Source organism: Lutjanus erythropterus, chromosome 13, assembly GCF_056507025.1.
Source record: "Lutjanus erythropterus isolate fLutEry1 chromosome 13, fLutEry1.hap2, whole genome shotgun sequence".
NCBI lineage: Eukaryota > Metazoa > Chordata > Actinopteri > Lutjaniformes > Lutjanidae > Lutjanus > Lutjanus erythropterus.
Window position 1 is genome coordinate 22166863 of NC_139329.1, and position 135850 is coordinate 22302712.

The 135850-nt window shown below is 38.2% G+C and overlaps 9 protein-coding genes and 1 non-coding gene across 16 annotated transcripts; 4 read left to right on the forward strand and 6 right to left on the reverse strand.

Moving 5' to 3' along the window:
• Window positions 1–3503: 3503 nt before the first annotated feature.
• On the reverse strand, window positions 3504–43797 carry swap70b (switching B cell complex subunit SWAP70b). Its single transcript, XM_084733850.1, has 12 exons — window positions 43606–43797; window positions 39430–39570; window positions 30570–30743; window positions 28648–28875; window positions 27131–27277; window positions 26698–26806; window positions 25375–25556; window positions 15881–15988; window positions 14144–14310; window positions 10497–10695; window positions 9802–9898; window positions 3504–5233 (listed from the first exon to the last, which is right to left on the reverse strand). Exons 1-12 carry the CDS (start codon window positions 43699–43701, stop codon window positions 5115–5117), a joined length of 1767 nt encoding a protein of 588 aa, XP_084589976.1. The 5' UTR covers window positions 43702–43797; the 3' UTR covers window positions 3504–5114.
• Window positions 43798–47009: 3212 nt separating this feature from the next.
• wee1 (WEE1 G2 checkpoint kinase) lies at window positions 47010–54267 on the reverse strand. The gene is made up of 10 exons (XM_084733300.1): window positions 53519–54267; window positions 51723–51937; window positions 51210–51276; window positions 50776–50948; window positions 49577–49845; window positions 49331–49420; window positions 49098–49183; window positions 48825–48995; window positions 48404–48549; window positions 47010–47306 (listed from the first exon to the last, which is right to left on the reverse strand). Exons 1-10 carry the CDS (start codon window positions 54005–54007, stop codon window positions 47150–47152), a joined length of 1863 nt encoding a protein of 620 aa, XP_084589426.1. The 5' UTR covers window positions 54008–54267; the 3' UTR covers window positions 47010–47149.
• Window positions 54268–56305: 2038 nt separating this feature from the next.
• On the reverse strand, window positions 56306–70426 carry znf143b (zinc finger protein 143b). 4 transcript variants are annotated; one of them, XM_084733298.1, is made up of 15 exons: window positions 69985–70426; window positions 67361–67476; window positions 66454–66642; window positions 66168–66248; window positions 64575–64771; window positions 63552–63620; window positions 63347–63463; window positions 63070–63145; window positions 62634–62759; window positions 60865–61044; window positions 60441–60668; window positions 59723–59817; window positions 59300–59452; window positions 58339–58467; window positions 56306–56672 (listed from the first exon to the last, which is right to left on the reverse strand). In XM_084733298.1, the coding sequence occupies exons 2-15, from the start codon at window positions 67464–67466 to the stop codon at window positions 56589–56591; spliced, it is 1830 nt and encodes a 609-aa protein (XP_084589424.1). In that variant the 5' UTR covers window positions 67467–67476; window positions 69985–70426; the 3' UTR covers window positions 56306–56588. The 4 variants fall into 4 exon arrangements, with proteins under 4 accessions (XP_084589424.1, XP_084589425.1, XP_084589423.1 ...); XM_084733299.1 differs by having other exon boundaries at window positions 58299–58467; window positions 59669–59817; window positions 69985–70422; XM_084733297.1 differs by having other exon boundaries at window positions 59669–59817; window positions 67361–67473; window positions 69985–70421.
• A 3225-nt stretch (window positions 70427–73651) lies between these two features.
• LOC146316530 (nuclear receptor-interacting protein 3-like) lies at window positions 73652–78243 on the forward strand. The gene is made up of 7 exons (XM_084734868.1): window positions 73652–74039; window positions 75681–75854; window positions 76019–76101; window positions 76176–76315; window positions 76427–76479; window positions 76585–76673; window positions 77563–78243. The coding sequence occupies exons 1-7, from the start codon at window positions 73872–73874 to the stop codon at window positions 77591–77593; spliced, it is 738 nt and encodes a 245-aa protein (XP_084590994.1). The 5' UTR covers window positions 73652–73871; the 3' UTR covers window positions 77594–78243.
• A 111-nt stretch (window positions 78244–78354) lies between these two features.
• c13h11orf16 (chromosome 13 C11orf16 homolog) lies at window positions 78355–83670 on the forward strand. 2 transcript variants are annotated; one of them, XM_084734867.1, is made up of 9 exons: window positions 78355–78675; window positions 79014–79018; window positions 79687–79895; window positions 80085–80447; window positions 81138–81256; window positions 81472–81625; window positions 82037–82268; window positions 82436–82927; window positions 83447–83670. In XM_084734867.1, exons 1-9 carry the CDS (start codon window positions 78605–78607, stop codon window positions 83668–83670), a joined length of 1869 nt encoding a protein of 622 aa, XP_084590993.1. In that variant the 5' UTR covers window positions 78355–78604. The 2 variants fall into 2 exon arrangements, with proteins under 2 accessions (XP_084590993.1, XP_084590992.1); XM_084734866.1 differs by lacking the exon at window positions 79014–79018.
• A 36-nt stretch (window positions 83671–83706) lies between these two features.
• Window positions 83707–86168, reverse strand: akip1 (A kinase (PRKA) interacting protein 1). Of its 2 annotated transcripts, none has more exons than XM_084734869.1 (5): window positions 86101–86168; window positions 84954–85183; window positions 84759–84833; window positions 84528–84668; window positions 83707–84155 (listed from the first exon to the last, which is right to left on the reverse strand). In XM_084734869.1, the coding sequence occupies exons 2-5, from the start codon at window positions 85113–85115 to the stop codon at window positions 84003–84005; spliced, it is 531 nt and encodes a 176-aa protein (XP_084590995.1). In that variant the 5' UTR covers window positions 85116–85183; window positions 86101–86168; the 3' UTR covers window positions 83707–84002. The 2 variants fall into 2 exon arrangements, with proteins under 2 accessions (XP_084590995.1, XP_084590996.1); XM_084734870.1 differs by lacking the exon at window positions 86101–86168 and adding an exon at window positions 85642–85665.
• Window positions 86169–87497: 1329 nt separating this feature from the next.
• On the reverse strand, window positions 87498–92261 carry rpl27a (ribosomal protein L27a). The gene is made up of 5 exons (XM_084734601.1): window positions 92161–92261; window positions 91425–91488; window positions 91250–91325; window positions 89484–89658; window positions 87498–87673 (listed from the first exon to the last, which is right to left on the reverse strand). The coding sequence occupies exons 1-5, from the start codon at window positions 92161–92163 to the stop codon at window positions 87545–87547; spliced, it is 447 nt and encodes a 148-aa protein (XP_084590727.1). The 5' UTR covers window positions 92164–92261; the 3' UTR covers window positions 87498–87544.
• Window positions 89833–89962, reverse strand: LOC146316534 (small nucleolar RNA SNORA3/SNORA45 family). Its single transcript, XR_014771817.1, has one exon. It is a non-coding gene; the product is annotated as a small nucleolar RNA SNORA3/SNORA45 family (small nucleolar RNA).
• Window positions 92262–94348: 2087 nt separating the features above from the next.
• On the forward strand, window positions 94349–100971 carry LOC146316535 (uncharacterized). Of its 2 annotated transcripts, XM_084734431.1 has the most exons (8): window positions 94349–94537; window positions 94710–94840; window positions 95805–95964; window positions 96063–96670; window positions 97175–97298; window positions 97708–97782; window positions 99076–99228; window positions 100499–100971. In XM_084734431.1, the coding sequence occupies exons 1-8, from the start codon at window positions 94370–94372 to the stop codon at window positions 100703–100705; spliced, it is 1626 nt and encodes a 541-aa protein (XP_084590557.1). In that variant the 5' UTR covers window positions 94349–94369; the 3' UTR covers window positions 100706–100971. The 2 variants fall into 2 exon arrangements, with proteins under 2 accessions (XP_084590557.1, XP_084590556.1); XM_084734430.1 differs by lacking the exon at window positions 94349–94537 and having other exon boundaries at window positions 94711–94840.
• Window positions 100972–114415: 13444 nt separating this feature from the next.
• Window positions 114416–126715, forward strand: rerglb (RERG/RAS-like b). Its single transcript, XM_084734378.1, has 5 exons — window positions 114416–114668; window positions 119608–119664; window positions 120784–120857; window positions 123029–123177; window positions 125846–126715. The coding sequence occupies exons 1-5, from the start codon at window positions 114617–114619 to the stop codon at window positions 126129–126131; spliced, it is 618 nt and encodes a 205-aa protein (XP_084590504.1). The 5' UTR covers window positions 114416–114616; the 3' UTR covers window positions 126132–126715.
• The last annotated feature ends 9135 nt before the right edge of the window (window positions 126716–135850 follow it).

Genomic DNA, 135850 nt, shown 5'->3' on the forward strand with positions numbered 1-135850 from the left:
CTTTGTCCCAAATTCCGTCTCCTTGCACCCTTGAACCTCACGAAATCTCTAAACTAAAACCTTCAGTCATTGGTGTAAGTCCCACATTACACAAATCCAGCTCTAATGTGTTGTTGTGAAATGTCAGGAGGGCAATGCGGAGAAACGTGCTGGTGGACAAGAGGTATGACATGCAGGTGAAATAAGGTTGACGCTGGAATTCCACCAGAGAGGTAGAGCTTCTCTTTACAGTAATAGTCACTGTAGTTGGTGTGAAGTGGAATGCTGTTGTTAATTCCTCACTCTCTGGACCCACTTTCTGTGTTTTTCATTTTTATGAGGCAGAGGAGGACATCTGTTTGCGTCGTTGACCCTTACAGGAATTCTCCGGGGACCTTTTAATCTTCCATAGAGATTTATAATGTGAAGATGCAGTGATATGCTATTTTTGTCTACTCTCTTGCCAGATGCTTCCCTGAACTCTTAATACGGCTGTATCACACCCCTGGGGTCCATGAATTGTCATATGCGATACCGCGAAGGAAGTTAAATGCTTTGCAGGCATTTTATTTTACTGTCCCAAGAGTACCCCTCTGCTCCGTAAACCTCCACAGGCCCCGGGGCTCCCGAGAACCCCATTCGCTGTAAATACCCAGAATTCCTAAAACTTTCGAACCCTATATATTTTGAATTCCTCAGACGCCTTCAGACACTTTGTAAATTCAGATGCTCTGGTACTCGAGGGGGCAGTGAGACCCCTTAACCCCGCCTTGTCTTTATTTTCCAACCTAAACCCCCCCCCACTACCCCTCACATACACGCACACACACAGACAGACATACACACACACCCCCTGCGATGGATTCCAGATCGGGAATTTAATGCATTTCTGTTTCGCATCACCTCCTAGGAATGCGGCACGCGTGCCACAAGCCTCATAACCTCAGGCTGATGAGTGTGAGGATGTTTAAAAGAGAGAGGGATGATGGGATACAGACGCTGCTGGGGGTTGGGGGGAGATGGGAGGGGGGGGCTGACAGAGCACATCCGGCGCGGCACTTGGCGTTAATGACAGGCCATCTTCTTGCATAAAGCAATGTTAGTGCAGCTGTGGTATGTGCCGAGCGCATCTGGCTCGCAGATTTTTGGGAACGTATTTTGTGTGTGTTTGTTTGGTCTGTCCCGTCTCACTCAAATTAACGACTGTTGCACGATACGGAGGGAGGATGGAGTGAATTAACTTTGTTGGGGATCTATCAAGGGGGGGTTGATCTGAAAGTGGAGATTTTACAACGTGGTCTGTTTTGCATAACGTTTAGATACTCAGTGTCGACACACATTACACGTATTGAATCTTGTCGGGATTAGACGCTCATTGTGTGTGAAGCACCGTGTGACAGTCAGGTCAAACAGAACCTCTAGTTAATTGTCAGTTTGAGTTAACCTGTACGAGGGACCTTTGTAGGGTAGTTTGATAAAGTACTTCCTTAGTTCATCAAAGGAAAATTTTTAAATGTCAGCTTTATTTGTTTCTTGTTATTTATAGTCAGTCGCTTTAATGCAGTGAACTTCTCAGTGGGTGCAGTAAGCAAACCTTTATTGTTTTCTTTTTTGTTGTTTTAAATCCGGATAATGGTCAAGTATCATGGTGTTGATAAGAATATGACTGTATCAACACATTTTGTCATTTTCTTCTTTCATTTGGAACATCATACAAACAAATACAATTATTTGCCACACAGAACAACATAGAAAGAGAAGACTAAAATCAATAAGACTTCTTTCAGAATTGAACCTTTAAGGCTCCAAATGACAAAAACAATTCACAGGTTTGAAGGTTAACAGATGCTAAAAAAACTGTGTGCCACTGACAGCAACTCTCACTCTCATGTCACATGAGAATGTGAGAACGGTCCTGGAGCCCAAATCATGTGTGATCATACGACAGTAGCTCCTGTAGTGTCAAACATCATCATACCACCCAACCCTCACTGATATATAACAATATCAATCTGGAACACAATAAAACAGTAACATAATAAGGTTATATTGTCACTAAGTATCAGTCACGAAATAATATTCACAGTTCCTTTTATTAATAATTGTTTACACAGTTAGTTACATGACGCCTTCTTGTTATGTCCGACCCACAGTCCAGTCAAATCCTCAAATTTGAGAATCCAGAACAAGAGATCTTTTGTTTTTTGTCCGTCGTGTACTCGATTCATTGACTAATTGTTTCAGCATTCACCTTTTTTCATTTCAACATTCATCAGATAGCTGATTTATTAGCATTTGAGGATTTTGGCATCTTGGTTAATGAAAAACATGATTAGAACAAAGATTTTTTTTTTTCTCTAAGTAATGGTAAATATAATTTTGGTATTGGTACAGAAACCGAGGTATTGTGTCAGTGTGAGAGTAAAACATCTTTAAAGATTACCCAGCTGTGATTATCAAAATATGATTAAACTGAAAGTAGATACATGACAGTAATGAATTATTGCCCAGCCCTGGTCCTTAGTGGTAAAACAAAATTTAATCTGTTGATTGCTTAGTCTATAAAATGTCAAAAAAATTGAAAATTGATCATCACGGTTTCCCAGACCCTGAAGTGACATCTTCAGATTGCTTATTTTGTCCAAAACTAGAAAGACTCATCTTACTCACTAATTTTTTTGCTTGAAAATTGACCGAATAGATTGATTGATTATCAAAATAGATTCTTTTGATGGACTAATTGATTAAATGACTTGTCTTTACAGATCTTTTACCACTTTAATGGCACAAAAAATCATTGCCTACATTATAAATCCGCTCAAAAATACTTTGTCTACTCGTGATCATCAGGAATGTTTCATTTTCTCTTGCTTTATTAAACTTCCGTGCTTGCCCCACATCTCAAATTATTACTTAATGTCCTTTATCGACCAGACATTACAAAAAGAGGATGACAATTTAATTAGACATTATTACACAATTATAGAAGAGCACATGATATTGTCAGTATCATGCATAGCCAGACAGGAGACAGAAGACAGTAATCTGCTTTATTTTGGAAAATAGAGGCTGTAGACAGTGAAGTCATGGAAATGAAGTCACCATTTCTCTAGAAATATTCTGTCCCCAGATGATCTACAGTTAACACATTTACTACAGTTTCACAGTAAGCGCGACTCCACATGCCTTCTGATGTCTTTTGTCGTCAGAAATACTGTACTTCTCTAATCACTTTCTGCAGTGATGTGGCGTATGTGGCACTCTAGCGCCATCTGGTGAACATATGAGGTTGAGGCAGTTTTTGTCAAATGGTGAAGACTATTATAAGACTATTATAAAGTGACAATTGAGGATCAAACGTGTATGCAAAAGTGCAGTTTGCTGTGGGTTTTTTTGCAGTGTGTATGGCTGTGTCTGGTACTATCTTTAGTTTTTAAATTTCTGCTGTCATGTTTTGTCTGATTTGCATTTATTGCATTCAGTGCAGTGCAGAGTCCAATACAAAATACAGGCAAAACAGTAAGCCAGTTATTCAAGATATGTTTTATTACATAGTTCAGTCTTCATCTTTTTACATATATATAGAAACATAAAATGGAAATCACAATGTTCACTCATGACGATATCAAAGGCACTGATGGTTACTTACAGTACAACAACACAGTACAAATGTTCTGCAGTTAGCATTCTGGTTTGCAGTGAGACTTTGGCTAAATGCCCTATTTCTGACACAGTGTTTACAAGCAGGAAATGTTTAAGAGCCAGTTCTTTAGACAGATACAAACCTAGGTCAGACAAACTGGATAAGAAACGCACTTTGATGATAACAATGAAAGATTTAGTGAATCGTACATGGTACATCAATTCAGGTTGTTTTCTGTTTTAGAAGACTAACAACGATTTGTTAAACATAATTGACTTTACATTAACCATGTCATCCTCATGTGCTACTGATGGTGCCTTCATGCAACTTAACTTTAGAATAGAAAACAAAAATGCTGACAAAACAGCAACCCATGTTAAAATATGTACAAAAATCCCTTATATTTTCATGTAAAAATGGTCCCAAAGAGTTGAAAGGAAAATAGTCACAGTAAAAGAGATTACTAGATCTTCAACTTCACTATGTCTTAACTTTACAACAGCCTGAACAGTTTGTGTTGAGCAGGTCCCGAGTCCAGTCAAAAGTAGTGCATTTCATAAATCGATAGTCAGGAAGAGTGGAAGAAAATGATAAAAGGTAGTGGTGCACAGTCTTTTCCACTCATGACTTTTAATAAGCTGCACATCATAAAATCAACTGATTTAAATTATGTATATTGTTAACTTGGTAGGATTTAACCATGGTCAGCTCTTACATGTTTGACATTGTCCACTCTTGATGGACTCTGATGTAACGTTGTATAAAAGAGCTGGGAGCTGGTAGCTTCAATAGTGAGCTGGCTGTTGTTCCTACATGATCCCAGGTAGATTGAGTTGTCTTTCAAAATTCATCCAGTTGTCATAAGTCATTTTGACTGTACGGACTATAATATACTGTTTTTGTGGTGGTTGTTGGGGTTAAAGTTCAATAATAATTACCCAAACCAGCTTGTTTGCCTTTTACAACTTATTTTACATCCTGTACATTATTTTGGAAAGAAAACTCCCTTTCCATTTGACTTTAAACACACTACAATCTACATTTTTGCTGTTCAGTTATACCAAGACCCATTGGTTGATGCAGCAATTATTTAGAACAAATGGAGACAAAGGAGTTATATTTCCAGCATTATCACTTCCTCATGTAGTATTTTTGTCAGGTGCTTGCTAGAATTAGTGAACTTAATCCTCATAATTTGAAAATGTGAGTCTGTACACTGCTGCTTTATCTATGGTGGCCTACAATGAAAGAGACTTCAAAAGTCTACCATGTCTGCTTCCTACTGGGCAACACTAAAGATTCATAAAAGGGATAAGGGTAACTAATTACTAAAATGTCCCCTAAACATAAAATGCCTCATATTATCCTGGTAAATCTCACATTTGGATTCCCCTGAAAAACCAGTTACCAGCCAGTATGTCCCAGCAGATCTCTTTTTCTTTTCTCTTCTGAGTTGTAGACATGTTTAAGGTTTAGGGCTTACAGAGGCTCTCTACTGGGCCTGGGCCGGCTGGTTCTTCATCTCCTGCCATTTCTTCTCCCTCAGACTGAGCTCTGCATCGGAAAAGGCTGCTGGGCCCCAGTTGGTGATCAGCCTCTGTCCCTTGGAACCTAGACGGGGAAAAAAAATCAAGAGACCGTTCACCATAGAGGTAGGAATATTTCATTGATGGTAGACTCTAACCTTCCATTATTTGTCACTAAATTGAACTGTAGATGGCATGTCAAAGCAACAGTGATTGTGTCCCATGGAAAATTTTGAAAGTGGCTCAAAGCTTGGCCCAGGACAATACTCTTATCTCCCAATTTGCTATGTATTGCAATCTGATATCACAATTTATTGCAAATTTTGTTAAATATGACATAATTCATATTTCCAAATAAAATACACATCTCAGTCAGTCTTCCACTGCATCATTTTTATAGTGCAAATTAAAGTAGTACATAAAATAGGTTTTAAAGAGCTTCATTTTAGTTGGTCCTGCTCATCGAGCTAGTACCATAAGAAAATAATAAGTAAGATGTTTGGCCAAATTGAATAGAAATTGACCTTAAACTGTCCTTCAAAAACCCTGAACTTGGCTTCCGCATGCTGTTCCATCAAAGATGGCTGCATAGGACGTGGTCTCCTCCGACAGAAGTTTAAAATATCCTGCTAATTAGCAAATAAGCTCTACTCAGCAACAAAAGCAGTCAGAAAGGAGGATAGCAATAGAAACAAGAGGAAAAAAGCAAGAAATATGTGGCAGAGTTAAATGAGAACGACAAAGAATTATGAGATGCAGACTCCCATGCTAACAGGAAAGATGGCGACGGAAAGCAGAAATCCACAGAAAGAGTAAAAGTAAACATGGAGAGAATTTTACTAGAAACTTAAGATTATCAGAGAGGAAACAAGCGCCAACTTGAGGATATAAAAGACGAGCTTAACAAGACAAACCAGAGAATCGAAGAGGCAGAAGACCGCGTTGAAGCAGTGGAAACGAGGCTGCAAACAACAGAGCAAGTAATGAAAAACATGCTTAAAGTTCAAACTCAACATGAGGATAAGCTTGTCGTGCAAGAAGGAAGAGCAAGGAGAGAGAATATAAGGATATACAACGTGCCAGAAAACGAAGAAGGAAGCTCAATCCTCAGAGACAAACTGATTACCCCCCTGACCACTGAACTTCATATCGAGGGGGCACACAGGGCGCTAGCTCCTAAGCTTCCCAGGTAAACCCAGAACAATTGTGATTAAATTTCACCAGTACACAGCAAAAGAAGTAGTCCTGCATAAAGCATGGGAAAAGAAAGAGATTCTACTAAACAACCAGAGGATTTATTTTGACCATGACTTTCCAGCTGTGGTACTGAGCAAACGACAGCAGTATAATGATGTGAAACGGCTCCTGAGGGACAAGAGGATCTGCTTTCAGACCCCCTACCCAGCCAAACTTTGTGTCTTCTATGAGAATGGGACACGACTCTACGATACAATCAGCGAGGCTACCAAAGACATGAGGGTCAGAGGCTTTGCGGTTAAAGTTATGCCACCACCAGAGGATCCAGTCGAGCTGCTGTATCAGCAAGGATGGCACACAGCAGGAGCAGGTGGCCTAGAACAAGAGAGGTTTTTCCAGAAGAGCTGCCATCGGAGAGAAAGTCCTGGCTTACTTATCCTAACCTCTAACTTTAGAAAGAAGGCTGTGCCTGGTCTCCGCTCCTCTTTGCTTTATTTTTAGAACCACTGGCCCAACATATTAGACAGAATGACAAAATTAGAACTAGAATAAATGGAGTAAAGCACAAAATAGCGTGCTACACATATGAATATCCTTACCAGAAGTGATAAATTTCCTAAAAAATATTTGCCCGCTACCGTGTTACAAATTTAATATAGATAAAACTGAAACTCTTACCTAAAACTTATGTCCATCTTAAGAACGCATATCCATTCAAATGGAGAACAGCATCTCTTAAATATCTGGGTGTAATTTTGCCTAAAGACTTAGAAGTGACACTGAAGTGACACAGGCTGGAGTACTATGCTGTGAGAACATGTAGTTTTGCCATGTGAAGTTCAACAATTCACCTTGGGTTTCTGTCTGCTGCTGGAAAATGTAGATGTGCCCTGCTACTTATGTGCAACATTTAGGGTGATCTCTTGGCAGAATATGGCAGAAATAAAATATAAAAATTTCAAGTATGATTTCAGTTGTTTAACCACCTGAAAATAAGTGAGCTGGTTATTAAACACTAATGAAAACATGTTTATGACTATTCCATTTTTGCGATATTCTGCCAAAAGATCCCTTAAACCTTACACACTGGATGAGGTAAAGCCCTTAATCTTTAAACCAGATGTAAACATACAAATGTGGCTGAGGAACAAAGGTGAACGCTATTACATGTTATGTTAGGCTTCAACTAATTCACATTTAAGATAAAATATAACCACAGTCTTAAACTGCACTGCAGCCTTTTATGTTTCGAGTGAGCATGACTTTACTCATCAGATGAACTGTTTAAAGTGTGCAGCCGTTTGAAATTCTTTAACCTTCCCTCACCAAAAGAGTTTGGACAGACTGATTAATTCTATTAAAATCGTCATTGAACTTTGTAGTAAACAACATTCTTAATACGAAGCCTCTGGCCAAAAGTATCTGTGGAATTCAGATAACTCATTGTTATGTTTTCTCCCTCCAGCTTTTTTCTTCTTTTTTTGTTTGGCTGTAACCTGCTTTGAGGGAGCAGCGTGTACATAGTTGGCTGAGAGAGTATGACAAGAGAGTCTCCAGTTTAAAAAGAGCCAAGTTATTTCTCCTCGACTAATTTCACTAATGAACTCTATTGGGAAATTAGTAGGACGAAGGCGCAATTAAATTTATTCATGGCAGGAGTCGGTTTGTAGCTTTGGGGAGAAAACAGTTCAAGCAGATACGATGTGGTGTTCTGAAACTCAGACGAAATGTGTGTCAGGAAAAAACATCACCTTTTAATAGTTACACATTTAGCATGTAACAGCTGCACAAAAAAAGATGATGCATTCAAAAATAGATGATTAATAACTCCTTTAAAATCATTTTTACAGTTTTATATAGTGTTTTATTCTTCTGCAAAGTTTTGCAATGGTGAAGCATCAGTCTGCCTCACTGACACAGCCCTTTATTTTGTGGTCAAAGATCCTCCATGGCTGTTATTTTTGGTGTGAGCTAGTATGGCAGTTTTTAGTCACTCAGCCAGTCTGTCAAACCTCAACAACTGTGGTGTGATGCCAGATATATTTCACTGGTTCCTGTCCTGTCAGTAAACACATTTAAAACAACAATACCTTATATTTTAACATCAGTACTCTTTGATGTTTTGTCCCCTCAGTAATGATAAATGTTACACATATAAAGCGCACATAGACTGTGTTGTACTTAACTTTAATAAAAATGCCTCAAGACAGTCAACGGTGTTGTCAAACTGAATGCTGAACTTGAATGCCTCACAGCCACTTATTGTGACCACAGTGTGAGTTTGCTGTCAGGGGCAGATTGGTCGTTGAGCACATAGCAATTGTTTTTTTTGAGATGGAAGCCCATTTCTGCCAATTTGATTAAAAAGAAAAGATCCTGTAAGACCTTTTAATAATAAACTTCTCAATGAGTAAGTCATTATTTTGACAAAGTTTCTCATTACTGAAATACCAAGTCATTTTGAAAAAAGCTTATTTTGAGATACTAGTACTGGGTTGCACCAGCAAAGATATAATTTAATTTAATATTAGTTCTCATCAAAGTTCAGCAAAAATGAGTAAATCCAGATTTAAAATTAAGCAGAGCTCTGTTGCACAATAACAGACTAATCTGTTTATTTAAACAAAATTTACTGGTGTAAACCAAAATTACAGTTTAATCAGCATGAAGATGCTTGCTTACCCAAATTAAAATAAATAAAGGGTAAATTTGAGTACCGTCTCAGACGTGTGAGTCCTGCACAGGACAGACGGACTAAACGAATAACAACTATTAATGCGCTTTTTAGACTTGAAATTGGGGGTGGGCGATCAAAAAACAAGATCACGATCTAAATGCTTTTTTCTCACTTTTGAAAAGCCCTGTAGACTCGAGCCACATTTGAAATAGCCTATGAATTTCTCAATTTGCACCATTAAAACACAGTGACGTATTTAAGTGGAAACAGACAACTTTTCAACCCCCCAGTGTTTCCAAGTGGCATTTTTGTTGTGCCGAACTCAGTTTCCCCATCTAGGCTCCGAGGGAACCAGATCTAAATGTGGATGTTCTAGTTTATTAAAATGTCATTCTTTGCACATCAGATATGAAGACTGAGGTAACAGATTTATTATGATAGTTGTCTATGGTGGAACAAAGCACATTTAATCTCTTTTTTGTACATACTGAATAATGTGCTGCTGTGATCTTTATGTTAATCTGACAGCCTTCAATTCAGACTTGAAACATGTTAAAGGTGATATGGAAATGTTAATAGTTCTTGCCTCATAAGACTGCTATTGTGAGTTTTATGTCAAAGTGACTCTAACCTTAATCCTAAAACCAGATCTTGCCTGTCAAACAGTCAGTCAAACTGTACAAAAATGTATAAAATATCCCCAAGCTCCAAGTCTGACACTCAGTATTTCTATCTTTGTGTGGACCAATCTAACAGAGTGGTCAGTGTGCTGCTGTTACCTGGTTGAATGAGCCGTAACAATCCCTCGTGTTCAGCCACCTTGTGCTTCCAGCTCTTGGTGTTGTTGGTTGCATCTTCCAGCTTCTTCATCACCGTCTGGCTCACGCAAGGCAACAGATACAAAACACACAGCACAGTTATTAACAGGTAATAAAATACAGTAGCAAAGTTTTTTTTTCTTTTCTGACAATATTTTGGAAATATTTAACTTTTAAGAATAGCACTTTTTGGTTTACTTTATCAACAAATAAAATGTAATCAGTATTAACTCCCTTTCATGATTTTCTGTCATGTCTAAACAGCTGCCTCCCATCCAGCAGTCATATAGTGACACCCTGTGGTAGAGAAAGGAACTACTTTACTAAGAACTGGAGTTTTTTTAATATATGACAGATTTATTTATCTAAATATACAGTCAGTGCTGCATTGCTTCCTTCATGTATTTGTACAATGTGTTCTGTTAAAGGTACACCCCGTGATTTTGTTTCAGTGTGGCACGGATTTCTCCCAGTTCACAGGTCCCACACTTCAACAGTGAAGCTGGGAGGAAATGTTCAGATTCGGTGGTGATAATATGGGAGTGTTTCTTTAACAAACAATGGACATTTCATTCATACTGAGCAATAATGTGAAAAACAAACACAAGACTCTTGTGGACCTTTGGCTACAGCTAGTCCCTACACCACCAGCTGACCTGGTACTGCTCCAGCGCCCCCTGCCTCTCTTGCTCCAGCTGGTCCAGCTGTGTCATGGCTGCCTGCAGGGCGTTCTCCTTGGCCAAACGTTCCTTCTCCAGCTCCTGTTTCTCAGCTTCTGTCTCTGAGATGGCGCGCTGCTGCCGCAGGTGGATCTGCTCTAACTCGGCCCTCTTTGTGGCCTCCTCCTCCAGTAACCTGCCCCACAAAGACATGAACATGGGTGAGTACAGAGTATAGTACTTCTGTATGAACTTACTAAAGGCAGGCTTCTCATTTCCAGCTGCTCATGGACCTGCATTAATGCATAAAACACTGTTGATACTGAGACATGTTATAACCCAAACAGGGCACCATGTATGCACATATAGATTTTCCCCCTTTTTTCACTCACAGCAGCCAACATTTTTTATTTCTTATTAGAACATTAGGACTAGTGAGACATTATTAGCTGCTAAGGTTGTCAAAATTATCTGTACTTCATATTGTTTTAAACATGGTATTCAAATTATATAGATCTCCCTTAATTATATATTTGAGAGTATCAAACATCCCAGAGCTTAAGACCTCAGTTCAGTGTTTATTGTCCTGCATGAAATTTGGATTGCAGCTCTTTTTTCTTTCTTTTTGCTGTCGTATTAAAAGAATATCATGTTTTAATACTAGCATTGTATCAAAGTTTCAATTCTGGTGTCGTGACAACATTATTAGCCACTGTGTAACACAGTTTAACTGTGTTTGAAAATAAACTTTTACAGCCATTTAGAGACATTTAATGTAATGAATGTAAACAAATAATGTCAAGCCTAATATCTTAATCTGAAAGATATAAGAAATATTTCCTTAGCTCAAGTAATAAAATAAAGACACTAAAGTATAAATCAATACTAAATGACAATGTGGCATGTCAGTTTGTCAGCAGGTGGTGCTATAGTGCAAGTATGAGTGGTGTTAAAAAAATTATGGTTCAAGTGTAAATCTAACTACAGATATTAATCGATAAATATTATTTGTATTGTTTATGTTCTTTATCAGATGCACTGAATATCAAGGCAGCCAAAGGTTTTAATGCTGCTCTTCAGCTTGAACCAAAATGTGGATTGCTGAAGGAAAAAGGTAACATTTACTTGTTTGGTTTCTGACCACATCAATCGTGCATCTAATATTAGTTGAAAAAAGTATTTTTAAAAAAAGACAGTCACATGGACACACAGCATCATGACAAAATGTGCAAAAACAGAGTTCAAGTTGGCTCAGTGAAAATTATAAAGACTTGTGAGAGAGAGAAAGAATTTCTGCAAATCTCATCTCATAATCTCTATGATAACTTCCTGGTGTCTCTTACTTTTCTAAATATTTGGCGCCGAGTTGCTGAGTTAATAAACGCAGCACTTACACTATGATTGTGGCAAGCTTTACATGAAATTTAATTCAGTGTGGTAGAAGATTGGACGGCCCAGGTATGGTGGGCTGTTTAGATGAAAACTTCTAGGTCTGCATTTTCTAATGATAAAAGTCTGATCATTGTCTTTTCAACACAGCGGTTTAATTTAAGCTCTGTGGTCAGTACGCTGGTGCTGACATGCTCACTGCTGGTTAGTCAAACATGAGGTGGAAACTAAATGTCAGCAGAGAGGAAGGAAGGACAGGGGAGGAAATGTGGTGGAGAGAGGGAAGTACAAGTTGAATGTCTGGCCGCCTGTTTGACTTGCACAGGAGGAGCGGACAGTTTCACATTAAAGGAATCCCATAGACAGTAAACTATGCAGTGAATATAACCTCATATCTGAGGTGGATGACATAGACCAGCTGATAACAAAGCTACTAGAGGCTTGATACAGCTGCAAAATTTGGTATTTTTCTGATTCCAGTTCGACCCATTCCAGCATGTTTATTAATTAACGAGGGAGAACAAAAACACAAACTTTATAGTGAGCTTTTTGATCATTTGCAGTGGTGAAGAAGAAGTACTCGGATGTTTTCAGTAAAAGGAGCAATACCACAGAAACGCAGAAATGCAGTAACACTTCTGTAGCAGTGGTGGCAGCAGGTAAATGTTACTCCTAGTTTTGGTTCTAGTGTGATAAGTGGCTGCAGCACTGATGCTGATCATATTTGTGACCATGATTAAAGGGCTACTTCTGTACACTAGTAAGAAGATTACCACCACCATAGCTAGATACAATGGGAAACAACAAACAACAAGGCCTAAAATGGTCCACCACACCTTAATGAATATAGAGGAAACACTGCACACATTTTAAATTTTACTTGAAGTATTCAAAATGTAAAATCAAAATATGCATAAAATACCAAAAGTTGGATTATGATTTTTGATGTGTGCATCACTTTATTATGGCAGCTGATAAATATGAGGCTAATTTTAATTTATTTAGCTATATTTTAGATTAGTATAATTAGATAGTTATTTTATATACTGCTTGGTAGCTTATGAATTCCCCACTGGGGATCAATAAAATCTGATATGGTAATATAAAGACTTATTATATATTCTGTAGCATTAATCTGATTTTAAAAAGTAATTAAAGTTATCAAAGTGTAAACTGGCAGAAAATGGAAATACTGTACAAATAATGTACAAATACTTAAAAATTGTACAGTACTCAAGTAAATATAATTGAATCACTTGATGTGATGCATTTTCTGGTGGCTTTAGTGGCTCGTTATGTTTTGAAACTCAGCACAATTCAACAGATGTAGTTCACTTCTGTCTGAAAGTGCTTATTGATGTGCAGAGGTTTGATATCAGCTTTTGAGTTGGTTAATATTATCAGGTCACCTGCCCATGCCTCATTAAAAAAGTTTAACCACACAGAACAGAAGATTGTTGCTGCACTGCTGTCTGTGGTTGCCCTGCATTTGGCTGTGCTTCTTGTTGCATAGCCACAAGGCAACCCCCTTAAACAGAGAACAGGCAGATTACGATGCTGAATGCCTATCAGATGATAATTAAACCACAGCAAGGAGTGTAGATGCTGAGATTAAGTTAGTTTCATCTTTTCACAACTTTTAGTTTTTTGCACGGCGCCTTATCTATTTAATTTGTATTCAGCAACATCAAGCTGTGTGAAACTGGGTGTTTCTTTGTCTGCATTGTTTCCGAAGCTGTTGGCCTGCATGGCATTTTGTTAACTTGCTGCATAAGTGTTATGTGCATTGAAAACCACGTGCACCCAACTCAAACTGGCACTGTCCCAGTCTGTTTGTTGCGCACGTTTAGCCACAGTCCAATAAATTATGTGTTAATCATGTGTGAAGGGTAAACAGTAGAGCAGTTAAGAGTGGAGCAGCTTTCTGTCCCTTGTGATGTAGTTTTAATTCTCATGGGCTTGTTAGACAGCTGATTTTACAGCTAACAGTGCTAACATATTAGCTGCTTTGTTATATTAAAACTGCTGGTTTCTGGCAAGCTAACGAAAGGAAATGACTATTCAAGTTGACATGACTTCTCTTAAGCTCAACAACAAAGATTCATTTGTAAAAACACTAAATTGACTTTGGCCAACATTACCCAAATATTCCTCTTATTTGCTGAATGTATTTGTGTACAAACACTTCTCCAAAAGACATAAATGATATTTTTTTGATGCAACCTAAAAGCCTTTCTCCCTCTTTGTTGACTGACCGTGCCTGCAGCCTTCGGACAGCCTCCTCGTCCTGTCTCGCGTGCCTCTCGTCCTCCAGAGCATTCTCCAGCTGACGGTACATGTCCTCTAGCTCCCGAACTCGCTGCAGGTACTGCTCCAGCTCAGTGGACTTCTGGGCCACCTGCTCTTCCATCTGCTGCCGTACCTGTTGAACCAGGAAATACAGTGAAATACTTAATTTGAACAGATTAATGTAAGGAATACATCAGGCTTATAAAGACAGTCATGTTAAAGGTAAGCTGATGAATGAGGCTATTTCATGACGTCTTATGTTAGGTAGTTTTTGTGCTCTGATGCATTATGCATATAAATATTAAGCACTGTGATAGTGGTTGCAAAGTACATACATTGTATACAAAAGTACACTTTCCAGCAGCTACATCCACACCAGTTATTTTCATTTGAAAAGCATGTTTTAAAATGAAAAAACAATCTTCATTCACACAAACATTTATGCAGACTTTCATAAATAATCTCCATCCATATTAACACAGGTGAAACCACGTGTCACTTGTACACTGTTCATGTAGACATGGCTGATGTTGCGTTGTGATGTCCGCAAAAGAGTCATGTGATAGGGGCATGCGGTATCAGGGAAGGACATGTGCAGACTGATAAGATTCAACCAGGAAGCGAATGTACGTGTCTGCATCATTGTTTTCAAAGAATCTCTCCTTATGCCCCTCCAGACTGAAATGCAATCATTTTAGGGGTTCAAAAATGCTGGAGCAGTGTGGACACGAGGTGTACATGTAGCAAAAGTTATGCATTTTAAAACAACAAAGTGGATGTAGCCAGAAACTCACTACAATCTCAAGTGTGATTTTCTGCTGAGGTGCATGAATCAGCACAGAAAATAGGCAGTGAACATAAACTTTATCTACAAATTTCAAATAATCAACTCATTTTTTCATTTATTATCAAGCAAAATGCCACACATTGGCTAATTTCAGCTTCTTTTTTATGTTATTTCACTGTAAATTGAATATATTTGCTTGTTTGGCCAAACAAATTGTAATTATTATTTTTCACTTTTTTCTGATTTCTGATTCTGATAAAACAAATAATCATACAAAATAAACAGAAAATTAATTGCAAAAATAATAGCTTCAGTAGGCTCTAAGATGAATGATGTAAGGTTGCTGTGTTTGTGTTTTTAAACGTTTCAAAACGTGAAAAGATTCATTCATTGAAGTAATTAAATCAAACTCATATAGTCTCTTCATGAAAATAAGCCATAAAGTCACTGATGGATGATAAACGTCGTCTGCCACATCCATGCTGTGCACTGAGCATGTCGAGATGTTACTCACCAGAGGCAGTGAAGCACAATATAGAGCCTTTTTGGTGCTTACCACATGTGCCTTACAGTAATGAGTATGTCTCTAGTTACCATCAAGCAAGCCTGTCAATATGAACTAAAATGTCTTCACCTCATACTTTTTAAATGTGTGGTGAGGACACCAGCACAACTAAAACTGACTCATCTGCTGTCATGTTTCAGTTTCAGATATAAATGGCCTTCACCCTGAGCTGTGGTCTGTGTTCATTTCAAATTGTAAATTGAGGAATCTTTTATATATATCGTTTAATCTGACACCTCCAGATAAATGTTAAACTACTGTGTTCTCGCAACCTAAAAAACACAAAAAGAGGTTGTATTTAAGTTGCTCTCGCTCCACCACCTGTGAGGACGGTGACTAGGAGGGACGTACCATTTTCTCTCTCTCCAGGTCCATCTTGTAGCGGTCCTGGAGTTCAGTTTGGGTCTGCAGACGCCTTCGTTCTTCCTCTGCTGCATTAGCTGCCGCCTCCTCCAGAGCCTGGCCAGAAGAGAAACAGATGGAGGTCAAGGAAAAGGCCAAATATTTCCGTTAGATGAAAGCACTGTCTCCATTTGCTGGTAACACGTTTTCACCCTTAAATTCAGGTAAAATATGTTAACTGAAATCCAAAAATGGCAAGGCAAGTTTAAATGGAAACTTTAAATACCTGTTTAAAGGCATAATATGCAATATTTTCCTTAAAAACAATGTATAGACTCATATAAACATAATCCCTTTTAATAATCACTTATGTCCCACGAGAAGTGTGTGGCGGCTGTGTCTGAAGAGACCCTGCAGTCTGCCTCTATTTCCTGATTTTCTCTTCTTTTTAGCTGTAGTCATTATGTTTTACCAACTCAGTGTTGGTGTTGATATGCTTGGACAAAATCTACTCATTCTAACCTTTAATATAGTACCTTTATTTTAAGAACCAGTGTGTAGGATTTAGTGGCATCTAGTGGCAAGGTTGTAAATTGCATCTAACTGAATACTCCTCCCCTCACCCTCCCCTTTTAAATATGAAGGAGAACCTAAAGTGGATGTGAAACTCGTGAAAAACATTAAGGGCCCCGTCCAGTGCCAGTGTTTGGTTTGTCTGTTCTGGGCTACCATAGAAACATGGTGGTGCCTTTGTAGATATGAACAGCTCATTCAAAGGTAATGAAAAACACAACAGTTCTTATTTTCAGGTGATTATAGACTAATGAAAACATACTGAATATTACATTCCATTTTAGCCATATTCTGCGAAGAAATCCCCTTAAATTTTACATACTTGACCTTAGACAAAAAGAGAACTAAAGAGGAATTGAGAGTGAAGTAGTGCCCACTAAAAATAAAATATTTCTTTCCAAGAAATGCTGATTGAAAAAAAAAAAAAAGAAAGAAACTTGAAGGGAATCTGGAAACTGTAGCTGCTATGACAAAAGCTGTTTTAGCCCTGAAATTCCAACAATTAGCATAGTGTTTATAACAGACACTATAAAGCAACCATCGTTTTTGTTTCTTTGTCCAGAAGCCAACTGAATGAACTGTGGTGGATCCTGGTCTGGGGTTTTTGCTGTAGGAAAACTCTGAAAGATTAAGAGACTGCATTCCAATTCATGAAGGGATTGTTGAAAACCTAACTGAGAATGATCTTCTTCCAATACCCTGTCAGCCCTTTCTCACACTCCAGACTATAAATCTTTGTGTACGATGTGTCACAACCTCTATATCACTTGTAAGATCTATGTTTGAAATAGTGCTACATGACCTCAGTTTGCCTTCCTGTGCACCGTGACAGTAGTGCTGCTGTTTTTTTTTTAACTCTTAAAATTTGAGAGACAGGCATGATGTTTGAGTATTACAGTGAGTTACAAATTTCTGTTTTACTGCCCTCCAGTTACACATTTTTTTCATACTTTACATTGTTTTATACAGAAGGGAGCTTATCTCTGTTGTTTTGTACGTTAAAGCAAATAGAACAGGAGAAAATAGCCTTAATTAACTTGTGGTTGAGAAATAACCTCATCTGACTCGTGTCACCCAGCTGTGAACTGTCTCAAGACTGTGACAGTCCATTTCTTGTAGCAGTATGGTGTGATCACTGCAGATGACCCAGAGTGTGGCCATACATCCATTGTGCATTCATGCAACCATCTATGTGACAGACAGGACTTTCACCTCAATGGCAGATTGTTGTGCATTCATGGGAGAGACAAAGACAAACTGTTGTTCTCCGCTGCGCTGTGTGTTACACAACTACGATGTGAACTGGATCAACTGACTGCTGTTGCATCTCACTGTTTGTCACAACCCTGCTGCTGTAACTGTAACTCAATAACTATATTTAAGTTCAGTTACAGGATAAAATGAGCTTATGAGCTGCTTAAAAAAAGCTAAAAATAAACTTTTCTATTTTTTGTATAGTTTTACTTGTAAGACAGGCTTCTACCCAGCAGTGACTGTGTGGTTTTGCCGTACTATTTTACAATATTAGACATGTAATACCTGTTTGCATCTTGATAAAATTTGGTGGACTGTAAAAAAAAAACAAGAAATACTTTAAGACCAGGTGCAAGATGTATAAATGATGCCCACACATGCAAACAGCACACCAATGCATACACCATTCCCCCACACAAAAACTGATATCTATAAAAGCAGAACATGCTGTGAGAATGAGCACACACCTGGTATACACATGGTAGATGTGACTTTTAATTTTATCCTTTGTGAAGCACTTTTTAAACTTTGTTAGCATAACAGTGCTGTAAACTAAATCAGTGAATTTCTCTCTGATATTTTGTAAGAGGTATGCATTTTTTTTCCAGCTGATACCAAAACCCGATAATTATCTGCTTCTCACGGCTGATGCAGATAACATCACTAAAACTGCAATATTTTGGTATTTTAAAAAGAACTGAGCCTCTTCTTTGTCGTGTTTTTTTAATGACTGATCTAGAGAGTACAGTAGAGGTGCAGGCAGAAGTATTGATATGGAAATGAGTCATTAAGGGCATCCACATCCATTTATAGCTAACTGTGGGAGTGGAAACCAGGCTTGTGTAAATGTGATCAGTTTCACAGTGGCTGAGATTTATAGAACAGATCTATGTGTGTGTGCCCTCAGAGAAAGAATGCATATGCATGTTTCTGTCTTTAGTCTGCAGCAGAGGTTTTCAAAGTGGGAGGCAGGACTCCACAGGGGGGCTTCAAACTGTTTCAGGGGAGGCTCAATGAATGGAAGTGAGAAAATATCACTTTGGTTATAGAAGAGTATAAATGTGTGTGATTAGGTTAAATAGGTGTTTTACAGATACACTGTTCAGGATTTTTACTGCTTTTCCACACTTTCTTTGAATCACAAACTAATAAATACCTTTGGACAGACCTTGTGTCATGTATTAAGAATCATCTAATGTTATGTAAAATAGCAATATAAGGCTTGACTCAGTTGTTGAGTGTCTGGGATTGAGGCCCACAGTCTCAGACTTTGAAAACTTCTGGTCTATACAGGGTTATGCATCTGACCCTGGGACTTCATCGTTCTTTACCTGACGAACTCCATTTTGTAAATAAATTCAGTGGCCAGTTTATTAGGGACTTGTGTACAATCTGTTGCAATCCAGTACAACAGCTCAACCATAAATTCTACCTTTTCAACGACAATAATGCTCAGTTTGCATTGACACCGTCAGAGTTCTTATTTTAACTACATTTATCATTGAGGTTTCTGTGGTGTTGAAGTGAAATGCATTATAGTGAGTGTAATGTTTTGCCTACACAGTTTGCAAATATGAAGGTGGAAGATTATTAAAAATTAAAATTCCAACACCTGTCTGACAGTGTCAACAAAAACTGAACATTATTATTTCCCTAAATGTAGAATTTGTGGCGGGTCTGTTGTATTTATTTAGCAGTTGTTAATAAAGTGGTCAGGGAGAGTTCATCACAATCAACCAAAAGCCACCCTGAAAAAAAACAAGGCTTCCGTATTTTAGTTGGTTTTCCTGTGGAGCAACTAATATAACCTTTAACGGATTAGTAACAGCATCACACACATGCCATCAGCTCTCTAGAGTTGACACTTCCTGTTAACTTCACAGCCATTTACTGTATTAACAGGAAGCAGACATTCGTCATCAACATTTGGAGAATCCACATAATCACTGAATTGTAAGTTAAGTGTCGACAGAGAGGAGTGTGAGTCAGGTTTGAGCAGATTTACTAGGAAAACATGTTTAATGGAGACTAATGTCACCCCTGTGCCTCCTTCCTGGTTCAATACACATTCCTCTGTTTGCAGCGAGTGACAGACTATTCATCAGTCGGAGGCCGCAGGGTGGAGCTGATCTATTATTGGTATTCATGAGCTGGCAGTGAGTTTCACAGGAGACCCAGCAAAGTTTTTAGGTGACCTACTTTAATTGTTGTGTGAAACACAGCAGCAGCAGTGTGTGTATCTATGAGACTGAAACCAGGAGTGTGAAACAGAAAAAATGACACTTTGTCATTTTAACAAGAGCTCCACAGATAATGCCTGTTACTCTCAGCTTGTGTTATTTTATGGTGTGACGTGTGAGGAATGTTGTTGAATCAGCTTTGAGATGTTGTTATCTCTGCCGGGCTTTCATGACGCAGCTAATCTCACATACGACTGGACTTATCAGCCTAATGTTTTTTGTGCACATTTATGACTGCAGGCTCAAGGACCTCTAATGGTGGCAGTGATTCACTATTTAAAAAAAAAAACCTTGAACAACCTATTTTATTGACTAACTGGGGTGAAAGAAGCATAATACTATCTGAAGACTATTCAGATCCTTCACTTAAAAGGGACGGTTCACCCCAAAATAAAAAATACATCATTTGGCCTTTAGTGCTGTAGATTGTTTTTGTGTGACTGCAGAATTTTGGAGATATCAGCCATAGAGATGTCTGCCTACCCTCAAATATAGTGGAACTAGATAACACTCATCTTGTTGTGCCCAAAGAGCCAAAAAATACATTTGACAAACTCAGCAGCAATGTCTTTTTCCAGAAACCATTACCAAGTTACTCAAGTTAATCCACTGACCTTGTTTTGAGCATTTTCATGTCGGAACTATTTTCTTTCTATGATAAAAATCTACCGCAACTATTTGTTTTTCCTCCTAGAAAGCAAGACGGAAAACACAAAACTTATCACAACAACCACAAGCACCACAAGTCGAGTGCCATTTAGTCCCATTACATTGGGGAGAAGGCAGACATCTCTGTGACCAAAAACTCTCTTAAACTCAGCAACTTGCACCAAAACAAAGTTGATGGATGGAAAGTGCTACAGGTCGGAGGAAAAATATGTATTTTTGATATGAACTGTCCCCTAAAAGTACTAATACCACACTGTGGAAACACTCCAATACAAGTCTAAGTCTTGCATTCAAAACTTAATATACAATGTTTTATTTTATCAATATTACTGCTGCATTAATATGCATGTTGCATTTTACTGCTGTAGATGTTTAAGGTAGAGCTAATTTAACTACATTACATACTGCTGGGTAGTTTAATCTACAGCAATGCATCATATTCCATAAGATCATCATGTATTTGTAGTTGACTTTTCATGGTGTCAGAAAAACAGCCCTGTTTTCAGCTTTGTGATGATGCAATTTCCAGCTAATTCAAGAAGGCTTTTAAAGATTTATTTATCTTAAGAAGTAGGAGAATTTTCTCAACCTATAACGAACACCTAACCCTTAAGTTTACCAGAAAAATTTCAAATCACAATTTAATGATAGGCTATATGGTTTTCACTGGACAGGAAAGGTATGACATGTAATCTGAAAAGTAACTGGTAACTAAAGATGAAAGAAGTAATATTTGCCCTTGAGATGTAGTGGATTAGAAAAATAAAGTTGCAAAATGTAAATACTAAATGTAAGTGTGTTTAGTTATTTTCCACCACTGTTGACTCTTCACTCCTCTGCACCAGCTGTTAGGGGCTGAAAGTGATCAGCAACTGCTTTGGTTTGTAATCTTGTTTCCACTGATGAAGACATACCTGCGGTGACATTAGTGTTGGTTGATTGTTTTTATGGCATTTTAAAGATAACGTAACCTGCATATTGTCTCCCCTTCATGTACGACACACTGCACACACACACAGATCGGCCTGCAGTCATTGTTCTCCACCCACAGACACACCTGTCGGAGAGCTGCAGTCTTCTAGTTTTAGCAGCAGTTGTGATGACATCACAGCAGCTGTATCTGCACTGATGATTACACCGATTGTCAAAATATTTATTTACAGTAATCCCTTCAAGGAAGTTTATTTCTTTCCTTGATACATGACATGTTAGCATGATGCTTTGCAGGAATTGTGACTCATCTGCACTTGTCAGATCAATTAGTTTGAAGGGTTGTCAGATGCAAAATGCTAGACACTGCAGGTTAAATTATTGTAAGATGGGGAAGTTATCATGCTGGTAGTGATTTTATCTTGTTCCAAGTGAACAGTGGAAATACAGAGTTGATGTTAAAAAGCAATCTACCAGGCATGTGCACTTACAGATATTTGATAGCACTGTAGCAATAAGGTTAGAGTCTACATCGGCCTTGTTTTTGCACTTGTGGTTGAGATTCAGTCTGATCGCAGCCTTTAAGGAGTCTGTGATAATCAAAGCAACGCTGAGATTTCTGTCTGTGTGAAGATTGATCTTCTTGAGTTGACTTAAAGCCGAAAGAAAGTCGAGATGTGATTGATGACAGTGTGATTACAAGACAAAAGAGCCCTTAGTACAGTGAGTGAATAGAGATGAATAGAGCAAGAGATTAGTTTACTTTCCAGCTGAGAACACTTTACTGATAAAGAACAGACACTTTAAATTCAAACAGCTGAGTCAGCTGCGAAAAACAGAAAATGTGAGTCTTAAATATCCAAACAGCTTGAAACACAAAGTCCTTTTCAGATAGAAAAGATGCTCCTCTGTCTGTGCTGCTTCAAGAACTATTTGGAAAAAGTTTGTCCTTACTCCCTCCCTCCTTCTCATTTTTTAAATTATCTGAGTTATGTGCTTTGACTAGAAGTAACTGCCTTTTTTTATCTTACAGGTTTAGAAATTCCCTCTGGGGAAATCCCCCTGGTTCATTCACTAACATATTCCAGTGAATTACTTCCTTGTTTGTGCTCCTTTTTTTTTTCTCTTTGCTGGTCACTTATTGAAAGAGACAAACATAACCTGGTGTTTCAGGCGTGCAGAGGTTACATCTACACTGTTATCTAAACATATGTGCCGTTTTTCTTTAGTTTTTGTTGTCATTTCCAATATTGTTCTGAATCCAAATGGATTTTTATTGCCTATACAGCTGTATGTTTTGTGTTAGTTGTCTTGTAGTGGGGTGTTTTATGAGGCCCATATCTCTGTATGTGTTTTAGCAGAAATTTGAGTCTCTACTTCAATGTCCTTCAGAGGGGCATTTCATACAAAAATCAAACTATATATTTTTCCTCTGGCCTGTAGCGCTATTTATCAATTTTGGTTGTTTTGGTGTGAGTTGCAGGGTTTTGGAGACATAAGCTGTAAAGATGACTGCCCTCTCCAATATAATGGAACTAAATGGCACAGCTTGTGGTGCTCAAAGCACCAAAAATACATTTGAAGAGCTCAACAGCAGTGTCTCTTTCTAGTAATCATGACACGGTTACTCAAGATAATTCAGACCGTGTTGTCAGCAGTTTCATGTGGGAACTGTTTTCTTTCTACTGAACTACAACTGAATCACAGCGCAGAGGGAAGTGTGCATTTACTCATTGACGAGTGATTACAGCTAAGCCGAAGAGGACGCCATTAATGTTTACATCCCACACCTTTTACAAGTACGAGCCTCTCATCTGGGAGTAGATGCACGCTTCCTTCTGATTGGTTGGTGGGTGTTGTTTGGTAGGAAGAATACATCAAGACATTGCTGATATCTCAAAACCTCAGAAGCTCACACTAAACCTATTTAGATGGATACAGAGCACTACAGGTGAGATATAAAATATGGATTTTGTATTTTGGTGTGAGCTGTCCGGAGCTGTATGGACATGCATGTCAGTCAGTGGAGACAGAAGTAACTTTTTTCATGTAAAATGATCTCTGAAATCAATCTGTCCAATATGCACGCCTTGTTTGCACTCCCACATAATGTTGACAGGTCCCATCTTTACCCCGTCATCGTGGATCACTCCTGCCCTTCTCACTTCCACACTGAGCTATTTTTACGGTGGCCGACAAGTGCAAACGCGCTGCATATACAGACAGGTGCTGCAAATACAGAAACGCGCTGCATATAAGAAAACAGATGCAAAAGGAAAACGCTGCAAATACAGAAACGCGCTGCATAAACAGAAACGTGCTGCAAATACAGAAACGCGCTGCATATAGGAAAACAGATGCAAAACGAAATCGCTGCAAATACAGAAACGCGCTGCATAAACAGAAACGTGCTGCAAATACAGAAACGCGCTGCATATAGGAAAACAGATGCAAAACGAAATCGCTGCAAATACAGAAACGCGCTGCATATAAGAAAACAGATGCAAAACGAAAATGCTGCAAATACAGAAACGCGCTGCAAATGAGAAAACAAATGCAAAAAGAAAACGCCGCATATACAGAAACGCGCTGCAAATGAGAAAACAAATGCAAAACGAAAACGCCGCATATACAGTCACACAACGGAAGTGCTCCAGGCCTCTAGGGGCAGTGCTGAGCTTTCCCCCGAGAGACAGACAACGGACGAATCAACCTGCGGAGGAGAGGAATAGGCCTACGTGAGAAGTAGAAAGTTATTGGTGAGAGGAAAATTGGAGGCGGGAGAGGCAAAAAATCAGAAAATGTAAATCCGACAAACAAACAAAAATGTAAAAATGTAAATCAGCTGCACTTTCATAATACAGTAAAAGATGAGGGCCACATGTGGAAAAAAGAAAGAAAGAAAGAAAAAGAAAAAAAACCCCGTGCTTTTTCATGTAGCCTCTCCCACCTCCAATTTTCCTCTCACCAATAACTTTCTACTTCTCACATAGGCCTATTCCTTTTTTTTTTTTTAGTTTAAAAAACAGTTACGGGATGTTTATTCTTCATAATTACGTTTCCCCTTTCGGGATTTTTTTTTTATTTTATTTTATTATTTTTTTAAACAAACTTTATTGTCATGTTGAAGACATACAAAGAAACATGACATTATATAAGCAACATGACAACACTCATACATAAAACAACAGTAAAGTACAGGGAGTGCATAATACATAACAGACAGTAAGGATTTTATCTAGCAATATGTGCCATAATATTTTCACGTTGGCCTATTCCTCTCCTCCGCAGGTTGATTCGTCCGTTGTCTGTCTCTCGGGGGAAAGCTCAGCACTGCCCCTAGAGGCCTGGAGCACTTCCGTTGTGTGACTGTATATGCGGCGTTTTCGTTTTGCATTTGTTTTCTCATTTGCAGCGCGTTTCTGTATATGCGGCGTTTTCTTTTTGCATTTGTTTTCTCATTTGCAGCGCGTTTCTGTATTTGCAGCATTTTCGTTTTGCATCTGTTTTCTTATATGCAGCGCGTTTCTGTATTTGCAGCGATTTCGTTTTGCATCTGTTTTCCTATATGCAGCGCGTTTCTGTATTTGCAGCACGTTTCTGTTTATGCAGCGCGTTTCTGTATTTGCAGCGTTTTCCTTTTGCATCTGTTTTCTTATATGCAGCGCGTTTCTGTATTTGCAACGCCTGTCTGTATATGCAGCGCGTTTGCACTTGTCGGCCACCGTATATTTTAAATCCAGGATACTACAAAAAGGAACTGATGCACCAGACATTTCCTGACCAGACTGGATTCACAGAGGAAACATTTAATGTGTTTGTGTGTCTTCTCCTCACCTTCCTCATGTTCTCCAGTTCCAGTTGTTTTGCCTCGTTGGCTGTCTGCAGCTCCCTCATCCTCAGCTCCAGCTCCTCCTGTTCAGCCTGCTGCTTCAGTCGCAGCTCCCGCCGCTTCTGTCGTGCCTCGCGGTGCGGCGCCGGCCGGCCCTGACGGAGCAGGGTCACACAGGTCTGAACGGCTGAAACAGTGGAGAATATACTCTTAAGTAAAACCATACTCTTAAGTAAAACCAGCAAAACATAGAGATACTCAGTAAAGAGCTGTGAACATTTGGATTCTGTATCAAAAATAATGTGCCAAAACAATTATGTGACAAATTTAAAGAAAACACAAAATCTGCTCATCAATAGCCTTTGAATTAGAACTGAAACAATTAACAAATTAATAGATAAGGTGCCAGAAATACACACATCAACAACTATTTTGATAATCAACAGAGCTCAAAACTAACTTTTAAAGTGGGTGCCAGGCTGAAGGCAACCAGGCAACAGCTTCTGGTTGCTGAAAACTGAAAATTAGTTGTCATTTTTGCAGTTATACGTCAGCTTAATAATGGAAATTTGACATAAAAGGATGTTTAAAAGCTGTATTGTAGTAACCCATGGTTCGGTTAGATGTGCCACATTGAACTAGTGAACATGTTGTGCACACTTTGCACTGTAATATTTCATCCAGCTTAAAGATGCAGATGAGGATACTTCGCCTTTGAAGGCTTCACAAATTTCAGTTTATCATTCAGGTTCATCTGGTTCTTTGTCAGTTGGACCAGTTTACAGACTTGTTTGTGGTGTTGAATGAAAAGACAGACAACTTAATTGGTCCGTCATTGTGTCTGAAACAGATGCCTGTATATTTACACATCACTAATGCAGCAAATATTAAAAATTTATCATTTTGGTGTGCATGTTTTGGCGTTTGCTGTCCCTGTTTCATATATGTTACAAAATAGTTGCCGATACCAACCATAACTGTTGAATTCTGCTTGTCATTTTCAGTAATTTTTTAAGCAGAAATGCCAAATATTATCAGCTCTCAGCTTCAACGTGTATTTGCTGCTTATCTTTGTCATTTATGATAATAAACTGAATGACCTTGGCTTTTGGTTTGAAGTGTATATTTCACTATGGTATTTCATAATTGGTAAAAGAAAGAAAAAAGGTCAAAAGTTCATGTTCAGCAATGGGGAGTGAATGAATGAAACACATGATGAGTAAAATACAATACGCTGAGTCACCACATTGAGGCTTAAATGAAGATTATCTGATGTGAGGAGTAATGGCCATGATTTATACATGAAATAATGTCGTGTCACGACTCACCCTGGATCCACTCCTGCTTCTTCTTCTTGTCTGATGCACTGATTTCAAAGCTTTTATGTGTTGACTTGATGAGAAAGAGACACTTTTTTCCCTCTTTATCTTGTAGAGGCTGCAGAGAAAACAAAGGATTAAAACGACATGATAAATACACAAACATGAAGAGTACTCCAAAATATTCAGTAGCACAACCAGTATCTTGTGTTTTTTTTTTAAATTCTTTTATACTTTTCTCTTTTTTCTACTGAACTTCTCACCGTGACTCACGTAAAGTAACATAGGATTTGATCTAATCGGATCCATTAATAGCCAACTAATCATTATCTCTGGTTAGCTAACATCACTGTACTGTTAGTGATTTGATTGACACATCATACAGCTCTGGTCACGGGATTCAAGCTTAGATTTTTGTGTCACTAGAACAGCGGGTTCTTGCCTCCACGCAGCAGTTTCCATCGAGTAAGATGTCTCCTTTCTGTTCGGCCAGGTCCTCGCTGACATAGTAGGAGATGGCTGTTGGCTTCAGCATGAACCAGCGCTCTGTCCAGTTCTTCCTCTTGTGACCTTTCTTCATCATGTAGCCCTGCAGACAGAAAGAAGGACATCAGTCAGGGTGATTTTAAAACCAGCAGCTGCTCTGACATTACTGATTTTGATTATAAAATTATATTATTATATTTACAGACTCCATGTTCTGTATGATACTGAACATTTAACCTTTTTCTTTCTTAGCTCACTTTAACAGTAATGTTTTCTGCATTTATGTATTGTTTTACTTTTATTTGTCTCTACATGACCCATGAACAGACTCACTCATGTTTTCACAAAAGAACATACAGCTGTGCCACTCCTGACCACAGACTCTCATTTCCTTAGTTTTATGTGTATACAAAGAACTTCTTTATATTTTAGTTTTTATAGTTTCCCTTCTGTGTCTTTTAATCACTGTAGTGTAAAATATTTATTTTAATATGTCCACTTCTACATTTAATTCTTGCAGAATAAGTAAACTTCTCAGCTGACTTGTTTTACTCAAAGTCAGATCCAAATGCTGTTTAACACTTGCAGCTCATGTCCCACAGACAATATTTAAACACATATCAGTGCTTGGATTTTGGATTAAGTGGTTGAAACTGCTTGAAATTGTACTTTGCATTACATTCATAATAAATCACACTCTGACAGACAGTTCCCTTTTTAGAAAAAGTCAAAAACGGCCTAATTGCTTTTGCACAAAATAAGACAAAAGTAAATAAGACTCATGCATTGTTTGCCACTGCACGTGTGGCAACACTTGTGATCTTTCAGGGTGTTTTTTAATGTGTGTCCTCTGATGGAACAGAATGTGTGGATTGTAGACAGCAGAACTTATAACATTTGTAGATATAGCCTAGTAGATTTTATGTTTCAGGACATACTGCTACTTACATTTTGGTGCAGGCTATTATTAGGTACTCGTTACTTGTCTTGCTATTGTTTGAATGTTTTTTTTTGGGGGGCTCAGCCAGGTTATATAGGATGCCAAGTCTACTTACAGACAGGTTACACATTTTGAAACATAAAACCTTGTTGTGTTTTCCTTGAATTTGTCATCCTTGACAAGGTTGTTTATAGCACATCTGATTCAATATAATGAAGTTGCAAAATAATAATAATTTTATAGGATATGTATATACATATATTAATATCTCCATGGGCGCCAACTTGGGTTAAACATTTGAGGGGGCAAAAATGTTGACTTGTGTAATATTAGATGGTGTGATGTGGTGAGGAGTGGGGATTAATATGAGACTATTTCTGTTCTGGGAATAGAAGCTCACTATCCCTGGAAATGCATGTGTTTTCAAGGTATCATTTCAGCTATACTGTCAAAATACATTAGCCATAGCCTCTTTGACAAGCTAGTAACTAAAGGGCCAAATGATTGATTGTGCAGACGGTGTCGTTGCTCACCTGTTTGAGCACGTCCAGGATGAGCTCCAGGTAGACCTCGTTGATGCCCATGGAGAGCGTTTGGCGGTCCATGCCCTTGCTGAAGTGACCTGACCCCACCAGGATGATGAGCTCCCAGACGTTCAGACTCTGCTGCTTCGAGTTCAGCTGCAGCTTGTAGTCCTCAAAACGCTCCTCCACCCAGCTGCCCCCCATCGCCTCCGTCAGCTTACGCAGGAAATACTCAATCTGTGCATGGAAACAAATTCAGAGAGCAGTGAGATAGTAAAAAACATACAGCCAAACACAGAGGGATGGGATTTTTTTTCTACTTTTTTATTACTATTTCTAACTGTTCACTTATATAGAAGATAATCGTCCCTGTCCTGTACTTGTCCCACTTTTCATCTCTACTATTTGGACCATATACATTTTACATTTCTTTTGCAAACAATCTTCCTGTAATTCAGCTCTGATGTTTGTTGTACCCAACAATAAATCTTCCAGCGTTTGTTAAAGAACAGGAAGCTGGAAACTTCCTTTTCTGCTCTTGAGCAACAGAGGCTTTCAACTGGCCAGTTACTGCAGCAGCAAAGCACCACACGTACCACAGTACAACTAAAACCCAGTTCTGAGTTCACGTCTGATCAGTAGGAGTTTAAAATGAACAAAAGCTCATTTAACTAAGTTGTGACTGAGTGGGAAGTTCACACTGACAGACAAATGCTGCTAATTTGAATCTCTAGAACATCTCCATTAATAACTTCCCCCTCATTTGGTCAAATAGCCACCAATTTCAGAGGAACTGCTTTTCCAGTGTGTACAGATCTAAACTGAGAGGTTCATCAGCCACTACACAGCAGTTTGTGCTCAGTGGATCAATCAGGACCCCTAACTATGGACCTTAAACCAAACACATGAGTACTCTGTGCTCATGTGTCTTTATCAACACCATAACATCACCACCATGCAAGGTGCAGCTACGAAACTTCACTGGTGTGTATATTTGAGATCAAAATGAAGGCCATGTTCAGAGATGTGTGACTTAGCCATGACTACTGAGTGGTCTTGAGTCAGAGCATCATGTCAACATGTTGACAGGCATCTGGTCTGATCCTTAACTAATGTCTTAAAGCGAACGTGAATGATTAAAACTGAAAGCTCTTTCAGACACAGTGCAGTTTGTACTGTGCTCCCCGATGAGTTCAGTTTGCACCCAAAGTTCAGTCTGGTTAGACTTTTGCCCCTGTCCTACTTTCAGCACCCTTGCTCCTCAAACCCATCTTCAGGTCTTCCTTTTGATCTCAACTACACGCCTGCATTTTACACGATTGTGACGTCCTGTTGACAAAATCTGTCCACAGAAAGATGTATAAACACCTGGTAAAAAAATTCAAAACAGCTACTGTGGTAGTTCCTGTCACAGTAGGTCTTTCAAACACTCATAATGTAAAAACAATCCCATCCACACTGTTGCAGCTGATAATCAGGAACTGTATTTTATTTTGGTTGTCCATTTAACACTTGTTGGGCTGGTTGGCAAAAACAAAAGGTTACAACATGTTTAAATTCCACAAACAAAGGTAGAGAAGTATTTTATTGCTATAATGTAACATTTTCAAACTATACGTCACCCTATCCCTGGTTATTTACATACTGCTGAAGCTTGAATAATCTGCACAGTCACCACAGAATCAAATCATTTTTAAATTACTTAAATTATTGTTCAATTAATGTTTTGTGTCAAATTTTTGATTTTTGTAGAAAGTAGCCATGTAATAGGAAGCAGCAGGTCATTATTGCAAACATTATCCTTTACATGTTAAACCAAACAGCCTGTTTTACTTGAGGTGGATGTGGAGCTCTGTGAACTGAATCACATTCGGTTAGAAAAAAGTGCCACCAAAAAAAAAAAACCCAAAATACCCAAATTCAACACTAACCTCCTCAGTGACCATGACCAACGGGTATCTGTCCTCAGACAGGAAGTTGAAGATGCACCAGATCTTGAAGGCGTCATCGTTGGAGATGAACAGCTGGCTTTGATCCAAGTTTTTCCTGAAGCACAACGTCCAGCACATTTTGTTGAAGTCCTGACGGTCAAAGTTATCTGTCACCTGTGGGAGAGCAGGACAACGGCAGCGCTGGTGAGTCATAGCTTCGTGTTCGACACAGAGGTAGAACAGTTTGTTTTTCTAGTAACCTGTAGTTTGTAAGAAGATGAGATTAAAAAAAAAAAACACCCTGAGTTTGCAAACATTCCCCTGACAGAGTAAAACATGTTGGTCAGTGATTCCCAACCCTTTAAAGTAAAGCACACGAGTTTTCATATTTCTATAATATGTGAACTGTTGAGTGATGTTTCAATCTTAGTTCATTTAGTCTTTCACAATAAACTCTGACTGCTAAATCAGATGGAATTTGGAGTTAAACTGAATCAAAAAAAAAAAAGATAAATACAATTTACACAGACAAGATACTTACAATATGGGATTACAAAGATACATTGTTTTTTCCTACATAATGTTTATTTTCCATTTGTGTAAACTAACAAAGTGGAGGAAAACAATAAAACATGCATTGTTTTACACATTTAAATCCCTAACTTTACAGGTCAGACATAGAACATGTAAACGTCCGACCCTTGGCATGCTAAGCCAGTAAAGACCACATGCTTATACACGTTATATGTTACTATATGTTGACAGTATATTTTCCCTCTATTAATCCTGTCAGTGCAAAACTGTCAAAATAAATGTGAAAAGAAAGTAGTCTCTTTCAGAAAAAAAAAAATTCTCTAGGATTCAAATTCCAGAGCTAAATGTGAGGAAAGCTCTTGAAAAGGTACAATCGGTGCTGTGGAGGGGAAATGTTCTCCTCGAGCCGGTGAACAGGAGCGTCTCCATGGAGACCCCTGGCAGGTTGTGTGGATTAGAAGCACATCTCGTCCTTCTGGCAGCCGTCCCGTCAAACAAACCACCAGAAACCCCCCCAAAACAAGTCCAACGCTCTCTCTCTAATTAAAAAACGACCTGAACACGAAGTGAACCCTGAAACTGAACCCACCGAGCATCACATTTACACTCTAAGTTTGACTACAATATTAGCATAAGCAGTGTGAGAAACGTGGTGCGGTCGTTTTTGTGGTTGGAGAAGCCACTGATGCAGAACCAGGCCTTATGACCTCAGATGTTCCCATCCACACATGTGCCTTAATAACAGCAGGTGAAACTGATACAGTATGTCGAGTGTGTGAGTAGTTATAACAGGAATCAATGCTGAGACATGAACACCAGAGAAAAAAATACTCTTGTCTTATGCAATGAACAACTTTGGTGCTCTGCAAAACAAATTATCCTAAATTCTCTCACGCTCATTAAATTATTTTAATTTTCTGTGCTGAGAGGGAGACATTCAGTCCAAGTGAATGACTGCAGTCGAGCGAACTTTTGTAAAGCTACACAGGATCTGATGTAACTCTCTATTGTGCTAATTGTGAGCAAGTGCCTGTGTGGAAACCTGTGCTGGATGTTAAAGTGATTTTCCACCTAAAGTCAAATGTTCAAAACTGTCCTGTTAAAAATATTGGTTAAAATACAGGGTTTCTCTGTCCAGTTATAGCCTTGGGAACTCTGCAGTAGATCGACTAAATGTCAGAAACAGCTAATAACTAGTGTCGTCACAATACTGGAATTTCTCATTTTAACATTTTAACATTCAATACCGTTTGATGCCATGAGGAAACAAAGACTCAAAATTAACAGCCTAAATTTTTAAGTGTGGCAAGATGAAGACAGCACTGTGAGTAACTGAGGGGCAGGATGCTGTCAGAGAGAAGAAAGAGCAACAAAGTGCAGCAGAGCACTCTACATGTTTAATATTATTTGCCTTGATCCTTTATGTTTGTCTGATATGTGTCTGGTTTTTTCAACTCTGGTCCTGAAGAAACAAGATTTCATTTTATCTGTATTTCTCACAGTTGGGATGGCAGATAAAACTTTGAACTGAGGAGCACTTGTATTCAAACTGCATCTCAGTAACTCACTCAGTAATTTTAAATACAGATTTAAGACCCGTCTGCTGAACCAAACGATCGAAACAGAAAATACCCGACTTGAACTGTGCTCCCTCTTTCACCGTGCCTCTGCACACATGTACACTTACTCACATGCACACGTGTGCACAATCATATACACACACAAACACACGGATGCACACATACTCTAACTGCATTTAATTAAAGTTGTTGTTGATTTATGTAGCTTGCTTTATGCTTACTCTTTGACCCTGTGGTTGCTTGTTTGCTCATGTTTGTGGATTATATATCTTGTATTTGCTCATGTATAATTCTTACTGAGGTGAGATTCCTTCTATAAACCTCTAGGTTTTTTTGTTTTTTATCTCAGCTGCACATTTTGCCTCTTTTTTTTCCTCTTGTTAATATATTTCTGATAGTGTGCAAATAAATAATAAAAAAAACACTTTAATTCAAGCTGAACACAGCTGCCGGTTGTTTTTATGAAGGATGAAACTCTTTACACTCTGCTCGACCTGCTGTACAGGTGATGTTTACACTAAAGATAGATTGTGGGGCAGTTTTAAATGTTGGCATGCTGCTGAGAAAACACTCCTCTGACACCAGATACTGACTCAAATAAAACTAAAGTCTACTCTGCTCTGTCGTCACTCAGCAGCATTACTGTAACCCTCATGTGAGGATGAGGATGGTGGCTGTGTTCAGGTGGCCCGACTCGACTGTATCATCGTTCTGCTTTTAGATTTGTGGTTTTGAATGAGTCTGCGCTGACGAGCTGCACAGAGAGATGCTGGCAGGATGACAGACAGGGAGGGGACAGTAGTGAAGTTGTGTAAGTCGTGGTTTGTTATGAAAGAGCAGCTCTTCTTCTACTAACACTGTGTTATGCTCGTCGTGTTTGCCTTTCTCCTGGATGTCTCTCTCTCTGTCTTTTTCTATTCCTATCGTACTCCTTCACTCTGTCTCGACACTTGAACAATGAAAGCCTTGTCAACGCTGCCTCCCCTCCTTCCCTGCTGCCACATGTTCATTAGGATTCAGGATCCAAACTCCAGCCTTATCTCCTGCTCCCCAAACCTGCTGAAGCATTTACGACTCTCTCGGAAACTCCAGAAAGTAAGACCGGTGGTGTCGGGTTTAACAGCAAGACAATAAACAGGCTTCTTACCAGTTGAACAGGATTATCAGCTACCTAATCAAAGGGTTTCTTACAATTAAAATATTATGCACCGATGATGAGGATGGTGAAGACGTGGTATGAAATGAAAGTCATGTAAAAAAAAAGAGAAATGAGAGGAGTTTTTAATGCTCCAAAGCACAAAACTACCCAAACAATCTGCAGGTGTTGGGTTGTTCATTCAGCTTCAACGATTACACGACTCCCAGCTTTAAAAACGGTCTGTTAACCCAAATTACAAAAAACTACCATCAATGTCCAGTGAAACCATGTATCTCCAAGTTTGGAGATTTACATATTTTATTAGAATAAAGTCAATGATAAAATATTCATGATCAAAACTGTTCTTCTTATATCATATCATTATTTTTAATGAAAATAGGACTGTTTATTATACCTATTCAGCAGATGTATGACAGTATTTCCATCACTTAAATCTCAGTGGTGTCTAGCAGTTAGTTTTGGTTTTAATTTGTCCACAATTTGTGGTATCTACCTACAAAAAAAAAAAATCAAATATTCTATAGCAACATCAATTTTTTTATTTATTGAAAGACTTCATCTGTTACTTGAGAATCTGTAGTGATTATCTAGTCTAGATAATCAACATAGCATGCTACCAACAGGTTTAAGAGGAAATACCTTGGGTGTAATCCCTTTAAATTGAGCTGTTGATGGATTTGTATTGCATCACTATTGAAGTGATTGATATTTTGTCCACTCCATGTATATTAACTAGGTTAAACATTAGAAACACCTCTCAGAAGAACACAATACAGTCCAACAGCACCACAAACTACATCCTCCAAGTGATCAAACAGCTGAATCAGCACCTCTCTGAGACAATTTGAACAAAAACTGAACATAATAACCTTCATATGAAGGTACGATTTATTGCAATAGTTGTATTAGACTGCATTACTTTTAGCTCAGTGTACCTATTAAAATGGAAGAACCAGATTCTTGAGATAGACTGAACTTCTAAAAAAGCAGGACTTATTTAAGATGTCTTATATTCTGAACATGTGCTACTTCCAAAAATGGAAGTAGAAGAGGAGTTTTATTTCGACAAACTGCTTGCCTGAAGGTCTGTCCGCATTATTGTATGTTCCATTATATTTTTAAGTGTCACTTCGTGCCTGAATTATGTGTTTTCTTTTATGTAAATTGAGACGTTTCCACATAAATGGATACAGAAAGGACACAAATTGGATATAAATTGACCAGAATGCAGGAAATGAAATGTTGACACATTTCCTTGTGGAGAACCATCAGATCTAAACCTACGCCCCTGTTAGTGTCTCTGTAGAAACAAAAGGCTGGGTATTGTTTAAGAAATTCAGATATGCATAACAATACTGGCACCAATACCAGTGATACCAATACAGTACTTAATTTGATACCTTTGGTTTTGGTAGCATCTCTGCATACTGAACTGCCACTGTAGAGGGCCAATCACATGTTGCATTAAATCGAAGAACACATGCAGTGATTGGCTGAGAGCAAAACTATATGAATAGTTCTTTCTTTTCTAGATCTGGGTAAAAAAAAAAAAAAAGGATCAAATATAGGTACCGTTTGACTGGAGAAGTTTTGAAGTGACTTGGTACTGGGTTATTTCAATCAATACTTTAAAAGGTATTGAGCACTGATACCCAGCTCCAGTAGAAACATCATTAAAACAGCTTTGAAAGTAAAACGTTCAAATGTAGTGCTCATTTATTTGCAGCGTAAAAATGTAGAGACCTGACGTAACTAGACTTGGTCTTTAGATGAAGTGACGCTTAAAAAACACATTTAAAAAAAGGATATAAAATAGGATCATAACTTCTGCCAGGCAAATGTACCAAACATACAAAAAGGGAAACAATATGAGACCAACAATGTGGTATTTAAGTCAAGCAAGTCTGCAGCTGGTCATTGTTATGGTCTCAAAACAAAGACACACAAAGGCACACACACATTCAGGGTATTTCAGGGTCACAGAGGATAAGTTGTTTTAGCGCAACGCTTCATCAAACCACAAACTGCTGAGTCCTGAGCGTCAGCATCAGGTCTGTCTCTTCACTGTTTCGGTGTCAGATTACTGACCGAGTCTGTCCTTTGATAATTTTCTGCTGCATTGTTACTGGTAATTGAAGTGAGTCAGAGAGGATGACACACACACACACACACACACACACACACACACACACACACACACACACACACACGTACCATCATCATCATCAGTCATCCAGCATTACAAACAAACACGGAGGTGTAACTTGTATAACTAAGGATTTCTGGACTGATAATTCATTCACGTGTTGTCCTGCTTTTTGAGTTTCTGGTCTCACTCACACACACAAACACACACACACTTGGGGATACATACATAAATACAGTTTCCTTGTGTGACCGGGTGGAGTTTCCTCACGAGTGAGGGAAATTGAATGTACTGACCGACGCCCTCGTTCTCCACGGCCCCCGTCACCTCCACTTCAATGGGTGGGTGGGACGGCTGTGTATGGATAATGACGTAAGAGAGAGAGAGAGAGTGTGTGTGTGTGTGTGTGTGTGTGTGTGTGTGTGTGTGTGTTTGGGCAGTTATTCACGTCTGTCCAAGACGTCATGTCTGTCCTACTGAGCCTGAATGAGTTTACATTTCCTTAAAGAAAAGTGTCCCTGTTACAGCCAAATACGGCCAAATTTAGCTCAAACACACAGAACTTTATTTTATATTCTGGTGGAAATCCTAAAGGTTCAAAAGACGCTAAATGCGTCAGGCTGAGTTCTGGAGAAATGTGATGCTCAAGATATCTAGAATATTTCAATTTGACGGAAAATTGCGGCCCTAAAAAACATGGAGTTTTGGGAATATGTCAGGTAACTTTAATACTATATATAAGCCGCTATACAATTTAACAGCAACTTAAAAGGAACAAGAGGACAGTGTGATGTGCTGCTGCATCACATAAAGAGAAGTGACGCAATGCTGTTGGCTGTTAAACTCGTCATACAACTTTTGTATCTACTTGCTGTCAATAGAGCCAAGAGTACAAGGAACTAATGAGGTAATACGACAAAAAGAATCCAGTACGTGTCTCAGAAGTTGCTGAGCTTTGCAGTCTTTAGAATACATAAGAAAATGCACACGTTTTCGACACTGACCATAAGAACATCCTCTTTACAAAACTCGACGGCATGTCTGATGTTGATAAAATCCCACAGGGGAATTTCACACAATACACTGTAAAAATCTCTCAAGGGGAAAGTCTTATTGTCTAACAGATTTATCACAAAAACTGAGACACCAGTACACAACTACATCAACATGTCACAAGTCCCACCATCACTTCACACATCACAAAGGATTTTAACTCTAGCAAAGTGTCTCAGCGATCTGTGTCTTTACTCTACCTTCAAATGACGAATCAGTATTTGAATTTTTAAAATGAAATCATAAAGTTGATTTTAAAATGTTTGTATACAGTTTCCAGGGAATTATTAGAGTGTGCAATGCAGTAGACGATAACAACAGCGCAGAAGACGATGGAGGACACTGACTGAGACAGATCTGGCGTGACATCAATAACACATCAATAAGTGTAAGTATAAGGTCTCACTTTGTTAAGTGTAATATATTTTTTAAATTAGTTGCAGGCAAGGCAAGAAGGCCCAGTGAGCATTTATCAGCTGAAAATATATTTCAACGACTTTGGACCCTGGTTCAAAAGGGAGAAAAGTTTTTTCATCGACCGTTTGAAGATGTTGATTGAACTTTAAGCATTTAGACAGAATTTCCCTGGGATTAACAACAGTTTCATCTATAATGTGTAAATATTAGTTTACTAACTATAAAATGATTCAACAAATTTGTGTTTTCCTTGACACGATGATGTTTTAACTAAATTTCAGCTGGTTGAAAACGGCAAAAAAAAGTCTTAGACATTCAGAGCAAATATTAACACAAAGAGAAAGACTTCTTCACTTGTCATGATGCCCGACTAAACAATCACCAGCGCTCCATTCATGCTGTGACCTGTTATGACATCATCACTGAGGGCCAGAGAAGGGAGCTGAATGAACTGAGTCAGTGTTCAATAACTGGTTTTGTGTGGCTGTCTCAGCTCAGTACAATGACTGATGGACACAATAGAGTCACCAGCACAACAGACTAATATGTGTCATTCGGTGGACTTGTAGAGTCAGTCACCAGTGTCCTCACTGAAGAGTTGCTGTGTCACTGGATGACAAATAACATTTGAAGGGTGAATATGAAAGGAAAAATGTATATATCAAAAACAACATGTGCATTACAATTAAAACGGCAGCCACTGGGGTATTCAAACTGTATTTGATCATGAATTAGTTCAGTAGATGATGAGAAGATAATGCCACCACAACAAAGTTTTGAATTATTTTTCTTTTGTATAGTATAGTCTAAATAGTGCAATGGTATTATAACCAAGCATCCTGGATTCACCTAACCATAATAAGGAAATAATAACTTAATAACTATTATTTAGAACCAAATAATTTACACTTGATGTTGCTTCAAAGGTTGGAGCCTGTATGTCCCAGTGGAAGTTGTGGCTGTTCACAAGGTTAATGTTTTGGTGTAGAGCTGATTAGATCACCCCCAATATCTGAATTTAATTTCAACAAGTAACAACTATCATATATATGTGTGTTCAAGCTTCAAAAACTGGTTGTCACTACCATAAAATGGCTAATATGAGGACTAACATCATCGCACATTATACAATTGGACTCAGTGACTCTACAAGAGTCTTAGCTTTCCAGTCAGACCCAATTTATGCAATTCCAATAGTGTTTATGGGTCTCAGTATGCAGGAATATTCAAATATACAACTTTGGAATGGTTAGAAATTTACACTGCAAGTGAAAAACTGCTTGATTTTTTTTTTTGTCTCATTAGCATACCCATAGAACTGATCTTCATTTAGATATCCTGATGTGAGAGGTCGAGGGAACCCTTTGAACATGGCCATGCCATTTTTCCCTCATCAAAATGTAACCTAACTTTGGAGCATTATTTAGCCCCCTTCCTGAATGACATGGTTGGTGCCAGTGGTCGCTTACGGTACTCTAGTTGTATATTATACCAGGTTTTTACACACACACACACACACACACACACACACACACACTTCACACACACAGCCTCGAATAGTGTAGGGCAGCCTGCCTGACAGGCAAAACCCAGGGCACAAAGAAAGACTGCAGAATTTCTTGCTGTAAAGGAACAACTGAAGTCTTTTGAGTATTGTTGTCGAGGTTGAATTTTTTGTTCTTCTGATCATATATCATTGTCAGTGTCACAGAGTGGTGACTCATAAATCAGTAACCATTTCCCCTAAAGTACAGAGAAATCAGTGGTGTTTGTCACTTACAACATAATGTCACTGAAGAGTGCAGAGTGACTGTTGTCTCCTGCATTTGACCTTCTTTCAGGCTTGTGCCTTGGTCATGGGAATTGGCAGAAGTGTTTGGGGGTTGAACAGAACTACAGAAGAAAACGTGGAGAACGTGCAAAGACCCTGCATGTACTCAACCAGGATCATCATCTGAAATGTTACCATACCTTATCCAGGATGAACTTGTTCAGGTACGGCATGTATCCCTGGTTGGAGACGGGACCCTCGTCGTCGTCTTTAAAGTGCTCCTCCAGCGCCACAGGGTCATGTGGGATCTTCATCACTGTACATAAGTTGTGGGACAGCACCTGGAATGATGGGAAAATCTTCTGTTTATTACTGTTCATATAGCTGAATAACCCAATATTTTCATTTTTAAGTAATCTGTCTGTTAGTTCATGTATTAACTGTTTAGTCTATACAACATCAGAAAACAAGTTCCCAGGGCCAAAACCCCCAAAAATATTCAATTGACAATGATATAAAACAAAAATCCAGTTTCAGCACTAATTAATTAGGATATGAAACAAAAAAATACGTGAATATTTAATGTCATATAGTCGCATCACACGATGGAGCCCTTTCCTACTGAAAATTAACAAGCCTATATCAAGACACTCAGATTTCCCAAGAAAAAAACAGAGAAAGAAGACTTTAAAAGAAAACTCTGGTATTTTCATATTGCACTCAATGCAGTAGAGGCTGAGACATCCAGTCTGACAATATGAAAATGACGCCTTTTAAAGAGTAAAATCCTACTTTACCCAGCAAAAGCAGCTATATTACTCCATTCAAAGCGACCAGAGTCCATTGACCAAAACAGTAATTTTTTCTCTGTGGTCTGCGGTCACCTCTATCGGTTTTTAACCCATGAAAACACTACGAAGGAAGCTTAGGCATGATCTAGCTCAACAAAACCTAAAACCCGTCAGAGATAACAGTTATCACAACAGTGGTTATCGACTTTCTTTGTTAATGCAGGCTTTCTTCTTCAGGCTTTGTGTGCAGCCACATTAAAAAGGGGCGTTTGGTGAGTTAATTGGCCTCTCTTCTGCACATAGTGAAGCGATCACGAGGCGGTCATGACAAAAAGCTTTAAAAATATTAACAATTTATTATGGATAAAAGCAACAGTTACTGCAAAGAGATTGATTAACATCGTCAGGAAGAGAAAGACTGGTGCTTTTTGCAGCCAATTTTTCCAATGCTTTGGACCAGGTTATGAGTTCAGCATCAGTTACCATGGTGATTTAGGTTAAATGAGAGCCACCTTCATGATGTTGAAAACTCTGACTTTAGATTCAACATACGTTGCTTTGTAGTACAGCCCTCAAAAGTCACACAACAACACAAAGAAAGCAGTGGTTGTAATATAGCTGCCGTTTCTCGTTAAACAAAGATTACCGTATTTGTTTTGTTTTTTTTAAAATAAGGTATCTCAGTGTGATGATCTTTTCATAATGTCATACACTTGGAATAACAATCTGAGCAAAGAAGCACTTTTAGTGGATGTAATTTGACAGTTTAAAATTTCCTGAAAGGGATTACAGTGCAGCCTGTATGGCTTTTGACGGTTGCATCACTCAATGCTGGACAAATAGTTGTCTTCAGTAGTCACTTCGAAACAAAAACATGGGGAAAATAGTGTCCAGGTTCAAAAATACCTAAAATATCCTTTAACAAAAATAGGTCTGTGTTTACAGTCTGAGGAAACTACTTCACTGACATAATTCAAACTTTGAGAGTGCAGATTTTCACCAGAAACCTCAATTTGCTGAACAAAATTCAAAACTAGATGACTAAATAATTCTTCTTTATCCTTCTTCTTCTTCTAAAATCCAGATGTTTATGTTAAGTATGTTTGTCATGGTTCAGTAAAAAAAGGGGCTTCACGTGTTGTTTCACCTGACTGAGCAGAGTGGTTTCAGGTGGTGTCATCTGTTCACTAGTGAGACTGACTGCCAGTATCTATCTTAAAGTAAAACTAAATAAATAAATATTTGCCTACTCTTAGGAAATAATTGCTTCCTTAAATGTGATGTCCTCAGTGCTACTGCAGAATACAGAGTAGTTATTTAGAACACAATCTGACTCATAGATTGTCTGAAGTCTGACATATGTCAGGAATAACTTTGTTGCACAAATGTTCCACTGAACAAACATTTCTCCTGTATTTCCCAGACCTCCTTTCAACAACATGTTGCACTGAGATGTGGTTTACATGAGGCGAGGTCGAGGGGACAATGTGGACAGAATAGTGTCAGTAATCGAATGACGTCCAGTCACAGGAGAGGGAGTTTCACTTCTTTCAACACATAAAAGATGTCTTAGAGCTGCCTTGTATTCTGTCTGCAGAGGGAAAGAACCATTTAGCATCAAATTATACCTCAAAAAAATGAGCTTTTTCTCTTTAGATTGAGAAGCTGCTGACTGTGGAGTCACAGGAGTACAATAAAAAAGACAATCTGTAAAAGAATAAGAAAATAAATGGGGCAATATAAAGAGGAATAAATAAAAGGCTAAATATGTATTAAATGTAATTGATTAATATATTTAATGCACACAATAAGCACTGCTGCTAGGAGCCTCTAACATCAAAACAATAAATAAAAGTACTTGTTTGATGACGGTGTGAAGTAGTGTGGATCATGAGAGTTGTTTTCATTGATGTGACTCAAGTTTGAGTGTTGTTACGTTTAATCACGTGCGCTCATGGAGTTCTCCTTCCTGTAATCACACAACTCAACAAAATATGTAACATAGGTCTAGTGTTTTTAGATTTTACTTTATTGCAGAAATGTTACGTATTATAGCTTTAATTTATTTAAATTAATTAATTCTATAAATATTTTTAATTTACTTAGCTATTCTTTTATTTATTTCTTAATATATCTCCACATTTTTAGTTTACTTTTTCTTTTATTAATTCCCTTGTTATATTTCCACATTTATTTCTCATTCTTTTACCAATTAATTCTCTTTTACGACACTCCTGTGACTCCATAAATGAGCGCTGAAATTGTCAGCTTGACCTTTATTGTTGATTTTCTTTGAAATAGCTGAACAATGTTTGGCTGGCACAGAGCTGGAAATATGTGGGTGTGTCACACAGTTGTATACATGATGACAATTATCCACTGGAAATTAAAAAAAAAACTTTACTTTTATTTTACTTGGTTGTGATTTGTCCGCTGATACTGACCCTGCTTTCCCCTGATGAACAATACATTTAAATAGTTTTCCCTCTCAAAGGCCACAAAAGGTGAAATTTCTCACATGAATATGGGTCAGAGTGAATATCTTACTCTGTAACAAAAGGGTCTATCACTGTAGGGATTTTTCTATAATATTGTCCAACAGAAAGAATAACAATCTGAGCCTGTCAGTGACCAAACAAGCACTTTTAGTGGACTTATTTTGACAGTGTGCAGTAGCCCATTAGGATTCACTGTTCTCCAGATGTAAGAAAACACGTTTGTTTGGTACAGAACCCAACAAGGGTCACATCATTATAATTCCAATATTTTTTCTTTTAGTGAAAACTAAACTAATCGTGAATCACATGGCAATGTCTCTCAGCACAATCACAATATGATTTTTGATATTGTGCAGCCCTACAAGCAATCAAACAAGTAATGGAGAAAAATAAGCAGCAGATAAATGTCAATAAATGACAAATGAGCTCCATCTGAACCAACTACAACAGTACAGTCATAATATATAACACTGACAGTCACAGGGGACATGAGTACTTAAAGTACTCATACATACAATGCAAGATTTTTACTTGTGACCGAGTATTTTCACAGTGTGGGACTGAATGTTATCAATTGTCATAAACCTGCTTCTGTTATTTTTGTTCAATTTGAAGTTTATAATGACTTTAACCCAAATTAAAAGGCCTTTATCATCTGTTAGCCCACTACTTTATTCCTCAAGAGACTTTAGTCAGTTTTAACGTCAAAGCAGAGACTAAATAATATTCTCATGCCTTCGAAATTCATTTGAACTCTTTATTAGTTTTATTCCAGTACTCATTCTGTGTTTTTTTTTTTACTATTGTTTTTGTTATTTTCTATCGAAACACGCCGAAATCAGAAATGATTAGCTTGAATCAATTAGTGAAACCAACAGGTGCGTCTGTCTGAGCTGCTGCTCATGTCGCCTCACAAACTGAAGCACGCCGGTGATTTTACAGGAGGAAAAGCGTCCAGATTACACGAAAGGATGTTGTTGTTTTAATTTAGCTAAAAGATAGCAAAAGCTGAGACTGTAGTCAACTGTTAGAGTTTCCTGTTCGGTCAAACAAACAGCAGCTCAGAGTGAGTTTTTGTTTTTTTTACCTTCAGCTGAGATTTGGAGACTTTGCCGCTTCTGTCCACATCCAGAGCTGTAAACGCGTGCCAGATAGACTTTAAAAGTTCGTCCCGCAGCGACATAATGACTTAAAAAAATAAAAATTAAACTTGAACTGTCTCTGGTTGTGTTGTCTGTCTCTTCCTCTGCCGCTCTGCGTGAGTGTGGACTGTCTTCACTGTTGGACACGATGAGGGAAAAGTCACATGACCCCCGCTGCCTGTCAGACACTGTGCGCTGCGTGTTTGGCATCATGATGAATGAAGAGCTGCAGCACCGCTCAGCGAGAGAAACACACACACACAAAAACTGTTTTTAACTGCAGATTATGTTTCACCGAGGTCAGAGGTGAAAGAAACACTCAGAGCTGCTAAATACAGCGATACTACAGAACAAGTAAAAGTCCTGCATTCAAAAAAAAGTACATAACTATTAGCATCAAAATAGAGGCCTGCTTAAAGTACTACAGATAAAAGTACTCATTATACAGAATGGACCATGTCAGGATAATATGACTGAATTATATTTATTGATGCATTCATGTTGTTGAGTAGCTTGTGGGAATTTCCCCAGACCATCACTAAAATGTTGTCTTATTTTAATCTATAATAATGCATCATAATTTATTTGCTGATTATATTTTGTATCTGAATCCGAAAAATAACAAGAAAAAAACAAATCAAATAAATGTAGGACTAGTAGAGTAAAAAGTACAACATATACCTCTGAAATGCAGTGGAGTAGAAGTATACAGTAGCATAAAATGTACGTACTTAAAAATTATATTTAAGTACAGTACTTGAGTGAAGGTACTGTACCGCCACTGATAAGCTCAACACTGGACCCATTACTGAATACTACAACCCTGACGGATTAACTATGAGAAAAACATTTTAAAAAATATTTTTTGTAGGTCTACAACTTGCTAGATCTACAAGCTCATTATCGTGAAATAAATCCCAACAGGATGATGCAGGATCTTGAATGAAGGGGTCTGTTGCAAAATAATGAGCTGCTCACTGTACATTATCCTGCTTATTACAGTCACTTACCAAAAAAATGATAGCTAGGTCCAGGGGAGAAAAAAAATTGGCCATAAAAGACTAAATTTGGTGTCTCTGGGATGATCTGAATTATTGCATATTTTAATGAATTTGCCAACCTGATTGCAAACATGCAGCAAATTCTTTGTTAAAAACAAATTAGGCTTCTCACCCATTTTATCCCAGTCTGTAAATATATATTAATATTAAAACCACAGATACTTCTGACTGATCAGAACTTTCGTAATTCTTACAAAAGCATTGTCATATTTTTAAGTGTAAAATCAGTGAGGCTGAGGTACAACCTGCGTTTTCCTTATATGAACCAGGCCTGAAAAGCAAAACATACCATCAAAGATTACTTCCTCATTTAGTCATAAACTCACCTTGTTCCATTTATTGAACTGATTATTTTCATGTATTACTTTACTTATAATTAAATAAACCTGCCATAACTGCAATTCTATTAATCGCCAGTTCAAATAAACTAAAGAGAATTCAACATGCCACACTGTATAATTGTTGCAGTTTACCCCAAGTCCAGTTTATTCTGTCTATTAATTGGAAAATTATTAGATTGTTAATTTGTTTTTGTTTTTTTAATAAACCACTTCATCCTTTACTTGAGATAACTTCAGAAAACTGAGAAAAAAAAAAAAAAAACCTCATATCTTAAATGCACAAGATGACATTTTCAAACTGCAAAGATATTAAATTATGAGGATATATGAGAGAAACATTACCACTTAAAGGGATAGTTCAGATCTTTTGAAGTGAGAATGTATGAGGTGCTGAGAATAGTTTATACCGACAATTCGATAGGTTTGTTTGTGCTGTTGGTGTTTTAAAAAGGGTCAGTTTGGATTCAGATGTCTTGCAATAACAAACTAGCCGATCAAGGCTGCGATAGACCCGGAACTTCAGTATTCTGTAAAGTAAAAGTACTGTTTGCCACAGGAGTGTGGTTGCTTTGGCAAGAATGATATTTGGTTATGGATCAGCGGTTACCCCTGAGAAAAGTCTGTAATGGCAGAGTAAAGTGGTGGAAATATTCTACATACAGTGTACATCACTAATTTTTTTTAGGTGGCCAAAATGGGTTTTGCTGCTAGCCCTGTCCACAGCAGTTCATTGCTTAGCTTTCAACACTGGTTCTCCTGCTGCTCCTCCAAACTGGAGATGTGCCGACCACCAACTACTGGAGGTAATACACTGACTATGGATAAATACCTCATACAAGTCAAATCTGTGAGGAAACCATTTTTGAGTGATGTTTCAGATATGGGAAACCATGTGTTGACGACTGTATTGTGACAACTAAACCTCTTAATACTATAATCTGACAGATTTACCAAATCTGTGAAGGGGAAATCCTCCAACATCACATAATCCCACAGTGAACAGAACAAAGTGTAGGTGGTGAGAATTTATTAAAAGAACATTTGTACAAGTTACGACAGAAAAGGGTTTTTGTGTTAGAGATTACAAGAACAAAAAGATAAGGAATACTTCTAAACAGTAATCGAAGATGAGCCTTGTGGGAAAAGAAAACAGAACACATGAGAATCCAAAGAACAGGACAATGATTGTTCTAATGCTACAGGCAGGGTTGGCAGCACCAATTAACAGGGGAGATTAAACCACTATGGATCAATTCTAAACTCACTGATGATGAGTTAACTCACTGGTTTTCATACTTCAAACCAATTTTTCTTAACCAGATTTTCTTCAAATGATCACGGCATGATCCATTTTCCATCTAAACAGAAAAATGCATTAAATGGAGGGGGGAATGGAATCCTGCTATTTGAAAATAAGAGCCAATGACCTCAAGAATGACCCAACCTGAAACTGGCCAAACCCTGATACACACAAAACATCAATAGCAGCAGTTTCTTTCTTTTTCTTAAAAAAAAAAAAAAAAAAAAAAAAAAAGCATGTGGCAAGTTTCACATGTTGCCTCCAAAGTGCTCCATTACAAACAGAAATCGTCAGTTCTCAGACCGTCTGGTACCCAGCATCAGGCATTTGACAGGCAGTAAGGTGCGCACGACTACGGCAAGTACATTCACTCTGAAGAGAGCTTCACTGCGGCTTTGATCCGCTGCCAACGGGCTTCGGCTTTGTCGAGGGAAGTGCAAGGACAGAAACGGAGAGAGAGCCTGACGTCTATGCAAACTTAAGGAATGACAGAGTGTGAAAGGTACAGCAACTACCTTTGAGGAATGACAGTTTTTTCTCCAAAGAAGAAGTCCATCAAAAAAGAAATGGCTGAACTATGTTGTCAATGAGAGTCTATCGAGATGAGTTCCAGTTCAATGTGGTAACAGTCTGCAGCTTTGATGGGACTGAGGAGCCCAACACCACAACTGACCGGTTTCTCCTCAGAAAAAGAAAAAAAACTAAAGAGGCCATCTCATCTGAACAGGTCTGATTAAAAGGTCCATAAGCCTTCGTGTTTCACCTCTTCTCAGGGTGGATTAACGTCTCAGTAGATTGTAAGGCTGACTGATCGATTCATCTTCTTGCCGATGAGTCTGGAGGTTCTGGGGTTTGACTGGACTGTGGAGCGAGTCAGGATCCTGTCGGTGGACAAAACCTTCTCCTCTGCTGCAGCTCGAGCCAGCTGGGCCTTCTTCAGCTCCCTGAGGAAGATTTTAATAAAGTACAGTTAAGACGAGGTCAGACAGCTTAAGCCTGGAATCAACTATTACTTCCATTATAGATTAATCTGTCAGTTATTTTTTATCATAAATCAGTCTGCAGTAGGGCTACAACTAACACCTACAGTAACATTTACATCAGAGAAGGAACCAGAGAATTTTGGCATTTTTGTTTTAGAAAAAAAAAATGTTTGCAGATTAAATTTATTTATATTAATGTTCTGATTGACTGGAAACTGTAAAAAAAAACAACACCATTTTAAGTCCAAGGTGATGTCTTCAAATTGTTGACCAAGAGTCAACTAACTATTGTTTTCACAATGGACTAATTTACCGATTATTTTCACAATTAATCGATCAATTGTTTAGACTACAATGTCACAAAATTGTGAAAAATGCTCATCACTATTTCCCAGAGCCAAAGGTGACAATTCCATCACTTTATCAGTCCAAAACCCAATGACTCCTTTACTTTTTACTATCATAAATTAAAGCTGCATATCCTCACATTTAAGTAGCTAAAAGCACGAAATATGACAATTTTACTTGAAAAATGACTGAAATGATTAATCGACAATAAAAATAGCAGTCAGTTTTTGTTGAATTGATGCACTGATCAGTCACGGCAGCTCTAGCTGTAACTAACAATCATTTAAACTGTAAACATCAGGAAGAACAAAAAAACAAAGAAAACAATCACAAGTTCCCAAAGCCTTTGATAATACCTTAAAATATTTTGTCCATCTAATCTAACAGTCCAAAGCTATTCCAATGACTTTGCAACCAGAAAAAAACAACACAAACAATCTATTATCAAACTAGCTTCTGATTAATTTTCTGTTGATCAACTAACTTTAGCCCTACAGAAAACACAGTTAAGGAGCTCGTACATAGAAACATTTGGTATTTTTGCCAGAAAAATGTCTTGCAGCTGCAGATTAATTCTGTTGATCAACTGATTTTTTTCAGCTCTAAATTAACTATTTTAATCATGTAATCGAAGCCTGACTGATAAACCATTTCTGTCAACTAATGATTGACACTGGGTTCAGTAGTTGGGAGTGCTACTGTAAACTTACTTCTGAAGCAGTGCGTTCTTGAACTTCTCTGCGTTGAGCTCGACTCTGAGCTGGTCTGCACTCATTCTGGCAGCCGTGAGCAGCACCGGGTGTTTGATGAGGTCAGAGGTTGAAGGCCGTCTACTTGGATCAGGGTGGATCATCAGCTGAAATAAAAAAGATACGATTAAGTGAAAAAGGAAAAAAAATGTTCAACAAGCATGTGACAAGAAAGCATGAAGCCATTTCCTAGTAGAAATGATTAATGGTTAGTTGACTGCCAGAAAATTAATTTAAGTAAAATTTTAACTAAGTGTAACCATGTCTCTATTAACTACAAAACTTTACAACCAAAATAAGTGATAGATCCTCAGTGCAGTCCTCACATAGCTGCTCTCATTCAACAGAAATAAAGACAGATAATTAAAAGATAGACTGTTACCTTAAGAAGACTGAGAAACTCTGGAGAAAGTACTTGGGGGATGGTGGGGAGTTTGCCCTGTCGGATCTCGTGCCATTTGTCTCCGTTGGTGGGAAGAGGCTCCGCCCCCGAGGCGCTGACAACAGTCAGAGCTAAAGCAAAGATGTCTGCCTTCGTCAAGTTACTGTAGTCCTATAAATAAGAGACAAATAGAAAAACAGGGAGAAATATTAAGGCCTCTGTGAAGTTCTACTTTTTTAAAAGGAGAAGCAGTCTTGGAGTAAGATGACAAACCTCTTGTAAAACTTCATTGGCCAGGTATCTGCTGTCGCCCTCCTCCACTTGTGGATTGTTCACTCTTGTCACATGACCAAGATCACCTGGAGGGAAAGACATGGCATAGATTTAAGCCACGAAGTAAAGCATCATACAGGAGTAACATTTCAAAATATCAGAAAAAGGAATAACAGATATGTTGAAATGCCAGAAGTTATTACATAGACCTCAGAATTGTGGAGGCAGCTTACCTATTTTGTAGACAACACTTGTGGTCAATCCATCATCCTCATCACATTCATCACAGCTGGCTACAGTTTTCCGTGAAATAAAGATGTTGCCTGGGACAAACACATTAACATTTACTTTAGTTTTCCTTGTTAATACTCAAACTCCTGTTGTATAAAAGATAGATTAACATTCCAAATTCCCTTTAAAGCAATCTAACAATAATTACTACTACAATTGGTGTGATTTTAACATCTGTAAATACTCACTAGGCTTGATGTCCATGTGCACCAGAGAAGTCGAGTGGATATACTTGAGCCCTCGTGTGACTTGCAGCAGCAGATCTTTCAGCTCCAGTTCCGACAGGTAACTGAGCTGTCTGTAGTTCTCTGTTATTACATCAGACAGCGTGCCGCCATTGCAGTACTCGTTCTGGATGAGCATGTGGTCGTCCTCAGCCCAAGCCGAGTAGTAACGCACCACATGGGGATGTTGGCCCAGCACAGCGTGGGCATACACCTCCCGTAAGGCGTTCTGTCTGTGGAGGAGGGAAACAGACCGTTTTAATTACAGACATGCCTGAGGCAAGTTTTAGTAGTTAAAATGAAGAAAGAAAAAAGGTTCCTCAAGTCTTTCCAGTAAACAACTTCTGCGGTCCAATTACCAGGATTTCTGAAGGTTTCAAGCTAAATCTAAGACTGTTTTAAGACCATTATCAAACCTATTTAAGACTTATTTGACATCCACACAGGTAAAGAAGTACATGCACAGTTTGCACCAATGCTTATTAGTTCACTGTTTATGTTGTAGCTGGTACAGTGTGATCAATTATTTTTTTTCCCCTAAAACAATTCAAAAAGTCACACTTAGATTAATGCAACTTACAAATGTAAAAAATCAGATTATTGAATTTCAGACTTCTTAAAGCAATAGTTGACCCAAAAATGAAATTTCACAGGGTTCACAGGGATGAGTAGATATTGAGTGAAATTTCATTTTTGGGTTAATTATCGCTTTAACGACCTGCAGAAACCCCAAATTCGCAAAAGAGCACTTGCATAACTTTGGCTGCTTTACATACTGGATGATACTGAGAATTGGGACAAAGTGTCATTTAAAATCTGCATCATCACCACTTTGAAGTGCAACTTTTCTTACAAAATGAGTGGTACCACAAAAGTGCTGGTAGTTTAAGGCATAACATCTGACAATATTATAACAGACTACTGTACATTTGGACACTTCAGACACAGGTCTTTAGTTAACAAAAACTCTGCAGCATTTAATAATAATGCTATTTTGTCAGACATTTTGACTTTATTAAAAAAAATAATAAATTCAGTTTCTGTGATTAAGATATTGCAACTGGCCATATTGCTTCCAGTGTTTTCAGTAATTGTGTATCCCCCCCAAAAAATGAAAGCATACTCCTCTAAGAAATTTTCACATAGTTATAAACTCCACTTACTCGTCCACTGATCCAGCCAGAGGTTTCTTTGATCTCTTGATGGCATAGATGCAGCCATCAAGTCTTTTCACACACTTGAACACAGCGCCAAACTCCCCACAGCCGATCTTCTCCAACTCGAGGAACTCCGAGGTGTACCTGGACATCATGTTGCTTTCCATCATTGTGATCCTCTGAGGACAGATGAAGAGTTTTACATTTATTATAAACATTTAAATTGTTGTTAATTCATTGTTGTCCACAAGCCAACAAAAAACAATCAATCAATTAAGCAATAATGCAAATATCATTGGTTGCAGTTGTAAAATAAAATTTGAGATGAAACTTCCTGCCATACATAACATCTAATGAAGAGAAGTTAGCTATATTCCTAACTGCAAATGTGTCTCTATCACTATATGTAATTAATGCAAATCACATGAATATTTAACTACCTTAGATGGTGGCAAGACTTCATCCTCTCCTTCACCGTCACTTGCCTCCATGTCTTCTCCACAAGAACTGAAAGATCAAAGACAATAGAGGATGTGGGTTAGCATTCTCTCCAGCAGGGGGCAGCACCAGCACCTTCACAAACATATGGCAGAGTTCACCAGTAACCATGAAGTGTTGGTTCCCTGCCAAACCCACTGGCCATAGTCAACGGCTTTAACGAATCCGGGTATCATAACAATGGGTTCAACCTGCCTTCAAGATAAAAGGTAAAGTTGTTCAGAACTGCTCTGCCGTGTGGCATTATCAGCTTTTACATTACTGTGCTGATGAAAGATGAAATGTTATTAAACACAAACTGACCAGGGAAGGAAATATGTAACCAAAATATTGACTACAGCTATTCATCTGCAGGGATTTTAGGTACAATACAGTTTGTAGGACTGACCCCCTTTTAAAAGATATAAAGGTATTTGTAAGAAAACTGTGAGACAAAAAACATCTGAGCAACATACTCATTCCAGTGTGCCCGTTTCCTGTTGTTTCTCTGCTGTGTGGCAGACTGGATGAGGAGGGAGTCGGGGGTGAAGGGGTTAAAGTTGACCAGAGGGGTCTGCTGTCTCCTGCTGCTGTCTGTGATTGACTTTCCTGAAGGCTCCACATTCTTGAACAGGGCAACTCTCCTGCTGGAGGATCCCGGGCCAGAGCCCCTCGCTCTGGACAACAAGCTCTGAAAAAGACAGATGAGATTTAGTGCTTTGAAAGCAGCAGCGAAGAAAAACTTACAAGGCAATGAATTATAAAGTAGACTGCGTACTTGATTAAGAGTGTGCAAATAAATCTGGTTAACAAACAATATATACTCGGTAAGGTTGTCAAGAGTATTTGTACTTTTCCAATACCACATGCTTAAACTGAAAAAATTAGTTAATTATACTACTTAAAGTACTGAAGCTATAAAAAAAAAAAATATCTAAGGGCTTGTTTAAGACTTCAATCTGTATTACTGCCTAAAATTTGGCTTGCAGCAAAGCCAGACAGCGTTCAGTGACTTTTTCTGTACCAGCACTGTGTGTGGGTTGCCAATAAAATATATCCTACTTTGTGTGCCAATGACTATTTTCCCTTTTTACTGTGGTATTGAGTACAAGTATTATATCGAATATTAAAATCCTAGTATTGTGACAAACTCTAATCGTTGGTAGTTCTGCAATAAAGTCCTGCAAGATATCTTGGTTTAAAAAGTTGATGCTTAAAGGGTAATGCTGTGTAATGCACTAATCACTGATAAAGACATGTCCAGACATAAAACTCCAAGTCATCAAATCATCTGGCTGACTACAGTGAGAGCATTATGCAACAGTACAGTTGTGCATTAAGTAGGTCACTGTGGTTAACTGACAGAGCAGAGGTATCCCAGTATCCCCTGGAATTCAAAAAATTGACCTGATTTGTTTGAATGAGCTTGGTGTTGGTTGTTTTTGCTGGTTTTCTGTTTCCAGTTCAACACCTGGCAAAGATTTCTAAGTAGCCAAATCAGTGTGTTTGGAGCACAGTAATTCTTAAGATCAGTAATTCTTTCAAGACATTTAGACTAGAAATTTTACTCAAAGCTATTATGTGGGAGAGTTTTGCAAGATCACATGAGCTAATATCTGAAGTTAAATCTGTGTTCCTGGCAAACATGCAAACAGATTTCTGACACTGGGCCCAAATAAACAACTTTTTGAACAGTGGTTTTCAAATTGGGGTCCGGGGACCAACAGGGGTCTTCTGGTGGTTTGTAGGGAAGTCCCCAGCAAAAGGATTAATAGAGTATTTTAACTTTAATCAAATTTTGACTTTTTTTTTTTTTTTTGGAAGTTGGGATAAGAGGGGAAAAATATTGGTGGCTGTTTTGATTGACTGTAATTTAAAGAAAGAAAAGAAACCTAGAAAACTAAAAATGAAAAAATAACTTAGAGGGGATTTCTTAAGACACAATCCTCTCAAATCCGTGGTATAATGTCCATCTGTTTTTGAGGTGCTTTACATGGGAAAGTTTGGGAACCCTTGTCTTAAGCAACCAAATCAGCATTTCAGGAGTGTAAACAGATCAATATACATTTAAGACAACTGCAGAAGAAATTTTACTCAAAATTATTACGTGGAAGTGTTTTTCGCAAGATCACAAGAGCCAATATCTAAAGTTAATTCTGTGTTCCTGGTAAACATTGTGCGATAACATTTTGACACCAGTATCTAATAACTATAAACTTTTTTTTTTCACAAAGACTGAACAGTTATTAATATTTTTTCATTAAAAACCAACCTTTGGTGTGTGTGGTGTGTCAAAAAGTCTGAGTTTCCTAAAGGTTTTATGTGGAGGTGTGTCGGGGCAGTCTGGGATCGGGGAGCTGGATCCTTCTCCGTCGTCCTGGACGTAGGACCGCTCCGGTGACCCTCCGTACAGCCGAGAAGTCTTCCTTGGAGACGGCGAGCAGTTGGCAAAGATAACGCTGCTCGGTGACCGCAGGTGGGACGGAGAACCAAAGCTGTCCTCGTCCCACAGCTCCACGTCGTCGTCCCCGCCGGACTGGTTCAGGGGGCTGCTGCCGCCCTCCAGTCGCTTGTCGACGGTGTCCCGTCGCACAGGCATCGGGGAATCCATCTCGGTGAAACCAGACTCCCCTCCGGTGCTGTTGTTTACGTCCTCAATTGGGTCGTCTTCACCATCGCTTGATGTAAACTGTAACTTTTGGCGAATTGGTCGAGATTTCGGGGAGGGCGATCCGTGTCGATGGCGGCTGTAGCTCGACATGTTTAGGATTTAAACCCCGGCTGCGTCGACGGGAAAATCACGCGGTTGGACCTCCACTACGGTTGTAGTGGCGTTTCTTGCAAAAAAACCCCACAACGCTACTCAACTAAACTACCTTAAAATTAAGGTATTTGCTCAACAAAGTGTTCAAAAACGACGATAATGCGCTGAAAGCTCCGTTAACATCCCAGAAAAAGTTAACTCCTACACGCCCCTCGAACGTTGAGAAATGGCCACACGGACTTGTTAACGTTAGCTCGTATTCACCGTTAAGTTGGTGATAAAACTACAAACAAATACCAAAACTACCAGGTCCAGTCGAGTATCGGTATCCGTCACTACCTTTCTGATGGCTCACCTACACATAAACACGTCTTTCCGCAATAAAACCATACCAATGTTTACAAAAATGTTTGAATGAGTCAAGAGCTGTCCTCCTCTTCCTATCACGCGCGTGGCAGCAAAGGACTTCCCGCGACCGTTGATCACGTGTGCCCACGCATCCAATCAGATCGCGTCTCGAAATTTTGAAAGATGGGCGTTCCAGAGAGGTTTCGGCTGGCGTTACGTCATCGGTGGCAGAGAAGCGATCTGGCGCGAACGCGTGTCCTCCATGTGGCCGAAGTCACACAATTATATTAACTTCGAGACAATGCGTCGATTATTTAGACGGCAAGATGAAAGAAATCGCGGTACATAAGAAGATCAAAGTCAAAAAATGTAAAAATGCCGCCTAGTTAAGTTTAAACAACACAAATGATATCTAAACCAATTACAGAGCGATAAAAAACAGTTGTTAAAAAGCCAACCAGAAAATCCTAATAAAAACCGCACTTCGGTTTCTACTCTATCTACTATAATATCTACTCTACTCTAACTACTCTAATATATAAAAATCAAAGTTTAGAGCAGTTTATGTGAGACAAGAATATCTCTACGCCAATTTATAGCAATAAAAACGATTTCCAGTAATTAAAAGGCCAAACTGCCACCTCAAAATCATAATATAACCCCACTAATTTTAGATTTTTTTTGGAAAAAAACAAAACAAAACAGCAGCTCACAATGAAGTTAATTTCAGCTAGATAAATCCTTTTAACGACTTAAAACTGAATAAATGTCAGGAGAATTAAGTATTATGTTCAACATTGTGTGCAATATTACTTTCAATTTCATGTAAAATATTGCTTATATTACTTTATTGCCACTACTACATTTCAATTTTAGTTTACTCATCTTACTTTTATTGTTATTCTACACCACTTTTAAACATTTTTCTTTCCAGGTGTAATAAAGTTCCATCTGTAATGTAAAACTAGCAATACCACTTTAATTCTTATTCAAGAATTGATAAGTACTGTTAGAAAAATAAGTACTTAATTACATTTACTGTCTTATGTACGATTTTTATTACTGATGAAGTGTAACTGTAATTTTGGTAGTTTGATTGAGTTGTGTATGATAGACATTGGGGTGAAAAGCTGAAATATTTGTTTAACACAAAATTTATTCATGATTTTTTTTTTTTTAAGGGGGATAGGACTTTATATATATTTACTTCTTACTGTTTCCTTTTTGCACATTATTTATTGTGAGTTGAACATGTGCTGTAAGTTCATTTGGTTATTCTTTTTGTTTCTTTATTTTTTTTTCTTTTCTTTTCCAACCTTGCAGTTGGTTGAGACCTGTAACACTGCATCAGATTTTATAAGATATATTTAATGTAGTAACTATGGCTGCAGCTAACTGAAGTAAGGAGTAGAATATTTTTCTCAATGAACTGGGACTTATTAGGCATTATGTGAAAACACTCAAGTAGAAGTCCAAGAGTGGCAGTTGAGTAAATGTACTTTCACTGCCTCAGTGTGAGAGAAGCATTAAAAAAAAAACATACACTTTCCAATTCATGGTGTAAATTCACTGACTGAATCAATAGGTTGTTTCACATATTGCATTAACAGCATACTGTATGTGTCTTGTAAATTGTCTCTTATCAGGTGTTTTTGAGAAGGCTGAAAGCTGATAACAGATCCAAATCTGCATATATATTTGTCACCTACATCTACTTGTAAGCTCACAGTAATGTAGTGTTTTCTGAATGTTCTTATTGTTTGTTGTTAATCATGTGTCGTTCATTAAAATGCACATTTACTTGCATGTATCAATCTATTTTTGTCTTTAATATTAAAACAAATTCTCTGCGTGTGCTGTAGATACTTTTACCTTTACAGCTGTGCAAAATGTTAAGGTGAACAAAGTTTACCTGAGACTCAGGTTTTCAAAATCAAGTACAATTGATTAGTCACACAATCTTTTTCCTTTTTATTAGAAATAGCATTAGCTGTACACTGCACTGTGCATTGTGCACCATAAACATTAGAAAGCATTTTTCCCCTCTCCCATCCTTTTGGTTGAGGGACAAAATAGCATAGCAGAACTCCAGTTATCAAAATCCTATGTACACATAAAAGCTAAAGTCTTTTGTGGAAAAAAACCATGGAGGAAGACTTGTGATTTCTCTCATTAAATTAGTCCAATTGAGATGGTTTTGATCCTATTTTCATAGTCCATTATGAGTCCATCAATCATCCAGGCCCGGTGACTCTCCTTGTTGTATTCTTGATGCTATTCTGATGGCTTCCTCCAGCGAAGGCTGATCACTGAGCTGCAGAGAAAATAAAAACAATGTACACGAGTCAAACACTGACTGACATACTGATAATCGATCACTACTTTTAATCTCATTACCCTGCCTCCTCTTTAAAAGACAAGACCACCTCTGACTGTGACTGACTGCATTTCATGGATGACTGTCACATGATGGTAAAAGGTGGGAAAAGAGTGCCTGCCTAATTACCATGATAGAAAGAGCAGAAGGGGGTAAATGGAAACAGTGTTATTCAGGATAAATAAAGGTTGGTCACCAGACCTGCAACCTTTGATGTGATCACACCCCCTCTGGGGCATTAGGCCTGAACAGTTAATACAGTATTTACCATGTTCTGACATTTTGTGGACCAAACAACTAACTGATTAATCAAGAAAATGATCAACAGATTAAGCGATAATGAAAATAATCGTTAGTTGCAGCCCTGAGTATAATGAAATTTCAGTCTGCTTTTAGTTGTTTAGTGTTTGTACTGGTGTCAAGGCAAAAGCACAACTGTTAATTGATTTTTTGCACAAAGAGTGCTGGTGGTTATCTTGAATTTGGATTACATGTAAACTCACACAACCTGTGATTGTTAGGTTTTGGTTTAGTTTGATCCCTCATCAAATGCACCAGCAGGAGGGTGGCAACACACCTACACCCCCTTAGCTGAACCCCACCTACCCATGAGTTTTAGTTAAGCATTTAAACAAATGACTCAACATAGGGTGTGATCTGGGGAGGGATTACTTGTACCCCCCTGACTGAAACTCCTGCCAGTATCATATAAACAACACAACACTAAGTGTGGTTTTCAACAAAAACTATTAAGAAGAAACTCTGACTGACCGTACGATCAATACACAGGGTTCCTACATATTTTCAAAAGTCAAATTCAAGCATGTGTTTCAGTGTGCATTTTGAAGCTTTTCCAGCACCTTACAGGTGAAGTAAATGACATACTTATATACATATTTATGCTCAAAATGATTAGACCCTATTTCATTTCTTCATCATATTAAATCAGATGTTATTGTGCCATAAACAACCAACATCATGTCTCATGATACAATTCTACAGAGAGGTGACAAATTAAAGTTTCATGTTTTAAAAGGCAAAAGCTCTCTCTGCTGAGAGCAAGTTATTATGAAAGTAATCCAATAACAATTTCAAGCACTTTTCAAACCTTGAAACATTACATCAATATTGAAGCGTTTTCAATGATTTCGAGCATTCATAAGAATCCCAAGTAAAGGTGGGCCATATGTGTTTGTTGCATCTCTGATCTTTTTTAACCAAACCACTTCCACTTCCCTTTTTATAACCAACTCTGTGGAGCCAGAAGCAATGTTACTTTCGCTTTCAGCCATGCTTGTTGTCACTGTGTGTAACAGTATGATGTCCTTATGTCCACAAGTTGGAATACTGCCATTATCATAATTTTTTTTTTCTGATAAAAAAAATTATACTGATATCACAAACAATACAGCACACCCCTAATTGAAAAGGCCTCTGTTGCAGAATTTGCATTCCTGAATAATCCATCAAACAGATGTGGTGTTTTCTGCGTTTAAACAACATGGAGTGTCAGATGTATCCGGTCTTCTTCTGAAGTAAACAAATTCACAGATTGGAACTCACCCCACCAGTCTATTCACTCCTATGATGTCGGTCTACCAACCTGCACAGCAATGTGAGTGCCGTTGGAGGTGGCCAGTAACGTGACAGGATGAATGTCATCCTGCTCTTGGCTGTAAGCTGCCTCTTCCACCGTTTGGAACGAGGCCATGTCTGGCGTCATGATAGCCACCTGAGGGAGATAGACACACTAATCAATCAAATGCTGTAGTATTGGGTCACAAATCAAGGAGTGCACCATGAAGGGCTGAATGTCCAACAATGGAGCTAAAATTGGCACGTGAAAGAGACTGCTGTGATGTGGCTGTTTGTCCATACTTGTCAAACAAGACCTAAAAAATAGGGAGGATTTTGAAACCTCCCAAAAAATAGTTTCAGAGACTTTGTTTCCTGAATTTTGGTGGCTTTTAAATAACAAAATAATTAGTCCAATACAACAATATCTTTTTTTCTTTTAACAAGTCGCTCCCAATGTAAACCTTGTGCGGCAGATTTTATAAAATGCATGCCTTTCCTTTAAAAAATTTCTTTAAGAAATGTGAATTTCGAACCAGAAAATCAGGTTCAGTGTAGCTGTATTATGGACTGAGAGGACACAGTAGTGTCGTAGGGCTTATACAAAGTGTCAGAAACAGGTTGTGATAATTAAAAAGTGTGAAAAGTGGTGTGAGAATTTGTAACAAATCAGAAGAAATACAGGAGAATTGTGATCCCGGGAGAAAATAAGGAGCAGCCACTGAAAAAAAAAATCAATTGACAAGTAGGTTTGTGTAGTCTGTAACATTTTAAGTATCTGGTCTTACATCTTAAATACATTTATTTCTGTGACACAGTAAACTCGTGTCCTGACTTTTGTCTTTTTTTTTCTCTGAGAACAGTCAGTTAATCAAGTTATGTATTAACACACCACATGGGAATGAGTGAAAACCCTCTACACCAACTACAACCCCCAACATTATTCTAACGTCTTGTACAGTCTACACAAACCTCAGGTAATTGTTTACCTGTTCATCCGAGCCGTCTGTCGTTACCATGGCAACCGAGTGAGCACCTTGCGTTGCCAGTTCGTGGGCTGGGATGGTTATGGTTGTGCCTTCTTGGGTTACCATGGTGATTGTGCCACCCATAGCTTGTAAGTCTGCTTCAGAGATACTGACCTGATGTGAGACACAATAGATTCAGTTTCACAGGGGATCATTCTGACACAGTAGGACTTAAATCTAAGACTAACTTTAATTTAGTGAGACAGTACATAACAGGTGTGATAAAAAGACAAAACAGACCTTAATACATTTGGTGACATGACAGAATTGAATTAGCAAAGGACAAGAGAAGAGAAAAGGAAAATAAGCCCCAGGAAAACATCCCATCACCTGTTGTTGTGTCCCATCCTCCTGTGTTACCAAGGCAACGTGCTGCTGACTAACCATGTCCGAGTTCTCTACAGGAACCTGCTCTGAACCAGAGTCATCTGCGTCAACCACTGCTGTCGTGTAGCTGACACTGGGGTCATCGATGGCATCTGAATTGAGATTTTGTTTGTCAATATTTGAGATAATGACATTCTATGTTATTCATAAGTAATACATTTTTATTTTGTGTATATTTTTATTCAGGCTTGATGCTGTACTTTTCTTTCATATACACCTATTTCTGCTTAATATGTTCTAGTAATGTTGTTGAGGGGATTTTATACCTTCTCATCTACTCAACATATTCATATCCAAGGGTTTAATTCAAGTAAATCTGCAACTAAAACTTTTGAAAAAAGAAGTGAAAAATGTGTTATTTTATTCAAATATCAGTTTATACCCAAAGACATTCAATTTATTGTTACATATGATAAACTTAAGCATCAAACAGTCACACTTGAGAAACTAGAGAAACACTGTACTTTGGCTCTGCTGATAAATTTGAGAAAATGTGGTGTCCCTAATCACACCTCATATGTAAGTTTCAGACCCCTAGTCAGTGTCACAGTTTTTCTGGACACACCACAGTAATGAATATTCTCATACTGAATTCTTAAGTAAGTTGAACCCTGTTGCTGATTTATTTTCTGTCCATCAACTAATTGTTGCAGCTCTATTTACAGTTCTGATGTACATTTATCAAAAGGAATTTCTCAGACATATGTATACTGACCTGTTGGGGGTTCAAAGTAGGCCTCCTGCTCCTCTTCAATGGGCTCTGTGTCGTTGTGCGCTGTGCGTTTGTGCATGGCGAGTGTTGAGATCTGCTTGTAGGTTTTCCCACAATGGTTGCAGTTGTAAGGTTTGCAGGGTGTATGAACCACATGGTGTTTGTAAAGGCTGGAGTATTCTGTGAAGCGCTTTTCACAGCCTGGCACCGTACACACATATGGTTTCTCTCCTGAGGAAAAAGGAGGAAAGTAGTCAAACAATAGGAACCAAGGTTTTTATTTCATTATTAATAGTAGAAGTTATGAAATTTCAGTCCTTACTGTAATGCTTAAGTGCACTTGATCAATTATTTCATGTAAACAAATCTTACAAGTAAAATACAGGTTGGCAAATGCGTTGTCAGACTGTGATATTAAAGGACTCACCCGTGTGTATCCTCATATGGTTCTTGTAGTTGGTGGCACTGGCGAATGAGCGTCCACAGCTTGGCTCAGAGCAGTAGTATGGCCGCTCTCCGGTGTGTGTTCGGATGTGAACTTTGCGGATGTTGGAGGTGGTAAACGACCTGCCACAGCCTTCGACTGGGCATTTAAAAGGCTTCTCTCCTGCAGACAAGAAAACAGAAGACAAGGTTTTTTGGGCAACTCATCATTCAAAATCCATTATTTTTCAATACATATTGTTAGGGTTGTTAATATTTCTTGTTGTTAAAATGGCGTGGTGGAAATTCAGTATTTACTGATTAAATTACTCACGTTTGTTACATTTTAAATTAACTATATACTATGTTGAAGAGTAATTTGTTTCATCTTCTTTTCTGTGTGCAGGTCAGCTAGCAGGTCAGTTTGACCTACAATATGCAGAGATTATTAAATCAAAGTATCCTCCTTCCTGTACGCATTTATTTGCTCTCACACAGATAAATTAAAAAACTTTATCTCTGGCAGAAGGGAGACAGACAGGCACCTAAGTGAAACTTACTTATAAATGCTTGTATTGTTTAAGCAGACAAAGGGATCTCTGTTAGAGCAGCATTCACTTGTTTCTTGTCACTACTGAAAAGGATATGAAAGATGGATCTATCCATTTAAATTGAGTGCAACTTTACTGCTTACTGTTTACTATATACACTTATGTTTATGATTATGCTTTATATTTAGGAGCAGATGGAGGCAAAAATGAAAGGCTCCTTTTGGTTTCTATCAGACAGAGTCCAGAAGACTCTAGAGGAGGACAAAGTTATGAATTCACAACTGTACAGCTGAGCACCTGTGTATAAAATAAGATGCGGCTACTAATCTGTGATGTATGAGACTGTGTATAGAAATATGGGTGTTTGACTTTGTTTCAGCATTCTCTCAGCCAGCAAGTAGGGCAATCCATCTACACATAAGAATGAATATTACAATAAAATTTTGCCTTTTTAGCCTTTATTTGACAGGTCAGCTTGTAAACAGACAGGAAAGGAGCGAGAGACGGAGAAGACATGCAGCACAGGGCTGCATCCTGGAATCGTTCCTGTGGCTGCTGCCGAGGTCTCAGCCTCAAATGAACTACCAGCGCACCCAAAATATCTAAATTTTGCTTCACAGTTTATTCTCCATTCAACAATGCCATGACCAGTATTATGTGCAAAAATGAGGACAATGAATCCATTTGAACTTGACCGTGAGCTGATTTTAAATATGACATTACACATGTTGACATATTCTGTGAACACCATATCACTCTTTAAATGCCCAATGAGAGTGAAACTCCAAAAATCACAGATTTCAAAAATAAACAGCAGTCCCTCATTGTTATGGTCATTATGATGAGCATGTGCCTGAAAGCTCTTCCGATACTTTAATGGCTCTGTGGAAAAATGTAGCTCCACACATCCAACAGCTAACAAAACCTTGTAATTTGTTAACTCTCTTCTGAATGGAGGAACTCCACCCCAATCTGTGTTCTTTCAGAAACCACTGGTGCACGACTCTGGTCTGGTAGTTCTGACCAAAACAACACAATTTCAGCTGCAAATGCTGAGTCACTGTATTAAACAAACAGCCTTGTGGCCAGGTAGCAGTTATCATTCCAGCTCCCAGCAGTTAAAGCCTGCACCAGAACAATGACACATTTATGAGACATTTACACACCGTTTCAGACATATGACGCAACAAAATTATGATTGGTCCTGGGTGTGGTCGTGTACCTGTATGAGTCCTTGTGTGCTTTTGAAGATCTCCGGAGGTTTTGAAGGACTTGCAGCAGTTTAACTCCTGACATCGATATGGCTTCTCCCCCGTGTGTGTGCGTGAGTGACTCTTGAGTCCATACCCTTAAAATCACCATAAAAACAGAAACTGAGAGTCACGTCTTTCAGCAAAGCTAAGTTATTCCTGGTTGATAGTCTTTTCAAAAATGACTGAAACTGTTGTTTTGAGACAGCCCTTTCTCATGGCAGTTTCAAAACCAGAAATGCTCAGACCTGGCATTTACTGCTTATTTCGCTCCTGATATGTCTTGTAACACATGAAAAACACCACATGGACATCTTAACAAAATTAAAAAGCAATATTTTCACTGGAGGGGGTCTTTAAATATCACTGAGACAGTTCTGTCAGAAATATTAAGTTCATCACAGCTACCTGTTGCAAACTTCTTCCCACAGCCCGGATAATCACAGACATATGGTTTGTCTCCAGTGTGGGAGCGCTCGTGTACCTGCAGGACACAAACAAAACTGTGTAGCAGCAGTGACGCAGAAAAAGCAAACAAGTAGCTCACAGGAAGCTGCTGTCAGGGGAATGTTGTCTTTAAATAATCCAACACTTGAGAAGGCACAAGCAAAGCAACACAGCAAAACTTTTTCTTTCACAAGTACACAAGTACATGCACACACAACCACAAAACACCCACGCTCACCTTGAGATGGTGGGCTGTGGTGTAAAGCTTCCCACAGCCCTCATATTCACAGCGGAAAGACTTCTCGCCTACATTTGAGCCCCTTCCTTGCCTGTTGTCTTGATTCTGTAACACAATCTGAAAGAAACGTGAATTACACTCCACTGTCAAACTAGGAGAAGCTGCAAAAGGTCATGAAAAAAATATTACAGAAAAGATAATGTACCCGCATATGGACGCCATTGTCTGCTTCCACTCTGCCGAAGGAGCCCAGGGGGTTCTCTATATTCTCCACCTGATTGAGAGAAGAAGGGACAATAGGTAAATGTCAGTACAGTTTGTATTAGCACACGCTTCCCAACCAATTGTCTATATAGATTGCATAAATCTCAGCATTTACTAAAAATAACAAAAATAAACAAACAAAAACTCCAACAACAATAAATATACAAAGAGTAGAATTAGGGCTGAGCATCGAACTGTGATGCTTTTATGGCACTGGCCGAATAGATTCAATACTATTAAGTATCAAAAAAATCCCTTGCCTCTCAATACCTACGGAGTAAATCTCATCAGTGTCAGTGAGACAATCAGCATGTAGCATGCTTGAACAAAGATTTAATAACGTTGGTGACTGGCTGTCTAATACAATTTGACATTACATGTCATAGGGGCATACATGAAAAACAGTATTTTCTGCCCAGAGACAGGGATCTTTAATTTGCTTTTTTACTACCAGGTCTTTTAGCACTAACACTTCCTTCCTTTTAAGAGTGTAATCGTACTGTAATGTGTAACGTAATTTTATTTTTGTTCAAATAGATTTGTTATTGAAAAAAGTATCATTCAGGAACTGTATCAAAGCCAAGGTATCAGTATCAAAAACTTGTGACTGATACCCAGCCCTAAGTGGGATGCAAATATTGTTAATGAAACATCACAACATAAGATAAAATTTAAGAGTAAAAATGTCAGGGCAGAAAGTTTTCACAGGATAAAAAAGGTTATGAAAAAGAAAAGAACTATAATATGGCATATACAAATCTGGAAGTATTAAATATAATGTATTGATTAGTTGCCAACTATTAAATTAATCATCAACTATTTTGATAATTGATCAATTGTTTATATAATATAAGCAATATAAGCAAAAATATGATAAAATTTCCTGCTTTTGATCTTGGTTCTGTGTCACATGACAAGTTTCCCAAACTAGTGCCAGAACAGTACAATGATGAAGTATGTTTACCTTGGTGGTGTACTGTTCCAGGACGCTGATGGTCTCAGGGTCAATGGCTGCAGCCTCAGCCTGCAAGTCTGCGATGGTACCGTCAGCTTGGATGGCCAAGATGGTGTTTGACTGGGGCATGTGCACTGTGTGCTGGATGTAGGCGGTGCTGCCGTCCTCCAGCTGCACCTCCTGCAGGCCGCTCTGGTCATATGTGTCTGCACAGAGACAAGGAGAAGGAGAGACTGAATGAGGGAACTGGGCTCAGGTCCAGCTTGAAAACTGAGATGATGGTTCACTCAGGGAGGATGGATGGTTTCCTACATGAGCTTTAGCTATAACATGGGGGTAATTAAAAATGAGGAGATTAAAGACAAATTACTGAGCTATCTTATACATTTGTAGGTCTATTTTTTGCATTTGTTTGAGCATTTTTTAATTTCCATGAATAAACAGACAGACATGGAGCATGGTTTAAATGTGGGTCCATCAGAAGTATGCAACAAAGACCTGTATTTTGCATTTACAGTAAAATGTGTCACATGCTCACAAAAACACATTCCAATGTCCACAAACTGACTGGATAGATAACCTTAGATAACAGGTTAATGGCACACTACTTCTCTAGAAGTTGTAAAAGGGCATTACAGAAAAAAAAGCAGAGTCAGACTGAATTAAAGTAGGTAAACAAAACATTACATTCCCTTTGGTTTAAGTTGTGTAGTGTTTTAGGTTTGTAGTTTTGCATGTCTTGTGCTCAACTCAAGAAAAAAGAATAAAAACTCTGAAACAGAAAACAACTTCTCATCACAAATGACTTGTAGAATGAGCCGAATATAACCGACTGATGACACATAATGTTATGGTATGAATGACACAACTTGGAACTTGACATGCCCGACGTCCGTCTAGGAAAAGTACTGTGTAACACCCCTTAAAGTCAGAGTTCCTACTTGTAAACTCAGATGAAAATATATTACCCTGACTTCTTGAAGAAACAGTTGTCTGACGTCACACAAGGGCAGCACCCATGGAAGTGCACATTTTAAATGGTAAACCATGAACTAAAAGGCAATGTAAAGTATATTTGCCTGTATTTCACTAAAATAATGCATCTATCACATAACACTTCTTCTGCATGTATGTCACAATGTTGCAAATCTTTTTAGGTAGCTGGTTAGAGTTAACAATCTCCAAAAGTCATCCTCTCTGCACAAAAGTTATTTTGTAAAACATTAAATATGCCAAAAGAATGTGAAAATGGTACCTGATTTTTGCAGATTATCCACTAATCTAACTAGATGGCAACACATTTAATGAATAATTTATATATATATGTATATTTATGTCACTGAAGTTAATTATCACCAAGGTCATGAGTTCCTGTAGCAGTAGCCTGTCTGGGCATAATTTTTGTTTACATTTGGTGTCATACTCTTGGAGGTCATATGTTGGAAATTGGGAAGCTTAGGCATTTGAATGTTGATATTTTCAAAATGACTTATTAATCCTAAATACAGTGATATGTAATTAAATGGAAATAATGTTTTGATACTTGAAGAAAGACATGAAAGTTAAGTCTCTATCTCTTCAGTGTGTAACATTTTTTTTTACCTTTGGGTGTGTGAATGTAGGCTGTTGTTCCATCTTCTAGCTGAACTGCTTGTCCATCCTCAAGCTGTAAACTGTCCCCTCCTACAACAGAAAAAAAAACCCATTAGGCACAGCAACTTCACCAGTTCAAAGGTCTGCTTTGCTTGCGTTTCTGGTTATCACTGTGTCAGCTTTTAATCCTATACGATGCTATTTAAATTTTCTTTGGTGGTATTTCAGCATACAACAGAGCACAGCAAAATACTCTACTCTTTGTCCGGATATACTGTAAAGTTTTGTGTTTTACCTGCTTTAGGCATTGATACATGCTGAACGTAGGCAGCAGAGCCGTCCTCCAGCTGGATCACCTGGCCATCCATGATCTGTCCATCTGAAAAGGAAGCTTTGGACTCGTGTTGGATGTATGCAGTGGATCCATCTGCAAGAGTTACAGCCTGCAGGCTCACTGTGTCCATGCTCTCCATCTGATCACCATCTGGGACAAGAGTTGATGATGAAAATACTTTAACCATCAGCTTCAGAAGTAAGAAGGTCATGTTTCAAAATCATCTTGTTATAGGTACACGTTGACCAGAGACCATATCCTTTATAATTCACACTGTGCACTCAAATTTACCTGCATCATCTCATAGCTTTTCCAAAGGAACAAGATAGGATAAATTGTGATACTGTTAAATGCAGCTTATTCTGGATGTAGCATTCAGTGAGTGACTAAAGCATATTTTAAAGTGTCTTAAATAGGATGAAAAGAAGTGTTTCTTTGAATGTGTTCACAATGTGGATCATGTTCATGGTTGTTCACTTAAGACCTAGTGTTTCCTTTATAAAACAATCACTAACGTGTGTGCAGAAAGTTCAGTTTTCATGTTAAATTATTATTTATTGCAACATCATAACCTCCTCATTTTATCTGTGGTCCTTTGTATCTCAACAAACTTGAACAGTAACCATTTAGGTATAGTGTACACATAAGAAATAACAATAGTACTAATGTTTATTTTTAGGGCACTTGTCATAATCAGTATTAACATAGTGCTTTACAAGGTGGCAGACACAAGACAATCAAACACATTGTCACTGTATTCTTTTATATGTATTTTTCAAGGGATCAGTAAAGTCTGTTACTTACTCTGCAGAAAGAGATTGTGAATTGAAATTTAAAAAATAATTTTTCCAGTTGTTTGTGAGCTCACCTGCCACGGTCACAGCCTCCGTTAGACAGAGAGTGACCGGCTGCCCCTCTGCATCGTGAAACTCTGCCATTCCCTGGGAGTCCCGGTTTATCTGGGCCAAGAGCATGCTTTAGCTGCTGGAGTGACACACACAGGAGACAGATCGGAAACTTTAATCATGATGTCCACAGGTCAGTACACTGAGGATGGAGATACTTAACAAGATGTTACTGCAAGTGATGCACGGGTGACAGCTAATCTCTTGTTAGATGATGCAGCATAGCTGACATAATTACTTTGTAGGCCAAGTGCAGTGTGTACCATTTTTCTATGCTGAAATACACAAGCCTATAAAAACTTTTGTAACTTGATCAAACATATGAATTTAGGAATTTTATGCATATAAGCACAAAAGTTAAATAAAGATCTTACAACGTCTGTTCTCTTTAGGCCAGAGCCTCAAGTTAATCTAATACAGCATTTGGACTGCCACTGATTTTTTTCATTATTGAGTAATATGCTGACTATTTTCATCATTATTCATATAAAATGTAAATAAAAATGTGAAAAATGTTCATCGCAATTTCCCAGAGCCCCAAGTGACACCTTGAAATTGCTTATTTTATCCAAAAAAACATCATAAACCCAAAGACTCTTCATTTACTATCAAAACTGGAACAGAAAAGTAGCAGATCCTTGCATTTAAGAAACTGGAGCCAGTAAATGTTTGACATTTTCATTTGAAAAGTGACTGAAACCATTAACCAATCTTCAAAATAGTTGGCAACCAGGACTGAGCAATTAATCAAAAATACAACATTTTCCAGTCACAAATTGATTAAGGTTGGATAGCTGAAAATATTTTGTGTGATTTTCTGCCAGGCATGACAAAGTAAAAAGCTATTTGGATGATATTACTCCTGATTGTGACCCTCTATTTTCTATATATGGACCCCCAGGCAGTTCTCACTTAATAAAGTTTAATTTGACAAATAATCTGGTTTACCTCATTTGGCAGATAAATGGTAGCTATATATATGTAGCATGAATAGCAACTGACAAAAATATGTTCCTACTATAAACACAAGCATTTGTTTTAAGAATCCGCAACATATGACCACAAAAATTAGGTGATGGAGGTCTTACAATTAGACTTCGATTCAAGTCAGGGCCTTCAATTCACGTAATAAAGAATAAGGTCCTTATCATGTCATTAAAATATTGAAATATGTAAATGTACAGTTGAAGCATTAAACCTACAGACTTGGGGCCCCTAGGGCTCTGGGGACTACAGGATAAACTTTGTTTACCTCATTTGACACAAAACACGTCTCCCACCCACTCCATGACATTCTGGCTAAACATAGGAGCACATTCAGTAGTTTGAGATCGATTCCACCAAAATACACCACAGAGCACCATAGGAAGTCATTCATACCTGTGGCCATCAAACTTTACAACAAATAGCCTGACCTGGACTTATTTCACCACCGTCAGACACAGCTTACTTTTTAGTTTTTATGTGTTCAACTCATCAGAAGCTGATTATTATTTATATTTCATTTAGATCTTCCTATCTGCAACGCTGACCTAACAATATGGTTATGTAAGTATTATGTATACTAGTTGCATCCTAACACACTTATCTCCCATCTTCAGCATTCAACAGTGATACTGTTGTATAACTTTTGTTGTTTACATATTTTTACACATCTTATTTCTATTTATTGCTTTATTGATGTATAAAAAAGTATAATATGCACTTTCAAAAAACATTTGTCTACTCTTATATTTTCTATATACTTATGTATACTTCTATTCTTGAATGGGAGCAACTATAACGCAAAAAAATTTCCCCCGGGATCAATAATCAGTGGCGTAAATGCTACCTGCAAAAATGTCCCCTCTATAATCATTTGTGGATTTCTTCCAAGAAGTGGTATGCTACATTTTACTTTCCAAGTTAATGTGCTCACTGAATCGGCTTTTATTACGTCTCCTGTCAACGATGCTGTTTTGGCGCTTGTTAGTTTGAATATAGCAATTGGGGCTAGCTAGCTAATGTGCAGTTAGCACAGCTATGACTTGCCATATTTGTCACACTGTAATTGAACAATATCTATTAAATGTAGTGAACTGGCTTTATTGTAAGGTTAACACTGGTCAGCTAACACACTGACAGCACGTTAGGATGGTCAAACACCTCACAGTTACAGCAGTGGGCTCGTTAGCCACAATGCTAACAGTATCGCTAACTACGTCAACCGGTGCTGTCACGACTTTTTAGCGGTTATTATTAGCAAATCGTTTCTCGGAGACTGTCTTAAAGGAGAGTAAAGCTATTTGAAGTTGATATTTCAGGTCTAAGCTGACTCGCTGACAGCTGAAGGGCTAGCTAGCTGTCTCCATGAAGCTTCCAGCCGGGTTCGTCTAACTAGCGACGCAGTTAGGATACAAGAACAGGGAATCCATGAGCTAATTAATGATAACATAAGCATTTTGACTCGATACATGTTAAATTTATTTTAAGGTTAAACAGTATTTTCCATTCTTCTTTCGATTCCCTGCCGCAGCCCGTCACTCCCTCTCGCAGAGATGGCTGTGGGAATAATGCATACTGGGTAAAAACCAATTTATATACTAACCTCCGAAAATTTCCAACAATTCCTCCTGTTCGACCACCATGCACCAGTGCAGGAAACGCTTCGCGATGTCCACACACCGGGAACATGTATGACAGCACTATCCTCCACAAGATGTCCCGCCTTCGCGCAATTCAGCCACGCTGACTGGTTAAAGACATCTCAGTTCCCACTCCCATTCGTCAGCCATGTCGTCTTCGAGCCTGCGTGTTGGTCTTATTCAGCTTCCCGGGCCCCTGCCAGACGCCATTCCGCGTCGGTTTTCGTATTGTCTCGGGCTTTTCACTGAAAATGCGCTACGCCGTCGTAGAAAATAAATATTTAAACTTCAGCATAAGGCGATAGTCAACCGAGAGTGTGGATTCCAAGCCACGTCTTGCCACGAGATGTGGGTAGATTTGTTATTCAGCGAGATAAACAGCGATGTGTGGGAAGATTTTTCGGCATCCATGTTGAAAACAAGGTCGTGTGGGAAAAAAAGGGGGAATCTGGGCAATGCAGTGAAGAGAGGCTCGGAGGGATGAAATGTCCAGCTGACATCTGACAGAATAGACTACACAGGGCTTCACATCTTAAAAAAAACAAAGCCACAGCATCTACCAAGGCGTCCAAACAAGATTTAGCTCACAAAGATAGATAGATAGATAGATAGATAGATAGATAGATAGATAGATATTAATGGGAAGTTATGTCACAGCAATCACAAAACATAAGAACAATCAAAGAGGTAGTTAGAGATACATTAAGCAATAAATATATTACAGTAAATTGTTTAATTATAGAGAATTATGAATTAAAACTAGGCCAGAATTTTTAAATGTAATGGCAGAGGCTGGTGATAAGCCTATGGCATGTAATTATACTGTATTGACATATTGGTCTTCATTAGTGATCATAGTCTGATATTATGTAACAAAACATGTCCTGTTTGAAAGAGGGTCTGGTGCTCTGTGCCATTAAATATTTCTTTCAAGTCTTCAAAAACAGTTTTCCTTAAATATGTAATTTCTGATTGTAAATCATTCCATAATTTCATTCCTCTGTATATAACAGTACACTGCCTTGCATTAGTTTTTGAGACAGGAACTGAGAACAAGGCCTCTTGATGCATTCCTCTTGTTAAAGTTATGGCCATTACTATATGACATAATATAAAGTATGTAATAATAATGCCAATCTTACTTTATTATAGGGATGAAACAATGATAAGATGTTCTTTTATTAATCCAACAATGGAGAAATTTGCAGTGTTACAGCAGTGAAGTGGATAGCAAAATAGAAAAAGCATCAGTAAAGAACAAGAAATAACGAATAAGCTAACAAGCATTATAAACAGGAGGAAATATAAGAATAGAAACAATATAAACAAGAGGAAATATTAAAAATAAGAATATAAACATGAGATATAAGGCAATATATGCAATGTAATAAACAATAAACTGACTCAACAGTTGAGTTTATACGATTGGTCGGTTTCACAATAAAATTCATGATGGTAAGTAAAAGTATTATCATTTCAGATTTTAATTATTGTAATAACCATGTTTGATTACAGTGCTTTCAAACACTCACACTGAATACTGTCCAGCATTAAATCACTGAGAGGTTTTCGTTATAAAACCTGATGAAATGGTTTAAGAGTGTGTCAGTTCATTTTGAACATTTTAACAATACCATTAAAATACAAATAGCTGTGAAAAAAAAATTGATGTGAAATTTTAACACTGCTTCATGTGCTTCATGTATAGCACCTTTCATTAAAATGCATCTACAGAAAATAAATGATGGAGAAGAAAAAACAGCACTTAAGATTTTAAATACTCCTAGAAAGAGGAGGGAAAACAGCAACAAAATTGTAATGACATGATCATTAGTAAAATAATTGTTGCAGGAATGTACATGATAAAATCAAAATAAAGACAATTGTTGCAGCTCTCTCAGATTCAGAGGCAGGGAATTTCACTACAGCAGTAGACTCTCTATCAACACACATAAATATATTATCCCAATACTAGGAGTAAATCCTTGAATACATTTAGACTGTGACAAAACTGTTTATATTTATTCTAGATGTAATTGACTAACTGGATGCCAGTGCAGGTACTAAACATTATTCAGTGATGATCACTGAGATAAAACACTACTAGCAAACTTTACAATTGTAGTTATGGATCTGAAAGTGCAAGCATAGAGTATTATAGTCAACCATCAGTTTAGTTAATATTGTACAAGTCAGGTACTGAGAAACTAACAGAACCCATGTCGGTTAGTTCCACGCCATGGAGGGATCTTATGATTTAGGCTTAAAGCTGGAGTTTATAGTCTATATTCACATGAAACATACAGTATTTGGAAGAAACATCTTCAATCAAAGCTTTAATTTGGGCCTGCAGTTCTATTAAAATAAAAGCAGCTTTATTATATACATCCCACAGCACCCAGAATGAACATTTGGGCATAATAAATTTAACAAAGTAACAAAAGTGGATTTTGAACAAATATTAGAACCTGTTCATGTCCCTCTCTTCATTTCCCCAATGAAACTATTTTATCCTGTGATCTATGTTATAAGCTACAAAGAGTTTATCTTGTTGGCATTAATTTATTTACCTTTTTTGGGATAATTATTTGTATCAAATTGCAAATGACAGGAGAACCAATAGAGTATTTTTTTCTAAGTCACGATTTAATAATGTGACTAATAAAGTGTTTTCAGGCAGGTGTATGCTGCCAAGAGACACAAAAACAGGATGACTGTCAAAGTAAAAGCTCTCATCTCATTCAATACTTATTTACATTGAGGCTACAGCTTATATAGTCCCACAAAAACAACACATTATAATATTATTAGAATTATAAAGTTCTTTTGGTCCCTGCTTTAAAACCACTGGTCAGACTGCACTCAGTATTCACAGATTAAAAGTATAGAACCGTTAATATTTACATTACTGATGTAGTATATTTATTATGAAGATACTTTTTTTGTCTCAGTGAGCATAGTATTATGAAAATATGTATTGTTTTACAATTAATATGATTTATTTATTTAATGATATTATGTGCTTATATGTTTAGAGAACATTGGCCTACCTCAAGTCAAGGTGCAGATGTTACAGATGCTATTCAGTCTCTATATTTCAATGTGAGACCAGAAGAACAGAACAATTTGCAATGCAACAGACATTTATTAACCTTTTTTTTTTATTTTGGTGAACTCTGAGAACTGAAGACTCTGTCTTCCTGGTGGGGAGTGGTCTGAGCATGTGCAGGATTAGTGTCATCACTCTTACATGTTTCTGACTGGAGGAGTAATATTTGTTACAACTGTCCCCTGTTACAACTGTCCCCAGTCTACTCTACTAAACAATTTATGACTCTATATAAAAGTAAGATGTAAAAATCTAAATGTTTTACCTTAGTTGACAATAATATATTATTTAATTTTATATGGAAAATGAGTGACTGTGATGTACTGAGACAGAGAAATTGAAGTGAAAGTTAAAGGTGTGACAAGATGCTCTAATCTCCCCTACTATGGTGTCCACAAAACATTTAAAGACGAATATTTAGGTCGAAAGCTCCGTTTACACACAATATTCCAAAATATTTCAAGATAACGACAGAGATAAAGTCTCATCTCACAGATAATTCAGATAATCTTAATTTTCCAACTTTGTGACGTTTGTAAGTTTTATTTTGAAGGTTTTGACCGGAAGTCTCGTTGTTAACCTGTCTGACTTGACTACCTGCGCGGCACCGTTCATGATGGGGGTGTCTTCTCTTCTTCACTAGTCATCATCATCGGGGGATTCCTCATCGGACTCGTGTCAGATACACGTCGGACAGATCCAGACACACACCGGCTCGGTCAGACTCACACAGCCGCCGTCATGTTCACGGGGATGCGGACGGAGAACCGGGGGGAGTCCGGGGTCCTGGATGCTGCGGCTCTGAGGCAGCAGAGGAGGCTGAAACAGGCGATCCAGTTCCTCCATAAAGACTCAGCTGACCTGCTGCCTTTGGACGGACTGAAGAAGCTCGGGACGTCTAAACAGGGGGTGTGTCTCTTACAACAGGCCTTTTATTCTGATAGTGCCACTGTTATTACAGACACGTTTATGGGCTCGTGCCTTAAACAAATTACTGCTTTATTACAGGAGGATGAACTAATGCAGGTGACGATGGGAGAGTCTCTGCATCCTGCTGAATTTACCACGATATCCTTTATTCAGGCCCAATTAATTATTTTAAATTGTAGCACATATAATAATGAAGTGGAAGACTTTAATATCTAAGAAAAATAAAATGTCAGTAACACTATCTATGACGTCCATGTTTATGATGCATTATAAACACTCTTACATTGTGTTATAATCGTCTTATAGCCCTGTATAATTATAGGTTTAAGCACTCATGAATATTCGTAATGCTTTAACAATGATCATAGCGTATTATAAAGCAGTTTATAATCACTTCTAAGGTTATCCCATAGATCATAGTGTATTATAATTCACATAGTTGTAACACATTATAATTATTTTATCATATACTGGCATATGATCAACTGATATTATCACAGCTGTCACAGCTGTATTGGTCTGTATCTGTATCAGCATATATGTTGTCTGATTTGAAGCTATTATGATTATTTATTTATTTATTTATTTATTTATTAACACTTACTTTCTTAACAGAACATAATGCAGATTGTTTTTATTTGTTAGCTTTATAGGGAGCATTTTATGTATATTTGATCATTTTTCTTACTTCAGGGTTAATACATGTGTCTATTTTGCTCTAGTTTTTATATTTTTTAATTTATAGTTGTATTGTTATAAAAAAACACAGTAAAGGTTTACTGTTTCTGTGCCCTCATATCATTTTGGACAATAACATTTATTGTGAAACTGTCAAATAGCCTGTGTTTATATATCTATTCTATATTCTGTGTATTATATTTTGTATAAAGAGTAGCTGCATTATATCAATATCAGATTTTTTTTATTGGTATCAGCCCCCAAAATCCAGTATCAGTCGGGCCCTAATTATAATAATTTTAAAATGTATTATAGTCATTGTTATAATGCATTATAATGTGATTCTAAGTTATTTCGTGTGGTTCTAGGCTGCTTTAAGTGAAGTTTTGAAATTCCCTCATAAAATAATACCTACAAATGACATATAATCATTTAACATTACTTTCATAAATGTAGTCCCTCTATGAATCTTTTCTTTTCATTTAACCATTCTTTAAGAGTTGTAGGGTGTAGGGCTTGTGTTTTTATGACACACTATGATCCTTTAAAAAATAATCTTTATAATGTGTTATAAATATTTTAAAGCATTATGAAAGTCTATCAGTACCTTAAACAATAATTATACAGCACTATTAGCAGATTATAAGGCATTATTAATACGTTCATTTGGTAAATTTGGTCATACTTCTTATGTTGCACAGTAAACATCATTTCAGTTTATCTATGCGTTTACTGACACTGAAGAAGGTCAGTGAAGATCATAATTGCAGAACTATTATGTGGGATGGATTAATGAAAGATCCCCTGGACTTCACTTACATGTCTGTGCCCAGGGGCCTGTTGTCTCATAATCTGCCATGATTATTATAGATTATTGATTTGTTTTTAAACTTCTGCTCCATATGTCTAACTGTGCTTGCACTGTTTTAATTTTCAATGCAGCAGCCACACCATATTCTCCAGAAGCGCCTGCTGGAGGCCAAGTTGTCCCGGGGAAGGATGAACATGTGTGGAGTGACAACAAACAACGGATCGGTCCTTCTGAGTCGCAGTCGTTTAAATTCACACGAGAGTGAGGAAGACGAGGAGGAAGATTTCATCTATGTGCCTGGCAAGGTGAGTCTGTGCGAGTATCTCAGAATATAGCACTTCTATAAATAGTCTCATAGTTTTTAAAACAAGCCTTTTAAAACACAAATAACTGCTGTGCATTTTGTTTATTTCCATGTTGTGTCCATCACACATCCATCTTCACCTCCACTTTCTCTGTGTGTTTGCAGTGTTTAGGACGGGAGGTGAATGTGCTGATTGACACCGGCTGCAAACTGAACCTGATGTCCTCACTGACTGTGGAGAGATTTGGGTGAGAATCTGTCAGTTTGGCTTACATAAGCTCACTTTCAGTATTCAATGAGTGATGTTTTGTTTCTGTCAAAGTTTGAAAGAACTGGTTGAGGAGAACAAGATGGAGACGGACGGATTTCCATTCCAGCGGAAGCTTTGTATCGACGGACAGATCAAAGAACTCAGCCTGACCATCGGGGAACTCAGAGTAATGTGCTCTTTTGCCATAATTGGTAAGGAAGAAGAATAAGATTAAAGATAAAATTGATTTTTGTGACTGTAACCAGTGATTGTAAGACACTTTTAAGTATTATGTTACAATATTATTGTCTGTTTATTTGCAGAAAGTAACAGAGCACTGATGTCCCTGGGCAACAAGACACTAAAGTCACTCAAGGTAAATCATCTACTTTCCAGGAGAAACAGTGACATGAATAAAAAATAACATGTTTTTACCTTTTATGTCAATATGTGATGTGTTGGTGTGTCATCTTTTTTGCAGTGTGTAATCGACACCGAAAAGCAGATGTTGGTGTTTGGGAAAAACGTTAGGGAGCAAGTTCAGTTTGTCAAAAAGCCATTTAATGAAAGGTAAGATTTTTACTAACATTTAAAGAAGTGTTTTATGGGATTGCATGGTATACTGTGAATTAAACTTCAGTTTCACACAATCACAGTTTTGTTTTGAATGGTAATAATATAAATACAGTATCGCTAATAGCTAACAAGTGGAATAGAAGGCATATTGTTGCACGAAACACTTTCATAGTTCAGATTTTATTGATTGTGTTTACACACAAAAGCATCCTTGTTATTATCAGGTTTTTGGAGTATCGTGGTAATATTTTGCACATGTAAATGTCATATACTGGTTTTAGAAACTAGATATGCAATCTGGAATAATCTGATTGAAACCAGGATACTGTGGCATGTAAACATTTTATTCTGGTTTCTGAACATTTTTTGTTGGAACAGAACAGAGTTTAACCTGAATACTGTTAGAATCATGAACACAAGGTTGTAAATTAACATGTTCCATATTAACATCATATCCTGATTAAGACAAAAAATACCCTCAAGATATAACATCTAAAATAAATTGATCTAACTAAAAATCTCCTCCTGCTTTTTTAAGCTAGCTAACTTCGTCTGGGAAAATTTGTACACAGGCTCATTTCATCTGGTTTAAGGAGAATCCGATCTGGTGGCAGGCATTAATAATAATTTTATAGAAACAGCTGATCTTTTAAGCTGATGGTCTTGTTTGCTTAGATAGGTCATATAGAGAGGCATCAGTATTAAACTGAGATTGTTTAACAACCAGTTAAAAAATGCTTGTAGTATGTTTAAGTAAAAGATATAATTTCTTCTTCAAACAATGGATATTTTAGACTTGTGAAGTTATGGAAATCAAATATTCTACAGATTCATCTCACCAGGCCTTTTCTGAGTCTTCTTCTTTTTTCTTTTTGCACAACAGATCATACGACTTCAACGACCAGGGATACTGACTTGTCCTCCCTCCAACACGCCGCAGAGACCAAAAGCAATAGAAATATTTACTCTTCCAACTATAGATGCCTCATCAGGGAACTTCAGATTTCTCACCTCATAAATTCACACTCTCTTCTCTGCCTGTTCATCCATGAGTCAGATAATCCTCGCTGACTTCACTGAGTTTTACTTATGGGGTAGCGGCTGCTCCCACAAACGGTTCCTCATGTAGCATCGGCATTTGGTAGCATTCTTGTAGCAGAGTGTGATCATGTGTTAGCTGTCACTACAGTAGTACGTATTGTGCAGCAGCTAAATTATTAGCAGAACTTGTGGCGCTGTAGACTTTAAGATTCTGATAGAATTGTGATTTATAGCTCTTGTATCCTACAAATTACTGTAGTATTGTTCTGCCAGACATATTACTCTACATTCATAGGTGGAATTCATTGTTGGAAAACAAAGGCTGGAGCTGATTTAGCACAGACTGACTGTTTATCTACTGTATTTTATAATGTTGTAAATGTATTTTCTAGTCCAAAACATGTATTTGCATTGAGCTCACTGCCTTTTAATGTTTACAAAATGATAGTGACACTTGTGATATGTTTAATCACGTGACTGTAGCAAAGTGCAGCACTGAATAACAAATAAAATCCCCAAATTATGTGAAAGTGTTCTTGCATGATTTTTTGCAGGAGATTTAGTGCTTTGGAGAATCATACATGCATAACTAGCTCATGGTCTATTTTTTTGAGAGCCATTTATGAAACTGGGCCAGCCGGGGGTGGTGTGACACAATTAAAGCTGTTAATAAGAGGTCAAACACCAGCAGGGATCATTTCTCACCCCTGCATGTTCAGGAAGGGATGGAGAGCAGCATTAATTGCTCTGCTGACCTATGACTGCACCATAGCAACTGTACCCTGACAGCAGTGTTTGGTAACGCTCTCCGGTCAGCTGATTGGCAGGTGAACAGCCCCTCCAGTGGCCACGAAGAAGACTGACTCACTCTTGAACATGTCTCCATGGAAACCAACATCAACAGTGAGGCGAAGTTGTCGTCTGCAGCTGCCTGGGAACAACATAAGAACTGCAGGTAATGTACCCACTTTATCTGTGTATCAGCTGTCAGATTAAAGAAAAAGAAGAAGAAAAGTGTCCTTTCTTTATGAAATAACTGTGTTTGTTGTTATTATCAGTCAGATGAGAAGTATGTAAGCTCATTGCTACCAATGTGATTAAAAAAAACCCTGTAAGACATTGTAATGAGAAACTTTCTTGAAATAATGACTTAGAGGCAAAGTCATTGTTTTAATGTACCATGTCATTATTTTAACAGTTTCTAATTATTTTGGAAAGGTTTCTTATTATTTAGATATATTTTGAGATACTAAGTCACAGTGGTGGAAAGAGTACTGAATATCGGTACTCAAGTACAAGTACTGTTACGTTACTAAAATATTACTCAATTACAAGTAAAAGTACAAAGGATTCTTGTCCAGTGCTACTCAGAGTATCAGTTACTTCTTAATTGTTGATATATAATGAATTATCAATAGCAGCATTCAATCAAATCTTCAGTTTAAATCACTCATGCACCGTTCTGCATAGAGGTCACACTCACCTGTCCAAACTTGAGTTGCTAATTTTGTGCATTTTCCATAACCGATAGTTCTAAATGCTAACAATTAATTAATCAATTTATTATTAATAATTTATAAGGTACAAAACACATCTTTGTTCTGTTTTGTTTTTCAGTTTTTTGTCATTTTAAGTTAAGTTTACAGTCAATCCACTCTGACCTTATATTCATAAATTTATCTTGGTGTACAGTGAGGGAATATATATTTGATGAACTATGTCTGTTCAGTCCTCAATCAAGGACCTTGCGTGGAGCTTTTATTTAGCTAAAGACACATTTTCAGTGTTACTGTGTTTTATATTTGTAGAAAAACATTAAATCTGTCAGTGGTCTGAATATGGATATTTTCCATGTCATTTTTCCTGTTACTCACAACCATCAAAATATGCAAAAAAAACAAAACAAAACAAAAAACAGTGAAAACAAAATAAAATGGTGTCATTTCCTAACATTATCACTGTACAGAGATGACATCCAGGCAGATGGAGACCCCCGAGGCAGCACTGATCCCACTTTTTCTGGGAAAACAGAGATGCAACATAACTTTTGTTGTGGATAGCTCAGAGAACATGGGAGCTGTTCTGGGGTCAGTGAAACGGCTGCTGATCCGGACGCTGCTGACGAAGGCTTCACTCAGAAACTCTCTCTTCAACATCATCTCATTCTCAGGCAAGGTGAGGAGGGACTGACTGCTCATTACAGCACCAATATCAGAGATAATGCCATGCTAACACAATGTTCATTATGTTTTTTTTTTCATTTAGGTAGCCCTTTTATCTTTAGTCCTATGAGGAAAACTTATTTCACCTGTGTGCCACATGTTTCCTATTAAATTGACTGATTTTTTTCTCTCTACTTCACAGTTGACCTGCTGGTCCCACCACATGCTCCCCTGTGCTCCTGACACAGTGTACATGGCTCTGTCCTGGATTCATTCCATCACCTGCAACCCCGGCAAGGATCTCCTAGCCGCCCTGAGCGTGGCCCTCAATGACCCCGCATGTCATGCCGTCCATCTGCTCTGCAGGGACCTACCCGACCATCCTGAGGCTGTGTTGAAGGCCCTGCCCGCCCTCGCATCTGGGAGGCCTGTGAACATCTTCTACCTGCAGGACTCAGGTGGTCAGCTGGACAGCAACACTCGAGACTACCTGCAGTGTCTGACACAGGCCACAAGAGGGAGCTGTTATGTGATTCCAGTTGGTTTGAATGGAGCACTGGAGAAGGTATAATTGAAATCACTGGTGAAAGAGTTCAACATACTCAACAAAATAAAAAATATAAGTACTGTGAATTTGTACTTCGCACAGGGACACTGTGCCTCATCAGTCATCCTACCAGACCATGTAATAATTTGATTCAGAGAGTTTCTGTTCTTTGAGAATGCATGTCCAAATCATGACACCAAATAAACACCAAGCATGATAGAATAAGGCAATCGTGGTTTTGAAATTGTGGAAATAGGACACTTTCCTCAAACAAAACAAAACAAACACTGGTACCTGGTAACTGGTTGATGAATCTGCAGATTACTTTCATGATTAATCACTTAATCATTTAGTCTATAAAATGTCAGAAAACTGAAAAATGCTCATCATAATTTCCCCAAGCCCATTGCGATGTCTTCAAATTACTTTTTTGTCTAACCAACAGTCCAAAACTCAACAACTCTTTATTTACTGTCACAAATTACAAAAATATCACATTTAAGGAGCTGCAACCGGCAAATGTTTGCTTGCGAAATGACTGAAACAATTAACTGACGAATCATAGCAGAATATTTATGTCAGAGTAGAGTGTGGCATTTTTGTAAATTAACAAATTATCAATTCATTTGTTGAAAAACCTGAACACATGGCATCTACAAATCAAAATGGCTTCATTTGGTGTATGAGTCTGTGTGTTTGTGTTTTCAGGTGTTTCCTCTGTGTGCTGTGGAGAACCAATCATCAGCACCAAATTTCTTTTCAGTCAAGTGTTGCTGTCCATCCACTTCAGTCTTAATCCCACCCAACACATCATCGCCTCTGGTCAGGTTGGTTTCCATGGTTACACCATTGTTTTTTTGTTTTTTTTAACAAACAATGTTACAGCTATGTAGCAGATAGTATTACCAAAACTGACGTGTATTAAGCATGTGATCTTCCTAACAACAGAAGCAAACACACAGACTGGTAAATTTAAGATTGTAGAGTGCCGTGAATAAAATCATCAGCTCAGTGATATCTGTGCTGTTTCTTGGCTTCCCAGGTGCAGTCTGGGTAATAATCCTCTCTGCCCGGTTACCTCCTGCATGCTGTCTGGTGAAACCATGACTCCAGAGTTCTTTCCAGGATGCAGGGTGCTTGCCAGGAGGGAGGTGGATGGCTTCTACTACACGGGCACTGTAATACAGCAAGTACAGGTGAAAAGATACTGTGGGATTTCACTCTGTACCTGCTATTATGTAATCATATATAGACTGGTATTTGGACAAAAACACATTATTAGTTTTCAACTTTACTTCAGCGCAGAGGATTTAAAATGAGACAATGACCATGAGGTTTATTGTGAATGCTGACTTTAAGCTTTAAGTGTGTTTAGATCCATATTAGGTTACAAATAGTGACAGAAATATAGGCCTTTTTTTATCCCCACCAGGTGTATCTAGTGAGACAAAGTGATGAGTTGATGACATTTTATATCCAAAAAATATATACACTTTGGCCAAAAAATATACTTAATGCCTTTTATTTTGTCTCTTAAAGTTGGAGACTGTGTATAGACAGGGCTACACCTGCATGTTGTCATCTTCTTCCCATGTGTCAAAACTCAGGGCCGTGGAGGAGTTTGGGTTGTCGAGTTTGACTACCCAGAAAGCACCAGTTTGGGGGTCATCTCACCCCAGAGGCAGCTGGTTTGCTCCCTTGACATGGTGAACCACACCAGAGCTCACACACGCTGTCTGGTATCTGGGGATGCTGTGCTGTCGCCATGGGAACCAGATCTGAAGAGGTATGGGCCGGGAAGACTGATGGCCACCAGTGAACACAGAGGGGGTATCGGAGGTACAAAAGTGTTACTATACTGTTAATACTATACACATTTTTAGTATTTGATATAAAAGCAGACAATGTTTTATTATTATTAGATTCTTATTCACAGAAAATACGATAATTATCACTGAATTAATGTCTGTCCCTCTCAGTAAATCCCTATTTCACACTCATTGCAGTTGCTGGCGTTATGAGCCTGCGGGTGCAGATGTGGAACAGCTGTGTGTCTCTGGTTCCTGCCAGTCTGGTTTTGCCCATTTCAGCTTCTCAGCATGACAGAATAGTCAGAGAGCTCCAGATTCAAACATCAGCTTCCAGTCCTTGTTGCAGCTGGCTCTGTGCCCACAGCTCCTCCTGCTCTCCTCAGCTGCTCTGCAGAGACTGGTGTCCATCTTCATCGTACTGCTGTTCAGTCACAAACCACCGGCCGTACTCATTTACACCCAGCTGCAGGTCCAGCTGCGGAGGAATGGACGGATTTGAGAGGGCAGAGCAAGACACAGATAAGAGGAAGAGTGACACTGAGGTGCCCTCCTCCTCCTCTTCATCTCTCTCTGAGGATGAGACCAGAGCGATGTGGCGTCCTGTAGTGAAGCTGACAAGTAAAGAACAGCGTCCTCCCTGGAGGTACTGGAGAAGAACTGGACAGGAGCCACAACACAGACAGCCAGGTGGGAAACACAAACACTGACCACACTGATGGATTGTTGTCTTAAAGTGGTCTGATCTCGATTCAAATGAAAGTGACCAAAACAATTCTAATTTGACTTAAATATTAAAAACTGTAAAGAGCTTTGTCAGGAAGGGTATGAAAGAAAATTTTGAGCTGTTTTTCCAACATCATATATTTTTTTTAAGCATTTGTTGTTGTAATACACATTTTGGCCACAAGAAGCTGAAGTACACCACTATCTCTCATTCTTAGTAGGACTGAAAGCATTCATGTTCTCTTCCAGGTGAGTTTTAATTCCTTCATGCACTTAAAACACTATAGGTGGAAAGACAGGAGAGAAAAAAGCTCAGATCAGACTGTTCAGAACACAATGCAACCCAGTTCAGCTGCATTTTCAACCCGTGCAGGTTTAGCTGAGGCTGTTCTAAACTGCAGCTATGCCAGTAAGACGTTAAGTAACACAACAACAGCCTCATGAGATCAGGTCGTGTTGAAGTGTCTCTGTTTTTATCTGCAGGGAGCGTGGTCACGAGGAGGACATCACAACCTGGGAGCTTCAGCTTTCCTGTCCCACAGATCAGCACTTCACCCAATCACAGCTCTCTGTTTCAGTCACTTCCTGGTGCTAAAGGAAGGAGGGCAAACATCAGAGATGTTTTTGGAACAACCAACTTCAAACCTCGACCACCGGCGGGACTGCGGCCTTTCTCTGGAAACAAGGCTACTACTGTTTACACATAATAACCTCTTCATCTGCCTATAAAATAACAAACAAAAGATGATAAAAAATACTTTATTTCTATACACTGAAGCGTCATAAGTGCAGGTAAAAAATACTGTATTACATGAAGCTGGATACACACTCTATATAATAAAATACTCATGTAAAATGCAATAAAAATATGGCTTCTCAACATGCAGCAAATAAAACACTTTGACAGAATAATACAATGTAAACTCTTAATCCAGATATCAGTGTAAAAACAGGTAATAAACACACAAACACCATTAATAGCCTTGTTCAGTTTAGTTATTGAAGGTTAAAGGTGACCAGCTTTGGTCATAGTGAGGTGTCAGAGGTTAAAGGTGAGGTCGATGCTCTCTCCAGCTTTGATGCTGACCAGCTGAGTCTGCTGCTGGGACTCTGGCATGCTGGCAGTGACAGCGTATGTCCCTGGGGACACCTCGATGAAGAAATCTTCACCCGCTGCTGCCGAAACACGACCCTGAGAAGAATTTGATAAGATTTTACTTTTACTTTTTGTTCCTAACGGCAACCAACACAGCTGAGGAGTGAAGCTGATGTGTAAAGTTCCACATTTGGCCAGCGGAGAGATTTAACAGATGCTGACTCGAAGACATCAGTGATTCTATTTTCCACAGCAACATATTGCATATTTTCTGACATCATTACACTGCATATTAAACATATAAAGCCGTAAAGGCCTATGTATTAAACCCATACACCTAAATATTGGATAGCATCATCAAAGCCACGGAGTATTGAAACAGCACAATAATCTGGTCAGAAATATGATTTGAAAAAAAAGATGAAAAGAAGATGATTACTAAAAGAAAAAGTAGCAGATTGTTGTTACCTTGTTGTACGGAGTCCGTGCATGTTTTGTGGTCGACAGTGAAGGAGTCGTCATCCCAGTAGCTGGTCGTGTGTGGAACCTGTGCACATGGGTCCTCTCAGTGTCAGTGGGCTCAGTGCAGCAACCAGACTCATAAAACCTCTGCAGCACAGACAACATTCATGTTTTTAGTCCAATACATTCCAGGTCTGTAGCTGAAAAACATAAAGGTTCAGGCAAATAATCACCGACCTTGCACTGATATGTTGTCTGTGCCATGAAGTCTGCAATGGTTGCAAAGACATCATCCAGCTCTGTGTGTGCTCTCTGACAAAATGAAAAGAACAAGAGACTTGAGATGAGATGAGCAGATATAAAGCACAGCAGAGAAGCTGAGATCCAAATTGAACTGATGATGGCCTTAATAAACAGAAAACATGTTGGCACCTTGACAGGGATCTGTGTGTCTTCATCTGTAGAGGTATTTGGGGTCTGTGATGCTCCAGAGCTCGTCCAGTCCACACTGCGCCTGGAGGCCCGCTCCAGCACCTCCAGGCCCAAACTGGCAGAACGTCGCAGGGAAGACTCCAACCAGGCCTGGCTCGCCATGAACAGGTCGTGTGAAACGATGATTTAATATTCCAAAGTGCTGACTGAACCAAATCTAATGGACATTACTGTTTCAACAAAAACAAAGAACAGTTTTGACTCTTAAAATGTTTATTTACTTTTTCTAGTAAAGTAAACATAACAAACACTTCATAAATATACTTTGACTTTCATGGAGCATTTTGCCTTGGAATTAATTAAATGTTTATGCACTTATCTTTATTGGCTATAATTTCATTATTTGAATAATAAACAATAGTATAAATTTCCCATTAGAGACCAATAATTTACTATCCTCAATATTTATTGTGTATCCCTTGTTTTCCTTAAGTCTTCTTTGATATGAAACTGAATATTTTCTGGAAAAAACAAGTATTTTGAAGGCATCAATTTCACTCATCAATCTTTAATTGATTTTTTATTGTTATATTATTTTGTTATACATCTTAGTAGAATGTACATATTATTATTATCATTATTATTTTAACATACAGATTTTTTATTTTCTTAATTTCTTTATGCTTATATATTTTCTATTCTTGAATGGGAGCACCTGTAACGTGAGCAAAACAATAAAGTATTAATGTAGATTAAAACAACAACAACAAAAAAATGAATGTATACTTCCTGAAAATATTTCATCAGCTAGGTAAATTCGGAAAAACAAACAAACAAACAAAAAAAGATCAAAATCACAACACCAACCAGCCTTGTTGTAGTAAAAGTGGATGCTGGGAAACGGCGCATGCGTGAAGATTAACAGTCCGCTGACACTCATCAGGCAGCTTCAGATTTTATCGGTCGCTACTTTCTCTTTTTGAACAGTCCGCGGCTACTTTCACCAGTTCGCCTCGAACACTCAGACGTCAAACATTCCAGCAGCGCACGTCACGTTCTATTCTACGTTTCGTCACGAGAACTTCAGTGTTCTGTTCTAAGCGCTGTGTCAACAAATCTCAAGCAAACAGATTATTTACTTGTTTACCTGTTCAACGCACGGAGAGCTGGGCGCCTCAGCATGTAAACACACACACACACACACACACACACACATAAATAAGATCCTTCGGAGGAGTGAGTCCGTCTTCATTCAATGCGCTCGTAGTCTCACATTTCCCCCATTTAGCTGCAGAAGTTCAGCGTCCGCACAGCCGCGGCCGTCCCGTTTTCAAGTGACAGGAAATCCTGCTTGCTAAACCCCGCCCCCCTGTATGTGGCACCCAAGCACCCAAGTCCCATTAATATTTTTCTCTCTTTCTATCTTCTTTCTTTCTGTATTCTATTTATTATGCTTCTCAACATGCAGTACTTCCTTTTGTTTTTTTCTGTATCTTTTTCTACTTACTATGCTTATTGTTATACACCATAACTACTAAGGAACATTCCTCATGTGTCACTTTGTGTGATGAGGAGTCATAGGAGGAGGACAGCCTCCGAGCCACAAGTTGAAAAGGTAGAGGCCTATATAAAATACATCTAGTGGCTTCCTGACAAAAGACAGAATGCCTAACATTTTCCTTTCATCCTGTTGAAAGACTGAGCAATAAATATATTATAGCCATATAGTGATATGAGACTATATTATTTGCCTTTACCCACTTAAATCATATCTGCATTACAAATGATTATCAAATTTCTCATTTTACTATTTTGTGAAAGCATGGGGTCATCCCTACAATATCATCACAATATTGATAGTGATATTTGATTGACCACATAGTTCCACCTAGCATGTATGATATTCTCTATGGACACCAGAATTTAATGGTACTTTTAGGGAAATGTGTATATTGTGGCATAGCCTAAATATTACTTTGAAGCCCTATTCTGTTCACTTTTTTTTTTTAACCAAGGTGCATTGCCATCTTTCAGTTTTCACTGATGACTTTTCAAAAGCCTATGTTGCTGTATCAATGTCTCCAATTGTAGTTGTCACATTAAGTCCACTTTCAAATTCACATCTCAAAGTCTACAGTAGGCCTGAGGTGACTTGCATGCATTCAAGTTGGTCCATGACAATACTGTACATGTCATGCTGGCTGCCTTGATCCATTTAATCTTTAGTCATAATCGCAGTGGCAGCACAGTAATAAGACAAGTTACTCTCAGCTAAAGAAGAGTCATTGTAACCACACTGACATGATAAATCCTGCCATGCTGGTCTGACAATTTGAGCATAGAGTTTTTCAAAAAGATATTCACTATCTAATTTGAACTCCATCACTAGGGCTGCAAATAATTAAAATTAAGCCATGCAACAACATTTTCAACTACTTAAAGAAATACAGTTATAAAGACTGGAATGCTGCAGACTATAAATTGTGTAGCACATACCATAACTTCAACATATGGAGACATTTAAATTAGACATGACAAAGAAAGTTTCCATTTATACATTTTATTTTTGCAAAAACAAACTGACAAGAGCATTATGCCATCAGCACACAGGCTCCTCCCACTGCCTTGATCTTCTCCTCAGCCCTTCGGCTGAAGAACTTGGCCTTGACGATCACAGGCTGCTTGGGCAGCTTGCCTTTGCCCAGAACTTTGTAGTAACCCTGCAAATTCAAAAACACAATTTTAGTGCAACCAGATAACCACTAACCTTATTTGCATAAAAGATTTGTGTGACAAATTCCATGCACAAAAAAAAGAAGAAGAAAAAAAAAAAAAAAACAGTAGCTCAAACTGCAATATTCAGTCCTGCACAACAGAAAATTAACATTTGTGTTACAGCATTCAGTTAGCAAGTCCCATATTCTCTAAAGACTGACACTGGAGGCACAGGAAGTCTAATATTAGGGGTCAACTACTCATCAAAATATATAAAATTAATTCAGCACCTAGAAATACATTAACATGTGCTTTAAAAGGCCATGAAATGCAACAATATACACACAACTCTACACATAAAGCAGTCAAGAGATTGAGTTACTACTGGTCAACCAGCAGAGCACCATGTTCATTCAAGTCTTCATCACCACAATGCTCAGCAAATCCTTTCTAGACATCTGATATGTTGAGATATTTCCCCAGTGTCCTGTTTCCATTTTTACTCAAACTGTGGCTGTTATTATCTCATTGACTGTAGCTTGCTCAAGGTTATTATATTTAACTAAAACTAGGTGTGGAAAAAAACTTCTGTTAACTGAAAAAATAAAAGGCTAGACAAAAACTGAAAGGACAGAAATCAACTCCAATAAAAATGCACAGGTAATGTCTTTAGCTTTAGCCTGTCAATTTGGTCAAATTTGTCAACACAACAAGAATGAGGAGGTATTAGTTTGAGGGATGTCTACATGGAGGCAAATGACCCTTTGCTAAACCCTGCCCCAAACAGTACCTGTCCAATCATAGGTCAGCAACTGTAACTAGTACCTTTCCAGATGTGAATTTACCAACAGAATGGTTGAGAGCAGGAGAAGATTACAGTATCAAGGCACAAAAAGTTGGGATTTGTGAATGCTAAAATCTTCACACATCATTCACTATGTATTAGGCATGCCTGTGTCTACCACAATTGAAAAGACTCCCATGGATCAGATTAGCCACATGTCACTTCCTCAACCATGCCTTATTTTGGGTGAGGAGCCAGCAACAAATAAAGACTAGTGTCATTCACATGCAGGCAACATAAATAGTTTATCATAATGCCACAGTGGATTAACAACTAAAACAACAAAATAGAGCCTTACAAAGTGACAGATGTCAGACAAACATCACTTGGAGATTCAATAAGGTACTTGAATGATGTAATGATACTAATCTAATACTGATTCTTTGCCAATATACTAATAATTGGCAAAGAAAAGTGCGATTTTTTCACCATTGTGCGTTTTGTCAGGATTTAAGCTCCTAACAGCTCAACAGTGATGCAGTTTTTTTTTTTATACGTTTAACCTGACTAAGACCTCAGAATTTGTATTGTCCAGTGAAATTGTGGTTGTTTTCACCCAAAAGTGGTGGAAGCATGACAGAGGAGCCAAGTACCCAGATGGGTTGCTCTTGTGTGTTGGACAATGCCAACTTGGAAAATAGGCTCAGATGAGAAGACTGACAGTTCTCCCAGTGCAGAGAGCAGTACTAGATATCTTAAGCACAGCTCAGCTCAAAGACTTGGACCAGGGAAACATCATCTATAAAACTAAAACATAACTTCTATCATTTTATCTACAAATCTTGTTGCAAATACACCCAAGAGTGATCTTTGTTCAGTCACCTACTGCTACAATGAGCAAATGAAGACATGTAGAGTCTCAGGCATCTTAGCTCCAACTTACTCCAACACCCCCTGCCATTCTTTTAGCATTGATGATGTCTGGAGACAAAACATCAAGTCAGTAATGAAAATATCTGGCAAATACTTACAGCGCGCACAGCATCGATGATGGGGGCAGGTCCTTCGGGCTTCTTGCCATAGTTGAGCCTGGTCTGCTCGCTCACCAGCGTCCACAGCTTGTCCAGGTTGATGGTGGGGCAGTGGGCTGTGTTCCTCTTCAGGTGGTAATGTCTCATACCCACCTTACCGAAGTACCCAGGATGGCTGAGGAGACACACAGGAAAAATGGTCAAATGCAGTCTATCCAGGATGGGAAATGAACAATGACTCAAGTACATATCTCTCAAAACACATTTCCAATTAGTAGACTACTTTATCTTAATCTTGTCTGATTCTGATTTGATATGACCACAGCATCAGTCCAGTAAGATCACATAACAGTGTAACTGCCCATGTGGGTGACTGGCCTACAAAACAGCCAGTCGGTGAATAGGGCCAGTCTTCATTCTAAGAGGACTCTAGCACACCAAGACAATGATTTGTGTCAAGATGAGACTCTAGTCTCTATGATGAAAATCAGCTTTTTTTGGTGAAGTGTGTGGATTCTGTCTATATGGGAACCCATGATTTGTGAAACAAGATTTGCACACATTTCTTCATTGTGCGTGTTGTCAAAATTTTAAAAATACAAGAATTAGTCTGTACAATGCTGTTAAGATCTTAGTTTTAGGGACAAAATACACTTTATTATGCAAAGATCACATTTGGGTTCATGATCACTCTTGTGGGTCTGGAGGTTCCTATCTTGAAAAAAAAACAAACAAGTACGGGTACACAGAATTTGACTTTCAACAACATTAATGGTATCTATTGAATGACCAGCACCAACACAGCAACTAGATTAACATGCACACCATATTCTAATTTTTTTTTTTTACCTTAAATCCAAAAAACATAATTCCTACAAAGCTAATTTCATGTGTTTTTAAAGTGAACTTTCCTTAAATATTACAGTTTACATGCAGCTGTTCATGTCCAGATTATGGAAAAGTGGAAGAGCTAGAGTTGCCATTTTGCTTCCTGGTGTCATAAAAAGTAGCTTTCAAACAATTCCACCAGTGGTGGACTTCTTCAACTATGTGACCACAGCCTCCCTCTTTCATTCATACAACCTTTTTGTACTGGGCTATTTGCACATGGCCAAAAACCAGCTGATACACAAGTCTTTCATCAAGTTTAGGAGTTTTTCTCCTCCTGATCACAAATATGGGCTTTTATTTGTACATTCATCTCTACCTCAGCCTTGAAAATGGTTAGCTAGTTGGTTTGTACATGACACACAGAACTGACCATAAACAGGCAAGAGGCTGTGTGTTGCAAACTGCAGTAAAAACCCCAGTTGAGATGAATATTGTGAATGTACTGTATACAAGTTAAAAGAATGCTCCAATAACCTGACTACTGGTGTACCGCTGCCTTAATCGGAAAAGACCGAAGAAGACCGAATTCTTAATAACCAAACAGAAAATTTGGTTTACATGACCTGAACCACACTCAGAATATTGTCTTACAGAGTGTGTGGCAAACCAGTGTGCATATAAAATGTAGTCAGATAGGATTCAACAACACTAGGCTTAAAAACTACAGATACACACGTGTCTACAATGTCAAAGATTTGCACATCAACTTATCTGCTTCCAATCTTAGATGTCAAAGCTATACTACAAATAAGCCATTTGTAATTCAAACCCAGAGATACTACATATATACAGGTCTAAACAGGTCAATGTCAGCCCACTGGCATCCTGTCCTCACCCCAACACAACCAGAATTCATCACATGATTCAGCACTTACTATTTGTCGAAGTTGATTCTGTGGTGATGCATACCACCAGCATTACCACGACCTCCAGGATGCTTTCTGTGCTTGCCTGTAAAGTGGACAAGAACCGACGTTAACCATATTTCATGTAGAGTGACGGCACTCTTCACAACATCTGCATCCAACTATCAGACAAGTTAACACTCACCAATGCGACCATGTCCGTGGCTGACATGTCCTCGGAGCTTCCTGGTCTTGGTCTTCTTGGTAGGCTGTCAACATAAGTTAATGCAAGTTAGATTATGTACTAAGCTTTAACATTCATGGCCCTATCATTACCCGGAGCTAGCTCGCTGGCTAGCCAAGTTAGCCCAATAACCTAGAACCTGGATATACTAACAGCCTATCAACTCTGCAGATATCGAAGACTTCAAGTGTTTCCAGGCTGTTTAATCTTAAAATCAAGTAACAATACGAAGATAAATCCACGGCATGAACACCGACTAGTTTCATGCTGCCTGGCACCCTCGGGTGCTAATGCTAATTCAACAGCATTTACCGGCAGACTTCAACGTTTAACACGTACAACAAAATGAACGGTTAGGACATAACTTCCGGCACATTTGTATTTTAAAACGGTACTACCTCTTGTTAAATTTATAAAGGACAAAGAGGTTTTATATACACGGTTAAAACACGAGTAACTGCAGAGTATGCTATCTGACTACTACAGCCGTGGGCCGAGGAGAGACGAGCTCTTACACAGCGAATCGCTCACAAATATCCACAATATTGATGAATCACGATAATAACATCCGGAAAGTGATCGTAGAAGATGAATATACTGTAAACCACAATTGGATGATAGTTTGCTGTACGAATGAACAAAGATGGGCATAGATTTAACTCAAATGCAGTGCACAGGGATACATGATAGCACCTACCATCTTGGAGGCTAGTTGAAAGAGGAACGGGATTTGGAAACCTCGCGGTTTTGTGCGAGATTTTGCTCCTGCTGACAAAAGTTCAAAAAATTCCACAGCGACGTCTAGTGGTGACTGACAGAAATGAGTTCAACTTCATTCAAACGTAGTAATATAATAAGTAAATAATAATAGTAATAATTTAATAATCTATAAATAAACACAATTTTGTTTTTAATTATAGGTTATTTTAGTAAATAATGATAATACAGTAATAAATCATATTATACATTTATATACAATAATAAAATAATAAACTTTGGACACACATACACAATACAGTTGCTAGCTATTCTGAAGATTTTTTATGTGAAGAGGAAACACAAGTAAGAGGCAAACTATGCAAGATTTTCACCCAGACAACAATACATAGACTCATCAAACAAGAATCCCTCTTCAATCATCACCCAAAACCCACCAGAAGTGTGTAGCAGGACACACTAGACACACTAGAGACCCTACCCTCCACCCATACCTTATTTTCTCATTACTTTGCTGTGCTTGGGACACTTAACCAACCTAAATCATCTGTATTGGACTTCCTGGGAATGAGACACAACAATCAACTATATTTTTGGTGGGTTTTACAAACAGCAACTGACAAATCCTACTTATTCTACTTGTGATGTGCCACATTATCGGCACATCATCAATATCAGTGTAGCAGATAAAGGGTTTAAAATAAACACTGGCATCAGCTTGAAAGGCTATTACTGATATTTCTGCTGACACGATGGTGCTTTAATTATGCGCATATGTCCAGAGTATGTTTGGAGTGTGGAGATTTGTTGAACTGTCTGAAACGATATCAAAGTAACTATTTGCAATGACTTTTTGTTATGTTGCCTAGTGAATATGTGCATTTTGAAAAGCATTGTATTTTATGCCTGCATCTGTGACTAGGCCATCAGTAGGCATTATACATTAATCTCACTGTAATATATTAGTGTGGGCATCAGATATTGGCCAAAATTAGTTGGAAATGCCTATTAGATACCAGAAAAAAACAACCTTTAATTAGGCCTATCTTGAGTGAACAAGTTTGTGCACAAGATATTTAAACTAACTGCACAAAAGTTATTGAAAGATGACATAATTGTTGAGTCATCTGTGGTGATATTTTGAAATGCATGTAACGATTTCTTCCTTGGATTAATTAATGTGGGTTTTTTTTGGCAGCAGTTACAGAATATTTTGATTGTTGCAAAGACAAAGAGGAGTTGTCATTTGACAGCAGTTACATATTTTCTACAGCCGGTAAGTTCAGAATTAATTTAAAGGGGGACATGACAACAAAATATGCTCATAAGCAGGATACATGATGATGTGGATGTGCTGTTTTTTTCACAATAAGATTAGCAGGTGATTCTGCATCAGAAAGAGTAAAAGTTAATTTACATACAGTTGGTCAGTTATTCAAAGCTTGAGTGAACTTTACAGCGTGTAACTTGTCATTGGACAAAAGTTTCCAGTGGGAGTGAGCTCAGTTTCTAGCTCCAGCTGAAGAAAAGACAAAGCTTCCACATTCGAGCTGTGACCAGAGTTCAAGTCATCAAACCTGAGGGAATTCTTCTTAAATGATTCACTTCATTTCATGTTTGTTACCAGCATCACATGATTAGTACTGATTCATGTGACATTCTTGCTTGCAGTGACTCTCAGTGAACTGTGCTGAAATGTCAGGGGGGGTTACGGTTGGACCGGCTCTCCACCAATCAGATCATCGGTGTCCCCCTTGATACTAAACACATGGAACGGTGCCATCCTTCTCATCCTCAACTCACATCCACCTGGAGACACATTCAGCTGGCTCTCTGAAGTAGACATCTTGTTTTTTCATCGCATAGATTCACATCCCGGTAAGATACAATTATGATGCAACTTAAACCTGATTCCTGTAAGTTCTTAATGTTGTGTCACTAATCGTTATGTATCCAGTATGTGTTTTTGTAAGTGTTACCATCAGTCATTTGACTTCTATAGACCTGTATGTTACTTTACTTGTACAAATGAGCAGTCAAACGAATCTTAAAATATCAATTCTAGTGTTTGTGTTTGTTTTGATTCTTGTATTTTGCCGTCAAACACTGAGCACACAGGAGATTTCAAACTAGCTCTTCTTCTGTTTTCTCTTTGTTTTTTCACCCCCAAGAGGCCCATCCTCCTGGAGATGGCACACCTGCCTCACAGACGCCATGGTAACCTCCCTCAAAGGAGAGCCACCCTGTTGCCACAGGTACCTAAGTGTAGAGTACAGTTGGCACCGGAGGCCGTGCCATCTGAGACTGGTTCACATCCAGCAGCCACAGCGGAGGAGACAAGCCTCCCAACAGAACAGGTAACACACACACAGTCAGTGTTAAAAAAAAATTAAATGATTGGGGAGAGGCTTATCACAACAGCTGGATTAGTTACAGTGTTAGAGAAGACTGACAAAGAGTTACACGTATTTAATTAAACTATTAGTATTATGAGAATGACATTGAACTTTTATTTTGTTTAATAAATAGCTGTGCAGCATTGGATTCTGGGAGATGGAAAAGGAGTCTTGCAACAGAGCAACCAGAGCAGCCTCACCTTCATCTGAAAAACAACAAAGACGACCTGGAAAAGATGTTGCGGCTTTATTAAAGAGAATAAGGTAAAATAAAGGCCAATATGGGCAACATGTTCTCCTAACACAGAGGTCAGCAACGTTTATAATTCAGCCATTTTTGGTTGGAAAAGAAAAAGGAAGCTGCAGCAATTAAATTTTCTATTTGCCTCAAAGACTTTTTTTCTTTTGGATTTGACATCCATAGCTACTCAAGGGAGACATAAGACTAGCCACTGCCAAGGAAAAGAAGAACAACAGTTTAGAGGAAAAGGTGCCAAGCTGTAGACATAGTCAGGTATAGAGTACACATTTCTACAACTAGAGAATCAATCATTCAGGGCCTACAACAATGACAAAATATTAAATAATAATAAATAATGAATAAGAAGTATTATTCATTTCCATTTAATATTTCTGGCAAAGTCACAGGGAGCCACTAGAGAGGTGTAAAAGAGCCACATATGGCTCTGGAGCTGCAGACCCGTGTCCTAACATTACAATGAAATATAGTTAAAGGAGTAGTTTGTCATTTGGGGAAATATTGGCTTTCTTTCAAGAGTTGGATGAGAAGATTTACCACTCTTATTAGTTTAGCTTAGCACAAAGTCTGGAAACAGGAGAAAATAACTAGTCTGTCTCAGACAAAATTTCAGAAAAGTGTCTACATGCACATCTAAAGCTAAATTACTTGGGGTGTCTGCAATCACAAAAGTGTTCACATTTGTCAGCAGCTATTTTCCATATGTACACTTTGTATGTTTATACATTTTGGGCTGCATATGGATGTTTCGCGCCGACCCCTGCACCAGTGGTTTTCAAACTTTTTTTCTGCCTGAGGCACAGCAAAGGGTGAGAAGATCTCAAGGCACGCCTGTATTCATATGTATGTAAACCATGTAAACATCCACATTTTTGAAAATGTCAGAAAACATGTGGATGAAAAAATTACATGATTTTCAATTTCCCGTGTCCTTGACCTCTAATATGTTGCCTTCATGTATCTCCGCAGCATTCATCCAGAGGCCCACAAGATTCTGGGTAATTCCTTCATACCTGTAGTGATCTTGGAGCGTCTGAACTTCCAGCCTGTGGTGTCTCTGGTACGACTGCCGTGTCAAACACAAGCCAAGCTCCACAATGACGCCTCCTGTTTGGATCATCCTCAACAGGTACAGAGATGAATGAAGGTCGACACACTTTAATATGAATTAAAGATTAACATGAGCTTTTGTTTATTATCACTGTATCACCCTTGTTTCTGCTGCAGAATGGTTTCAGTCAAAATGAGGCAGACATTTTGGAGATAAGAGAAGCGTCACCTCAGTCCAAGCCTGCAAAGTCATCTGATCTCAGCCAACGGGACTCAACAGATCTGACCTCCTGGACTGAGCCGTACTGTCCTGACAGCTCCTCCTCCTCTGGAGAACCAGAGCAGGACTCAGGCTTCGACTGTGAATCGAACCCAGATCAGCCGTACATCCTGTGTGATTCTGGATCTGATGAATGGGACCGAGACAGGAAAGCTGATTCAGAAACATTTTATTTGGATCCCGATCCAGAGCAGACCATGGTGATCCAGCTGGATCCAGAACCAGAGGATCGATGTCTGGAGCTGGAGGATGAAGCTGAAGCTAAATGTGAAGAGGATGTGGTTCAGATGGACGACAGTGAGGATCTGAGACCTGATCTTTGCTGCTCACTGGAGGAGATGGACTCATCCACCCAGCAGCCTGAAGCAGGAGCAGGCACTGAGGAGATGGAGAGCGAAGATTTCTGTGCTGTGTGTCTGAATGGAGGAGATCTGCTCTGCTGTGACTGCTGCCCCAAAGTTTACCACCTGGTCTGTCATATACCTCCTCTCAGCGACTTCCCACTGTAAGTGCTGTGTGCACATCTGGCACTAGCAGGCTGTCTTCACCTTTATCACCTCTGCATACATGTTTGCCAGTGGTTCACAATAGTGAGGCAATGCCTACTTTTGACCACATCTCGGCACTTTTGAACAGTTAACAAAGGATAAAGGTTAGGATTAGGGTTAAGGCAACTGTTTTACATTCCACAATAAAAAGCAAAGATCATCTGATCATCTTCAGGTCAGTTTCTCGTAATCCAGTGCCTATGAGTGTACTTGCTTCATGGGTAACAGGCTACGTGTTTCACCAATGCATGCACCGCCATTGCCATGGAAGCAAATAATTTAGGCAAAATTCTTACATTAGATTACAGACATTTTTGGAAGACAGCAGAGTTCTCTGATGTGGGTAGATGTGGTCAGTCTATTTATGGGATTTGTAGAATTATGAAAATGTTAAAATAATGTGAAACTATATTTTTTAATTTCTAAAATATGAATTAACAGAGATAATGTGTGCTCTCCAGAGGTGACTGGCTGTGCACTCTGTGCAGAACTGACGAAGAGCCTGTGGAGACCTACGACTGTGAGAAGATGCACCCCTGTGGTGGAGTCAAAACTCCGTACACACTGTCCAACCAGGACCAGAGGGTGAGCTGCAGGGTACAATCAGTTTGGTTTCTGTGCTGCTGTTAAGTCTTCTTTCCTTTACTTTGTTTCACCTTTACCATACCAGGGTGGCCTTTCAAGGTGAAAGTATTTTTTGCAAGAATCTTAGTGATAATGGCTTCATAATTGTGTTACACGAACCAGCACAGAACCAAACAAGTTAAAAACAGTCAGCAGGTAAAGCAGCTTCTGGTGGGCAAACAGTCATGAATAACAGACAGTGAATAAAAGTTGAAATAATAAAACACAAAATGATTTCTTTTTTGTCTATAGCAGCAATTGTCAATACTTGTTCCCTAGGCTTTGGCACAATATCATTCTATGAGCAGATGAACAGATGTTTTTAATGACTGAATATGTTTCTGTGTGTGTGTCTGTGTTTCCTGTGCAGAGGTGTGAGAAGCTGACTCTGCTGTTGTACTGTCACACACTCAGTGCTCCGTTCCATGAACCCGTCAGCCCCCTGGTCAGTCTAACAGATTTGCATTCAAACCTGTACTTTAACTGTACTGCACTGTAATCTGTATTGTTTATCTGATAGAAATCACATCAAATAAATCACACTGACAGTATGAAAAACAGATATCAGTACCATCATAATAATATCTCATAATAACTATATGATAGCCCTTACATAGGAAAATAAAAAAAAACACATATTTTCCTCTTACCTGTAGAGCTATCTGTCTAAATAGTTTTCATGTGAGTTGCTGCAACATCAGCAGTGGAGATGTAAGCCTTCTCTAGAACATGTTGGAAAGAGATGGTGCTCAGCTTGTGATGCACAAAGCGCCAAAACTGTATCAACACACAGGAGGAAGAGTGCATCTACTCATGGATGAGAGGCTTGTGCTTGTGACAGCAGGGGATGAAAACACTAATGGCGTCCCGCTCAGCTGAGCTGTAACCTTTCATCCGTGAGAAGATGCACACCTCCTACTGCACGGTGATATGGTTTTGGAGAGAATGGGTAAGAAGAAAGTAGGACCTACATGTAACTTCTCACAACAAGGTCTATCTTGAGTAACCAGATCACCATTTCTGGAAGGAGACATCGTTGAGTTTTTCAAATGTTTTGTTTTTTGTATTTTGAGCACCACAAGCCGAGCACCATCTAGTTCCATCATGTCCAATATATTCATTACATTCACATCCCAACTATTTAGATGGATAAATGTCACACCAGGTGAGAGGAAAAACATATATTTTTGATTTTTGGCTGAACTGTCTCTTTAACGAGTTATTGTCATGTCATGACAAATATTGGGCCCATCCTGCACAGGATTATATGACACTTAAAATGTCAAATCCTACATTTTTAAAAAAAATGCAGCAAGATGTTCAGTAACACATCAACATTATATGTCTACATATAAGAGCTATTATAACATCTCCTTTTGAACATTCACCACATAAACCTCATTTATCCTGATAACTATTTTTCTTATCTTTGAGGCTTTTTCAAAGTACTATAAATCAAATGGACAAACCTATTAACCTAGCAACCTGGCAACCTATTAAAAATAATTTAGTAATGATAAAGCAAGGACCAGCACGGCTGGCCTCATTTAAAGCTCTGTAGGGCAGACGCAGCACAAAGTGATGGCAGTGTGTAAAGGTTATAACAACCAACCTAAGAAAACACTGACTTACTGACTGCACTGTGCATATAAAATGTTTCACTTAACCTTCATAACAGACCACGATGTTAAAATGAAATCTCTGCTACAATGATCTAATCTGCGCAAATGTGCCTCAGGCCCGAAACTACTACCAGATCATCAAGAGGCCGATGAACCTGTCAGTGATCCGCAGGAAACTGGACAAGAGCAACACCCTGCACTACTTCACCGCAGAGCAGTTTGTCGATGATGTCCTGCTGATGTTCAAGAACTGCGCTACGTTCAATTACGTAAGTCTGTCATGAGGTCGTTGGAATCTGAGCAGATCTCACTTTAATCTAATTTCTAGTGTAATTGAATTATTTCTGCACTTTAGCCTGAGGGAATAAGTTCCATATGTAGCAGAAAACTGGGCCATCTTTCCACTCTTGATTTCTTTATGTAGAGACTGCCAATCAGGTCACGTCCATCTGCTGGTAAATATTAAATCTCAGGTGATATCTCAAGATTGATTTTGATTTACCACGAGTTTGAGGCTGCTCTTAGACACAGTAGCCATGTTTCCATCAATGTATTTTTATGCAAGGTTTGAAGTATCATATCAGAAAAGGTTTTGAATAATAATTAATGTGCTTAAAGGACCAGTGTGCAGAATTTAATGGCGTTTAGTGGTGAACTTGATTGAAGACACCAAGCAGGAGAAAAACTACAGCACATAGGTACCATCATCATCATGCAACTGTAGTGGATGGAAACAAACATCATTCATGTTTTCTTTTTCCAGTTTCTGCTAAATTTAAGCTACCGTTTGATGGAAACACAACTGGTGGTTCTTTGAGCTCAACATCAGGATGCTAAAATGCTCATAGTAACAATGCTAACAAGCTGAAGCTTAACAGGTTTATAATGTTTATAATGTGTTCATCGTTCTAGTTTAATGTTTTAGCATTAAGGTTGTCAAAAGTATCAAAGCAGCAATACTCTTTGAGTAAAGTGTGTTCAAAATAATATAATACTGAAGCTATTTTTAAAAAAATCCAAGAAACCATTTAAGACCTCAGTTTTATTTTTCCCTCTTGAAATATGGCTTGCAGTAAAAGCAGGCAGTGTTCAGTGATGTTTTCTTTACCAGAACTGTGTAAAGGAAATTATCCTATTTTTTTTTTTCTTTTAATATGAGTATTATATAGCATCATAATATTTAATAATTATCACCAAAAACTAAGTAGAACTGAGGCTGATGGGACAGTCATATAAACTAAAGTACTGGAAAAATTTAAATCTTGTGGCGGCTCCAGATAAAATGTCAGTGAATCACCAAGTGAGCAGGATCCATCCTCTGTAGAACATACACATCTGTACCAAACACAAACACATTAGCAGTCTGATCTTAAAACTGTCTCACTCCTAACCAGTGTGCAGGCCTGTGAAATAATGTGGTGGGGTTATAAGTCAACTATATCTATGGTTTAATAATGTTTTAAATTAGAAAAATAGCTTCTGATCTTTGTGGGGTTTTTGTTGTTGTTTATTTTACATTTATCTTCCTTTGCTGTGCAGCCAGACTCAGAGGTGGCCCAGGCCGGCCGAAACCTGGAGCTGTTTTTCTTGAGCAAACTGGAGGAGATTTTTCCTGACCGGACGTTCCCATCAGCCAGCCAGGACACCACGGACAGAGCTCGCCTCCAGTGGGCCAGCAAGAAGAAGAAGAAGGAAAACAACAGGAGGAAGAGATACATATTCAGAGGGAAAAAATATTACCTCTAACTATAGTTTTAACAATGCATACAGAGGTGTATATTTTGCTAAAGCCTTTTAACTAATGTTGGAACATGTTGAGGTGAAGTTCTTTATTCCAGAATCAGATACTGAGTTTGAAAACTGTTCATTTTATACTTTTACTTTTTCATGGATGAAAAGACTGAATAGCTGTTTGATGTATTTTAACAATGGCTCAGGTAGAAACATTTTTTTCAAAGGGACTGATACTGTTTATTGATTTAGAATAAAATGTGTCAGATGCTAATTCATGATGTACAGTAGAATCTCATCTCATGGAATGTAAATTAATACAGTGGAGAACGCTGCTTCGTTTTTTCCTGCTCTCCATGGAGGTCTTCAGTAACTTTTTAGTGAGTTTTCAGACCTGCAAGACATGTGCATTTTATTGTACATAGTATTTATGTTCTGCAACTCATCATAAATCACAGCTGACATAGTTGTTTCCTTGTCTTGAGTCCCACATCAGACAGTTTCGGTATATGGCTGTGACTCTCAGGCTTTGGTGGGTGTAAGACGTGTGTCCCTGCCTGTTCGGACATCCTGGGTAAAATCTGTGCCAGTTGGTTTAATCCTGGCAAACACTGCACCGCTCAGATTCTCTCTGTCTGCACACTTTTACAAATAAAGGTGCTGACTAGAACCACAAAGTCTTGTCCCAACAGGAGAACCTCCTTTGGTTTTTGTTTGTACCTTTTTATCTAGGTTCCACTTCGAACCCTTTCAGACAGTTTTACATAAAACCCAACATAAAGGGTTATACCTAGAACTATCTGTGAAAAGTTCCACCCAGAACCCCCAATGAGAGGTTCAACAGAGAACACTTCTATGGTGTAATGGGTCCACCCAGATCCGTCTCAAGAACCTTTCCACTTTGCCAACAAGAACCCACACAGGGGGTTCTACTGAGAACCTTTTTATATTCCAATGATTTTATCTAGATCACACTGGGGAGGTTCTACGGAGAACCTTTTTATATTCCAATGGTTTTATCTAGATCACACTAAAAAAACTAAACCCAACCTTCAATCAGCATGAGTAGATAATAACTGAATTTTCATTTTTGGGTGAACTATATCTTGAAAGTCGATGTTTATATTTTTGAGACTTAGCCAAGTCTGAAAGCAGTTCAGCATCGGGCTGCACGATTTGGTAAAACATCATGTTGTGATTATTTTGACTCAAATTGCGATATGGTTTTGGCAATGGCAATTTGGTTCTGGTTTGGTTTGCGATTTGAATATTGCGCTTCGCCATATTGTGATTTTATTGCGATTGTTATTTGTGTAAATATGTCCATCTTTGCGGCGCAGTCTAAGATAGATTATGACTGTTAATGTAATATTAAAGTAACGGTTACATGACCCCATCTCCCTCCAGATTTTCACTATCCAACCATTAACTGATAACTTTATAACAAATGGTATAATTTACAACCTGGAACACAGCAGAATGATATGATGCTTGAGAAAACACATGTAACCTTGTGACGTCATAGTAAAACGGCCGCTGTGTGAATATGGTGAGTAAATGCACTGCTTCTAGCCTTAATGACCTTCAGCACCAGTATGAGATGAGGGCCATCTCAAATAAACAGTTTATTGTTTTAGACATTGTTTACATGTTGAGTTCCAGATGTTTCAATCAGGCAGGCAGAGGTTTAGTCACAAAGGTAGCACTAACAGATACAGACGGTTCTCTGCTCCATCTGCTATTGGTTTATTAGACAAACTATAAACCTCCATGATTCATGGTGACAGTGTACAAGATATGGATCCAGCTGTGTTTGTGTATGATATATCATATGTATTTGTGTTGGACTACACTCTGTGAAGCAAATTGCACCTCTGAGACATTAAAGGTTCACTCTGCTCTTTTATCTCCTGCCCATCGCAAAACAAACACATGTAACCTTGTGTATATTATAAATAAATATGCCACTTAAAGTGAATAAAACATATTTTAGCAAGAATTATTATTTTTTTTAACTTATGACTTACTTAACTAGAATTGGAGATTTAAAGTCAGAGTTGCAGCACAGATGTTTGTTTTTTCCTGTGTAGCTAAAATGGAACTACAATTTAAAGGGAAAATTTGGCACTTTTCATGTGGCTGTCCAGTTTGTGTTGATAGCAAATGTAGTCAATTGGAGCAATAACTTCCTGTGTGTGTGATATTAACCAAGAAAACTGAGTATTCCTGCTCACAGAACAAACAGAATAAATGTCTAAATGTACCAGAATAAATGCCTAAATGTACCAGGATCCATTACAGACCAGCTCACGACTCACCCATGTTGCCATGTTATCACCACCCTAGCTTTAAGCTCTTGCATTGTTGGCCAAAATATAGGGTTATGTGACAAAAATACACATCTAGCACACAACTCTAACACTAGGGGGCATGCTCGTCCCTAAGACTTTATAATGGAGCCACATCTTTTGAACATAGAGTCAAAAGTTTAAATATACACTATTTACAGTGAAACATTATTTGTATGCATCCTTTTTTTCTATTTATATGATACTCATCAAGGTCAATGCTTCCTTTTACATTGTCCCTCCTGGTTTCTGCTCACAGTCAGCAGATTTGGAGATCATCAGGCTTTGTTTTCCTCCTTTTCCTCCTTTCCAAAATGGCAGCAGAACAAGATAAAAATAACACTAAATGATATTACGAATTGAAATTGGTTTGCTGTTCTATTGCACCTGAGTTGTGAGTCTACGTGACTTTAGAGAACTATTATTAGACTCTGTTTGGATGGGAGAGTCTGCAGGGCATGTCTCAATGTGGACTCAGGCTCCAGACTAAACAGCTGAAAATACTTAGAAAATGACACTCTGCCTTTGGCCAATCACTTGACAATGATAGCAAGAAAATGCTTAGCTCAGATGACAGTGAATTTAAAGCTATATTTGACAAGGTCTGGATATTATGATTGAAATGTTGTTTTATTGGCCTATAGCCTGATAATAAGGTGAAATATAAATGACTCAGACAGAAAAAAGGGGCAATAACTCCATATATTCTCCATCAAAACAGATCTAACAGTAAAATATAAATTATTTCATCTGAGAGGCTGCTGCTGATGAACTCCATCATCCTGTCTGGATAGAAGCCTAAATGTATGTGTAGGAAAAAAAAAAACCTAGCAGAAAATGTGACATGATCTCTGCAGAGCAAAAGGCAGAAACATGCATCCCTTCAGTTGTTTTTATCCTGAATCTGCTGTAGTTTGATTAGTTGTTTTAACCTTAATTAAAAGCCTAATCGGGGTGGATCCTGCAAATTAGCTTCAGCCAAGAACAATTCAGAAGTACTTGCCTTGCCCTGCCCTGCTGATTGAAGGTTGGGTTTAATGTTTTAGTACACAAAACACTGCTGGAGTTTCACAGGAGAACAAACAGTGAAAGTGAATGGTGACCAGTTTTCAAATGTAAAAAAAAACAAAACAATAAAACATGAAATGCCTCCATACTGCTTGTCTGGTGTAATCCAAGTCTCCTGTTTTTCGAAATAAAAGCCCCAGATAGTGTCTGCATTTTAACAGGAAACTCAGAGAGAGCTATTTTTCTTTATAATATATAATAAATAGAGTGACCATATCGTAACAGGACGCTCGGGATGAGGCTTGTTTTCCACCTGTACCTGTACCTGTATCTTAACAAGAAACTCATGATAAGATGGTTGCTTCAAAAAACAATCCCTAGAATGTAACTACCTTAATAGGGGCTAGTCAATTTTATATCTGATATCAATAAGAATATCTCATATCACAGTTTTTAGGTATTTTATCTCTACTGTCAGCTTTGGCAGTATATCGTTTGCCTTTCAGCTATTTCAGTAACATATTTCAGCTCTAAGCTTCTTCAGCCAATGTACTCTATCTCCAGCATCTCTCCCAGAAGTTTTACATCTCAGTGTCCAAGTTTTCAGAACAGTGCATTTCAGTTTATATTGGTTGGTTGTGGTATTTATTGACATTTTCAGCAATGCTTCACCAGCTTGTTTGAGCTATGAGCTTCCAGTGTCGTCCAGGAGTGTAGTTAATGACTTATATTTAACTACAGACTTATGAGAAGGTGGAATGTAAGTTTTTTCTAAACGACAGAATTGTTTTATACATAGTAAAAAAGAAAACATGGTGAACTAGCATGAGAATATCTTCTTTTAAAGAATCTAGTTAAAACAAGAAACCTTTCACAGGAAACTGAGCAGAACTCTTTCTGTTATGGCAGCTGTAGGAGCTTTTACTGATTAGATATTAACTTTGTGTCAGATTCATAATGTAAAGGAGGACATAGTGCTTTTCTTTCATGTTTACTTTGGAGTTACCTTTAAATAAATATACTCTGATCTATCCTGATGTGGATTCATCTTCCAGATGTGACAGCTGTTGTTTCTCCTGGACTCCTTGGTGGTCTGCTAACTGTGCATTGTTGCTGTCAGTTTCTTATTGTGGTTTTCAATTTTCGGCTCCTAAACATGATATTCTTCTTTTTTTTTTTTAAGTGTTTCAGGACATTTTGTTCTTCCAAGATTCAGCTCAGTGCAATTTGTCAAACAGAAGAAAAGTGACGGTCATTTGAGCCAGAAAGCTCACTTTCATACACGTTTGCCAAACTGCTCTTCTATGAAACATAATCTATCAAGAACTCTGAACTGTGAGTGCTTTTACCTACACTCTAAAAAGTAAATGTTCTCACTAGAAGCTTATGGGGTTCTTTGGCTTGGGTAACTCTTTTTAGTTCTTGGTAGAACCTTGCAAAGGTTTCAATCTAGAACTCTTTCAGAGGGTTCTACCTGGAGCCCAACATAGAGGGCTGTACCCCTGTGAGATTCACCAGAGAAACCAGAACCCTTTGGGTCTTCCATCCAGAACCTTTCCAACTTTTAAGGGTGGGACAAGAACCCATCCAAGTTGTTCTACAGAGAATCCTTTTTTTCCCTTTTACCATATCATTACATCACTGTAACTACTTTGTATGATTGGGTGTATGTCCATTATTTCTGTCTTGTTAGCGCATTTTGTTGGTTTATCTTTCGCACAAATAAAGCATTTTTAAAAAAGTCACATGTCATTTTCCTCATAATAGCAATTGTACTTTCATCAAAGAAGATATATGGTTTTAGCTGCTCCTAACAGTGCTGCCATTTTTGTTAGGTGAATATTCACCTGTGTCAGATAAACAGGCAAACAAAACATGTATTGAAATACAAGCAATGTAATTGTAATTTTGATTTATTAACAACATTGTGCATTGCAGCAGAAATGAACATGCAGATAATTTACAGATTATCATGTAATGTTGATTATAGACAGGATGTTTTTTTTTGTTTTTTTGTTTTTTTTAAAAAAAAAAACCTTTAAAATTTCAGTAAAAGGAAATAATTGATCCTGATACATCTCCATTTAAAAATATCATTTGAATAATACCCATCCTGTCAACAATCCTTGAAAAATGAAAGGGGTTCTTGATTGAATTCCTTCAAAGGAAAGCAAGAAACAAAATGGTTCTGGGTAGATCCTCAGCCCTTCAGGAAGAACCCATTTGAAACCATTATTCCAAAGAGTGTTTAGATTTTCAAATGGACAGAATCTGTTGCAGCCGCTGCTAAAACCCACTCTGTGCTGGCCTAAAACACTCTATAGTGTCTTTGATGTGTGTTTATATGCACTGGGATCTAAAATTTGTCATCCATTGAATGAAGACATACAGAGAAACATGAGAGAGAGCTTTCAAGGGGCCAGCAGCCTTGTGGCCAATGTTCAGATAAAATGGGGGAAATTGACCGTGAGACGTTTTCAAAGGGAGGTTTATTCCTCTCTTGTGTCTTTTAAACCCACTTTATTCAGTCCAGTAAACCTCAGTCACATGTCTGCTCTCATTCGTTTTTGTCTCTCTTTAGTCGTTCTCTTTTTTTCTGGGTTGTAATGTACAGATGTTTCATTTAAGAACATCAAAAGCCTGCATGAAGTTCCCCTCTCACTGTCTGATGTTGGGTGAATCACTACAATACTCACAAAGAGGAGATAAAGCCCAGTGCTCCTTTGGCTGCAGTTTGAGATATGACCTACATCTAATGTTTAGACCAAACTCAAGAGCATGCATTAGCCACGATCAGACACCTGATATTTTTCATTTATCACTTTGAAAAAGTTGTTTCAAGATTCTTCCAAAAAACTGTCTGCCAAGATTTGTTGGTAGGCTACTATTTGTGTTATTTAGGGTAATTTAGACTCATTTCAGTTATTGCATTAAAGCTCTGTTTTATTGAATTATACTGTCTGGGAGTGGGATAAGTGTATCGTGTTTTCTTTGGACAGAGAGCGGAGCTGATATATACCCCACCTCTTAGTTTTACGACCAATCTTAGCAGGGGTAAGGAAGTAAGACTTATTTTACTTGATTTCTGACAGTATCTCAGTATAAAAGCTCTGGGATATAACACAAAAAGAAGATAATGTTTCACATGAATTTTCGTATTTAACTTCAGAGTGCTCTTGTGCCAAAGACAGAAATTTGGATGCTTTTAAAGCAATGAAACTAAAAAAAGAATAGGTTCAAAGACCGCGACACACCATCAGTCATTTCACTTCATATTTTCAACATTTCAGTTATGGAAACATGTTGAAGCACCTAACATCTCTGATGCCCAAATTTGGAAATCAAAATTTATGGAAGAAGAAGAAGAAGGAAGGAAGTTCAATTGCCTATTACAACAAACACAACGACAAACTACAAAAACAACAAAAACAATGCCTGTGATAATAACTACAACAACAAATACTGCAAAGACAAAAAACAACAACTACAAGAACAGCTACTGTTATTACTACAGCTGCTACAACAACTACAACCACCAAAAACGACACTACAAAAACAACTGCAACAACAAAACCAACAACTACGACTGCTACGACAACAACACAAAAAAAAACTACAACAGCAATGACAAAACAACAGCTATTACTACAACAACTGCAAAACCAACAACAAAAACATCCACAACAAGAAAAGGGGCCCATGGGGGGGAAACACGAGAGCAAAGAAGTCTGAAAGTGGTCAGACGATGTTTTCAGGTCAGACAGCCGCTGCCTCTGCCCTTCATCAGTCCAGCCTGAGACTGTCACACTGAGGACAATGATTCATACAGTAACATGTTCAAGATGTTTATGTGAATTTCTGCATGGAACGAATGACGAGCCTACAACTGAATTAACAGGTTCGTGACAGGAAAGGATGATCATGGGCTGCTTTGTATTTAAAGGTGTAATTTTAAACATCAAAGTCACATTAACTCAGATTTCTTGGAACAATTACCGAGTGAGACCTCTGTCAGAATGATCGATAGCTGCCATCTCAAGCCACTGATGCCGTTTCTGTAAAGATGGCTGAAGATTAAGATCAGATTTTCCATAAGTCATGACATTTCCTGTAATGCAATCAAAGGTTTTGTTTGGCTTTCTTGAAAAAGATAAATAGCCCTAATTGTGATTTTTCCATGTCTTCACTCCTTCCATCACCTGCAGCTGCTGCAAACCTTGGGAACATTTCTACATTTTGCACGAGAAGATTAGCGCCCTCTGCTGGTTTGGTGGCATAAAGCAATCCAGCATTGTCTTCCAATTTCAAAACTGTACAGTAAAACACTGTAAAGATTTGGTAGAGACTGACAGATCTGCCAGATTCTTTGTGGATTTGTAAATATTGATTCTCTATAATTATTTGCTATGTAAATATCAGTCCACCTATCAATTTTCTTACGCTTATCCATGGATGGCTTATCTGCATTTTTCAGCTCCTCTTGGGAGACCCCAAGGTATTCCTGGTCCAGATGAAGTATGTAATGTACCCTGGGGTCTCCTACTAGCACACAATCCAAACTGTCTGGGATCTGTTTGTGAAGAAACCCAATATCCAGTTACAGGGTGTGATATTCAAGCCCAGTGTGAGTGAGAGTGTACAAAGTGTACAGTTTGCCGTTGAGCTTCATCGGAAATGGTGTGTTGAAAGCTGAGCTGAAATTAACAAACAGCATTCTGATGTATGTGTTGTTTTCCTCAAGGTGAGCAGAGCTGAATGCAAACTGGTGAGGGTCCATGATGGCTGGGATGCTGCTCTTTATGTACTTCATCAGAATGGGAGTCAGAGTGCGACCTTCAACTAAAGAAAGACAAAACTGAGGTAATTGTTTTTGGAGCCAAGGAAGAATGATTAAAAGTCAGCAATCAGCTTCAGTCAGTAATGTTAAAACCCACAAACTAAGCCAGAAATCTCGGTGTGGTCATGCTGAAAATGGCAAATTAGCACCTGGGAAGCTAATGATATGAACATAAAGTAATAGCAGTTACCTTTTCTTTTACTGTGACATAGTCTTTTTAATGTCTTGCCGTCTGAGGTGCAAATGTTTAACCAAAACAAATTCCCTTTCAACACTATTTTGTAGCAGCACTGTCGCTGCATCCTGGGCTTAGTGCCACCCAAGACGTTTGTGTTTGGTTTAAAGAAATGCCAGACCTTTCTCCAGTTCTGAGCGCTGTGGAGAAAGGTCTGGCAATGCAAGACTAACTCTGGCATATTTTCAGAAACGTTATTAATGTTCGCTGTCCCTGTCAAATAAAGTCATAAACTAAACTAAACCTAACTTAACAGCCTCTTTTTTTTGGCTCTCGGTAGAGTCCTCACCTCTCCATTCATCCAGGCTTTCTGGTTGGGGAATGATTTTACTGTCTCGCCATGTTTGTACCACATCATCAACTCATTTGCTGATAAATGATGTCACTGATGATGAATATTCTTTCAGTTTGATGTGGTTCTCCTGTATGGCAGCATCTCTGATCATCCTCCAGTCTATGCTCTCTCTTTGTATTCTATATAAGCATTATCGTAGACCTGTTTTTATTTCGTTTCAACAAGTTACTAAGCCGAGTCAAAGACAAGGTAAACTACCCTAAACTAAGATAAACCAAACCACAACTTAAGTACACAAGATGCATCAGAGGCACATGTAAATACAGCTTCAGTTCCAGGTTCGGTCCCAATGAAATTCTGTAACCAGTTTTGAAATGCCGTCTCCTGTTTTGACAGCCACAAGGAAACATCCAGCCCAACACAGGTTTTCCCATGTAATTCACTGTAGATCATCTCATTTCAGTGAATAAACAGAAACCTTCCAGACGGATTCCTGGTGCACAGACGTTATGTAATGACGTTGTGCTGATGTGCTGTGGCGCTCTTTGATGTTAATGTGTTGAGGTTTCATGAGTGTGTGTGTGTGTGTGTGTGTGTGTGTGTGTGTGCAGCTGGTAAGAATGATGTGTTTCTTGGTGTGTGTGTAGTTTTGTGGGCACATGACGTCGTCCCATGTGAAAGCCTCTTTACAGCCACGTGTTGATCAGCTCAGGAGAAACGGTCTTTCCCTCTCGGCCTGATTAAAAGCTGCCATGGATGGCTGGGCCCTTCACCGTGCGCTCGCCTTGGAACCAAAACACAGGAATTTGTTTCTTCCTGATTACAACAGGGAGGTTCATTAAGAAGTTTTGATGATGATGAGAAGCATGAGAGAAAAAGTGATTTTATTCAAATCTTGTTTGTCTTGGAGCATATTGTTTTTTCTGATCTAAAATGCATGCAGATGATCAAGGTCAAAATGTTTTTCATATGGAATTCCATTTCTGTCAGTAAAAAAAAAATCCTCATGCTCAGCCGTAATTATTTGCTTTGCTTTTTTTAAAAAATGAGATACAAAGTCATGGCCAAATTATGAGATAAAAGTTGAAATTATATGATTACATAAATCAGAATTATGAGATTAAAAATTTGACTTTTACCTAATATTTTTTTTATTTTTATCTGATAATTGGACTTTTTAAAATCTCATAACTATTATTATCCCTGCCAGGTGCATAAACTTGTCCAGCCTAATTTTTTTTTCACTGTTTGTACAGTCATCACTTTATGCTACAGGACCTCTGTGACCTCTTTTTTATGGCTCCACAGCCATGGCCACAGGCATTATATTTTTTAGATCATCCTGTTCTTGTGAACCTGATATCTCAAGAACGCCTTGAGGAAATTTATTCTCCTGAAGGCAGTATCTTAGGAACACGTTGGGGGAGGGGTCTCTAAGTGATGCATGTGTAGTGAGAACTTCCATTTTGCCAAAAAACACCCTTAATACCTATTATTGAATTCCTTCGGAGTTACTGTACAGGTCAATATAGGGGTTTTAAATTCCTTCAAAATCTTCACTACATACTTTGGGTTTCACAGAATATCAGTATCACTAGTTAACACTGTGAATCAATGTAGGTTAGTTATTCATCAGTGGTTTTAGCTCAATTTAAGTTATTTAGAGAGGAAAAGACTCCCACTCCCCCTGCAAGAAAGCGGTCACATTGTTACTGCAGTCTAACAGCATCTCCAGCTCAGACAAGCTTGCTGGTGATTTTGTCCAATCAGATTGCAGCTCATCTTCTATTTCACCCACACCTATCTTGGTCCCACCATGATTAGTTATTCGTTTATGTATTGTATTAGCTCCATTCCAGATGAGAATTTATAATTAATATTGGGTAAAAAAATATATATCTTCAGCAACTAATCAACTATTTCTTGGGAGTAGTCGACAACTACTAAAGTAGTAGTTGTGAGTGCTCTAGTGCAGACATTATATAAGAAATTAGTAAATATATAGTAGTATATAATTACACATGAGCTGTAACCTGTCTGGTTGGTGAAGACATACAACTGTGAGGCAGTAATTATATTTTTTGACTGCTCTGTGTAATACGACTATTGACAGCTGACTTCTTACTCTTCTTAACTCCCCACAAGGTCATGTTAATGTCGGCTGAATGTCTGCAAATCTCTGTTGGTTGCATCTGGCAGTTGTAGTGGCATTGCAGTAGGTGCTTCACCATCTGTTGCCTGGTTGGCTCTGCGCTCTTCTAGTTATAACTTTTTATCTCATACTTATGACTTACCATGGGGATATATATATTTTTAGTGGCAGAAATGAGCTTCCATAGTTTCAGCATTCAAGACTGATTAAAGTTCTGACTTTACTGGTTTGAGATTAGGCATGATTGGGGCTCACATATTTTCCCAATATGCAGTATTAATCTCTCAACATTCCCCTTTGTTCTGATGATCAAGCCACATAATTTAAATGACGTGTTGGTGATTTCAGTCCTCATCTGAACTCCCAAAACGTAAAGTGATACAGTACCAATTATTTTGCCTCATGCAAGTTGATTTGCAAGCTATATGATATCTAAACATTACTGAATGGAATGACCATAATTTGGTAAACATTTCACAAGCCCATGCAGTCTGCATGCCGTATCTTATGACTGGATTTGGACGCCCATAATGTGGTCAGACTGTTTTCATTTCATCATAAAACCTTTTGTTTTACAGTATTTAAAGGTTCAACTCCTTGATCCTAAAGTCAACAACAAGAGAGTGGCCAAAACTCCAAAAAAGGAGGTTTTGAACCATTTCTTCATGCTATCATTGATTGACAGCTTTTTTGATGCAAACACTAACATCTGGAATAATGCACTGTATTTATAACATACTGTAAAAGCTGTGTTTGCTTATGTAATGCTTAAAAGGACGAGCCATGGAAATCATGAATTTTGGGGTATTCATTCCAACCATCATAATCATAAAGAAACTATGTAAATAGACTAAAATAACCCAAAATGAAGGCTTAAAACAGTGTTTTTGTTATCACCAGCCAAGTGCAGCCAAGCCATGACAGCCGTCTCTAAAGTCGAGGGTAAAATTTAAGACTTTCTTTTGGAAGAGGGTCACTGACTTTGCACGCAAACAGAGACAAGATCAAATGAAGCCAGTCTGGAAAAAGGCCAAAAATGCCCAGAATGAGGCATGCAAGAGGGTCAGGGGGGACAAAAATGTGGTTTTAGTCTAAAGAATATTCATTTTGTTGGCTGACGTTAGTGTGTGTGAAATCGAAGCTACTGGAGGATGATTTATTGGCTGCATGTGCCACTTTTTGTGTGGCGGCTGAAGCTGAAAGAAACAGATCGCTCGTCTGAATTGATTCAGTTTGATGTCAAGAATATGACTGATGCTCCAATCAGTGTTTTTATTGCTGACCCTCTTATGGTTTTGATTCTGGGCTGCACTCAAAGCCACTTAACTTTACTATATTACTTCAGTCTGGTGAGCTGTGACTCAAGTGCATAATCAAAGTCATCAACATTTTTTCCCCACCATATCACTGCCTAAGCTTCCCAAAAATACACTGACCAGTTTTAGTGAAATTACTTTCCTCAGAGCCAGAATATTATTAACACTGGACTCAACGGAAAGTTGCCAGATCTCATCCTCACAGAGAGGTCAACAATAACTCCACCACCTGAGAAAATAAAAAGCCTGTTTTCTTGATTTAAATATGAAGACACATAATACAGTTGCCCATTTCTCATGTTAAGTTGTAATTATGGGAAAATGAATTTTGACTTACTGAAGTTGAAATACTTTTGAGTGTCGCACAAATTTTAATCATCAGACAATGTAGACAAATATGAAGCAGATGAAGGCAGAAGGCATCAACAGACCCAAAATCACTGAAAGTTTCTGGACTCGCTCGGTCTGAATATTTGGCAACTTGCCAGAAAACACTTAAAAAACATTTAATCATCATTATGTTAACTGGTGCAGTGCCCGTTCAAAATGTGCCTGTTCAGAATAGATTGAGTGCTTGCTGCTTGCAGCTGCCATGAAAACTGAAGTGATCCAAACAACGTCACTCTACACTTTCTTGGGTCCTGCGCAACACATCTGCCATGACATAGTTGATGCTCAAGTATATGAGTCATTTGGTGCAAAAGCTCACATGAAACAAAGCAAACTTATTGAATGGTGATGCCAAGAACCCAACATGTTGTTGTCCCAGTTCCTCACATACCGACGTTCTCTCTCTACCTCTTAGCATCTTATACATGTGCACATGGTACCCTTTTAGCGGCTATGTAAGACAGTGACAGAAAGCCTTTTTAACATCTCCAATGTCTGAGGTTTCTCTTTTTACATTTGTTCTTGAATGTATTGTAGCAAGCAGCAGAGAGCAAGCTTTACTCAGGATGCCATTAAGTGGTAAAAGTTAATATGGGTCCCCTCGCAATACACGATACAGTACTTCTGGCACTACTACTAAATATGTCCTGTAGATCTCAAGAGCTCTCACGCCTTAAGGAAAATCAAAGGACCGACATACGTTCATCAAAAACATGTAGCTTCTAAGAGACATGCTTGCAACAGGCTAATTTTACTGATATTCTTGTAATTTTGGCGTACCATGAATGTGTTTCATATTTGTCATTCCTAACATTCATCTTTTTCCCTCCCAGGTGGGAATGGACCTCCATAACATTACACTAAGATAACACAAATGTCCGTACATGGCTGCTGGACTACAGTTACAGTGCCAGAGGTGGAACGGCACAATAGGTTTAGTCAGCCATGACCTTTGAATAACCTCTGTGTAAGAGGGGGAAGAGACAGAAAAAAGAGATATACAGGCTCCAGAGAAGAAAGAAAGAAAGAAAGAAAGAAAACAGATGGATTGAGAGGGAGGGCAGAGAGAGCTATGTTGGATACAGGAGAGAGAGAGAAACATAGGTGTGAGAGCGAAGGAGCTGCTTGTCACACAGACAGACAGAGAGAGAAGAAGGGGGCGCTTGTTTCCCCCCTCCTCTCCTCTCCCCTCGGCTTTAAAAAAGTGAAACAGCCCTTTGAAGAGGCAGACAGGGGGGCAGTCCTGTACTCCCCTCCAGCCTGGACTGTAAGGAGCATTTAGTGAGTCGACGCTCACCCAGATACCAGACACAACACAGAGCTGAGGACCTGACAGAGCACAGGCATGAACGACATCAAGCTGGCCCTGCTGGGAAGCCAGGGGGCTGGGAAATCAGGTGAGTGGAACACCTTTAGAAAAAAATACCTGTGGTTCATCAGTCAAGCCTTTTTTTTATTTACTATGATGCAATTGAAAGTTATATTTCTTCTTCTTTCTTCTTGTGCTGACACTTGCAATAGTCACTGCACCGTAAATCAAATGATGATGGTGTTTGGGGCATAATGAATCACAGTTTCAGGCTTGGGAAACTGTGGAACTATATCTAATTTATATAGTTTCCAATGTATCTATGCTTGTTTGAGCAAAAACTTCCTTAATAAGAAATATATAAGTGTAGTAAACTACCAGAAAAGAAAATAACTTTCAAATAATGTCTTAGGACCTCTAAAAGGCTGAAGGGCATCACATCTGAATTTAAAACTACAAGTTTTACTGGTTATGAAACGGTCTCAATTCTGATGCCTCTATATGACCTACATAAGCAAACGAGACTATCAGTGAGATGATTAACTGTTTCTACTGAATATAGTCTGATTCTCTTTGAAATCAGATGAAACGAGCCTGTGTTTACATTTTCCCTGCTTACAGTGAGTAGGATGTTAGGCAGGAAGAAAGAAGCAATGACCATTTTTGTCCAAAATCATCAAAAATAGTAAAGTTCTTTGTGGTGGCTTTAAGAAACTACCAATTAGGCCATTGTCAGTATTGACTGATCTATTTTGTCCATTAATCAATTAATTGTTAGGTCAACAAACATCACAATTACAGGAAAATGCCCAAATTTAAGGTGGTTTTCTAAATTATATGATTTTGTTCAGCCTACAGTCAAAGACCCAAAGCTATTCAATTTACAATACAGAACAATATTGATTTTAAAACATTGTTGCAAATTGATTTTTTACTACTTAACTAACGGATTAATTGACTATTTATTTCAGTTCTACCTGCCTGGTTTCCCCTCAAGACACTCAAATTAAAGTTAAATTTATGGTCAGTAACCTAATTCTGTATTTGCAGTAGGAAAACCTCACTCTTTGTTTTGATGTAATAACACATTCACTTCTGAGGTTAAAAAGCAAAGAAATATGATTATGATGAGATGTCAGATACTTCATTAACAGGCAGTGACTGATTCAATTACAGATGTAAACAGCTGAGGTGGGAACAAGCCATTGTTTTGCAAGTGAAGACTGATAAAACCTAAGTCAAGTCTGAAATCTTAAACTCTACTTTGCTGTTAACCTAAAGTTAGCTCAGCATTAGCTTGCTACAAATTAATATTAACCTCGATTTACTGTTTTTTGTGCAGCTTCAAATGTCAAACAGTTGTTTGTTTACGTCCATGATTTTCAACAATTTTTATGTTCCAGTTCAATTTTTGTTTACTATTGCATTGTACTTATACATGAACTAAACTATCTTTGGTATTGTTTTGTCCAGCTAGAGTGAGCAGTAAAAATCAGAGTAAAAAAAGATCAGAGTAAAATCAGACACTGACAGTTTGTTATTAATATTATGAAGATCAGTAACATGGATGATATATGGACACAGGTGTGTTTGTGTTACACTTTTAAACTTCTTGCCATCAGATAAGATAATCATTAAGCTGCAGGAGCTCAGAGCCACATTTCTTGGATTTAGTTATTACAGATTCCTCCCACTGTGGCAGCTGCGTTCTCTGTTATCTGTTTTTTTTTTTTTTTTTTTTTTTTTTATGACAGCCTAATCAGTGCAACTGACACGTGAGAACACACCAGAAATACCCCGGCATATTTTACAAAAAGGATCAGGACATTTTTAATTACTAAAAGCAGGAATTATGGCCTACATAAGTAATTCGACACAGCATACAGACAGCTCTCGGTTGGCTTGTTCATATTATCATTAGACTAACAGTTAATTTTCCAGACAAACAGGACAGGATTCAGGGTGACTGTTTAAAATTCAGGACTGTCAGGAATTTTTCAGGACATCTGGTCACCCCAGCTAGAGCTCAGTAACAAAATGTTAGTTCTTAGTGTTTCTCTCCTGCAACTTGATTGGATGCTGTTGGATTGGTTCAAAAACAAAAAAAAGTCTGAGGAATTATGTGTTCAATCGATGAGAATGATTAGTGTTAATGTTAGTAAATTCAAGAAATTAAGGGAAATGGATTAATTTGTGGTACACTTTTTAAATAACACACTTGTCGATGTTTGAGCTTTGGGGAGAATATCAAGTGGCCTAGTTTAAAGTCAAAAGGCTCAAGTCAAAGTGAAGTCAATACACAAATGAGATGTTGATGCTGTGCCTCAAACAGTAACTGGAACACAACACGACTCGCAGCTCTGTTAGTGATATCCCACTGTATAAACCTACAACATAAGTTTTTCTTTTCTTTTTCAACCATTTACTCAAAATAGAGACTTGGTGGGACGTAAAATAAGCAGGTGCTGTTAGTTAGTTATCAGACAAATACAGTTAGCTGTCAGATGATCATTAATGTTTATTCTTGAAGGTCCACTTATCAACACTTTTTCCCCCGAGAGTTCAGCCACATTTCTTGGTCTCCCAAGATTTCTGCCTGTACCTAGATATCTCTGCAGGCTAATTTAGCCAGTTGGATGTTAACAGGCTAACTTTAACTGGTTAAGCTAAATGTTTTCACGGGGATTTGGTTTCATGTTACATAACCAAAAAGAAAACAACAGTTTATTTTCTCTATTTATTGAGATTTAACTGATGTTTAATAAAAATAATTAGATTATTTTGTGCCTCCAGAGAATCCCTGCCTTAAAAGACCTTTGTTAAATTAAAACTCATCTGTGACAGAGATGATTTCAAGGCTGGAAAAAGGAAACATGACATCTACCAGTGTTTGATCGAGCCTGTGCGCTCTATCTTTAGGGGAGCTAACTGGTTTTATTTATGTTGTTTTCAGCCTTTTTACAACATATATTGTGCTGACAGTTGGTGCCCCTTACTCTTTATTATATGTGAAAAAGATCTGTATTTTGGTGTGAGCAACTTCCAAAAGATTCCCCAAAAGATTCCAATACTTTCAACAGCCTGTGCGACCACATATTATGCGCACAAGGTTGAACACATTCCAGATTTTATTCAGTGAAAAATGCTGGTGAGTCAGAGGCCAGGAGAGAGTTATAGGACCCTTGTTGCTGCTTGGTGGTCTTGCTGCATTTATAAGTATTCAATCTCCACGGCGCTGGTTAAGACTGACAGGCTCTGTGCTGTGTTCAGGCTTCATAAAACAATGGGACATCTCCATTCTCACTGCCTGGCAGTGAAGCAGAACCGTTACTCTGGAGATACTGGAGCCTCTGGAGGCTCCTGGTGCAAGTTATTCAATTTAATATGTTTTTCTGCTCTTTGCTGTTCTGCTTGTTGCTTTAAATGCACATTTCTCATTGTCTTGTTTTGCTCTCTAAATATACAGCGTCAATGTTAATGTGAAGGATTAGAAATGTGTCTTAAAGGGATAGTTCTAATCTGTTCAAGTGGGGTTGACATGTTGTGAGTGTATTACCTGAAAAAGATGGTTTGCAGAAGCAGCAGGGGTATCAAAGAAGCTAAACAATCACTTTACATGTGTGCTTTGTTTAGAATATGTTCACTGCTTTATTTTGCCGTCAGACTGCCTCAAGACTGATAGAACAGAGACTCAGGTGCAGAGACACTCACTGAAGCAAGACAGACTTCAAATACTTGAGTCTTTACTGTCAGTTCAGATGAGTAAGTAGTCCAAAGTGGCAAATAAAGCAGATGGGGAAAAGGCAAACGCCCAAAAACCAGGGAACAACAAGAGCAAACACAAGGAATGAACGCTAGAAAGAGCCAAACTGACTGTCTGGTTAAGAGAGACACTACAGGGACAATCAGGGGCAGGTGAGCAATAGATTATAGTGATAGACAACAGGTGAAAACGATCAGAAGCCAAAAGAAAAAGAACAAAGACAGGAAGTAAAGACAAAACATATGAGGGAAGACTACAAAAGGACTACAAAATAAAACGGGAAATAACTTCAAAAGCACAAAACCATGACAAAGACAGTCTGTCAGTTAGGATGTTTCTCTTATTGAGTTACTGTAGTGTTTTAAAGAGTTAATTCAGATTCACTGAAGTCACACAATAACATAAACAACCTAACTGACTGAAATACTGGTAGACAAGCAACTCCTGTGTTCTCAAGGTAAAATTACTGTTTTTGCTGAAGGAGTTTGGTTTCTTTGGAGAGAGTAATACTGGCTTGTATAATAGTGGTTTCCCAACAGGAAAGCTTTTCCTGGCTGTAAATTAAAGCAGTGAAAATATTCTAAATACAGCACAAACTTGAACTGATGGCTAAAACATTTTGCTGCTGATCCTGTCCACAGCAGTGCCTTGCTTAGCTTCTGTCCTGGTACTCCTTTCTGCTTCTCCAAACTGTGGGTGTACCGACTCCCATCTACTGTAATACACAATATGGATAAGTACCTCATACAACCACACTTAAAATAAAATCTGAACTATTCTTTTAAAGTTGAATTTCCTTTTCATTTTTCCAAAATGCACGCATGAGTAACCTTTTGGGTCATATCTCTATCTGTGTGTCCACGTAGCCTGAGTATAATCTCTGTTTAACCCCTTCAGAGGCCCATGACAAAGATCAGCAGCAGGCTTCCAGAATTCAACACTTGAAACTTCAGCCCTTAATTGAAACGGATTGTCTGTGGTCAGTTTTATGTGTAGCTCATAGTCTAGATGCAAAGCAGAGGGGGAAATAAAACTATTCAGCTTGCCAAATATGCACACAGGCCTTCCAGAAAAACCATGCAGCCTCTTTCATGTGAGGCTACGGTTTCACTACTGCAGTCCCAGACACTGTTGGCACAGTACTACGCCTTCGAGAGTGAATGAGGGTCATTTTCCCCCTTCTGCTGCCACCTGTGAGGGATGAGAGCGTAATGGTGCCATGATTCATGTTGTTGTTTTTCATTTCGTCTGTTTCCTCCTCCAGCTGTCCTTGTGCGGTTCTTGACCAGGCGCTTTATCGGTGAATATGCCTCCAACACCAGTAAGTGTTTCCACATTTGATGATGATGACTGTGGTTTGATTTGGCTTCGGTCCTGGAGAACAGACTCTATCATCAGACATCACAGATGTTATTTTGACACTTGGTGGTGCATAAATTTCACCTAATTAACATTCTAGGTTAAAGACTTATTAATCTCCTTTTTTGCAGCTTTGGGACGGTGGAACAGGCTGTATACACAACACTGACACATTATCACCCTATAAAGTTGTGGTGAATATACAGTCTGCAGTTGAAGGGAGTGAATATACAGTCTGCAGTTGAAGGGAGTTGTCTCCCTGTGCACCTTTCTTGCCAGCAGAGTCATGGAAGCTCAGGCAGGCTGCAAGAACACTGCAGTAATTTGACAATGACAAGTGGCGACAAGTCCTCCACTGTGTGTTGATCAGCTGTTTATTCTGTCAGTTGTCTCTCAATGTAAAGCTAAGCCTGTTATCCTGAAAACGAAAGCCCACTGCTCTGAAAATACACAATGTGGAGTTTGAATTCAGAGGCTGCCTGTCTCACTGCCTGCCAGACCCCATTAATATATTGCTCTATTTAACTGTTATAAACATTTACGCCATCTACGAGATTATTATGGATTTGCAACTCATGAAAAGACATTTACTCGGCAAACATTTGGTATTAATTTGAGCTCTAATTAACGTGAAACAGGCATTAAGAAACAGTCATTCCAGCCTGGATGGAAATTTCAAAGGTGGAAACCACCTGTGTATTCAAAAACTTAGCATGTTTCCTTTATCTCTAAATATATTATATTTCTCCTTTAAGCTCTGTTTAGGACTCCACCATCTCCTGAGGGAAACATCTGGCTATTTAGTTGCTAAATGCTCCACCCTGATAATGGTGATGACAATGGTGACAATGAACCAAAAGATCAACTTGGAGGCTGGAAGTCGGAAATTGGAGTTCAAATAGTATTATAATATTCTCTGTGTGTTTGTTACTTCAAGCAACACCTTCACATTATTCATGAGGAGAAACTGGTATTAACGATCACATAATCAGGGAATGCAAAACACGCAAATAATGTAGAGTTCGTGGACTTCTGCGATCACTCAGTATTTTCTTTCTCACTGTTTCTAACCCTCTCACAGATTCCCTGTACCATAAAAGGCTGTCAATCGATGGCAGGCAGCTGAACCTGGAAGTATTTGACCCCTGCTCTCAGGTACAACATATCACTAACACACTAATATTGCAATATTTCTTTTTAGAGCTCTTTATTAGGAAGGCAGAGCTGCAGACGGACGCTTCCTGTTTTGAGTTACTTGGTTTCCTCCTGCATTTCATCAGGTGGACTGCAAATCTACTCAGTGTTTTTGACTTGCACTTAATTCATGGTTGAACCTGAGACGTTGAACAACTGAGAATCTGAGACAGATGAGAATTATGACTTTACAAGAAAATACACTAAAAGCCACCCATATGAAAATTAAATTTCATATGGGTGGCTTATGATAATTACACTGAGAAAAGTGTTGATGAATCATATTGGGCAAAAAACTTGCTGTTTTCAAAATGTCAAGGACCAAAAGAAGATTTGTATTTTTTTTTTAAAGGTCAAGTGTGTAAGATTTACAGGGATTTGTTGCGAGAATATGGCAGAAATGGAATATAAGATTCATAAGTATGTTTTCATTAGAATACAACCACTTTCAAATAAGGATCACTGTGTGCTTGTTGCCTTAGAACCATATTGACAAACCAAAGACCCACTGTTACCCACTGTAAGTTCTCCTACATGCCTGGAAGGAGAGGGTGAGGCAAAAAATTTTGCAATCTGCAAGCTCACCACTAGATGCCACAAAATACTACACACTGGTCCTTTAAATGAGTCCCTTGTGGTTGAAAGAGTTTTAAAATCCCAAGTACACTCCTTACACCCCTTTTTGAAGAAAGGGTTCATCAAGGGTTCCTTGCAAGACTAGGGTTCCATTAAGAACCCCTTTCATCCAAAGAACCCTTTTCAGAAAAAAGTCGTTATTTGGGAATTGTTGGAATCGCTGAAGAACTCTTTTACAAAGGTTCTTTGTACCATACTAAAAAAGGACTCTCTGTGGATCCCCTCTTGGTATATAAAAGGGTTCTCATAGAACCCCTTGGATGGGTTCTAGATAAAACCCTAGGGATATAAAAGGGTTCTTGCTTGAACCCCCTTGGTGAGTTCTACATAAAACCCTTGCAATATAAGAGTGTTCTCGGTAGAACCCCCTGGGTGGGTTCTTGTTAGCACCCTTAGAAGGTGGAAAGGAGAGGAAGAGAAGGTAAGGTAAGGTGGGGTTCTAGGTAGAACTTTTTTGAAAGGGTTACTTGTGGAACCTTTATAAAAGGTTTGACCAGAAACCAAAAAGGGTTTTCCTATGCAGATAAGCCTGAGAACAATTTATGGTTCTAGTTAGTACCTTTATTTCTGAGTATGTATGATAGAATTCTGAATCAATCAAAGACGATGTAATAATTCAGCTGCTGGTGAAAACAGTTTCTTGTTTTGGATCTTCGACAGTAAACACCGGCTGGTTTTCAGTCTGCTGCAGCACACAGCCATGACCTTGAATGAACCGCGATCAGATATTTGTCTCGGGCCGGCACGTGTACGACCCGTACGGCACTTAAAGTTGGAAATCTAAAGGGTTTATGAGAGTATCCTGAGGCTATGTGTGCCATTGGCTGTGTCTTTGAAGAAAAGAGCCATATAACCTCCTTACTTCTCTTTCATCAAGGCCAAAGACCTGAGAGGCCTTTTACTACAGAGTTAGTATTTTATTGGAATACCCCTCGGCTCAGCAGAACAAGAGTCAGTCATTGTCCTTGTCGGTGAAGCTCACTGTAACACCACCCTTTCGTAGGAAACACTGAGTCCATGTCTTGCCCTCCTGACCTGGACTACATAGAGAAATGGAGTCAATAAAGAGAAAGGGATGAGGGAGTTTTTACAGCAACGAGGCATCGCTGTTTCAGGGCTCAGACATGTCCTCGGGGCCCCTTGTGCCTCCTGCAATGTTTGTTTCTCCTCAAGGTCACCTGCACTGAGTCGTGTTCTCGCCGTGCACGTGTCTGCACGCTGCTGTTGTTCAGGGTAACAAGAACAGCTGTAAAAATAATTCATGCTATAGCTAATGGTCAAGTGTGTGTGTGTGTTTTTTTTTTGACAATGTGATATGTTAACTAGTCCCAAATCACATTCGATTGAATAAAAATTTGAATTAATTAACTAATTAATTTTAGTGTGCATGTGGCATTAAAGTTGACCTTTATTTTTTCCTTTACAAACTTGTAATTTTCACTTTCAGCAATTTAAAATAATCTGGTAACATAGAGACAAGCATGTGTTGTTGGCAGAGCTCGGAGGCCAGGTGTATACTGGAGGAGCCGGTGGACTGGGCAGATGGCTTTGTGGTGGTGTACAACATCAGCGACCGCACTTCCTTTATCAACGCCAAGAACATCCTGCGGCAGATTCGGGAGGCGCGCATGGACAACTGCAAAGGGTCAGAAATACAATGAGGTTGTTTTATTCTGAAGGGAGTCTGACAGTGGACAGAAGCTGATGGTGGAGCTGTCGGCCTGTTGTTGGACTATTTTAGATGATTTTTTGAGATTGTTTTAGAAAAGATTGTATTATTTTTGATTAGATTAGTGTATATCAGGTGATATTAGATTAATTTAGATTAGGTAATTGCAGAATATTTTAGATTTGATTATATTATTTTAGATTAATTTATTTCATTTTAGATTAGATTATTTTAGATTCAAGTCCATTTGGCTCAATTATAAGATTACTGTTAATTGTTAATTTTCTGTTTCAGTTCTACTTCTATATACTGTTAGGTAATATTAATATATAAGAAAACATCATAAATTCATTTTAAGTAGAAAGTGACATGAAAAGAAAATACTCAAAGTGCAAGTGCCACAAATTTGTACTTAAAGCAGTCCTGCACTCTTAACTGTGTATTTTGAGCTGAAAATTAAATTACATCTAAAATGGAGCACACCAATGCTGGTGTAAATACTGACATTTCTTAATTAATTTATAAAAATCAGCATGAGGCCTGGGTTGCAAATCCAAGTGCTAAGAATTATTCACATAACTATAGTATATATTATTCAACACACTGTAAACACAATAGGAAAATAGAAAACAGAGACAGAAAAAACTGAATCGTTTCTCAACTTTCCTTGAAGCTGAACAGGATCCTCATGCAGTCTTGAGTCTGAGGAATGCTGGGAGTCTTGACTGGGCCCAACACACACCTGACACAACACAAACTGATTAATGATTCATGCTGATGTGTGAAAGATTCACTGTAAACTAACAGTCAGACATGTCGTGCATTTAGTCTGCTGGAAGAAATTCATCAGCCAAACCTGCCGTCTGCCTGAGTATCCTGATAACATGGAGAGAAGAGATTTATTAGTCAGTGACAAGTATGTAGATCAGTGATCGGTAACTCTTAATGGAGATAAGCACTGGGAACATTTCTGTTTATATGCACGTAAATCACATGAAGTTAGCCAAACAAAAAAAAAAACAAAAAAAAGAAAGAAAAGCTGCACATACCTGGTTTGGAAGCAGAATCATTTTAAGGTTAAGGTTTAAACAGTCAAGATAAACTTTATTTACACAGAAACAGTCAACAGGAAGTGTAAACCAATGCATGATTACACCCAAGTTACTACAATTTTGAGGTACTTGTGCTTTACTTGAGTATTTCTATCTTCAGTATCTTCTTGAGTATACATTCTGTGTAACTGTATAATTCTACTCCACTGTATTTCTGAAAGAAATATTGTAATTTTTACTCCACTACATTTATCTGATAACTTTAGTTACTTTGCAATTTAAGATTAGTATGCTTATACATTAATGCATTACTTATTATAATATTATTTTAATATGATTATTATTATCTAATCCATCATTCAGAAATGGGTCATTTTGTATCATGGCTACTGTAACTTTTGGTACTTTAAGTACATTTTGATTCTAATAATTTTCTAATTTTACCTAAGTTAAAGTTTAAGATAAATTTTGAATTCAGACTTTTACCTATAGTTTTTCTCCACTGACACCACTCAAACTTACTAAAAGGAGTTTTTAACTGGTTATGAAACAGTCTCAGTGTAATCAGAGTGTTTCTGTATGACCTACATAAGCAAACTGGAACAGCAGCAATATGATGGGCTATTTCTATACTGTTATTCTTGATGCTTGGCACCGGGTTGGCATGCAGACCCGAAGAGCTAGGGTTTACATTTTCACAGGCAAAGTAGGTTAGCCAGTTAAAAAAAGCTGTAACTGTAAGTAAAAGATCTGAGTACCACTGTACATATGAGAAATAAACTAAAATTAGAATTCTATACACTGTGAGTATTTACTATATAAAATAAAATAAAAATGTGCACTGGTATAATAAGGTTTATAGTAAATTTATAAGTTATATAAAGTTATATAAGTTATATACAGTAAGTTCATGTACAATTTTTTTGGTATATATTCTTTGTCTGCTTCTCCCAATGATGTGGAGGGTTATCAGGGCTGAAACAAAATATATACATACATAATTCTTTAATTAAATTCTTAAATAAATTAATAAATATATAATTATGTAATTTAATTCTTACTTGTCACAATAAATAAATCACAAATTAAGTGAGACATTAAATATAAAAATATTACATTTATTTATATATATTTTGATGTTTGTATATTCATTTATTAATTTTTATATTCATTTATTTATTTACTTATTCATTTATTCACACATGTATTTATTTACTTATTTATAAATAAATAAATACATCACAAATTAAGACAATAAATACTAGATTTATTTATTCATTCATTCATATTAATTTATTTCCACATTTATTTATCCATTTATTGATATATACTTTCATTTATCCACAGTGTATGGGGGGTTTTAAGGGCCAAAGCTAAATATATCAATACATAAACAATTATTCAATGAAATGCTTAAATAAATGTATATATATAAAAAAAATCTTTAAAACTTTAATAAAGTCCTGTGAGTTTGAGCAAAGTTTCTCCAGCAGGCTTGAAGAGATTTAAAATAAAATGTACTTTCCAGGAAACAGATCAAATTTATTTGCTCCACACACTTTCATGTCAGCTCTGACTCGTCTGTGTTTCAGGGAGACGGACGTTCCTGTGTGTCTGGTGGGGAACAAGCAGGACCTGTGTCACGCCCGGCAGGTGCGTGAGGACGAAGGCCGCTGCCTGGCTCAGGAGCACCGCTGTCACTTCCAGGAGGTGTCAGCGGCCGAGAGCTACCAGGACATCGCCAACCTCTTCACCCAACTCATCCGGCAGGTGATGGAGCACCTGAAGTACAGAGCCGACAGACGGCGCTACAGCGGCTCCAAGTCCATGGCCAAACTCATCAACAACGTGTTTGGAAAGAGGAGGAAGTCAGTGTGATGGTCCCAGTGAAGCTCAGCTGCAGGGACTGCGTGGACCCACGTTAAAGGGAAGTGGCCAAGAGTAACATGCTGGAGCTGAAAACTGTTTAGTGCACAGACAGCAGTTCAAATATTAACCCTGCATTCACTCTATGAGAAACATGGACGATTGCTGGGAAGGTTTGGATGGTGTCTGTGGGTCTGCAACTATAATATTTACAGGCAAACATTAGTCTTGGACACATGTTTGGCAGGATTTATACGTTTTGTTGCCTTGGCTTTACCGAGGGATTTCTCTGCTTTGAGTTCCATCCACTTATCCATTAGATAATTTGTCTGCTTATAACCTGGAGCCTTTCCCAGCTGACACTGGCCAAGAGGAACAGACACCAGGGACAGATTACCAGTTCATCACAGGGCCTGCTGGGATTTAAGACAGCATTTTAGAAAGCGCAAATTATGTTGTTGTGATCAAAACGAAGCAGGGCATTGTTTCCAGGGTCGGGGACATTACAGAAGATTTTCCTAAATGCAGATCGTACAAATCCTTTCTTCCCATTTCAGAGGCAACAGACCCTTCCTAAGTCCTGCTCCTTTTTGCCCAGTGTTTTGCACAGTTTTCTCCTTTCCTCTGTCCCGTATGTAAAGACACATTCTGAAGTTCTAATGTTAGCAAAACTGTAATAGCTAAATTCCTGTCCTGACAAAAAATGTTAGATGTCATCCTAAACTGAGCTAAGATATGATTTCACACTTAATAAGACTCTGTAATGAGGCCCTAGGACCCTTAGAAGGGGACATAAGATAATTACCAGGACAGGAACATAGAAAAAAAAAAATACTACACAAAATCAAGTTTCAGTATCAATACCATTGTATATATTGTGTATATATCAAACATACCTGACTTTTCTGCTTATCAGTAGATAATTCTATGAAACATCTTTTTCAACTTAAAGGTTCTTTAAACCCACACAAAATGTTCCCCTTATTTTTATAATGCTAGTAATTATGTGAGTTCATTAAACTATAGGTACTAACAGGAATGATAACAGGGTAAATTGTCTTGCCAAGGTGGAACAAAAAACAGGCGCACCATGGCTGTGTAAGGCTGTTCATAAAACAAGCCAAATTTCCCACATACACGTTTGTCTTCAGTCAGCCACAACACAGGTTTGTATAAATAACACCTACTGCTATCAGTATTATGACTAAAATCAGTAAATATCTTGTCATCAAACACCATATAATCAAGATGAGGAATGTAATCAATCATCCAGAGCCAGCGTTCTCCTCTTCACATGTTCTTCGCACAGACAGTTGGTTACAGCAGATACTCAAGAAATGTCTTTATTTACTGTTGGCATCAGCAGCGACTTTCCAGGGTTTATATCTGCAGTCTTTTAAATGAAACCTGTACTGGGAAGCTTTGATTGGCTGCAGTCATATTCTCCTCCACCTTCCCTCATCAACAAACTGTTTATCATTTAGTGAAGTCACAACACGGAGGAGAGCAAGACTGATGAAGCTGTTGATGAGCTGGTGACAGTGAAATGTTCACCTCAGGTCAACTTTTCTCCACCACACTGCGCTCACATTGTAAACTCTGAGTTACTGACTGTCCCTGCTGTTGGATGTTACTTTAGTATCTCACTGAAACTGCCTTTCTGCATTTGTAATGTGGAGAACAACGTGTCTTCAGTTCAGAGTTGTGCAGCCAGCTGCTCTGCAGGTTGCATATTGTTTTTAGTGAGGGGGAAAAAACAGTTTCAATGTATTTTACTGACACTTTAATGATTATATATCTTGTATATATTTTATTATTTTTTCATAGTAATACAACTCTTTAGAAGAAGTGATGTTTGTTTATATTTGATATGTATTTACTGTTGATTGTAATATGTTATACTCTCTATGGTAGTCATCATTAAAGGCGAAATTTAAAGGGATAGTTTGAGTTTTTTTGAAGTGGGGCTGTGTGATGTACTTACTCATAATCAGTAGTAGATCGCGGTCCGCCTGCCCCCAGTTTGGAGAAGCAGCACGAGTACCTTAAAAAATCTATATCAGTTTAAGTGTATACTATATATTTTTTTTTCCACCTTATCTTGCCAGCGGACAACTTTTTCAGACTGGAAACTACTGTTACATAAGCCAAATATTGGTCTCTCCAAACCAACCGAAACCCATAAACATAATCAGCAATTTTACCCCGTAGAACACGGAGTTGTTGGTCTACTGATGCCTCAATTGGTAAATTAGTTTATATTATTGTGTGACTTTGGTGAATCGGAACACTTTAAAACACCACTTCACACAATATTACAAAAAAAACCTAACACTTTGAGGCAGCCTCAGTGGTGTTTTGTGAGCTAAAATGACTGTTTTTGCCAATGGAGTCTGGTTGTTTTGGAGAGAGGAATATTTGGCTTACATGACAGTGTACACTTAAACCGATACTGACTTTTTTAGGTGGCTAAAGTATGTTTTGCTGCTGACTCTGTCCACAGCAGTACATTACTCAGCTTCCTACACCAATACAGCTGTTGTTTCTTCAAACTGGAGGTGTGCTGACCATTACTGTAGGCAATACAGTCACTATGAATAAATACCTCATACAACCCCACTCAAAAAAATCTGAATTATCCCTTTAAAGGCATCATTTAAATCTATTCACCAGTACAATAATGTATGTAACCATTTCATATTGTGTATATATTAATTAGTAAATTTATATAATATATTTATTTGGACTTTTCATGTATTCCAAGGAATTGAAATATATCTTGAATGTGAAACTTTGTAAAATATATATTTATTTATATATATATATATATATATATATATATATATATATATATATATATATATATATATATATATATATATATATATATATTTATATATATAAAATATATATAATTATATATATATATAATTATATATAATTATATATATATATAAAAAACACTAATACACACCAGTTAGGGGCATGAACTCATTTAATGCTTTGCTGTTGTTTCTCTTAAATCAAGTTATGTCACCATGATGCTGTCAAGAAAGAATGTACAACACATCATGGAAAACAAGTTCACTAATGCAGTGTTGTAGATGAATGTTCCTTTTGTAAATACTGTAAAAACATCGGATGTTCCAGAGGAAATTAAAGTTAAACATTGCTTAATAAGATGCCCGTTTTAGTTCTTCAGAGGGGCTTCTGTTCCGCTTTGAGCTTAACTTTAATTAGATGAGCATGAGAGGAGGCATTTCTCTAGAGCTGTCAGAAAAGAGGAATTTCCTGTGCATAACTGCTAAAAATAGGAGGCAGGAGATGTGAGCACCAGTGCACCAGTATTATACTGGATTATGACCTCAAAAACCGACTATCCTGAAGTGCTCACTAGATGGCAGCAGTTATCAAAACACTTTATGGAGGGAATCTTTCTGCATATGGGACCTGCTGAATCAATTCACTTTATTGAGATTAATGACAGTAAGGACTGAAATGGAAAAGGTAAACCATCGAAATTCCTTTTTTTTTTTTTTTTTTTTTTTTTTTGGTGCACATATGTAGTCATACCATACATTGATTGAAATGCATAGAGGGTCAGAAATATAGTCCATGCTGCTCAGACAGAGTGAAGTCAAGGAAGGCCAGAATAAATGCAAACCTGGCAGATCAAAGCACATTATAATACAATGCCATACAGCATAATACAGTCATAGTCTTATGGTAAAGGTCACTTTCTCCATAAAGTTTATTTCACTGGCAGCTGCAGTCCAGTCATCCTTTGTTACCTGCAGCCATTTCCATGTTGTGACTTTCTTTCTATCAGAAAAAAGGATAAAGACATATTTATCTGTCATCTGGGATTTTGTCCAGGTGTAAATATGACAAAAGAGCAATCAACTTCCAGTCCAAAAAAGTTTTGCCAATAGGAAAAGGCCAAGAAATAATAAAATGGTCATCCTTCAGCATTCATTTTAATAAATTTCAATTTAGGAGTCACAAAATATTGTATTATTATTATTATTTATTATTATGTTCCTCCAGCAGATCTCTCCACCTTGACAGACAGACTGCATGTGCCAAATCAGCATCATGTCAAGTTCAGGTTTTCCGTGCAGATTGAAGACAGCATTAATGTGTAAATAAATTTGTGTCTTTCATAAATTCCTCAGTGCCTGTTTGACAGATCCAAGTAGGGAATATTTGGTGAAGAGCAGACAGGAAGCAATGCAGCCTCCTCAAGTTGCAGCACAGGTGGCAAATGGAAGCTGAATCTCTGCAGGACTCTTTTTTGGCAGTTGTTTGGAATCAGTGAATGAAGCAAACACTGAATTCAACTCCATCATCAGATCATTCCTTGAACAGTCCTTCCAGTCCTCCACGCCCATACACTCAGACAGTTACAAACATTTACACATTTAAAGGCATAGTTTAGATTTTTTTTAACTGGGGCTGTATTGTACTTATCCATGGTCAGTGCAGCCGTAACTACTGTGGCTGAACAGAGAAAGAAAAGAGCTCCACCTACAGAGACTGAACAGAAACTCTAACGGAAAAAGACATCACAGTGCCACCTACTGAGTTTGACTGACAGGTAATTTCTGGTGAGAGCGGAGCAGAAACACAGCTGACATTAGCACTTAATAAAAGATGTCAGGAAAATACACATTAAATAAAACAAGGAAATGGTGCAAAATACTCTTCATTTAAACTCTAATTTGATCTGTCTCCTCATCCTCCTCCCTCCCCTTCTCCTCTGTCTGGCTCATTTTTTCCAGAGAGATGAGGAAGAGTGCAGACGGATGGAGACAGAACCTCCAAGCGTGGCCTTGTAGCTTCAGGTCAGTGATCTTATTTGGCCCCTGTGTGGAGGAAGAATTGGTTTTGGCTCGGCCGAGGACAATCATCCAAACCGCGGGGATTGGATGCTGCTGGGACACCGCGAGAGCCAATCAGAAAGGCCATCGATCAGTTCCCCTTAATCTCACAGCTGGTGAGCACATCCCCACTCCAATCTAAAAACTCTGCAGCTTAGTCAGACTGACAGGGGATTGGACGGCTTCCAAAAGACTTGAACCTCCACTGAAATGGATCCACGTTAGAGCAGGAAGAGTTTGTCTGCAACATCAGATGGTTCTTCACTCTGTTCTCAGCATCCCTTTCTGCGGCTGCAATCTTGACTACAAAAATAAATAGTGGTTAAAGCCATTTAGTCAGGCGCTGTCTGATTTTCCTTAAAAATGTGGAAACAACATGTCAGTGTGGTAAAAAAAAAATAGTTTGTTTCCAATTCAAATCAACTTAAAAAAAAGTATACAGGTGTAATTATCTTAACGGAAACAAGTTTTCACCCTATAATCACAAGGAAAACATCATTTATATGAACACTAGCCTATGAGTTGCTCGAAGGGACATTTTTTTTGACATGTACTGTGTGTCATGCTGCATGAGTGCACACAATGATTGCTTGCTGGATGTACATACATATATCTGCTGTATCTGAAGAGTTCTAAAACGAGACATCCACCCCTTGAAAACTGCGATGCATTGTCTGTGAAAAGAGACAAACTGCTGTAATTTGGGTGAATTCATCTGACTGTCATGAGCACAAATTTTTTGATGAGTTACATCTGGATCATCTGGTTTTATTAAACACTGAATGAATGTAAAATGCCTTTTTTCAAGAGGGATCATATGTAATCCTTTTCATGTGTTATATGAATTGTCCATGGTCTTCTTAGTGTCCTGCAGTCTTTTGTTACATTAAATGTGATGTCCGGCTGTCTGTGCACTGAATACCGTTTTGTAAGATGTTGGTATCTTCTTGCAGCATTTTTGCCAAAACTCTGCAAATGTAGTGAATCTGATAAAGAACTTGATATAACAGAGGGGCTCTCTAAAGCTGAGTCAGAGCAGCCACACAACTGCATACAACTGTAAAAAAGAAAAATGAAAATTTGTGGCTGAAATATAGTTAAAATGTGGGAAATCATATGCATTTTTACTGAAGACGTTTTGCCATGTAACAGAGGGAAAAGAACAGGTATAAATAAAAACTTAATGATGGCTGAGTTTCGTTTTGCTACCTTCATTTTGGAGTTCTGGTTTACTGGTTGACTTTAGACTCGACCTGACAAAATCAAAAAGAACTGATTTTACATGGACTTGAGCTTTTTGACGTTAGAATGCCAGAAAAAGACTGTGTGCACTCACATTTTGTAGTATGCAAGCAGACATGCTTTTCTGGCTGTTTTGACCCTCAATCTTCTGTGCAGCAGAAGACAGATCACATCGAGATTGAGAGAATGGACTGATGACAGCTCATCGATGCCGTGTTCCAAATCACATACTTTTGGTTTCACTACAGATTTTGTGCAACAGACTGTGACAGATGTATGAGCAAGAGGGTGAAAATTCAAGGTGCAATGCTAGGATGAACTAATACGTCCCAATTGTATTTGTAGTGGATGCAAGAGTACGTAAGGATAGCTGCAGTACAGACTAAAAGTAAAAAGAAAAGTTATGTGTTTTAGACTGCAGCATAAATGAGTAGATAAGAATGGTAGCTTTTTTGACCTAATATCTAGTATAATGTTAATTTGACTTTTGGGACAATACCGGGGCAAATGACCCCCAAAAAATGCCATCTTGCATGACTTCGTGGTAGGTGAAACAAGTGCAATTATAAAGTGCTTGTGGTCCGACGTGCATGAAAGCATGACAAAGTGCCCTCCAGGGTGCCCTTCCAATGGTGTATTTTTAATACAGAGGTGTAGTACATTTGATCAGAGTCACTTAATAAAACAATTTTAATCTTAGGCAGGGTATGGAGTTATCTATGTACGTGTTACACAGAGCAACTAAACAAGATAATAGATCCAAAACTCCAGACTGAGGAGCAGCAAAAAGAGTTCAAAGTGGATAATAGAGTAGTCCAAGACACATACCTACAGCTGGCAGAAACCAAAACAAGGTAAAAACCCAAAATGACAAAGAAAACCACAGAAACAGCTGGGATTCTCAACAGAAAGGTCAACAACGACCAGAACAGAAACAGAAAAACACAAGTAATAGATAAGCAACTACTCAGACACATGTGAAACTAATCAGACACAGGTGAAACAAATGGCAATCAAAAAGGGTGGGAAAAGGGCAAAGACAGGAAGTAAAGTCAAGACACATGATGGGTGGCAAGGACTACAAAATAAAACTGGAAATAACTCAGAAAAAAATCCAAACTACAACAATTTCACCATAAATGTATCAAGAATTTCTGTGTTCTAGTGCCCCACCACATGCAGCTGATGCCATTTTTGTTTTTATTTTTCACCCCTGCCCCTCAGGCAGCTTGAGCCCACTGCTGCCTGGACATAATGTCATGACTTCTGCTGTATGGCTATGAAGCTGACGCTATAAGCCAGTATTGCACATTTGATCATGTAGTTACTGCAATGTACAAATTATCAATACAATGTATTTGCAAAATACCAAAAATACAATAACCAACAGTCATAAAAACATTTCTACAATATATGAAATTTCTGATGAAACAGATGCAGCATTTATTCTGTACCCCCACAGATTGCAGCCTTTACTGGCTCATGGTGAAGCTCTGGGAGTCTCATCCAGATACAGAAGGTGTGAAGAGCCATATTATGTTACATTGTGTTCCAGTCCTCAAAAGGTTTGTGCTTGCAAAACTGTATTTGAGGATTTCTTGCCAAGTTTGAGGCTGACAGATCAAAGACGTCCCCTTCAAGTGCAGCAGCCTGCATCTGCAGCTGAGGAACACTGCCCAAAAATGTCAGAAAATGCCAAAGATGTTTTCCAAAACATGATCCATGGAGAGGACAGTGCAGTGCTGTGTATGTGGCAGGTTTCTGAACCTGATTTCTAAGGATCTGTACATTGTGTCCGTGAGCTTACTGAGGCCTCAATGACCCAGTTAATATAGGATGGACAATGAATCAATTCTGAACAAGATTTAGAGGGTATTTGCAATGTGGTAATAAATTCCAATTTTAAGTGGCCTTCTATATTGAACAAAAAATACAAAAATTTTCATTGTATTCCATTACAGTTACAGAAAAAAAGACATAATAGGATTTCAGATAGTACAAATTGGGATTATTACCACCAACATTAGCTACATAGACTAACCACAACACAAGCCACAGACCAGAATAAGTTTATGGCAATTTACTAAAAGTGTGAAGTGTGACCAGTATACTTAACAAATAATTACATTTACATTCATGATTACAACCATTAATCAGAATGTGTACTTGCACACAACAAAGGACAGAGTAGCTGGACAAACAATTAACAAAACAAACTAAAAAACATTATATCGGGCTTAACATTTTTTTTTACCATATTTGGTACTGAAGTAATCCAAAAGTAATGGCAAGTAATCACGTTACATTACTTTAATATTTTGATACTAAGATTAGGTTACTGACTACATTTTTAATCATTAGTAATTGTATCAGAATACATTTTAATAATAACCCTCCTTACCCTGAACACCTTCTGCCCTTCTTTAATAGTAAATCCACAACAGGTGCTGATGAGGTCGATAATGATCACAGTAAAACATAAATCAGTCATAATGTTCACTGTGCTTACAGTAAACGTCCTGCTCCTTTGTCTTGCATTGCTACCATTGTGCGGACGAGCCCTTCAGGGCATTTTTTTTATACTGAAGTACATAAATAAAACTTGACTTCCCTAAACTGAAAGTCATGACCCAGCTGGTTACACACGTACGACATGCCCCGAAGCATAACAACAACACACCAGTTGCAGCAGTGCAAGCCGGTAGCATCAACCTGCCAAACTTTATTTATAGAGGGAGAGTTTGCGGGGAGCAATGCTTTCTTTTTCAGGAAGGCCCTGTTACAGACATTCGCACCTGCAAGCTGCCCAGTACGACCACAATTGATTGTTGTTGGTGTTTGAATTACACTGCGGCTGTCAGGGGAGCTCTGTTTATCAAGGCTGTACACACATGTATGTGCATACATGAAAGCAACCACCTACATGCAGAAAATATACATTTCAGTTCAAACAGAGAATATTTAGAATATTTATCTCTGAGTGGAGTCAACATGAAGTTCAGACTGCTGCAAATTTACAGAAATACATGTCCCACTTTATTTTACAGTACACTAATAACACGTAACAAGCCTTAATCTGTATCAAATTAGACAAGAACTAGAAATAATATATTTTCAAAATGAAATGGGGTCAGCAATGTTTCCAAAGGCCTTTGTTTGAGGGTCTGAAAATGCCTGAGTAGTGCGGAACCTAGCTGAAAATGTTTTAAAACTTGACTATTATTATTAATGTGGATGCAGGTTTAGATACAGTAGCTGATGGGATTTTGCAGACCTTTTTGTCATAATGGACAAAATAAAACCCTGATGATAGTTCTGGAGTGAAAGTGAAGGGCTCACCAAAGTCAGAACAATTCATCCTCTGGGAATCATGAATGTCCAGGCAGTCCATCCAGTAGCTGTTGAGATATTTCAGTCTAAGCCAAAGTGGTGGACCGACGGCCAGATGAGAGATGGACTGACATTGTCTTCCAAAAAGTGCTGCAACTATGGCTGAAAATTATAAAAACAAATCCAGAAAAATTGTAGAAATTGTCCAAGTCTTACAAAGGTTTTGTGTCTTTTTATTTATGTCTCTATTAGCCAGGATTACACTTGACTCTCTGAACA

Excerpts from the sequence above, each read along its gene's own strand:
- swap70b (XM_084733850.1), bottom strand. The coding sequence starts at position 43,701 with ATGTCGCTGCGGGACGAACTTTTAAAGTCTATCTGGCACGCGTTTACA. Across the intron at positions 30,744-39,429 it reads ACAAGTTCATCCTGGATAAG|GTGACAGATAACTTTGACCG; the intron begins GTATGGTAACAT and ends GCTCTCCCACAG. Across the intron at positions 10,696-14,143 it reads GTCCGAAGGCTGCAGGCACG|GTTACTGGAGGAGGAGGCCA; the intron begins GTCAGTCAACAA and ends TTTGTGGGGCAG.
- wee1 (XM_084733300.1), bottom strand. The coding sequence starts at position 54,007 with ATGTCGAGCTACAGCCGCCATCGACACGGATCGCCCTCCCCGAAATCT. Across the intron at positions 49,184-49,330 it reads AAGTGTTGTCTACAAAATAG|GTGATCTTGGTCATGTGACA; the intron begins GTAAGCTGCCTC and ends CTTTCCCTCCAG. Across the intron at positions 47,307-48,403 it reads AAGAACGCACTGCTTCAGAA|GGAGCTGAAGAAGGCCCAGC; the intron begins GTAAGTTTACAG and ends AATCTTCCTCAG.
- znf143b (XM_084733297.1), bottom strand. The coding sequence starts at position 67,466 with ATGCTCTTGGCCCAGATAAACCGGGACTCCCAGGGAATGGCAGAGTTT. Across the intron at positions 63,621-64,574 it reads TGGAACAGTACACCACCAAG|GTGGAGAATATAGAGAACCC; the intron begins GTAAACATACTT and ends TCTCTCAATCAG. Across the intron at positions 58,468-59,299 it reads CAGACGGCTCGGATGAACAG|GTGGCTATCATGACGCCAGA; the intron begins GTAAACAATTAC and ends TATCTCCCTCAG.
- LOC146316530 (XM_084734868.1), top strand. The coding sequence starts at position 73,872 with ATGTTCACGGGGATGCGGACGGAGAACCGGGGGGAGTCCGGGGTCCTG. Across the intron at positions 76,102-76,175 it reads CTGACTGTGGAGAGATTTGG|TTTGAAAGAACTGGTTGAGG; the intron begins GTGAGAATCTGT and ends TTTCTGTCAAAG. Across the intron at positions 76,480-76,584 it reads AGACACTAAAGTCACTCAAG|TGTGTAATCGACACCGAAAA; the intron begins GTAAATCATCTA and ends TCTTTTTTGCAG.
- c13h11orf16 (XM_084734866.1), top strand. The coding sequence starts at position 78,597 with ATGTCTCCATGGAAACCAACATCAACAGTGAGGCGAAGTTGTCGTCTG. Across the intron at positions 81,626-82,036 it reads CTGTAATACAGCAAGTACAG|GGCCGTGGAGGAGTTTGGGT; the intron begins GTGAAAAGATAC and ends GTCAAAACTCAG. Across the intron at positions 82,928-83,446 it reads GCCACAACACAGACAGCCAG|GGAGCGTGGTCACGAGGAGG; the intron begins GTGGGAAACACA and ends TTTTATCTGCAG.
- akip1 (XM_084734869.1), bottom strand. The coding sequence starts at position 85,115 with ATGGCGAGCCAGGCCTGGTTGGAGTCTTCCCTGCGACGTTCTGCCAGT. Across the intron at positions 84,834-84,953 it reads ACACACAGATCCCTGTCAAG|AGAGCACACACAGAGCTGGA; the intron begins GTGCCAACATGT and ends TCATTTTGTCAG. Across the intron at positions 84,669-84,758 it reads AGACAACATATCAGTGCAAG|AGGTTTTATGAGTCTGGTTG; the intron begins GTCGGTGATTAT and ends TCTGTGCTGCAG.
- rpl27a (XM_084734601.1), bottom strand. Across the intron at positions 91,326-91,424 it reads CCACGGACATGGTCGCATTG|GCAAGCACAGAAAGCATCCT; the intron begins GTGAGTGTTAAC and ends TCCACTTTACAG. Across the intron at positions 89,659-91,249 it reads AGAATCAACTTCGACAAATA|CCATCCTGGGTACTTCGGTA; the intron begins GTAAGTGCTGAA and ends GTGTCTCCTCAG.
- LOC146316535 (XM_084734431.1), top strand. The coding sequence starts at position 94,370 with ATGGCACACCTGCCTCACAGACGCCATGGTAACCTCCCTCAAAGGAGA. Across the intron at positions 96,671-97,174 it reads CCTCTCAGCGACTTCCCACT|AGGTGACTGGCTGTGCACTC; the intron begins GTAAGTGCTGTG and ends TGTGCTCTCCAG. Across the intron at positions 97,783-99,075 it reads ATGAACCCGTCAGCCCCCTG|GCCCGAAACTACTACCAGAT; the intron begins GTCAGTCTAACA and ends AATGTGCCTCAG.
- rerglb (XM_084734378.1), top strand. The coding sequence starts at position 114,617 with ATGAACGACATCAAGCTGGCCCTGCTGGGAAGCCAGGGGGCTGGGAAA. Across the intron at positions 119,665-120,783 it reads TGAATATGCCTCCAACACCA|ATTCCCTGTACCATAAAAGG; the intron begins GTAAGTGTTTCC and ends ACCCTCTCACAG. Across the intron at positions 120,858-123,028 it reads TATTTGACCCCTGCTCTCAG|AGCTCGGAGGCCAGGTGTAT; the intron begins GTACAACATATC and ends TGTTGTTGGCAG.